The 144,179-nt window shown below is 40.5% G+C and overlaps 1 protein-coding gene across 1 annotated transcript; it reads right to left on the reverse strand.

Annotated features, from left to right (window-relative positions):
* Positions 1 to 60,948: 60,948 nt before the first annotated feature.
* Positions 60,949 to 100,032, reverse strand: LOC131251383 (aluminum-activated malate transporter 9-like). Its single transcript, XM_058252061.1, has 7 exons — positions 99,777 to 100,032; positions 99,172 to 99,521; positions 98,749 to 98,886; positions 75,387 to 75,656; positions 75,165 to 75,301; positions 74,699 to 74,845; positions 60,949 to 61,988 (listed from the first exon to the last, which is right to left on the reverse strand). Exons 2-7 carry the CDS (start codon positions 99,509 to 99,511, stop codon positions 61,296 to 61,298), a joined length of 1,725 nt encoding a protein of 574 aa, XP_058108044.1. The 5' UTR covers positions 99,512 to 99,521; positions 99,777 to 100,032; the 3' UTR covers positions 60,949 to 61,295.
* Positions 100,033 to 144,179: the final 44,147 nt, after the last annotated feature.

The raw sequence follows: 144,179 nt of genomic DNA on the forward strand, positions 1-144,179 counted from the left end.
TTTTACATCCACGCCGTCCATCCATTCATCTTTGGACATGGGACCACCCTACACGTGCTGCACGTGTAGGGGGCGGGGCCTACCTTGATGTTTGTTTTGTATCTGTACCATCTATCCCTAGACAATGGAGCCCACATGAGGTATGTTTTATATATCCACACCTTCCAAATGGGCAAGACGGTGGGACCCACCATAATGTAAGTGTTCTATCCACGATCATCCAGTCCTTGGACCTGGACTGGACCCCACCTTGATGTTTTGTTTTATCCCTGTTGTACAGTCCACTGAACGTGGATCCCACCATATGTAGGTGTTTCATCCAAGCCGTCCATCTCTGGATGTGGGACCACCCTGACGTATGGGTTTTATCCTCACCGTCTGCCCATGCATGTGGGATCCACCGTGATGCAAGTGTTTGTCCCGCATCATCCATGGGACGTGTGACCCACCATGATGTATGTGATTATATTCATGTTGTCCATTTATATTCTAGACCATATGGGCTGCCCTGCCCTATAAGGCCCAATGTAATGTATATGAGGCCCTTGTGTGAGACCCAATGTAATGTATGTAAGGCCCTTTGTGATGGATATGAGGCCCTTGAGTGAGGCCCATTATGATGTATGTGACTCCTGTCACGCCCCAAACTCAGAAACTGGGCTCACAAAATTTTCGATCGCTGAATCTGGTGGTAACAATCAGGAATGGGGTGTGACAATATTTCCAAGTGTCCTTTGAACTCTGAAGGGAAGAAACTTCAAGATTCAATTTCTCAATTTTGGTTTTAAGTTTTTGTAATTCAGAAAACTTAAAACTCAAATCTAATTTAGTTTTTTTCTCAAAATAATCGAAAAAATGAAAATTTTCTAAAACAACTTTTTCAAGTTCTAATTGTAGTTTAGCATAATTTTTTTTTTTTGAATTTTCAATTTGATCGCAATTTTATAGCTTTCTCTGTATAGGGCATTATATGCATCTTGAAGACCATCTTCATTTTCAAGGTCAGTTCTTAGAGTTTCATAATCAGATATATCATAGTTATCTGAAGAAGTGATTCTAGTTATAGTCATAAAGGCTTTTAAATCATTTACATTTTCCTGGTCTGAGTCATCAGTTTCAGAAGTATTTTCAAACTCTGACGATTCATCCCAAGTAGCTATCATCAATTTTCTTCTAGATTTATCCCTTTTATGACAATTAGAAGCTAAATGCCCATATTCCGAATAGTTGAAACATTAACTGTCTTTTGTTTTAGATTTCCAAAAAATTGATTTTCCTTTTCTTTTATCAAATGGTTTTTGAAAATCTATTCTTTTCTTGCTTTTGAAATTTCTATAAAATATCTCTGCTAACATCACCATATCATCTTCGTTTTCTTCAAAATCAGAATTTGCATTAGTTTCCTTTAAATTAGATTTAGAAGATTTAAAGCAAGGGATTTGACTTTAGGAGCTTTGAAATTCAGCTCATAAGTTTGAAGAGAACCAACTAACTTCTCAACTTTCATTGTAACGTCCCGTACTTTTCAGTACACGGGTGTCCCTAAGGAAGTCTAAATCTGTTTTCGCGTGTGTAGAAACACACGTGGTCATCCATGCACACCGACACCCAGAAATCCTCGATCTTTTCATCTCGACCGTCTTGTATAACATTCATTCGTACATCAAGCCATCCATTCGAGTGATTTTCAAAATAGTCCAGAGACGTCTATTTTAGGATCTCAATCACTTCAATAGAAGAATCAAATTGTCTTGTAATATCTCATAAGTGTGTGTGTGTGTGTGTGTGTATTTATTATATTATAACTTTTACACAAACATAGATCAAAAGAATTATGGATGTATTTGATAATTTATTTATCATATAAATAATGTATGAAAATGTGTTGTAGTAGAGTAATATGTATATAACTAACGTATATACAATATTATGAAAATAATATTATATTAAATAAACATAACGGGTGATAATTTTTCAATGTACAATCGAACTATAAATATTAATGTAGTATTAAACATCCGTTGTATATATGTATACAAAAGATTATTAGATAATTTAACAAAATTATATATTATTTAACAATATTACCAAATACAAGTACGATTTTAATTTAAACATGATATTTTCAATTCATTTTTACGTGCATTTATTTATAATGTAATACTACGAATTATGTATTATTAAATACGTGAGTAATAGCATGTATATAGTAGTACATTAATATTGAAATTATAATTATATGTGTGTATGCGATTTTAATCGCCATAACAATAAGTAATGTACAATAGTAATGAAATTTATATTAATATTAGTATTAGGTAGAAATACAAGATGAGAGCCTTACAAATGGCCCATTTGGGCCTTTTAACCGTTGACGTTCAACTTCAAAATCATCCGATCATTAGATCGACGAGAAACCCTCATTAAGACTACAAATCACGTGGTGGACTCCACCTTCCATGATCGTCTTCCTCGGCCAAGCGTGTCGAGTCTATCCAGATTTGATGCCTACATTGCTGGGCATTTTCAATAGCAAACTAGGGGAGGAAAGAAGAAGAGAAACATTAAAGAAAGGAAAATGAAAGAAAAAAGAAATAGAAGGAACAGAACAGTTGTTGCCTGCTGCACCACACCCGAACTCGGTCCAAGTTCAGGACGAGTTCATTCAAGTTTGGGCCTGAGTTGGTGTAAGTGATGGTTTTATGCTCCTTTAGTTGTCAAATTTTGTGGTGCCAAAATATCAATCTATGTCTTGTGTAGCTCATTGGTTTATATGATCAAGATATTGCATCACCTCTCTAAACACTTTGCTTCAAGTCAAGAACGAAGAACTACTTCAAACCATTTCAAGAAATGCAAGTGCAAGCTACAACAAAAGAAGTGATCTTGTTCAAGACCCAAGTCAAGTGTAATTCAAGCTACAAGAAGTATAACTCAATAATAAGTGTAATTCAAGCTCTAGAAGACTCAAGCTCAATGTTACATCAAGGAGAGAGATCTTAAGCTTCACAATCTTCAAAGGTCAACTATCATATGAAGAAATGAAGTCTCAATGTTCATACCTCACTTTCAAGGTATGATTGACCTTAGATTGACGTTTGGGTAGGTCATTTTGTATACATAATTCAAATTGAATTACTTTACATGTATTTGGACTATTTTAAGACTAGTCCTGAACTCTGTTTGACTAGTCCTAGCTCTGGCTCGACCAGTCCAAGAAATTCCAAGACCAGTCCTAAGTTGTTGCAAATTTTTAGAATTTTTTTAGTTGAGCTACGACCAGTCCTGGACTCTATTCGACTGGTCGTGTGAACAGTGCACGACTCGTCCTATGACCAGTCCTTGACCTAGGACTCAAATTCCAGCAACTGTTGCTGGTTTCTCACGACCAATCATAGGATGCTCACGACCGGTTGTGAACACCCTACGACTAGTCGTGAAACGGTTTTATCCGATTGCGCTTAAAATTTTAAAAATCTGTTCAATCTATGACTAGTTGTAGTGTCCTCAGGACCAGTTGTAGATGAGATTTCTGCAACTATAAATAGAACATGAATTTCAGAGTTTCATATCGAATTTCAAGTAAAATCAAGGCATCACTCTGAGATAAGTTTATGTTCATTTTTAAGCTACATTGTGCATATTTAATATTCTCTTTTGTTAGCTTTATTAATTTGATTTTGTTTCTATATTCCAATCTGAATTGAAAAGAGGAATTGTTGTATTCATTCTTCTTGGATTCAAAATCAAATATAGCTAGCCCAACTGGTTTAATTTAAAATCAATTAGAACCTAGAACCATTTCAAAGTGAGTATTGGACATTGAACTTCCACATTCAAACTTCTACTCCAATTGGTTCTTCCGGGCTGCTACAAAAGGAGAAATCTAGGTATTTTATTATATTATAAATTTCCTTCATTTTGGTTTTTATTTGAGATTAAGCTAGAAAAATCTCAATCCAGTGGTTATCTGAGGAGAGCCAGGAAAACTCAGAAGTGGAATTTTTGAATTGTGTAAGCCCATTGAAAGGCACAATTGTGAAGGTTTTAGGTAAACTTGTGAAACCTATTTTCATAATGAACGCTGATATCCCCTGTGTGAGGATATTAGGAGTGGAGCAGCAATCTGTGTGGCTGTTGTTTAACAGTTGATGTACACACAGGCGAACCACTATAACTCTTTGTGTTTTGTGGATGTGTGATTTATATTTCCTATCTTTTATCATTCAAGTTTGTGGAATGTATGTGTGGATGTGAATGTTGTAATATTTACATTTTAAGCACCGTAGGGTATGTTGTAATAATTTAGATTTAAATTTTTACAATTTATTTCAATTCCTAGGTATTTATTTATTCATCTTCGATTTGAGTTTTTGATACGAAGAACATTCTAGAAATAAGGTTGTCTTGCTATAAACCCTTGGTTTTTATGGTGTAGGGTTGTCCTTAGAACAACATTTGTATTAACCTCTCAATACTTGTTTATTGAGGTTGCCTTTCATTTCAACATTGTGAATTGATTTCCCTTATTTGGCTATCTCATTATTTAATTCTTCTATTATTATTTTAAATTTGGCATTATCCTATTCACCCCCACTCTAGGACATATAGTTAGGCCTTTTCAGTTGGGACCTACTACTGCTGGCCAGAGGGAAAGAGAGAGGATGGAGCAGTCAGAGAGAGAAAAGAGAGGAGGGGTTGCTGTTGCTATGCCGCGGCACCGAGTCAGGCATGGTGATTGTCAGTTTTGGACTGAGTCCAAACTGAGTGGGGTGAGTCTGGCTGAGTCTAGACGTTGGTCGTGGGTGTGAGAGGGGAAAAAGGGAATAGAGAGAGAGGTGGCAAGAAAGGAGAAGAGGAGGAAAAGAGAGAGTAAGGGAGCTGGTTTTGGCTGCTACCAAGCCAACCAGACTCGACTTGGTTTGAATCCCAACTCGAATCGGTCGGTCCCCTTGCTGGGATTTTCTAGCAGTAGGAGAAGAGGGAAGGAAAAAAAAAAGAGAAAGGAAGAAAAGAGAAAGAAAAGGGAGAAGGCAGGAAAGAGGAAGAAAGAAGAGGAGAAGAAGAGTTGAGCCGAGTCAACTTGGCTGAAACCAAGTCAAATTCGGTTGGGATTAAATCCAGATGGGCCGAAACATGCTTCGGCCTGGGCTAGGCTTCGCTAATGTCGGGCTATGCTTTGGCCTCGTCCTGATGCTAAGGTCAAGTTGGGACAACTCAGTTATGCTAAGTCAAGCCACTGGTCGACGGGTATCCATTAAACATCCTAAGATAGGGAAAGTCTTATGGGCTGAGGATGGTCGTCATAGGACACTATGCTCGAGCTGTCAGCCTACACTGGGTGACGAGCCCCCCGTAGTGACCATTGAGTTACTCAAATTGGCTAATTGTAATTGGATTAATAATGATTGACTAATCATGCATTCATAGCATATTGGCGATGATGGGTGACTAATTCTGAATGCTCTAGCACGTGCCCTAGAATTGTTGAGGTATCATTTCACTAGCTCCCAGACCATTGACTATTGACCCTTTGTTCTGACTGGATGATCATTCCCAGGTCGATGATTACATGGGTGACGAGCCCAAGTCCGACTGGATGTGCATCCCCAGGTCGATGTGCATTCATGCATCCATGCATATAAAAAGACTGCATCATGTATTGTTTGATTGCCTTGTTGTTTTAACTATGCTTAGCTAAGGCGGCGATGTGTAATCTTGAGGGGAATTCACACTGAGTTGGCCACTCATCCATCAAATATATAACCGTACAGGTAGCACAGGTGGCTTAAGTGATTTGCAGGTTCAGACAGACGAGGAGCCGTTGTGGTGGTCAAGGATGCATGGTTGCACCTGTCAAGGAAGTCGTGCGACCTTGCGGCTTTCATTTATATGTTTTATATGCGTTAAATTTCTCATATATGTAATATTATAATTGATAGTGTAAAGACATTGGTTTGTATATGTCATTATGGGCAAACTCTTGTATACTCTAAATGTAAATGAAAATTTTTCTTTATATTGACTTGTCCATTCTACGCTTATCTGCTAACTTTGATAAAAGAAAAAGATTTTATATGTAATTTGGCTCTTTTTAAGTTAACACTCGCATTCTTAGGAAACGGGTCATATACTCGGGTCCTGAAAACACAGGGCGTTACAGTTGGTATCAGAGCATAGTTTGGACAAACTTGGCCTTAGAAAATGATCTTTTACAAGCCTTAAATGTCTCAAGTTAGGGTGTTGAAATAAGAAATTTGAACGTAGGTGAATTTCCCTTAGACTTAGGACAATAGTTGGAAACATAGAAATTCAAACTTTGGTTCCCTTAGAAATTGTTAAGAAAATCATTTGGATTGATGTGGGGTCCCATTAAGGTTAGGAGAAATTGAGAACATAGAAACTCAGAATTTCAGTACCCTTGAAACTTTTAGGTTAGGCCGTGGACCTTAAACTTATGTTGAATTCCCTTAGAGGTGATTAGGATGGTCATTTGGAATTAGGAGCATTTGCCTTGGAATTTGGGGAAGTTGAAGACATAGATACCCATACCTTAAGTCCCCTAGAAAGTAGCTTGGATAAATCTAGAACTTACAAACCAAACCTAAGTCCCTTGAAAATTTCAGGTTCAGTCATTTGCATCCCTTGAAAACTACCAAAATTATTATTTGAACTTAGGAGTTAAACGCATGAACCATAGGGGAAAGTACCCACTATGATGTATTTAAAATCCAATGAGAATATTGATTGAACTTGACTCTCAACGAATAATCCTTAGAAATCTGCAACGTGCACTTGTCCAAAAATTTCTTAGTTAGAAATAATATCATTGTTACGCTCAACCAATGAAATGAACTTAGGATTGTAGAAAATTTTCTTACCCACTAGGTTATACACATTAGATTAACCATGCACACTTCTTAAACCTAAGGAATCCTCCAGAGAAATTGAAATACGAATTCCCTAATGCATCCATTTGCTTAGAAATAATATTTCCTACAAATTCCAACACATAAAATAATTAGAGGAAAAAAAATTGGGTGAGGTTTCAACCTTAGGTTGAGCACATTGAGGCCAGATTTAAAATCTTAGTTGAACTTAACAAAATTTAAAACCCAAAACTCACGTAGGAAGTCTTGGCCATGGAAATTTTAAGTGGTACATTAAGTGACCAGAGTGTGCATTGGAAGCGTAATGGTCGTTCGCGTCTATTCACATAGATTTTGGGTGCTCTTATTGAAGAAATGGGAAGATTTCATGACATTCCCCATGAGTCTAGAATAATCAAGGCCACGAGCCAATGGAACAACATTTAAATAGAGTTACATGGTTTGACTCGAGTTCTAAGTCCTAGCGAATCTCAATGATCTCAATGTCCTGATCAAGCAAAAGATCGAGATTTGATAGGATTATGAATAGATACAAAAATCCTCTATTCTGCAGGCAGATGATTGAGGTATCGAGTTCGAACCTACTACAACCATCTATTTGTGGCAACTCGAACCCAGAAAACCAAAAAATAAAAAATAAAAAAAATCATGATGTACTTTAGATAGCAGGGAACTATCATCAAAAGTAAAGGGAAATAAAAATAAAGATAAAATAACATTATTAGCCACCTAAACGAGCTTGAAATTTTAGTAAATCTTAACATAATTTTTGATGTTGATAAGCATTAGGATAATTTCCTAAGTCGGTTGGTAGTAGGATAGTCTCTAACCTTCAGTAGGATCTATACGCACCACTTGATCGGCTAGACCAGAGATTGGAGGATTGCAGAAATTTTAGTTATGGCCATTGCGATTTCACACATAGACATATATGAGGCAATGTATGCCCCTAGGATAATCCTCCTACTTGTAACAAAAGTAACTAGAATGAGTGTTAACCAATCCCGATAGTAAAACCTTCTTTAAGGGGGGTAGATTATAATGACCCTTGTCTTAATAGTAAGACACGAGTGTTTACATATATGAATAAACTTAGAGTGGAAAAGTAAGAGAAGCGTGCAGACACCATAAGATAGATCGTTGTCCATGTTCATAGTCGGAGTGCGGAATTTCAGGGACGAAATTCTCTTTAAGGGGGTAGATTGTAACGCCCCGTACTTTTCAGTACACAGGTGTCCCTAGGGAAGTCTAAATCTATTTTCGCGTGTGTAGAAACACACGTGGTCATCCATGCACACCGACACCCAGAAATCCTCGATCTTTTCATCTCGACCGTCTTGTATAACATTCATTCATACATCAAGTCATCCATTTGAGTGATTTTCAAAATAGTCCAGAGACGTCTATTTTAGGATCTCAATCACTTCAATAGAAGAATCAAATTATCTTGAAATATCTCATAAGTGAGTGTGTGTGTGTGTGTGTGTGTGTGTATTTGTTATATTATAAGTTTTACATAAACATAGATCAAAAGAATTATGGATGTATTTGATAATTTATTTATCATATAAACAATGTATGAAAATGTGTTGTAGTAGAGTGATATGTATATAACTAACGTATATAAAATATTATGAAAATAATATTATATTAAATAAACATAACGGGTGATAATTTTTCAATGTACAATCGAACTATAAATATTAATGTAGTATTAAACATCCATTGTAAATATGTATACAAAAGATTATTAGATAATTTAACAAAATTATATATTATTTAATAATATTACCGAATACAAGTATGATTTTAATTTAAACATTATATTTTCAATTCATTTATACGGCATTTATTTATAATGTAATACTATGAATTATGTATTAGTAAATACGTGAGCAATAGCATGTATATAGAGGTACATTAATATTGAAATTATAATTATATGTGTGTATGTGATTTTAATTGCCATAACTATAAGTAATGTACAATAGTAATAAAATTTATATTAATATTAGTATTGGGTAGAAATACATGATAACAGCCTTAAAAGTGGCCCATTATGGCCTTTTAACCGTTGACGTTCAACTTCAAAATCATCCGACCATTAGATCGACGGGAAACCCCCATTAGGACTACAAATCACGTGATGGGCCCCACCTAGGCATTTTGTCAGCTCGATCCTTGGTCAAGGACCCCGAGTAAGGCTTTCTAAGATGAGTGGACGGTACGGATTTCCCACAAACATTACCACGGGGCCCACATTAGGGTTAATGTGCATCGGTGCTAAAGCACCTGCGGTGCGCTGGACGACCCAGCTCAGTCAAATGGGTCTGACCCGTGTCTGCCCAAAAGAAGAGAGATTTCTCCCTCTCTCCTTGGATCGGCAGTAGACGCACAGGTGTCCCCAATTTTTGATCGGTGGCCCATTTGCACGATCCATCTGGATGATCCAAACCATCCATCTGACGGAGCACACACGTGAGACCAAAACCCCTAAGTTTCAAGTGATTCAACGCATGTTCACGCACATGATTCTGGGTGCAAACAAACCCCAAAAACACAAAACTTCTGAAAATGGAAACTGTTGCAATCTGCTGGCACGATCCACGTGTCCTCTCCCATTTCTAATTCCAACCGTCCGTCCTGGAGAGATCTTAGCCACCCAATGCCAGTGTGTGAATAAAAGGAAAATAAAAAGAAAAGGGGAAAGGAAGATCAGCCGTTTCCCTCTTCCTCCGAACCCACCAGACCAACCCCTTTGGAGCTTCAAAATCATCGTTCTACAAGCTCCATTGCATCTCTAAGGACCGTCCCACACTGTTCGATTGAAGAAAGAAGCAGCGAATGGGGATCTTCCATGATTGTCTTCCTCGGCCAAGCGTGCCGAGTCTGTCCAGATTTGACGCCTACATTGCTGGGCATTTTCAGTAGCAAATGGGGGGAGGAAAGAAGAAGAGAAACATTAAAGAAAGGAAAATGAAAGGCAAAAGAAATAGAAGGAATAGAACAGCTACTGCCCGCTGCAAGGACGAGTTCAGTTAGGTTTGGACCTGAGTTGGGACCTGCTGCTGCTAGCCAGAGGGAAAGAGAGAGGATGAAGCAGTCAGAGAGAGAAAAGAGAGGAGGGGTTGCTATTGCTATCCCGTGGCACCGAGTCAGGCATGGTGATTGTCGGTTCTGGACTGAGTCCAGATCGAGTGGGGTGAGTCTGGCTGAGTCTAGACGTTGGTCGTGGGTGTGAGAGGGGAAAAAGAGAATAGAGAGAGAGGTGACAGGAAAGGAGAAGAGGAGGAAAAGAGAGTAAGGGAGCTGAGTCGGTTTGGCTACTATCAAGCCAACTGGACTCGACTCGGTTTGAATCCCAACTCGAATTAGTCGGTCCCCTTGCTGGGATTTAGCAGTGGGAGAAGAGGGAAGAAAAAAAAAAGAGAAAGAAAAGGGAGAAGGAAGGAAAGAGTAAGAAAGAAGAGGAGAAGAAGAGTTGAGCCGAGTCAACTCGGCTGAAACCGAGTCAAATTCGGTTGCGACTGAATCCAGATGGGCCGAAACATGCTTGGGCCTGGTCTGGGCTTCGCTAATGTCAAGCTATGCTTGGGCCTCGTCCTGATGCTAAGGTCGAGTTGGGACAACTCAGTTACGTCAAGTCAAGCTACCAAGTCGACTAATGTAAGTCAACCTTTCTCTTTAAATTTGGTTCAAATTACCATTAGTTGTTATTATGATAATCATTACAATTATTAATCATAATTAGCCATGGGTAGACTATCTACACTAATATTAAATATTATAGGCCTAATCACAATTATTAAATAGTAGTAAATTAAATTATCATCCTTAAATATTGTCATTGATTGTGGACTGTACTAATTATCATCACCATGATGATTATGATTACCAGATTAGCCAATACTAATTGTATCGTTAGGATTAATAAGTACCTGGTAACTATTAAATTAACATTTATCATAATAATTATGATTACCATATTAGTTAATCTTACTTGTATCATTAATGTTAATAAGAACTATTAAATTAACCTTTTAACTAATTGCACACCGACTAGGGTCCCAACCCTAAGGTATAAGTCTAGATCCAGACTCTTGGGTGAAACCCTAAATCTAAGTAATCTGAACCCTAGGTTACGATCTTAACCATAGGAAGCATATAAAACTTGCATCTGACCATACAAATTTACAATTCATGGTAGGAATTCATTTTAAGGGCACACGCACTCCTATCGACATTAGTGGCGATCCAATCTATAAGGTGATGATTCTTCCCCTTAAGCTTTCCATTTCCAATTGGTTTAAGTTGTAGTCTTTATCAAATGTTAAAATTGTTGATTCATAGCATGTGATCTCTTACATGATTTATATCTGATTTGCGGTTGATAATTGTGAAACATGATTGCATGCGATAGTTGTTTATATGATAGCTCTCATTTTAATTTATAGTTCAGATCATGACCTATTGAGATTATTATGCTTAACATATGCCTGCCATGCTATAATGGTATACTTTCACATGAATTGTTGTAAGTCACTATGGACCTATATTCACTACACTTATTAGTGGGTAAGCCCTCTTGTGTATATGAACCCATACTTAGGATGTAACATGGTAGAGTGTGGAATGGAATGGACCCTCGATTGGAGGTTATGTGGGACATGAAATATTAATGTGGGATTTACCATCTATAGGTTATACGGCTTGAATAGCTTGAAATGACCTCTTTAACCGCTCTGATTTACTCTTATCTGACCCCTTTGTCGTTTCGATTTAATGTACCGAGCACCCTTTTTCTGCTGTAATTTAATGTCTGTCCTATGATTTGGTGATTGCCTTGCATGCCTTCGATGGCCTATAACCATGTGATGGAATTCCTTACACAATTAATTTGATTTGCCACTGGTCAACGGGTATCCATTAAACATCCTAAGATAGGAAAAGTCTCATGGGCCAAGGATGGTGGTCATGTTACACTATGCTTGAACTGTCAGCCTACGCTGGGTGACGAGCCTACCATAGTGACCATTGAGTTACTCAAATTGGCTGATTGTAATTGGATTAATAATGGTTTGTTAATCATGCATTCATAGCATATTGGTGATGACGGGTGGCTAATTCTAGATGTTGTAGCACGTGCCCTAGAGTTGTTAGGGTATCGTTTCGCTAGCTCCCAGACCACCGACTATTGACCCTTTATTCCGACTGGATGATCATTCCCAGGTCGATGATTGCATAGATGACGAGCCCAAGTCCGACTAGATGTGCATCCCCAGGTCGATGTGCATTCACGCATCCATGCATATAAAAAGATCACATCATGTATTGTTTGATTGCCTGGTCATTTTAACTATGCTTAGCTAAGACGGCAATGTGTAATCTTCAGGGGAATTCACACTGAGTTGGCCACTCATCTATCAAATATATAACTGTACAGGTAGCACAGGTGGCTTAAGTGATTTGCAAGTTCAGACAGACGAGGAGCCATTGTGGTGGTCAAGAGTGCGTGGTTAACCTGTCAAGGAAGCTGTGCGACCTTGCGGCTTTCGTTTATATGTTTTATATGCGCTAAATTTCTCATATATGTAATCTTGTAATTGATAGTGTAAAGATATTGGTTTGTATATGTTATTATGGGCAAACTCTTGTATACTCTAAATGTAAATGAAAATTTTCTTGTATGCTAACTTGTCCATTCTATGCTTATCTGCTAACTCTAATAAAAGAAAAAGATTTTATATCTAATTTGGTTCTTTTTAAGTTAACACTCACATTCTTGGGAAACGGGTTATATACTCGGGTCCTGAAAACACAGGGTGTTACATTCATAATATTTGTATCCCTTAATTCCTGTATAGTAGTAACCTTTGAATTAAACCTATCAGGAAGTGATCGCAATATTTTTGCACAAACCTTACTTTCAAAGATTTTATCTCCAAGACCCCGCATGGAATTTACTATATCATTTAATTTCATATATAAATCCATAAAAGACTCATTTTCTTCCATACGAATTTTCTCAAATTTGGTTGTGAGGATTTGAATTTTAGATTTTTTATTTTTTTTTTACTATATTAGTGCCTTCATGTGTCATTTCGAGAATATCTCATGCTTTTTTAGCTATATCGTAAGAAATGATTCTTTTGAATTCATCTGGTGATAGAGCACAAGTTATTGCATTTAAGGCTTTTGCATTTACACTGCTTTCACTTTTCTAATATAGTAGTCCAAAAATTGTATGCGATTTCTATCATAAATATGGTTTAATCATCGGATACTACTTCCATCATAGGAAGGATTCATTTATATACAGTGGCTTACCACACACTTTCATCTATGGATTTGAAGAAAATCCTCATCTTGGCTTTCCTATATGAATAATTATAGCCATCAAAGGGAAGTGCCTTGGTAATGGATACGCTTTCGAAATTTAACATATTAAAGTTCTAGATCTAGCTCAAGGAGGTAAATCCAAAAAATAAAAAGAGCAACTCGCTCTGATACCACTTGAAATGGAGAGCTAGCAATGTCCAGAGGGGGGTGAATAGGATAATGCCAAATAATTGAAATAAATGTGGAAACATAAAAAGATTATAAAAATCTCAATTGCTCGAGTATTGAAACCTTGATTCCAAATAATGACAACACCAAATAATCAAAATAAATGTGGAAACATAAAAAGATTATAAAAATCTCAATCGCTTGAGTATTGAAACCTTGATTTCAAATAATTTGTAGGACGACCTTCACCTAAAATATTAGGCAGTACAACCTTATTTCACGAATGTCTTTAAAATCAATTTTTCAAACTAGCAAGAGTATATAAAGGATTACTACATTCACCATTGAACTGAAATAATAAAATACATCCAATCACCAGAAATAATAATAAAGCATTCACCACATAACATAAGGAGTTATAGTAGTTCGGTGCTTAAAAACAACTACACCTATGCCACTCTCAAAATTACTGCCCTCGAAATTTTGGCATTCACTATAAAAATTGTTTTCACAGGGTCACCTTAATAACTTGATACAGTTTCTTGTGATTTTCACGAGCTATCACAATAAAAACGCAACTGAGATTTTCACGGGATATCTTAGAAAAACCTAAACAGAGTTTTAGAAGATATACTTATCTTCAAATGTAGAAGATGTAGCAGATGAAGGAGCTCTTTCTTGAACGTACTGGTGCAATGTTCAATTCGATAGAAAGAATCTAGAGTTCTATAGAATTCAATTATGAAAAACTCAAATGCTACTTAATTCAATTCTCTTAGATCTTAAAGAGGAGTATAATTTACTCTCTTAGATTGAAACTTAAAAGATCTGAGAATAAAGGGAATTGAATAAGCTATTAAAATAAATTATAAATATCAACAAATAGCTTGCCAAGGACTTGAGCTTCTCTCTCTCTCTCTCTCTCTCTCTCTCTCTCTCTCTCTTGCAGAAGAATTATGATAATAATTTTGTGTAATTCAGAATGAGAGAAAGACTCAATTTTTAGGTAAAGAAGTTAGAACTTCAGCTAGCCCTAGATAGGCTTCAACTATCTGGAGTCCACCGGATTCTGTTCAACGGATTTCAGATTGCGCGGGATAAGAATTATCCAAAATTTGTCTGCCTGAACATCACAATTCAGTTGGTCAAGTTCCCGCGAATTCCAAAAGATGGTATTATTAGAATTTCACCTGAACTTTTTCAGGCTAGCTGAATTTTAAGCTTGGACTAGCTGAACCAAAACTCGAGCTAGCCGAAATTTTAACAAAAGTTGTTATTTGCTTCGGGCTTTAAGTTGGGCTGGCCGAAGAAGCTTAGGCTAGCTGAATTCCAGGCAAAAATACATGTGAAAACCCATGATCAAACAGTTTTGAAAGCACCTAGTCCTAAGGTCTTTCTAGGGTTATACCACTTGAGATATATCAAATATTTGGGTCACTTTGACATGAACTTTGTCTTGGAGTTTATCTTGGACTTTGTCCTGGACTTTATCTTGGACTTTGTCTTGGACTCGGGTGATGATTTTACGATGATTTCTTTGAGAGGCTGTGCCAACCTTTTCTTGAACATCAGTCAATTTTGAGCTCCATCTTTTCTCGAACATAAGCTAATCTTGAGCTTGATCTTTTCTTGAACATGAGCCAATCTTGAGGTGCTTTTGTCTCATGAAATTTGACAACCTATGTGTTCTCAACATCCTAACACTTACGAATACTTTACTGATGTTAAGAGGAGAGGCCCATTCGATCTCTCTTTTGTCTCGTTTTGTAAAGTCGATATGGGAATGGCAAAGGATGTGCGCACGCCCCCTTCCCTTATAAATTCTCATAGATAAAGTGCGAGAGGATTTGAATTGGAATTATGGTAAATGAGGGATTTAGAGGGTGAGAGAGAATAGGTAGTGTAGGTAGTTTGTAAACATGTCTCTTAAATATGGTCCCCATGTGTACACATCATAAGATCCAAAGCACTTATTACCTTAAGTTAGTTGATGCAGACCTAAAATTTGTTCCATGGTCTGGAGTTAAACAATTAGGGAGATATGGATCTCGGCGATTCACATGACTGAGGGTGCATCTAACTAAGAGACTCTCTCATTCCCATGAGTGAGAGTACATACACGTGTGTGCATACCATGTTAATAGACATCATATGAGTGTGATATAAACCAATCAGAGAGTGTCATATTGATGCTCATGATGCACATGCATATGAAAAAATATTTGGGTAAATAAAAATGCATGATAGTTAATAAAATCAATAATCAAATAATGGGCCATGCATATGCACATGATAATCATAAATTCACATAGTTTAGACATGATCTAATCAATTGAATTTGTAGATCTAAACCATACAACCCATTGACAGGATTCAATTGCATATTGGTTCACTGGATCAAACCAAAAATTCAATAAATCATGATTGTTCATACTCCTGGCTTAAGATCAAGAGTTGTACTCAAGATAAAATTATGAAAATCATATCATTGTGAAGCTAATGATAAGAGGTAAAAAATGAATGGTTAATATTAGATGGGTCACGAACTAAACTAATCAATTTCAATAATCTAAGGGCATGTTTGGATTCACGTATAGTATTGTAGAGGGAAGTAAAACTGTCCCATCAAGGTATTAGTGGTCCTGCAGCGATAATGTGTCTACAAATTGCAAACCACTCATAATGTTTGGAGAAGAGTGCACTCGTATTGCACGAAGAGCATGGTTTCCGAAATTAGTGTTTGGGAATGGAGTGGTCATCAGCCGCACGGCTTCCTAAGCATGACATGGGTCTGGATTTAATGTGGGCCGTGGGAGGAAAGTTGTATACAGACATCCAGCCCTCACATGATGTATTTCTTGTCCACATAGCACTGTGGGCCCCACCATGATGACGTAAGTAAATCCCCAACAGTCCACCTGATATGTATATCCTGGATATATTCAGTATAATCAGAGCCAATCGGTATCAATCCGGATACGACTGTCCAGTTTTCAATGGACCAGATTTCAATTATGCCTCCAGGCCACAACCGTTATGGTTCATCAGTAACCAACCTGATCGTACATGTCGTCACCTGAAGTGGTCCGACTATGACATATACTAATGCCCTCAATAATAAAAGAACATGTAAAAATGTTCCTAGGAAAGCAGAGAACAACCAGACAGATATGTACCATGATTCTTGTTCACATCAAGAATTAAAAAAAAAAAATGCAAACGAAAAAAAAAAAAGGATCGTCTATCTTTCACCACAATCCAAACAATATGATTGGAATAACAGAGAATACTATAGCTACTGCTAACCCGCCACAAATGGTGGATGAAACATAATGCAGACTACCTACATAAAAACAACGGACATAGTTTGGCTTGAAGAAAGGTTTGCAACCAATATGGACATATCCCTGCAACTACATGTTTAAGATCCGATAGAAGAAACGACCCAGGCAATGGCTACATAAATCAGCAACACCTCAATCACCACTTTGATTAGCAAATTGATCATCCCATTTTCACCATGTTCTCCTATCAACCCTGTGTGCGATTCGCATGGAGATTGCGTCCCAATAAAATCCTCTTGCTGATGAGCCGGGCCCTGATGAGGAGAAGCTTCAATCTGAAATCTCCTGGTGGGCTCATCATAATTTTGGCATCTGGTGGGTCTTTCATGAATCTGGCAGGTGCTCTGACAAATAGTTAAAAACACAACATTCAAATGTATTATGATGGAGATAGTACACAAATCGCATCTCAAACAATAAGGCTGACGATGTGACCATTCCATCTGAACGTAGGTTTCATCAGTACCTGAAAATCTTGCCAAGCTTTCGCAGCCTCCTCATATGACTTGTACGATTGGTGGCTACATCCGCTGTAGCGATCCACCTGTGCTCATGCATCCTCCCACTTGTAATATAATTCAGGATGTCTGCCAACAAAGACCACGTAGTATTTCCCCATACTATGCTGAAAAAACATTCTAAATAACAATCATTATTACAATGTCATGAATATAGCGTGTGCCAGCAGTTTTGAATCTGTTCAACTGCTTTCATCCACGTAGAATCAGATAACAAAAAAACAAGGAATTTAATACAATCCTTGAAAGAAAAATCAAATATGCATATCCTAATTCATGCCAAGTGGTATTGCAACAATGATAAAGTGCAGACTGTTTATAACATCAGTTAACAGAAAAGGTAATGTACATATATGATGTGAAGAGATGACAGTTAAATCTGCAAGGAAACAGAACAGACAGTCCACATATAACAAGATATGCAACATGGAAAACCATCCAAACATATTATATGCAAACATTTGAAATCAGTTGACTGTTCCTGCGCTCTGAGGTAGATAATCACTTTTACCTGCACTCATGCATTTCACCCACATTGCTAATAGATATTAGAAGTAATCCTACCATCAAGGATTAATTTGCAGAGTCAAAGTCAATGGAGCATTATCAACAAGATCCCAAAAGTTGGGTGCTGGTACCCATGTAGTACCCTAATTATCCAGCCCACCAAAAACAGTAATCCAAAAAACCACCTGTTTAAATTACAAAAAACCATGTGAAACTATTTCAGTAATAGTTGTTTAAGAGTTCCATAAATCGCCAGGATAGAGATGTTTAAAACATCTGTGTTGCGGTCGAGGAGTTTTTGAACCCACTCCTTCCGCCTTTCACGACCCATCTTGATGAAGAAACTGACATTAACTATGTCATTCTACAGCAGTCTAGCAGCCTGGACCTGGTCCTCCTGACTGAGACCATCGAGATCCTCTAAAATGATCTGTATTTTTTATAGACAGGTCATAGTTTTTCCTGTTGCCATAGTAATTGTTAGGGACCTGACAGCCTCGGCCACTTCACCCATCTTGTCTCCTATTTGGTCACTCGGTTTAACCCTTCGTTGACGGTTCGTGCTAGTACCAGTGATCTGACTGTTCCTAAATCCAAACGAACTCTCCACAGGGCCTGTATGAACCCTCTTTATCTGCTTATGTGACCCCTTATTGGGACATCGTACTGAACCACTACCGTTTTCATCATCGTCATCTGAAGAAAGACGTACTGTATCGTTACCATCCTCTTCAAGCTCATTGGAAGAGTCAACTTCATCTCTTGGGCGGCGGCGTCCGGAAATGGGAGATGAGTATGCTGTACTGGCATAAGATCCTTACACACATTCACTACCGAACATAAAACTTAGATCATTGTACCTGTCTATATGTTTTCCTCGTACCCTTTCCGCATATGGGTGGGACTGCAAGAACAGAAAAGTACAAGTTTGCAACCCAACAACTATATCATCAGATATGTCCACCTAAAGAAAACAAAGTGTGCATAGCAGAAACATTATATCCGACAAGACCATTTATATAGAATAACACTCCGTTCAGTTCATTGAATTTCAGATATGCATTGATGAAATGTGGGCAATGCATCAAAAATGCATAAAGATATTCATAGGACTGATATTGTCTGCAGCAACTTCAGTTTTCTTTAATCAGCTGTGCATACATTACTTATTTAGCATTACATAGAGAATGCATGTATCTTACCGCAATATAGGCCTCCCAAACATCATCAGTAACAATGGCCATTTTAACAACGGGATCCCAACCAAAACCACTCGCGCTTAACATATCCTTCACAGCCCAGTAGAATTTTTTCAAAGTGCGTAGGCAGTTGGATATATGTCTATTCTCTAGCTGGACTCCACATTTGACACTGATTTCAGTTATAATTTCTTTATACGCTTCCGGCTTGAAGCCGATGTCGCTCTTATGACCCAGATTTACCTACTCAACTAGAGCATCGACCAATGCATTGTCCATCGCATCAGTCCATTATATGTGAATAGTTTTCTTTGGGCGTCCATATCTTTGATTTTTTTCGGTTGGATACACTGGTGATGCTGCTGTCAGTAGTGCTGCTGAGCTGGTTGTAGCTGCTATTCCAAATATTTTGCTGGGTGATGTCAAGGGGCTATTAGTAGAGCCTTTACGTTTTGACGGAGATGCTAACACATTCTTATCTTTACCTATTTTGTTGGAACTCTGTAGGAAGTTCATATTACCTACGAAGCATTGACAATCAATGGGAAGGTAGTCTGAAAGAAACAAGCATGTGGATAATAAATATGAGTATGAGGCATACTAAGATTATACAATGCAAACTGAGCGATAATAATCGATTAAACTGTTAGACATCATGAAGTATCTTCATAAGAAAAATGAAAATGAAAATAATCGTAAGTTCCCAAGAACACACCAAATGACGAAAAAAATAGTAAAAATCTGTTGTTACAGAAAACAGCTTAATACATGACATTAAAAAGGAGAAATTAACACCGCCACTGAGTATGAGGAAGGCTGTCATTCCACATCCTCTGCGCAATTTGATCTCTTTTCTTATCCACTCGTCTCTCGCGGGTCTGTCATACCTGTCAACGCGCGATCTTCATCAGCATTGTTCACCTCGACAAGGGAAGGCGAGATTTCCTCAGAACCATCTCTAATATCATCAACTGCTTTATAAAAATCGTCTTCACCAGAAACACGGATGAAATTGTACAGCACACAGCAAACTATAACAATTTTTACTTTTGTTATAAACTTGAACTGTGGTGCTATCCGCAATATAGGGAATTGACCCTTTAAAAGACCGAAACATTGTTCAATAACATTTTTCAACTGGGCATGACAATAATTGAATAGTTCTTTCATGTTTGCAGGCTTCCTTCCTGTATGAAATTCATTCAACTGATACCGGACACCTCGATAAGGTGCCATAAAACCAGGAGAGTGGGCATATCCCGCATTCACAACATAATATTTTCTTACACAAAGCAATATATGAGAATTAAGCATGTGAACAATTGCATCCTACATATGTACATGATTCAGCAAGTGTCATTGGTTACAGTGAGAGACAAGGAAATAATCCGGGCGACGAGTTAATGCATTTTGCAATACACGAGCATCGGAGGCTGAACCATCCCAACTCGCTAGCACATACATAAATTTCATATCGAACGTATATACTGCCATTACATTCTATGACAGAATACCTTTTCGATTACGAAAAGTTGCACTTTCGTCTTTCGACAAATAAGCTAGAATGTGGGTGCCATCAAGTGCCTCAATGCAATCCTATAAGCAACATTCATCTAACATTTAGGATGTTATTACCCAAACGATAATATAACTGTATCAGTATTTCAATATTATGGGATCGTATTACCTGAAAATAGGGGCTCCACATTGGATTATCAGATATCTCTTTTAGAGTATGTAAGCTTGGAAACTTGACATATTCCGGATAAAGACCAATTACAGCTTGAAGAACCCTATTGAAGTGTCAACTCATTGTCTCTCCAGACCTTGAAAATCAATTACCAATGACCCGGTTTTGCACGTTGTGGCTAATTGTATGCAGGAACATGACAACTTGTTCCTCTAAACTGCACCTTTTAGTATCACACAGTAAATTCCTATCTCTTAACAAAGAACATAGCTCAAAAAATTTATCTCGCCTCATACATAGTTATGGAAGGCAGTCATCATCACTTTTCATTATGATTCCATTTAGAAATCTATTTCTAGCTACATGACAATCTCGAGAGGATGACTTCAAACAATAATGACGATAATATTCGGCAGCCCCCATGACACATGCAGAGGCTGCAATTACAATCATTGCAGTTGCTACCTCATTTTCATTCCAGTCACTATTGGATGAATCCTCGCTACTAGAGACACCACTACAAGACCCCATGAGATAATTTGTGTCTGACCTGTTACTAGGTCCAAGTTACTTTGAATTTACAGATGAAAATGTCATGAAAATCCCAAATGTACAGCAACATTATGATATCTTTGCAGAGTTTTTCTGTTAAACATCAATTCGATTATCAACATAGTACCGAGTATAACATACATCTATTCCATGTAAAACATGAAAACCATTTTCATTCATCAGATATAACACATTATATTGACATTGATCAAGCAACCAACAAGCATGTCTTGAAATACAATACCGAAGTAGATATTAGTAATAGGAACCACATCAATTAAGATATCCAGACAATATATTCACATATTTTTTTCATGCCCATAAAAATGGGGAAATGTTCATAAAACATACATACACTATGCACCTTTAAAAAAGGCATTTAACCTATGGAACGTGACAAATGAGAAGAAGCATGTTCAATACATTGCAACAGATTGGTAACACAGATAGGGAGGTAATACTTGGCCTAATGCAGAAGACCTGGAATCTATGCAGCAGTTCAGTATTTAAGGATGGAATCGAATGAGAGAAGAAGGAAGATAAAGATAGTTTATATAGAGTATCCGCAAATGGTTATGAGGCGCTTAGAAGATCAGTATGCCCTGTTCATTGATATGCACAGGTCAAGTCGCATGTCGCGTTGACATGAATAAACCAATAGGATACACTGCAGATACGCATTGAAAAGAAAAGATTCATCTGCTAGAAATATCTCCTCGACGATAGCCTTCACACAGGGTCCATCGTATAAGTGTGAATCCCCACCATGGTAATTACTCAACCCACGCATGCATATCCAAAAGGTATGTACATTTGGGCGTTTGGGGAATAAACACAAAGATGGAGAAATATGTAGCATAATAATATTGAAATACATCAAACGGGAAATCTCTCCCAGAGAATCGAGTCATTAGGATATTTATTATCTGTAATCGCGAAAGCACCCACCTGCAATGTCTGCAAGGAAGAAGGCGAGAGGAACGGCGGCAGTAAGGATGTTCATCGAATCCTATTCAATCAGTTCCAGTCGGAGGCGGTGGTGGAGGTATTTCGAGAGTTGCACAACAGGAGATGTGAGGGAAGGAAGGTGGGACTCACTGGAGACAAGCAGAGAGATGAGAACAGAGAGTAGACGGATTACGATGGTCCGCGGAGCTGCTTGGAAATGCATGGAGATTTTTTTCCCATTTTTCTTACCGTTTGCAATGGTGGTGCAGTGGTATCATTGCACTGGAAAAAAGTCTGCGGTGTAGTAATGTTATACAAGACGTGTCACTCGCGAAAGTGGGCGGGCGACGTACTTAGCCCATCAGCGTATCACGTGGCGCTGTTTAGATACGATCGACTTCGGTATTGTATTTCATTAATAATTACGATACATTACCACCTTGGCCGGCCATCCAAACATGCCCTAAGCAATTTGTTCATTTCTTTGGTAACTTTCAATGGTTCAAATGTCAATCGGAAGGCCAATCATTAGTTTAAATGGTTTAGATTGATGATCCATTGTGTGATTTGGTATTTTAACAGACAGATTGTCATTTTTTTTTTCAATGTGGTGCCACCCGTTTGCACCCAACAAATACTATCGTCAAGGATCTAGGTCAAAATGATTAGATGGCCCCACTTAATGGTCATCTTGGTCAACATTTTCAAAAAAAAAAAAGAAAGAAAAGAAAATTGTTACCCCTAAAATTTGGCAAGAGTATTATACTTGTGCTCGCCTATTAAACTTATTCCACGTTTTCTTTCATTTTTTTTCAAGAAGCTATTATTATTCCCATTGGGAGCACATGATGCTTAGCCTATTTTACTATTTTTTTTTTCTTCTTCTTCTTCTTTTATTTTCTGTGTTTCTTTAGAAAAAGTTTGGGACTGTAATTTTTTAAATGGATGATTGTACATTTTGGATTTTGATGCATATAGGTTATTGGGTTTTGTTCATAAAAATTTTAAGTTCAAATATCTTAGAAGAAACGAAAAGAAAAAAATATATATATATTTTTTTCTTACCAATCAGTTTTCTTACCAATCAGATTTGGAGCTCAGAAATTTATTGAGTAGTTCACCAAGTTTTAGGCGTTATAATGAAAAATTGGAAACACTTTACTATTGTAAACTGGTTTTGGAGTTCAGAAATTTAGTAAGCCCTCCCACTGAACTTGGGACGTAATAACATTGCATAAAAAAATTACCCATTATTGGTGCTAGATTCAGGAGTTGGATAGTAATATTTCCAATTTCGGGACCACTTGGTACTGTGTTTTGACTTCCCGATGGTGTAATGGTGTCACTTGGTCCAAAATAATAAAATAATAGTAAATGTCGTGCAACCCGTTTGCACCCAACAGATACTATCATAAGCTCAAAGTGGCTGACTAGGAATCCAAGTGATGCATTCCGCCATCCAACCCATCTATCAGATGGGTCACCTCAAAAATATCATCTCACCCATAACTCGCCTAATTCAAAACTAAAGTGTACCAACAAATTAAGGGAACCAACTAGGAGGGAACCCCATCTTTGAAATTTCACAGGGGCGACCTGAGTGGCAGAACAACCTGAATCTTGGTCTAGCCCTTCATCTGAACTGGATGAAGGGTTTGAACGGCCTTGATTGTAAATACACTAGAAGGTGAACCATACGCTAATCAATTATAGGCCTTCCCTCTCAGTATGTTACCTGTGCCTTAGATCATCTGACTTTTGGACTAGGCTGAATAGTGGGCTCAAGGATTTTCTGAGGTGATCTTTGTTATAGACGGATTGGATTCCTTAGGACACACTACAAGAAAATGAGGCTTTACTGACGCAATTTTTACCAGCGGCCATGTATAAGTGCCAGCGATAATGAGAATCACCGGCGACGGTCCAAAAACACCCCTGATTTTGGTACGTGGCCACCGGCAAAATGTTGGTTATTAAAATAAAAACAAAGCACCAAAAGGGATTTTCATGTCCCTCTTCTTTTGTTGTTCTCTCTCTCTCTCATCTCTTCTCGTCTTGTGTGCTTCTCCAGTAGATCCCTTTCACCAGAGGCTTCGATTGGTAGCACAGCTGGAGTGGGACCCATCTGCTCTAATGGTTGTCCTATTTTCTGTGGGGTAGTGATGCTTTGGAGTTGCAATTCCCTTCTTTTCGATTTCATTTTGGCTATTCTAGGGTGTGATGCAGATTCCTGTGGGAAGCAACATGGAGATTAGCAGCTCTCTGCAATGCACCTCTGTCGTGCAGTTTTTGGGCTGATTCAATCCTTTTGCTAGGGTAGATCCTGTTCTGCTGCTAGGTGGGGCTGGCAGTGATTCTCTATTTTTCCATCAGGGTGGCAGCAGCTTTCTTTTTGTTCTTTCTGTTTCTGTATGTTGTTTAGGCTACATGATAGGTGAGGCCCAGTGTGTAGTGTGGTTCTCTCTTGAAAATCTTACTTGTACATCGTCTGTTCATATCAACAAAGCTATAGGGGCGCGGCCCCTCTTTCCAAAGAAAAGAAAAAAAAGATTGAGGCCTCCTAGCTTGTTCTCTTCGAAGTAGTCATTTCATTGATCTCTCTCCAACAATACTGAAGAGAATAGAAGAAATCAGAGGAGGCACTCGAAGGTACTCTCTCTTTCTCTCATTTCCTCTTTTGATGGCCAGAAATTGGGCAGCAGCCATGGCAGCGGCAGCCATATCTGCTGCTGTCCATGGCCTCCTACATGTTTGAAGAAATGCTTCAACCAATATTCTCGATTGTGTTATCTTAAAGGGCTGGGACTCAAACTGACTGGCCTTTATTGAGTGAGGTAGGACTCACCTGAACCAGGGGTGAATTGTCTACTTGGCTCATCATACCAAACTGAATAAGATCCCACTGAGTCTTTTTGATGAGTCGCATAACCCGTCCAAGTCTTAAAACCATGGGCTGACTAGAGTCTTCAACTATCCTTTTTTTTTTCTTTTAAAAAAGAAAAAAGTCTTATGTACTTGTTTCATACGCATCCATGTCTTTGCACAGTATTGGAGTGGCATAAGAATCTTACGTTGCAGTTGTTTCTATCTGTAGCTGTAATTCTTCATTGGGTAGTTGATGGTTTCTGTCCAGGCTTTTGATGCTTGTTTTGACCTTTCCCTGCCCAAAATCATGATAGTTCAGTTATCAGGTGGTCTAGGATTATTGGTACAAATGGACAATCAAGATAACTTCATCATGCTTTTGTTAGCTGCCCATTTTTTTTCTGACATTGCGGTCCACATGATAAGTAGCAAGCTTCTTTTTTGGGACATGACATTTGCATTGCAGGAGCCATCGGATAGATGGGTTGGATCTTATATCCATATTTTATTTTGGCAAATGTAGCATGCAGATGGGCTACCTTAATCCAACGACCTTATGGAAAAAAGAAAGACCTCATTGTTAGTTAGCTAAAAGTATTAGAAATGGGATTTTTTGTCTGATTTGATAGTGGGGTTAACAAATACTGGGATGATTGAGGATGTTAAGATCAGTGAATGACGTGTCCCCACAGTCGCTAAATTCCTGCAAGTCTGATTCATTGCTTATGTGTACTAAGGGCAGTTTCTCATATTTGGCTTCACATAACTCAATTAGTTTGATATGGGGATAGAAAATTAGAAATGCTCATCTTTTCTTTAGTTTGGTAAATATAAAAACAAATCGTGTTTGCTCCCTGAAGCTGAATGGTTTAATAGAAAGTAGTAAGAGCTTCAAGTAGTTACCAATAAGAGATTCTAGTAATTTTTACACGCACACAAGTTTTTAATTATCTTTATTTGCTGAGTATCTGAACTTTTTCTTTGCTTGTTGAGAGAAGGGTGTTAAGGAGATCTAATAGGATTTCTCTGAGCATGAATTGAATTTAAGAGGGGGTAATGACTGGGGAGTTCTCCACGAGGAAGAACTTACAGAAGCAACTATAGTAAGCCAGCATGCTCACCATGGGACGGAAAAACAAAGACACAAGGCCTTTAAAACAATGAATATTAATGGTGATTAACAGGCTTCCATTCTTTGCTGTTAGGAATGGTGACGATTCTTGGTCACTAGAGACCAATTCTGGGGGTCTAGTAAATACTCTTCTTGGTAAGTGGAAAATAAACTCTTTATTCAATGGTTCTATTCAAATATTTTTCCTCCCCAATTTTCATGATTACCTTAACCTTATTGTTACTTCAAAACATTTCTCACTTCTTTTGTAAAAATGTAAAAATAGTTTGAGGATTTCATCCTGAATAAATTCAGGCTAAGTTTTGTCTCTACTGAATCTGATCTACATAATACCATTCAAATTGAGAAAGGTCGGTCAGCTGAAAGCTGAATAAAATGGCTATCAGGTGCAACATATTCAAAAAACAACAAATATACTGTTGCTTTTTGGTTTTGTTTTGATTTTTGTATTTGTAGAAATTTTAGTGACAGGCCAATTATAGTTTTCATAAATCTGAAAGTTTCCATCATTGGCATGGCAATTCACAGACTACAATTCTAAGAACTGTATTTTACTAATCATTGGAGAAAATGAAGAGCCTCATCTTAATTGCAAAAATTGTCTTCATTGATGATCACTCTCGGTGAACAACATGATGGTTATTGTCATTTGGATTTTCCCACATTAAAGCTCAGCATTGTTAGTGGACGCCCATTTTCTTGTGGGGTAGATCAGTTATTTCGGAAAAGATTTCTTTCTGCAAGGTCAGTAGAAATAAGAGATGATTGAGTTACATTTCAAAAATGTGGGTTTTAACGGATTATAGCCACAGGCAAGGGAAGATGCTTGGCATTCCAAGAAACTCATATTTGTCTTCCATTAAGGAATTTTGTTGCTTCTTGAAGCTTTCACGGGTCGACCATCTTCCTAGGTAATATAAAATACCTCACTGTCATTCTAGTTTATAGATCTAATTTATAAGTGAACTATTTGAAGACCATGTTGAATGCTTATGCTATGTCTAGATCAACATCTCCATGAATGCTTTAAACCATTATTCTAGTTTTCTGCTTCATCAAATATATTTATACAATAAAGGGAGCTAATCAAACTAGAAGGATGAAAAAACTGATTATGCCGGCTTATTCTACTGTCTTGTATGTTGTTTGTCAAACACCCTGAATAGAAAATGATCGTGGACTAGTTTTTTGTTTTCTTTGTTTTTTTTATTTTTATTTTAATGTCCTGTATGTTGTTTGTCAAATGCATTGGAATAGGGAGCTGTAATTGTTTGTCAAACGCATTGGAATAGGGAGCGATCTTGTGTCACATATGGCTTATATGCAAATGGACAATTTTGCACATTTGAGGCTCTTGCAGATTAATAGTTGATGTAGGACGTGAGATTTTAAATATGATATGCAAGATTTTAGGCTTACATCGTACCAATTCAGAAATAATTACACAAATTCCACATCCCACATGAAAATCCAAACATTCAATTAAAGGGGAATCTATGCAGGTCTAGGCCTACACAGGCTAGGACTAGACCAATAAAAATTATAAGCTAAACGATCTCAAAGGGAAATAGAAATCAACCACTCATGCATAGCAAACAGTCCTTAATCCAAGGGATTCCCCAATCTCAATTCAAGGAACCCTAAGGTGAAAAAATGATAAATAAATTAGGGTTAATACAAACTAAGGCTAGAGTTTAGGAAATATGAATGAAAAGAGGAAAACCATAGGAAAACCTGACCCGGAGAAAGCTCCTGCGCGCAGATGGTAACCCGGGGCTGACGCACGTGCACAGGTGGGCTAGCCGTACCTGTAATAGAAGCTCGCTTCCCCAAAGTGACACTTAAGCCTTGATCGGCTAGGGGAGACCTCCAATCCCTCCAAGTTTGACGACAATCCGATATTAGGTCGAGGCGTAGTGCTTCGCCGAAGTTTCAGCCCTCCTATAGGTTCAAAATTTGGAAACTGGCTGTAGGGGGATGAATAGTTGCAAAAGCTGAGAAATTAAAAGCAATAATGATGATAGAAGATGAGAGATATGGATAAAAGAGGGTAGGGACGGATGAGGATTGATGTGGCTCGCACCACGGTAGTTAGCCCTTCGAAGAAGGGAGGGTTTCATACCCACTTTTGAATTCTTCCACAACTCACGAAGAGAGCAGAAAAATAAAGTAGGAATTTTTATTAAACTTGAATAAATCAAAAGAACCATAAGGGGTTCCTATTTATAGGGAAAACCCTCTACCCCAAAAACTCGCACCATGTGCGCAACCTATTACTTGGCGATGAAGTAAATTAAAATAAAAACCAAATAAAGAAATCTAAAGCGTTCATGATGTTTTAAATAATAACAATAAGGAAAATTTAAAATATGAAATCAATTCAATGAGTGGGTCACGATCATGAGATCCCATGATGGGCTTTTCTTGATTATTGGGCCCACCTTTTTGAACCAAAACTTCGTCTTCTAGCTAGAAAGCCCTCCCTGAACGTCGTCATCGAGCCAGATCGATGGTGGGGCCATCCTTCTGCGTATGTACGTACGTAGGGGGTGGTGTGTGTGTGTGCGTGTGCACATGATGTCCCCATTAATCCTCCCCAGCTGTGAAGATTTTGCAACTGGCGAAATAAAACTCCTAAACCGATCTAGGATGTCAGGATCAAGTCTTTAAAGCTCCTCCTCAGTGAGCCAGGTGCTGTCTGAAGCTGGGCATGACTTCCATTTAACCAAGTACTTCTGAAACCCGCCATCCGACGTGGATATTATCCAATGGTCCAGAATATTCTCTAGTTCCTCTTTAGGTGTGAGAATGGTAAGTATGTGAGGTATAGGCTGAGAAAATAGGTCGGGAAGGGTAGGTATGGGATGTAGTAGCGGGGAAGATGGGTCAAGACAGGTAGGTATGGGAGGTAGAGGCTGGGAAAATGGGTCGAGACGGGTAGGTGTGGGAGGTAGAGGTTAGAAAAATGGGTCGGGAGGGGTAAGTATGGGACATAGTAGATTGGAAGATGGGTCAGGACGGATAGGTATGGAAGGTAGAGGCTTGGAAAATGGGTCGGAAGGGGGCCATGGATCAATTAAAATGTCTGATGAATCATGATGGTTAAGTAAAAGGTTGGACAATGCATCGATGGCCCCTTGAAATGCAACTAGATCCTCCACATTGAATGTGGAACTAATTCCCATGAAGGGTGGAAGATTTACCACATACGCATTGAGACTGTTTAATTTTATAATTTTGACGGCTCCAGCGCTACGTGCGTGTAACTTACGAACGGCCATCGGATGATACCGCTCGGGCCTGATGCGGACTATCACAGAGTCCCTTACAATGAATTCTTTGAAACATTTATGCTAGTCTACAAAAAAATTATAATGTTCATTACCAATAGTGTTCTTTTGCCTGATTTCTTGATTTCATGAATGAATGTGATGCACAAAAGACTCTGCAGGCTCTGACGTGAAAAGGCCGAGCTAAGAGTCCTAAAGGGGGGGTGAATAGGACTATGCCAAATTAAAAATTAAATGCGAAATTTAAACAAATATAAATAAAGATAGCAATTAAACAATCCCACAATGCAGAAATATAAAACAACCTCAAGTGTACAAGTTTTGAGAGGTTGATATAGATATTGTTCTAAGGACAACCTTACACCAAAAACCAATGACTTATGGTAGGACAATCTGATTCCTTGAACAGTCTGTGTATCAAAATCTCAAACCGATATAGAGAAATAAAGAAATAAATAGCAAAGGAAATAACTAAGCTATTACAACATTCCCACACTTGCATAAAAGAAATTACAACATTCTCCACAAATGCATAAAGGAAAATTTGAACATCCACAAAATGAAATAATCAATCAATCACCACAAGACCAGAAATTATAGTGGTTCGCTTGTGTGTACACTAACTGTTTAGAAAAACAGCAACATAACTATCCCTCCTAATATCCTCATACAGTGGATATTAGCATTCACTATAAAAATAGGTTTTTTAAGGTTCACCTAAAACCCTCACAATTGTGTCTTTCAAGTGGGCTTACATAATTCAAAAACCCCACACTCTGAGTTTTCTTGATCACCTTAGACAAACCAAAAGAAAGAGATTTTTCTGGCACAATCTCAATGAAACCAAAACAATGAATTTACAAAACAGTAAAATACTTATCTGGATATTCTCCTTTTGATACAGCCCGGAAGAACCAATTCGGAGTAGAAGTTCAATGTTCACACTCACTTGTGAAAAGGTTCTAAGTTCTAAATTGATTTTAAATTAAATCACCTTGGGCTAGCTTGATTTTATTTTAATTTCAAGAAATGTGAATACTTCAATCCCTTTTTCAAATAAAATTGGAATGCAGAATACAAAATCAAATGCAAAAAGCTAATTAAAGAGAATATAAAATAAGAACTAGATAGCTTAAGAATATCACTAACCTATCTCTCAGAGCGGTGTATTGATTTTTCTTTTTTTTTCTTTTTTTTTGAAACCTCCATTGTATATATATCCAAAAGGAGCTGTACAACTGGGGAGGGCCTGCAGACAAAAAAGAGGAGCAGGCCTAAAAAGAGAAACGGGAAACATGGCCCTTTACAACTCACGCAAATATCCTAGACCTACTTTGTCTAACAAGAGAAGCCCCCTAATAACAGGAGGAAGATCCCTCAAGTGACGGAAAAGGTAGTGGGATTGGCTACTACTACCCCTCTTAACAAGCCCATCAGTCACCGCATTAGCCTCCCTCAAGGAGGACGAAATAGAAAAGTCCATGGAGCTCCTAAGGTTTCTAATCTTGACCCACCAATACCATAAGCCCCACGAAGGGGAATTCCGATTGTTCAGGGCAACCATCAGCGTCTTAGAGTCACTAGCCAAATCAATTTTGGTGAAGCCCAACTCCTTGCAAAAAGAAAGCCTGTCCCAAATCGCTTTCACTTCAGCCCTCCCGTTAGATCCCAAACCCATAACCTGAAGAGAAAGCAAAGAGGAAAGCCCCGTCACACCTTCTCGCCACCCCACCACCTCCAGAACTGCCCGGGTTACCCAGGGTCGATCCATCCACATTGATTTTGATACGGTCCAGGGGAGGAGGGATCCATTTGACCAGGAGGGCCTGTTTTGGATGTGAAACATTTGTAGGGATCCCCAAACAGTCCAAGGCGAAGGAAGAAGGGGAGCGCTTAGGCTTGTTCGAAGGGGGAAAGAGGGCCGCCATTTTCTTCATCCAGAAAAACACCCTGGAAATGACTCTTTGAGGTGAAACCATTGTCTCCTCCATGCGGGTTGCGTATCTGGCAAGCCATAGTTCCCAGAGGATGATCGACGAGGCCAACCCTCTAAGGGCAAGGAAAAGATCTGAAGTGGAAGCCGCATTCCACCAAGCAGTAGCACGCCTAATCACCAAGCCACGGTTACGAGAAGGAACCTTAAGACAAGAGAGCCCACAAATGCCAAACTTTGTCCGCCAGTTCACCTGAAGAGAAGAGATGATCGATGGATTCAGAGGAAGGGCTTTGGGAACGGCAACAGATGCACATGGAAGCAAGGGGAATTCCTTTTGCCTGCAACCTATCATCAACTGGATCGCCTTCATAAGGATTCTCCAAGTTAAAAGAGAGAATTTGTGGGGCAGATTTGGGTGCCAAACCCACTTCGACCAGGCTGCCATCAATCCCCTAGGGTGGGCTGCACACTAGGCAAATTTTATGGAAAATTCTCCCGAAGAGGTCAGCGACCAGACTTGGCGATCCAGAGAAGGGGAGGTACAAAGGCCTTCATCAACAATGTGTTCAATAACCAACAGAGGAAGAAAGAGCCGGGTGAAATTTTGATCGCGCCAGCCGTCTGGGCCTAGCCAATCATGAACTTGCTGCCGTTGTGGGGGAGGGGGCTGAATAGTCCATTCTTTAAGCTTGCTAAATCCAGACCAGTCATCATCCTGGAATAGGCAATTACTGGTCCCAACCAGCCAGCGGGAATTAGCCTCAATGAAAGGGAAGAGACTACTAATTTTTCTCCAAATCGGTGACGCCATAAAAAGCCTTCTAGAAGTCCTATGGTCCGTGACCACCGCACTATACTTGTTGTTCATGAATTTCACCCAGCAGCTGCCAGACCTCCTGTAAAGAAAAGACCATGCCATCTTTGCACGAAGGGCCTGCATGATGTGCCTGAGATCCATTACTCCCAGCCTGCCTTCAGCCTTTGGAGAAGAGATTTTCTGCCAATTAATCCAGTGACAGTGCTTACGAAGGCCATCCCAGCCCTAGAAGAACTGGGCCATCAAATTTTGAAGCTCCTTAAGGAGGTCAGAGGAACATCAGTTGCTGCCATGTAGTGGATCAGAATAGTGGTTAAACATTTTTAATAAGGGTGAGCCGGCCAGCTTGAGATAAGATCCTGGATTTCCAACTAGCAATTCTGGATGAAAATTTCTCAATGATGCGCTGGAAGTAAAATATCCACGTTCTCCCTTTGAAGATGGGGACTCCCAAATACGTGAAGGGGGAGGAACCCAAAGGAAAGCCGAGGATTCGGTTGATGGAGCAAGTGCGAGCCGCAGGTCTGGTAGTTGACATGAGGAAAATCGACTTCTAAACATTAATTTTTAGGCCAGAAGCACGCTGGAAATGGAGAGGAATTCTGCAATCGTATGAAGCGAGTTGGAGGAACCGTTGGCTAGAAGAATAGTGTCATCAGCAAACTGAAGATGAGTGATTGGGGGGCAATTTCTGGAGGTCTTGAAAGGACTGCAAGTCCCTGCAGAGATCAAGTGCTTGTACCCATGCCCTAAGGCTTCTCCTATGATGATAAAGAGGGCTGGAGAGATAGGGTCCCCTTGGCGAAGACCGCGGAAGGATTTGAAGAAGCCTGCAGGCTCCCCGTTGATGAGGATGGAAAACCATGAGCTATTCCAGCACTTCTTGATGAGATCAATCCAGGGGGAGCTGAAACCAAATCTACCCAAAACCACTTTAAGGAAGGCCCAATCCAACCTGTCATACGCTTTATCCATATCAAGCTTAATGAGGATGTTATCACCCCTAAATTTCCTATTAATATCCCGAAATAGCTCCTGGGCAAGCGCACAATTTTCCATTATAGATCGACCTTTGACAAAAGCACCCTGTTCAAGAGAAATGATATGTGGAAGCACACTACCAAGACTGTTAGCAATCACTTTGGCAAAGACCTTATAAATACACGTACATAAGCTGATAGGACGGAAATCAAAAAATTGCTTAGGCGCAAGAGATTTCGGAAGCAAACAAATGAGAGTTGAGGAGAAGGCCTTGGGAAGGGGACTGCCATGAAAGAAAGCACGAACGACACTAAGGATGTCCATCCCAATGATGTCCCAACAGCTATGGAAGAAGGCCCCTAAGAATCCATCTGGGCCCGGAGCACTGTCAGCCGGGATAACTTGAGCTGCAGCTTGGACTTCCTCCATAGAAGACTCACGTAGAAGGAGATTGTTATCTTTGGCAGTGACTAAAGGAGGAATTACATCCAGAAAGGATCAGATGGGAGAGATGACCCGACTTAAAGGAGGGACTCAAAAAAATTCACAGCAGCCTGCTTGATTGCCTAATGATTTGAAAGGTTTGTTCCATCATCTAAGAGAATGCTGGAAATGGTAGCTCTTCTAGCACGGTCTGAGGTGAGGGAGTGGAAGAATTTTGTGTTCCGATCGCCCTCCTTAAGCCATTTATTCCTAGCCTTTTGTTTCCAAAATATCTCCTCATAAAGTTTGGCTTGGGCCAGCCTAACTTTGGCTTGTTGAAGAGCATCCATGGACAAAGGGTTACTGCTGTCCAGAGTAGTAGTTTCAGCATCCAGAAGTTCCCTTTCAGCACACTGGACATTCTAGAAAATGTTCCCAAACGTTTGAGCATTCCAGATTTTAAGAGCTGACTTCATGTTCTTGAATTTATTAGAAAGGACTGGCAGCAGGTCTCCCAAGACATCCGATTTCCAAGCATCCAAAACCAGCTCGTGAAATGACTCGTGCAGGCACCACATCCGCTGGAACCTGAACTGCTTCGGTCTAGAGTTATTGAGCGGAGGAAAAGAAGCCAGGAGGGGGTGTGATTGGAGTTATGCCTGGGAAGGTACGTCACTTGGAAGGTCTAGAAGGAGGCCATCCAAGCATCATTACCACATACTCGGTCTAGCCTAGCCCAAACTCTAGCCAGACCATGCTAATTGTTGCACCAAGTAAACCGGCTGCTGATAAAACCAGCATCTCTCAGCCCCGCACTATTCATCCCATCACTGAACTCCGCAGCGCTGATGGCATCGAAGCTGGTGGAGCTTCTCCTCTCTGTCGATTGAAGAACCACATTAAAATCACTGGCAACCAGCCACGGCATAGAGTAGCTGTTAGCAAGCAAATGAAGTTGATGCCAAAGAGATCTACGAAACATTCTTGAGCATTTAGCGTAAACAATAGATACACGGCAGACATCCACCGTGCCTTGGGCCCGAAGAAGAAAAGACTACAGCTGATCGGAGATAGAAATGAGGTCCACTGCAATGGAGGAGTTATGGAAAACCCAGATTTTCCCTCCATCGGATGCATTAGATAGGAAAGAATGTAACCCAAGTTTCAGACCAGTGCTAACCCGCTTAGAGTCTTTAAACATGGGTTCAAGAATAGCAACAAGAGCAGGATTCTTTTGGCGAATGAGGCGCTTCAGTGACCAGATGGTGGCAGAATTGCCCACTCCTCGTGCATTCCAAATCAGCCAGCTATCCATGGGAAACTTTAACAGGTCCAAAGCCACGACGCTTCAACTGTCTCAGCCTCCCCTTCCATCCACCATCTAGCCCCAAGAGCACAGGAGGGCGCCTCCATGGCCGCCTTCCAGCAGTTTTCTTACAATTAGAAGGGGGAGGGCAGAAATATTCACGTCAGGCGGGTTCAGGGATAATCCCTCATCAGGCGCATTGTTGGGATAGCAGGAAGAGCTCTGGGCGAGCCTGCAACAGGCGATAGTGTTTCCTTCCTGAGGAGGAAGGTTGACAGGCCTGGGGGAGGAGGACATCCGTGCCAAAAAGGCTGTAAGGGACTAAGTGGTTGGCATAAAATCTGGCTCTCCCGGGCTCCGGTGGAAATAGGGGGAGAGGTCAATAGCCAATTGAATGTCTTCCGCTACTTCCATAGGGTGGTCTCCTCAAAGAGGAATAGAGTTCCAAGCTTCCATGGCCGCATCTACAGAGAATTCCTCAAAGGTGGTATCAACCCAAAGAGAGCTGTGGCCTTTGGATAAGGCACCCTGATCAATAGCCAGAAGGCGGAAGCCTCTGGTAGGATGGGGAGTCCACAAAAAATTACAGTTGGCAGGCTTGGTGGGTAAATCAGGAGGCAAGGGAGAGGTAGGAGAGGGTTGCCCCTTGTGCTGCAGATTAAGTGGCAAAGTTGTGGTCTAGTCCAGGAGTGAGACACGGCTAGAGGGAGGGGTGGGGGCAACAGTCAAGGCTAGAGTGGGATGATTAGGGAGAGGTGGAACAAGTGGGGAAAGAGGGACAGGAGGTGATAAGGCAGGGATAAGATTCAGGACAGAGGCATTGGGGTAGGGAGTAGGCATTGGGTCATTTGTTGGAACAGAAAGAGGTTGCTGGGAAGGGGGCCTAAGACTCTGTATAGGGGCGTTGTCATAGCTTGGTATCTGGACCTGGCTAGCAAACTGATAGCTCTGAATAGGGAGCATTAGCTCAAATAGGTGATGGTTCCGAAGGTGAGGGCTGGGGGAAAGGTAGGGCTGCTGCATTGAGGTCAGTGGCATGGGGAACTTGTTGGGCAACATTATAACAAGCACATGCAGGGGGAGTATTATTACCTGTAGAAGGACGGTTTGCCATATCCATTTGCTGAGAAGGATATGGAGTCCGAGTAGGTTGGTGGAAGACCCGCTCAACCCACTGTTTCGTGGTGGTGGCCGGAGGCAGCGCCATCGCTTGGAAGGTATCTCCTGGACGATTTGGAACTGCATCAAATGTGACCCAGATTGGGTATTCGGTGCCATCCACAGAGAGAGTTTTAGCTCTGTGAGTGTCAACCCCTGGACGGAGGATGACCTTGACCTTGGCTACAACCTGCTCAAAACCCAGAGATGAAGATCTAGCCACTTCCACGACCTTCCCAAAAGTGTTGCCCAATCCAATGAAAACTGAATTGAGCCATGCACGAGGTGGAATTCCGAACAGGGAGATCTAAAAGCCATCTGGTGCTGTTTTGGCTAAGGACCATGGTTCAACCTGGGAGATCCCTAGCTGTGAATGAAGAGGGAGGTCGGCCATGAAGGATAGGGCCTCCATTCTTGACTTGAAAATGAGAAGAAATTGATCATTGGCAAGGCGGGATATGTTGATTGAAGCTCCCACATACCTGAAATCCCTAATCCCTTGAATTAGGCGAATAATCGGGGTTTGATTGCCAACTACTTGGGCCACCAGGGCCAGTTCCAGCTTCTTCTTTCTCTGTCTGACCTCACGGGCATCTGCAGAAAAGGAAAAGGAGTCACCGCTACCGGTGATGCCCTGCGTAGCCGTGTCGTATCCCCTTATGGGAGCGCCAGAGGTTGAGGAAGAAGGGTGTGGGATGGGAAGCGTCGAAATAGGGCGAACAGGACAAATAGGGTTTGGTTGGGTAGGAGATGCAGGGTGGGGTAGGGTACCGGATGGAAAACTCTGGTGTGGGTTAGAGGATGGAAAAATCTGGGGTTTGGGGGCGATAGGTTTGGGGTTCCCACGTTTAGGGTTGGCAATATCCACTGTGAGGGGCCGGCCGTCCACCTTCCTGCCATTGAGGACTCCAATGGCCGCGTATGCATCAGCCGAGTAGAAAAAATGGACGAAGCCATAACCCTCTATGGCGCCGCTGCTCCTTGTCCCAAGGGGTGTAGCAGTCGCCGACCCTTCCATTTTTGCTAAAATTCCGGTACAAATCCTCTTCTGAAGTGTTGTAGGTGATGTTACCAACGAAGAGGTTGGATCCACCATTTTTCTGCATCGTGTATTGATTTTTCTTAAATTGAATATCAAACTCTAAAATTCATGCTCTATTTATAAGTGCAGAAATCACATCTTCGACTGGTCCTGAGGTCGGTTCGACTGGTCGAAGGACCAACAAACTTTTAAAATTTTGGGTGCAATAAGATTAGACCGCTCCATGACTGGTCGAAGGACCTGCTCGACCAGTCGAGTCCTGTCCACGAGTGGTCGTGTGGGACTCAATTTAATTGCTGAACTTTTAGTCGAGCCTGCAGGACTGGTCGAGCATTGTTCACATGACCGGTCGAGCAGTCTCCAAGACTGGTTGAGGCTTTAACAAAAAATCTCGAAAAATAAGTAACAACCTTAGGACTGGTCGAGGATTTCTTAGACTGGTCATGCCAGTGTTAGGACTAGTTGAACTTAGTCTAAGACTAGTCAAAAAACAGACTATGCACTTATAAAATGACCCAATTAAATTATGTATTCAAAATGACCTATCCTATGGTCAATCTAGGGTCATTCATACCTTATAAGCAATATATGAATATTAAATCTTCTTTTGCTTCAGTTGATAGTTGTTCTTTGAAGCTCACGAAGCTTGAGATATTGACATATGATGAAGCTTGAACTTGAGACCTTTTGAAGCTTGAATTTGTAATACATTGAAGCTTGAGCTTGAGGTACTTGATTTGTACTTCACCTAGAGCTTTGAGTACTAAAGTAAAGACTATTGTCTTGCCTTTATATAAAGCTTTGAAACCTTGAACTTTGAAGCTTGCAGGAGTGAACTATGTACTTGAACTTGTATATCTCTTGATCTTGCATTTAAAGTTCTTGAGATAAAGACCTTTGATCTTGTACATGAGATGCATAGTTTTGAATATGTAGATGCGCTACACAAGACATAGATTCCAAGAGGTTTTGGCACTACAAAATTTGACAATAATAGGAGCTAGAAAACATAAAACTTCTATTGGACAATGATATAGGGACAAGATCAATAGGTTTCTCAGGTTTATAACTAGTAACGACTTCATAAAGACTAAGACCTGTGGACCTATCGACAGAACTATTAAATGCAAAATCGGCTGTAGGTATTACGGTATCTCATGTTCTGGTATGCTCTATATCCCTCCTAGGAGGAGACTCATCTGGTAGATCATCAGGAAAGACATCATGAAACTCATCCACTACCAGAATGGCCTTAGTAGGTAACTCTACACTAGCCTCTGGTGCACTCTCTTTAGCCATGAAGCCACACATGTTGTACCCCTCAAAATAATGGTATTGATGTCCCTCATGGGGTGGGGGTATGGGTGCACACCCATGACTGATTTCTTGGCCACCTCCATTCATTGGTTTATCTTCCTGGCCACCTGCTTGTAAGACCCGCGTCCTAGTCCGTACTGTTCCATTAGCTTCCACGGTCCTTCCAGTCGAATTCCGGCAATCTTCGTACCATATCCGACGTTTGTGCACAATTCTAAGTCGAGACCTGTATGCAAAAGTCGGATCGAACTGAAACCTATATCTTGGCAACCGCGTCGTTGCCTCAGTTCCAACGCCGCGACTCGCGCACCGAACCGATACCCAGGCTAGAAGATGTCGATCTGCGTTTATTCCGAAGAAACGCCACGCGTTACGAATCTCGAGGGAATCTCTACGATATGTCCCATCAATCAATCAATCAATCAATGTCAAGTACAACCATACCTCAAGTACAACAACCCATCCCTACTTTTTCAAAAGTTCACCCTCTTTCCACCTCACCATTCCTCTTTTTCCCATTTTCAACAACAACCATACCCCTTTTTCAAAATTTTCAACCCAACCCATCACCCATCACACCTCACTCATCCATGTCATCTCTCTCTCTCTCTCATTTCTCAAATCTCCCAAGCCACTCAAGCCTCTCACGTCCAACCCCTCTCTTCCAAAAATAACAAGTGTGGCCCACCCTCTCATCCCCACCATCAAAAGTCCATCAACCTCCATCAAAAGGCAAGCTAAGGAGCATTGGAGTCTAAGGACCAAGAAGAAGGAAGATAAGGTGGGTGATCTACCATTGTTTTCAATTTTAAGGGCCACTTGTTGTGGGACCCACTTTGATGTATGTGTTGTATCAATGGAGGGCCCATAGTGGCGGGGTCCCTCCTCTCTATCACCGTATATCTCTCTTTCTCTCTTTCTTTCCTCTCCCTAGAATGAAGTGGGCCCCACCAAATCATGTTAAATCCACTCCATTCATCAATGGTGTAGCCCACCACAATATAGGCGAAATCCATCATCCATTTTGGGATGGTGGAAAGTTTCACATGTTATATGATATATTATATTTATTTTTATATTAATATATATATGTATGTATACATGGTGGTGGGCCACGTACATGTGGGACCCACCATGGTGCAAGTGTTGTACCAACACGGTCCAGCGTCCAGGGACGCTGGATGTGTAGCCGTGGATGGGGGTGGCTAACAGTGCGTGTACTGATAATGGGTGTGTACTTGCAAATAAAAAAAAATAGAGGAAGGGAGTGGTGGGCCACTCATGCAGGCCCCACCTCGATTCATGTACTTAATCCAAGCTACCCATCCTATTTCCCAGATCATTTTAGGCGTTGAGCCGAAAAATGATCTCAATCCGAATTTATGGTGGCCCTTAGCATAGCAAACAAGTTTCCTACCATTGAAATACACCCCGATGTTACTATACATCAGAAAACCATTCAATATTGGTCTCGATGGATTTGTATCGAGCCACAGGGGCCAATGGCTGGAGTGGATCTTGCTGATGTGGGCCCCAACTACTAAAAACTGCAGAAAATCATAAAAATAAAAAAAAAACTCGGACAGCAGCAGCTGCTGCTGTCAGTGCACGCAGCAGGCGCTGACTGCGGGTGACGGACGGGCGAACGGGCTGGGGCTCACGGCCCCAGCTGCGGGCCCCACCGTGATGCGTTTCGAACATCTACCCCATGCATTTGATGGGTCCCCTCGGACCAGATGACCACCCCAAAAATCAAATGTATACGGAACTCCGGTGGGCCACACCATTTAAAATCATGTGAAGACATGCCTAAACATATAAAAACACTTGGTGGGGCCTACTTGAATTTTGGATGAAGCTGAAACTTGGTCTAAACGGTCAGCCAAGTGGGACGCACCCAATGAGTGAGCTGGATCTGTGGACCACATCGAGGTGGGCCCCTGACTGTGACCTTATGGCCAGTTTGGATGGCAATAAATATTACCGTGGGCCCCTGGTCCACACGAACCGTGAACAGTTTGGATGGTAAATAAATAAACATTTCAGTGGGCCCATTTTGGATGGAAAATAAATAGCACAGTGGGCCCTATCCAGGCCCACGTGACCTTATGAATAGATTAGATGATAAATAAATATTACAGTGGGCCCTACCCTGGTCCACATGACCTTATGAACAGTTGGTTGGGAAATAAACATTATGTTGGGCCCTAGGTTGCTTGGAAAATAAACACTACTGTGGGCCCCGGTCTGAATGACCTTATCAATGGGTTGGATGGGAAGTAAACATTATGGTAGGCCCCACATGGGACCCACTTATGTATGTATTGTAAACCATACTTGTAATGACCGGGGAAATTTTGTGCCAAGACCCGAGTACTACCTCTATTTTTCCTTAGTAGTTGTTTTTGGGGTAATTAGCGCTATACTCGATTGCTTGTGAAATTTGCATCAATCACTTTAAATTTGATCTGCATGACTCAAAACCTGTAGAATAGTTAGCGCTATGTTACTCTGAAATCTGGGATCCATCGCTAAGTCCAGTTACTCTTGGGAATTTTTGAAACTTTTGGATCGGACCTGGACCGCGCATCGAAAGTCCGATAGCGATGATCTTAGGCTGTTGCGGTCACCATGTTAGACTTGGTCATCACCTCAAAAATCAAGTCCAGATGATGTTCTGGGTCGATTTGATTGAGTCTGGAGTGAAGAGTGTGAGAATGGTTAAATTGAGTGTGGTCCGGCTGATCTAAAGATCTGATCGGTACGAAAACTCAGCTTGACTAGATCCATGGTCAGTGAGCTTAAGTCCGACCTTTTGTGGTTATAGGCCCACCAGAAGTACTTCGTTGGATCGAGACAGACTTGTTTTGGTTATACCCTAAGTATACCTTGGCCCTGGGGTTATTTTCATCAATGTTAGGCCTATTTATAGACCTTAAAACCCTAGCTCTCTTTTCCATACGAATTTCCTAACCCTAGCTAAGAAAGAGAGCGGAAAAGAGAGAAAGTGAGAGAGAAGTTGGTGAATCATCTTAGATTCTTTCCTATTCTTCTTCATCCTTGAACCTTCACTTTTGAATCGTTATTCCGACGATTCTGAGTTCATCCTTGGGTAAGTTAGCCTAACCCTAATCTGTGTTAAAGCTTAAATTAGTCTTTGGGTTGTTGTAGCTCATTTCTATTCTTGCTTTAGGTTATCTTGTCGCCGTTGACGAAGACAAAGCGTCTGAAATCAGTTCGGTGCTCTTTTCTGGATTAAGGTGCGGACTTTAATCGTATAGGTTATGGTTTTCAAGGCTTTCAATGCCAGTGAATGGTTTATTCTTGTTATGGATGAGATTTCACATGCCAAATGATATGTTTATTTTGTGTTCCTGATATGCATGTGTTATATTGAGATTTGAGTATTCTATGTGTATGTATAAAGTACCATATGCGTATAAAATATGAACACATGTTTGCCATGATTATTTGTCGTGTACTTATGCTAATTGTATGTGCGACAACTCCTTGACAAAAAGAATTGTCCAAATGTGTGTATTTCAACATACGTCATGTATGTTGAGCTGGGTATTCTAAGTGTTTGTAGAAATGCCTGAATGAACTAGAGTGTGATATATTAACCTAATTGCGGGCGTCGAGAAGCGATTCTCAACACTCCTACTGTTGTGTATGATTTCCTACATGCAAGTCTTATTCCTTGTTGTTTAAGTTCAAGCATTACTTATGCTTACATTCATGTTAAGTTGATATCCTTCAAGTACTCATATGCTACATGACTTGAGTTGTTGTTCCATTACTATTCTAAATTGTAGATATGAATATCTGTTGTAGTGTAATGAGTTTGGGACTATGAATAGTCCAGGAAATTGGTAATCGGCCTTAAGTTCGTGGCTGAGATTGCTTTCGCCACGTAGGACGTGATTAGACGAACCCGAGTCGTATTAGAGTTGTCGGCAGTGGTTTGGCCACACGGAGTGTTTACGCACTCTATGTCGTTCAACTCAACGTGCGCTCGTGCTAGTCGATTTCGTCAAGTAACCCGATTGTCCGATGTATGTTCACCATGTATAGACGCTACTGTTTGAATCTAGGGTACCAAACTCACCGATGAAATCCTGATAACCATGGAACCTTGATCCGCTAAGACTCATGAGCCAAACATGGTGGTATGGGACATCGCGGTCGAGCTGTCCACCTACGCTAGGGTGACGAGCCTCCCCGTAGTGACCAGTGAGCAACCAAACTCGTGAGCCGATTATGGTGGTATGGGACACTATATTCGCACTGTCGGCCTACATTGATTAGTGACGAGCCCTTTGTAGTGACCTCGAGCATGCCTGGATACCGTATTGAGGTGACGAGCCTTAGTGTAGTAACGAAGGTATGATAGGCATGCATTGACTGGTGACGAGCCCTTTGTAACGACCTGAAACCATATGATCATATGAGATGTCTAGGACTGACGACCCTAGTATGGATCACTGTTTGGATGGTGACATGAGGAAGGTATCTTAGCTTCCCAATCCTACTGTATGAAAAGGACTAATAACAACTTGATAATCATGTTCATGCATCGCATTTGCATGTGCTTTGTAAATGTGGCACACTTTGAGGTGATGTGATGCGTAACGTAAGATGAAGACGCTGAGGGTGTACGCGCGAGGGCACGCATCATTCTGCATACATCCTTACATTAACAAGAGTACTTAGGACCTGTTTAATTGTTCTGCCTTATCATTACTGCTTAATTGAACTGATAACATGTTAACCTTTTCTTTATTGTTCTACTGAGTTGATCACTCACTCCCATGTTCTGGGGCGGTGTTAAATACCCACCAGACTCTGTCTTAGTTTCTGATGTTACAGATGTTGATGTAACCTTTGAGGCAGAGCCGGAGATTGAGGATGATGAGGCTGCTTTCTCTTTTATGCAGTTTTCAGACGGGTTCTAGTGAGCCTTGTTCTGATGCGAGGGATGCTGGGATTTCTTTTGGGAATTAAATGATGTAATTTGATACTTGTAATTTTGATAGCAACACTTACATTACGACCTAGTATGTGTATGTACTTTAGGGATTCACACATGTACACATATATTTCTTTAAGTCTTCAGCTTGCTTTCTTCACTTATCCCTGAATTATATCTGCATTTTGGCTTAATCTATTCCATGTTTTACGCACTAATACAGACAACATACATCCATCATTAAATATGTTGCATAAGTGATGTTTTGGAACTCGGGAGCTGAGTTACGCTCGACCCCCAAATTTCAGGGCGTTACAAGTTGGTATCAGAGCATGATTTGGATTAAACCGGACCTGGGTTATGGTCACACACCGCACGCTGTCGCCACTTTAGTGTATTTGGGTGCAAGTCTATCATAGATTGTGTGTTTGTGTTCCATTGCTTCTATCGGCAAAAGTTTCCTGAAAACGATCGCCGAGATCGAGTCTATGCTCTCTCCTGATCACACACAGCGACCCAAAACCTTTCCTAGACTATCTATTAATGAGTCTAGATGGTCTATCATCCCATCTTAACCCTTAAATCTGTAAGAAATCTCTATTTGTATCAGATTTCTGCCCGAATGGCCCGATAGGCGTCGACTCAAGCAAAGGGGCCGATCGGGGCATTTCCAGTTGGGCCCAGGGGGGGACCCACATCTTTTTAAGCTAAGGGACCAGGAGGACCTCGTCCAAATGGCGAGGCATCGCCGGATGGTCCAGAGACCGGCGATGCCATCGTCGGCTCGGCGAGGCCTCGCAGATCAGTGGGCCAGGCCGGGCGGGCCGGCTCGGGCCAACGGATGTATGGCCTAGTGTGGCCCACCCCTCCACGGTTTGCTGGTTTAAACTTCTTCTAAACCCTACTTCCTTCATAAACTTCCCTCCCTAGCTCTCTTTTCCTTCAAGTTCTTCTCTAAACTCCTCCAAATCTTCTCCAAATCTTCTTCTTCTTCCATTTTCGTGCAAACCCTATCCACCCATCTCAAAACCCTCACCCCCATTGCTGTTTACATGTTCTTTTCTTCTCATTTGGGCTCTCAAATCCTCTTTTGGGATCTTAAGTGTGTGTGAAGCTTCCCATTTCTTCCTATTTCTCTCTTTCTCTCATTTCTTATGGCCCTCTTTGAGTTAATCACGGCCATATTTTTCATTTCCTCCCTTCTTTCTTTGATGGGGAAGAAGAGAGCGCCCGTGGATGAAGCCGGGCCTAGCCGCCCAACCCGTGCACGGAGGCCGAGAGGTGCCGCCATGAGCACGACCGCCGCTCGTGAATTCCAGACCAAGCGGGACCTCGATCCTCGAACTCCCATTGGTAGGACCTTGTTGGCGGAGCTATTGCATGGAGTCTATGAAGGCCGTAGAGTCCTTTTTGAGGCTCATGTTGATCCGTGACTGTTTGGCGAGTTTCTGTTGTTGGAGCGCCTGGAAGGGGCTGATTGGTGTCCCTTGTTTGAAAGCGAGTATCGCGCGAATGCAAGTACTATTTGAGCTTTTTATGCTAATATTAGTGATCCTTCACTGGAGCCTCTGCAGTTCAAGATTCCTTGTGGTAGTAGTCGGGAGGCCACGGTCAACGTCGCTTTGATATTCCGACTCCTGAATGTGCCACTTGGTGAGGTGCATGCCAGTTAGAAGAATTTGAACAGTATGCGCGAGAGGGATCGTCGCACCCGATTCTTGTGTGGTCGTCTGGTCGAGTGGCAGCCGAATAGGAGCCTTCTGGCTACCAACATGACGGACGATTTTTACTTGTTTCACCATATGTGTACGTTCATTGTATATCCAAGGTGGAGCAACCGCAGCGAGTGTACGCGCCTGATGGTAGATTTTCTATATCGATGGGGTAAGCAGCGAAGTTGTGTGTGCCGACGTACATCTTGCGTCAGATTATCCTTATCGCTCGTTCGACTAGGAGGACCGAATCGCTTCCTTTTGGCCGACTCATCTGTAAGCTTGCACATGAGCTTGGCTATAGGCTTGGAGCAGAGAAGCCGGTTCCTGTTCGTCATCTTAATTTGATGACCCTTAAGCAGATGGAGATTGGTCCTCGTCGTCAGGCCTCAAAGAGTGAGGATGAGTCTGAGAGTAATAAGGATGAGAGTTATGCTAAAGGTGGTGCTGAGATTGAGGAAGAAATAGAGCAGGACGAGGAAGAGGTTGAGGCATAGGATACGAGTGAGAGCTCTCCTCCTGTGGCACCAGAGCAGAGCACAGATCAGGCTACCAAAGATGCCTGTATTGCTCGGCTTGAAGAAGGGCAGGCTGTTCTACACCAAGATATTATGGATCTTTGAGGCCTTGTGAAGCATAAGTTTAAGAAGGTGACTCGAACTCTGAAGTCTATCCTGTGTTGCTTGCAGGATAAGGGTGCCCCGCCTCCATCTCCTGATTCCGACGAGTAGTTATCGTTGTAGTCATCCTTTGCTTTGTTTGTAGTTTCTTTCTGTGTGTAGCTGTTGTTGGCTTTGTAGTTAGAGTTATTTGTAGTTGTTTGTTGTTGCTTGAAGTTTTAGATGTTGTAGTTCACATGCTTTCCTAGTCGTGATTCATGTAATGCTGCACTACTTGTATTACGACAAATTTTATTTAATGGAATGCATGTTGTTTATCTTTGATGTTGTGCTGTGAATGCTGTGTGGATGGATTATGTGGACGTAGAATCTTACAGGTTGCATCCTCTGTTGAATGTAGGGATGCCTCCTAAGGATTCGAAGATTTCGGCCCGTCTCTCCTTGGTTGAGTCGCTTGCTGGGGTTCCTCCCTTGAGCGATAGCCAGACAGATCCACAGACGGGCCCGTCTCATGCCGATGTTGGGCCAACACCTATGGCTCCTCCAGTCATGCCTTCGGTTCCTGAGCCGAGCCGTGCATCTTCGTCTGCTCCGCCTACTGATAGGTTTGAGCAGATGATCCTGTTGATGCAGCAGCAGCAGATTCAGCAGCAGCAGCACCAGCAGCAGTAGCAATTTCTCTCTTCCATGGCTGGCATTTTTGCTCAGTCAGTGGGGGTGACTCCTCCTGCTTCACCTATGCCCCCATCTGGGAGCGCCAGTGCCAGCGGCACTTTTGAGCGATTCCAGCGCTTACGACCTCTTACTTTTGCGGGTTCTCATAGACCCGAGGAGGCCGAGTATTGGATCGATCGCATCTCTAAGATGCTGAGACCGCTGCACTGCTCTGAGGTTGAGCAGGTTGAGCTTGCCTCCTTCATGTTTGAGAAGGAGACCAGTCTATGGTGGGACAGTGTTCTTCGCACTGTCGAGGAAGGATTTGAGTGGTCGTGGCAGGCGTTTGAGGCACGCTTCCATAAGAAGTATTTTCCGGTTACGTAGCGACATGAGAAGGAGAGTGAGTTCCTTCGCCTCCGCCAGGGAGGGTTGTCGGTGACGGAGTATGAGAATCGGTTCACTGAGCTTGGTCGGTATGTTCCCTTGATTCTGGGTGATCAGACGATGAGGATGCGGCGCTTTTCTGAGGGATTGAGGCCTGAGATCCGATCGAAGATTTGTTGTGCTAGCATTTCTTCTTATGCGGAGTTGATGAGCATGTCCTTGCGAGCAGAGCAGGACGGGGACAGGTCGTCCCATATGCGAGCACCGATAATTCCTAGGCAGTGACCTGACTTTCTGGGTGCACCTTTTCTCAGCAAGAGGCCGCGAGCAGATTCTCCTCCTAGGCGTTCAGCGCCGCCCGCTCAGCAGATGCGAGCTGATCTTCGCTGTTCATATTGTGGAAAGATGGGGCATTTGGATCATTTTTGCTTTTCGCGTATGCTGGCCAGTGGTTTTACTTCACCGTAGAGGATTAGCCGTCTGATGCCTCAGGTTATTTCTCCTCCACCTCTTCGTTCAACGTCAGCTCATCCATCCTTCAGACCTGCAGTGCCTAGCTTCAGGCCACCTCAGCGGCCCATGGTTCCTCCGCCGAATCGTCAACAGCAGGCTCGAGTTCATGCGCTCTCAGCTGAAGCGCCTATGTCTGACTTGGTGCCGAGATCCTTTGAGGTTACAGCGCACATTGAAAGTATTCCCGTTTCTATGTTGGTGAATACAGGGTCCACTACCTCTCTTATATCTTATGCGGCAGTTAGGCGTTTGGGTTTAAGAACTATTTTTATGCAAGGAGTGACGCTTACTATCGCTATGGGGACTTCCTCTGCTTTGGGCAAGCGTTGTATGGATTGTTTGGTCGATCTAGGAAGTGGATCGATTCGTGTTGATTTCTTTGTCGCACCTCTTTATCATTACGATGTTATTATGGGTATGGATTGGCTCACGAAGATGCGAGCAGAGATTGATTGTGAAGCAAGGTCGGTGACCATCCATGGACCTAAGGGCGAGGCAGTTACTTTCCCAGTTCAGGTCAGTTACCCTCTTCATCTTGATTATTATGCTTCTCTGTTGGAGAGTATGGCTGAATCGGCGTTAGTTAGCACGCCGGTAGTTTGGGAGTTTAAGATGTGTTTGAGTCAATTCCTGGATTACCTCCTCAGCGCGAGATTGATTTTGCTATCGATCTCATACCTGGTGCGGCGCCCGTTTCTTTACCCACCTATCGTATGCTTCCGAGTGAAATGGAGGAGTTGAGGAAGCAGATAGATGGTTTACTGAATTTGGGTTTTATTCGGCCTAGTGTGTCTCCTTGGGGAGCACCTGTCTTGTTTGGGAAGAAGAAGGATGGTTCCTTGCGATTATGTATTGATTATCGCAGGTTGAATTTGGTAACTGTGAAGAATAAGTACCCTTTGCCTAGGATTGATGATTTGTTTGATCAATTGAAGGGGGCACGATACTTTTCCAAGGTTGATCTGCAGTCAGGGTATCATCAATTGCGCGTCAAGACTGAAGACGTGCAGAAGACCACTTTCAGGACTAGCTTCGGTCACTATGAGTTCCTTGTGATGTCGTTCGGTCTGACGAACGCACCGACCGTGTTCATGGATCTGATGAACAGAGTGTTTCGGCCATTCTTGTTCCGATTCGTCATTGTCTTTATCGATGACATCTTGATATATTCTGCGAGTCGGGAAGAACACGAGGAGCACTTAAGAGCAATTTTAGATACTCTTAGGAAGAATCAGCTTTTTGCACAGTTCAAGAAGTGTGATTTCTGGAAGGAGGAAGTCAAGTTCCTGGAACATATGGTGTCCAAGGAAGGGATAGCCGTCGATCTTGCTAAGGTAGCTACAGTGCAGGACTGGAAGCAGCCTGGTTCAGTTATTGAGGTAAGGAGCTTTCTGGGTCTTACAGGCTATTATCGGCGCTTCATTCAAGACTTCTCGAAGATTGCCAGACCGTTGTCGTAGTTGACACGGAAGGATTTGAAGTTTGCTTGGAATGAGAGGGCAGAGTTAGCTTTTCAAGAGATGAAGGATAAGTTGACGTCCACCCCTGTGCTAGTATTGCCAGAGCAAGGGGTTAAGTATATTATATATATTGATGCCTCTCGCGTTGGTCTAGGTTGTGTCCTTATGCAGAAGGACAGGGTGATTGCTTATGCTTTATGTCAGTGGAGGAAACACGAAGAGAATTACCCTACGCACGACCTGGAGTTAGCAACTGTCATTTTCGCATTAAAGCTCTAGAGACATTACCTCTAGGGTGAGGAGTTCGAGCTCTTTTGCGACCACAAGAGCCTTAAGTACATTTTCACGCAGCGTGATTTGAATATGAGGCAACGCCGATGGATGGAAACATTGAAAGACTTTAAGTTTGATGTTTCTTACCATCCGGGCAAGGCGAACCTTGTGGCTGATGCATTGAGTCGCAAAAAGGCTATTAAGTTTGCAGCTCCGCTGATGATAGCAGAGTGGGATATGTTGGAGTTTGTGCGAGACTTTGAGCAGAAGCTTACGGTGAAAGAGTCATATGAGGTTATCACAGACATTCGTGTACAGCCCCTTATTGACGAGAAGATCGTTGCATCTTAGGCAGATGATGAGCTTTTGGTGAAGATGAGGAAGTGGGTTGGTACAGATGAGAACTCCGACTGGAGTGTTAGTTCTGATGGGGGCCTACGATTTCGTGGCCGATTATGTGTTCCTGACATCCCTGACTTGAGACGGGAGGTTCTCGAGTTAGCCCATAGTTCTAAGCTTGCGATGCATCTAGGTAGCACGAAGATGTATCAGGATATGAGAAGATCTTATTGGTGGGACAATATGAAGGTCTAGATTGCTGAGTTTGTTTCTCGTTGTCTCATGTGCCAGCGGGTCAAGGCAGAGCATCGCTGACCTCCTGGGTTGCTGCAGCCCATGCCCATAGCAGAATGAAAGTGGGACTTCATCTCTATGGATTTTATTTCTGGATTGCCGAGAACGAGGAAGGGATATGACTCGATTTGGGTGATCGTCGACCGATTGATGAAGTCGGCTCACTTCTTCCCTATCAGAGTCACAAACTCTGCAGACGAGTTAGCTAGGCTGTATATCAAGGAGATTGTACGTCTGCATGGAGTTCCCTTGGAGATTGTGTCTGATAGAGACACACGTTTCACATATATCTTCTGGACTCGTATCCAAGAAGCGATGGGTGTGAAATTGAAGTTCAGCACCGCGTTTCATCCGCAAACAGATGGGCAGACGGAACCCGTGAATCAGGTCCTGTAAGACATGTTGCGAGCTTGTGTTTTGGATTTCAAGGACAGTTGGGATGATTGTCTCCAGTATGCAGAGTTCGCGTATAATAACAGTTTCCAGGCGAGTATCGGCATTGCTCCCTATGAGGGGTTATATGGTCGCCCGTGCAGAGTACTACATTGCTGGGCAGAAGTTGGCGAGCGTAGTTTGGTTGGCCCGGAGTTGGAGCAGGCGACTTCAGAGAAGTTGACATCATTCGACGTCGACTTCTGACAGCCCAGAGTAGGCAGAAGAGTTACGCTAATACGAGGCGGCGACCGCTTGAGTTTGAGGTTAGAGACCATGTATTTCTGAAGGTCTCTCTTATGAAGGGAGTTCTGCGGTTCGGCAAGAAGGGGAAGCTTTCGCCGAGATTTATTAGTCCATTTCAAGTTCTGGATCGAGTAAGAGAGGTAGCATACCGCCTTGCTTTGCCCACACCTCTTGCGGGCATGCATAACGTATTTCATGTTTCTATGCTGAAGAAGTACGTTCCTGATCCTTCGCATAGTATCAGTTGGGAGCAGGTGCAGTTGAGTGAGGATACTACTTATGTACTGCGACTGACGCGTATTCTCGATAGGAAGGAGCAGGTATTGCGTAGCAAGGTTATCTCTCTTGTGAAGGTGCTATGGACGCATTATAGTGAGGAGGAGGCTACTTGAGAATCTGAAGCTGAGGTCAGGAAGAGCTACCCTCAGATCCTTGAGGAATATGAGAAGGTATGAATTTTGAGGATGAAATTTTCTTTAAGGGGGGTAGATTGTAATGACTCAGGAAATTTTGTGCCAAGACTCGAGTACTACTTCTATTTTTCCTTAGTAGTTGTTTTTGGGGTAATTAGTGCTATACTCGATTGCTTGTGAAATTTGCATCAATCACTTTAAATTTGATCTGCATGACTCAAAACCTGTAGAATAGTTAGCGCTATGTTATTCTGAAATTTGGGATCCATCGTTAAGTCCAGTTGCTCTTGGGAATTTTTGAAAGTTTTGGATCAGACCTGGACCGCGCGTCGAAAGTCCGATAGCGATGATCTTAGGCTGTTGTGGTCACCATGTTGGACTTGATCATCACCTCAATAATCAAGTCCAGATGATGTTCTGGGTCGATTTGATTGAGTCTGGAGTGAAGAGTGTGAGAATGGTTGGAAATTTATTAAGCTTTTATGAAATCTGAGTCGTGTCGCTTGCGCGATGATTTTAAGCTATCTGACCGTTGGAATCTGACCCAATTTCACCCTCTGATCAGGGAAGGTGGCCCAGGCATGTCCTTATGCTTGTGGACCTGATCGAGATTCTATGACCGTTGAATTGAGTGTGGTCCGCCATGGCTGATCTGAAGATCCGATCGGTACGAAAACTCAGCTTGACCTAGATCCATGGTCAGTGAGCTTAAGTCCGACCTTTCGTGGTTATAGGCCCACCAGAAGTACTTCGTTGGATCGAGAGAGGCTTGTTTTGGTTATACCCTAAGTATACCTTGGCCCTGGGGTTATTTTCATCAATGTTAGGCCTATTTATAGACCTTAAAACCCTAGCTCTCTTTTCCATACGAATTTCCTAACCCTAGCTAAGAAAGAGAGTGGAAAAGAGAGAGAAAGTGAGAGAGAAGTTGGTGAATCATCTTAGATTCTTTCCTGTTCTTCTTCATCCTTGAACCTTCACTTTTGAATCGTTATTCCGACGATTCTGAGTTCATCCTTGGGTAAGTTAACCTAACCCTAATCTGTGTTAGAGCTTAGATTAGTCTTTGGGTTGTTGTAGCTCATTTCTATTCTTGCTTTAGGTTATCTTGTCGCTGTTGAAGAAGACAAATCGTTTGAAATCAGTCCGGTGCTCTTTTCTGGATTAAGGTGCGGACTTTAATCGTATAGGTTATGGTTTTCAAGGCTTTCAATGCCAGTGAATGGTTTATTCTTATTATGGATGAGATTTCATATGCCAAATGATATGTTTATTTTGTGTTCCTGATATGCATGTGTTATATTGAGATTTGAGTATTCTATGTATATATATAAAGTACCGTATGCGTATAAAATATGAACACATGTTTGCCATGATTATTTGTCGTGTACTTATGCTAATTGTATGTGCGATAACTCGTTGACAAAAGGAATTGTCCAAATGTGTGTATTTCAACATACGTCATGTATGTTGAGCTGGGTATTCTAAGTGTTTGTAGAAATGCCTGAATGAACTAGAGTGTGATATATTAACCTAATTGCGGGCGTCGAGAAGCGATTCTCAACACTCCTACTGTTGTGTATGATTTCCTACATGCAAGTCTTATTCCTTGTTGTTTAAGTTCAAGCATTACTTATGCTTACATTCATGTTAAGTTGATATCCTTCAAGTACTCATATGCTACATGACTTGAGTTGTTGTTCCATTACTATTCTAAATTGTAGATATGAATATCTGTTGTAGCGTAATGAGTTTGGGACTATGAATAGTCCAGGAAATTGGTAATCGGCCTTAAGTTCGTGGCTGAGATTGCTTTCGCCACGTAGGACGTGATTAGACGAACCCGAGTCGTATTAGAGTTGTCGGCAGTGGTTTGGCCACGCAGAGTGTTTGCGCACTCTATGTCGTTCAACTCAACGTGTGCTCGTGCTAGTCGAGTTCGTCAAGTAACCCGATTGTCCGATGTATGTTCACCATGTATAGACGCTACTGTTTGAATTTAGGGTACCAAACTCACCGATGAAATCCTGATAACCATGGTACCCTGATCTGCTAAGACTCATGAGCTGGACATGGTGGTATGGGATACCGTGGTCGAGCTGTTGGCCTACGCTAGGGTGACGAGCCTCCCCATAGTGACCAGTGAGCAACCAAACTCGTGAACCAATTATGGTGGTATGGGACACTATATTCGCGTTGTCGGCCTACATTGATTGGTGATGAGCCCTTTCTAGTGACCTCGAGCATGCCTGGATACCGCATTGAGGTGATAAGCCTTGGTGTAGTAACGAAGGTATGATAGGCGTGCATTGATTGGTGACGAGACCTTTGCAACGACCTGAAACCATATGATCGTATGATATGTCTAGGACTGACGACCCTAGTATGGATCACTGTTTGGATGGTGACATGAGGAAGGTATCTTAGCTTCCCAATCCTGCTGTATGAAAAGGACTAATAACAACTTGGTAATCATGTTCATGCACTGCATTTGCATGTGCTTTGTAGATGTGACGCACTTTGAGGTGATGTCATGCGTAACGTAAGATGAAGACGCTGAGGGTGTACGCGTGAGGGCACGCATCATTCTACATACATCCTTGCATTAACAAGAGTACTTAGGACCTGTTTAATTGTTCTGCCTTATCATTACTGCTTGATTGAACTGATAACATGTTAACCTTTGCTTTATTGTTCCACTGAGTTGATCACTCACTCCCGCGTTCTGGGGTGGTGTTAAACTCCCACCAGACTCTGTCTTAGTTTCTGATGTTGCAGATGTTGATACAACCTTTGAGGCAGAGCCGGAGATTGAGGATGATGAGGCTGCTTTCTCTTTTATGCAGTTTTCAGACGGGTTCTAGTGAGCCTTGTTCTGATGCGAGGGATGTTGGGATTTCTTTTGGGAATTAAACGATGTAATTTGATACTTGTAATTTTGATAGCAACACTTACATTACGACCTGGTATGTGTATGTACTTCAGGGATTCACACATGTATACATATATTTCTTTAAATCTTCCGCTTGCTTTCTTCACTTATCCCTGAATTATATATGCACTTTGGCTTAATCTATTCCATGTTTTATGCACTAATACAGACAACATACATCCATCATTAAATATGTTGCATAAGTGATGTTTTGGAACTCGGGAGCTGAGTTATGCTCGACCCCCGAATTTCAGGGCGTTACAATATCCTCCATTAGAGTGGGCTCCATCATGATGCATGTGTTTCATCCAATTGTCCAACCATTTTGGAGAAAATTTAAGGCCCACATTGATATATGTATACGAGACCCATGCATGAGGCCCATTTGATGTATTGGAGGCCCAATGGGATGTACATAAGGCCCATACCATGATTTATGTGTTGACCCTTATAGCGGCGGTGCCTTGGGAGCAATGATGGTTTGATGTTCACATTGTAAGTTTAGTGTTGGTTAAATGTTCGCATTACGACTCTCCCTAAGGCCCATTAATAGGCCCATATCTGTAGTATATAGGCCGTCTAGGCCCATCTTCATGTTGATCAGAGCCCATCACCACATAACATGTATAGCATAGATCCATGATCATACACATCATATGTATGCCTGATATGAGAAGTGACTGATCATAGCATATGCCTTCGGGCAGATTATTATGGGCTCCCTAATAGGTGGAGTCGCCCCACATGAGCGCTCGGTACCGTAGGATTGTTGCATGTTTGGTAGGGTGATTCATGCACTTGCATTTGTGTGATCATGATAAATGTATGCCCTACCAACATCAGGGCCATAGCCTCCATAGACACATCGTGGGTGGTTGTGTTAGATACCGAAAATGTTTGGTTCTAGCATATGGACGCCATAGATGTCCCTGGCTGAAAATCCCTAAACCCGATGGTACCAGAGGATGACTCCAACGTCGAGACCGAGTGGATATATGAGCGCATGAGGGCCAAATACCAGGAGGCCACGTCTCCCACTGTGTCATGGTCGATTGGAAAGGAGTGTGGCCTTACTCGCCCGAGGGTAGGGGGCAATACTAGGCTGAGTTTGACCAGCTCGCGAATAGGTCCGCTATCAACGTATCGAATAGGTATTGACAGACTATTGGCCAGGCGGATAGTGAGGTTTCTTACGCTCACTTGGACTGTGCGGCTAGGAGAGCGACAGTGCCATTTGGAGTGTATTGAACCCCGATGATTATCTAAAATGAGAACTGTACTGATAGATGATGAGGATTGGCATGCTTGAGTTGCATCTCGCATCGCATGGCCATATTATAGCCGATAGTATTCATATCTTGCACCGCATAGCCTTGTATGGCTGATCGCATTCTTGTACTCATCACCATGATTCCGCATTCTCTGACCTTGCATTCTGAGTACGCTCATATTGCGCACACACTTACACCACCCTCTAAGCTTTCTATAAGCTTATGCACGATTGATGCGTGCAGGTGACGCCAGGACGCAGCCATAACATAGTAGCAGCAGGAGCGTGCAGATGAGCTTTGGAGTTTCTATCTTTTGCATTATCTTGTATTTTCCTCTTTTAGACGCATTGTACTCAAAAGTTTTTTATCATAGTGGATTTTGTGGTGGTGTTCTTGTGGTTATTGTTCGTGGGTTATGCTTTTAGTTATGCTCATTACAATTGAATTGATTATTTGAAACCCTCCTTGTAGCATCCCAGGATCGGAACCTGGTGTATAGGTGCCGGGAGCCGAGAATGGGGTACTACGGAGGCTGTTGGCGCCAGATTCGGCGATCAGGAATTTTGTGAGCCCGGTTTCCGAGTTTGGGGCGTGACACCATTTGACATTGGCCATCTTCCCCAATGGTGGGGTTTTTCCTGAGGGAGGCCTCTATTTGGTCAAGGCGTTGATATATGTCTTGTTCCAAGCACTTACCCCAAGACTCGATCTGCTGGGACAGCTTGTTTAGTGACTTTAATAGTTGTTCTATGTTTAGTGTAGGGTGCTAGCCAAAACCATGACCCGTACGTGTGGGCATACACTGACTTGCTCAACCTAAGGACCTACTATGACAACTATATGCGTCTAAAAACTAAATGACTATATGAGACTCTATATGAAGGAGACTATATACCGTTACTAAAATTCAGCTATATATGATGGACTGAATGCATGAAGGATTCAAATAAACTAAACCTTAAATATGTGATGGATTCCCCTACAAGAACCCTAGGCTTTGATACCAAATTTGATGTAGGACATGAGATTTTAAACATGATATGCAAGATTTAAGTTTTAGATCATACCAATTCAGAAACAATTACACAAATTCCACATCTCACATGAAAATCCAAACATTCAATTAAAGGGGAATCTATGCGAGTCCAAGCCTACATAGACTAGGACTGGAGCAATAAAAATTATAAGCCAAACGATCTCAAAGGGAAATAGAAATCAACCACTCATGCATAACAAACAGTCCCTAATCCAAGGGATTCCCCAATCTCAATTCAAGGAACCCTAGGGTGAAAAAAAGGATAAATAAATTAGGGTTAATGCAAAGTAAGGCTAAGGTTTAGGAAATAGGAATGAAAAGAGGAAAACTAGAGGAAAGCCTGACCCGGAGAAAGCTCCTGCGCGCAGATGGTGACCCGAGGCTGACGGATGTGCATGGGTGGGTTGGCCGCATGTGTGATGGAAGCTCGCCTCCCCAAAGTGATACCTAGGCCTTGGTCGGCCAGGAGAGATCTCCAATCCTTCCAAATTTGACGACAATCCGACGTAACGTTGAGGCGTAGTGCTCTGCCAAAGTTTCAGCTCTCCTACAAGTCTAAATTTTGAAAATTGGCTGTAGGGGGAAAGCTGAGAAATTAAAAGCAATAATGATGATAGAAGATGAGAGATATGGATAGAAGAGGGTAGGGGAGGATGTGGATAGATGTGGCTTCGCACTACAGTAGTTAGCCCTTCGAAGAAGGGAGGGATTCGCACCCACTTTTGAATTCTTCCATAACTCATGAAGAAAGCAGAAAAATAAAGTAGGAATTTTTATTAAACTTGAATGAATCAAAAGAACTACAAGGGGTGCTTATTTATAGGGAAAACCCTATACTCCAAAAACTCACACCATGCGCGCAACCTATTAGTTGGCGATGAAGTAAACTAAAATAAAAACTAAACAAAGAAATCTAAAGCGTTCACGATGTTCTAAATAATAACAATAAGCAAAATCTAAAATATGAAATCAATCCAACAAGTGGGTCACGATCATGAGATCCCATGATGGGCTTTTTTTGACTATCAGGCCCACTCTTTTGAACCAAAACTTCGTTTTCTAGATAGGAGGCCCTCCCTGAATGTCGTCATCGAGCCAGATCGATGGTGGGGCCCTCCTTCTACGTACATATGTGCGTAGGAGGTAGTGTGTGCGCGCGTGTGCACATGATGTCCCCATCAATAGTGGCACCTCCAAGGTACTTTTAGATGTATGGTAACAGCTGTAGGCTATGGTGTGTGTAAACTTTTTCATAGTTGCATGTGCGATGCTTTTAAGGTTGAATGTTGCAAGCAGGATGCTTGAAAATGTATAGTAGCTCATGTTTTTTTTTTTCTTTTTTTTTTTTGTTAATAATAGAAGATTAATAGTTTCGTAAGTTTCAGTATGAATTTTCTCTGAAGAATGAGTCTGCGAAGTTCCAAGCAGCGTATGAGAAGATTGGCAAGGAAAAAGTAGCACACTAGCAGGCTTTTAAATTTTTATAAGGTGACACTGAACCAGACTGGGAAACCATCACTCGCAGCAATGGGAGCTTAAATTTTTATAAGCTAATCTAAGAGTTCCATCTTGATCATTATGTTTAACTTCTTTCTTCAACAATTTTAGATGGATTTTTTTTTCCCATCAGCTGCACATGGTATTCTTCCATCTGTGTTAACCAACTCTAGACAAATTTATTTGTTTTTTCTTACATAGAGAATGCTGATGGAGATATTTAACTGTTACATATTCAGCACTACCGCCACTGCTGGAACGAGATTGCAGTGCTGGATAATCAAAGAAATAAACTCAAGAAGCTAGTACTTACAAAGTATTAATAGATCAAACGCTGTAGTTTGGCTTCAGAAAACAAGCTCAAAACAAGAGAAATCTGCCTTATTTATGAAAGTGGGGATTGTTGCTCTTCTATTCCAAATCCTTAACACATTCGTTCTTTCTCATCTTCCTTGTTTTCATTATTTCTTGCTTATATCAAGCCTTTGAGTCCCTCCTTGGAAATGGAACTATGTATCCCTTGACAAGGAGCAGTCTGGCCATGGAGGTCTTAATCTTTGAATATGATGCAGCCCTTATGCAAATCCACTTATTGAAATGCCATACCTATAATTTTGAATCAAAAAATATCTCATGAGTTCCTTTCCAGTAACACCTGCAATTTTCATTATCATCATCTAAGCCTTACCCCAAGTAATTGGGATCAGCCACGTGAATCTTGTTCCACCATTCCATTCAAGGGCTAGTCCTTCAGTTAGACTGTACACCATCAAGTCTTTTCTTGTTACCTCCATCCACCTCCTTTTGAGCCTTCCTCTTGCCCTTTTAGAGCCTTCAACTTGTACCAACTCACCCATCCTAACCGGCATGGTTCTTGGTCTCCATTGTAATAAAGCTCATGTGCTGGCGTGGCATGATAGATCTGAGATCCAAACAAATGTACAGCTTTGAAAATCTTGGCTGAAGTTCTCTAACACATCCACCTATTTCCAATCTTGGCATAGGCTCCAATATATCTTGCGGCCTATGTATTGAGTGGACCAGATTTATTTTTTGGGAAAACATGTACAGGGTCGGACCAACCTGATGGATGGATTGGAATTTGCATCCATGTGCCATGTTGGCACATGTGTGGCATGTACATGAGCTTTATTGCACCTGCGTGTTTGCTTAGCAAAGCTCTGCAATTGTTCGTCTAATAATTTGGAAATAACCAAATCTTAATTCCCTCATCATTCATGACCTGAGCTCCAAATGACAGCAATATTCCTTTCAAGTTCAACTGAAAAGCAACGTTCCTGCCATGTGACTGATGGCTACTTTCCAACTGTGAATGCTAGGAAACATCACAATTTTAGAAATTTACTAAACAAATAAAAAGTACTGTTAATTGATATGCGAGACTGCATTGGTTTTCAGGGAAGAGAGAAAAAAGCATGCTATCTGATCTTGAGAAAGCGTATGCAGATAAGATAGCTGCTGCAGAGGAGTCGCTGAAAAAGAAGAAGTAGGTCATTAGCTACCCTTATTTAATGGTTATTTTGATTTCATGAGATGAAATACCAGGTCCGTAGCCCATCAAATGGCTGTGGGATTGTGAAGCAAAAAGGCTGATATATCCCTATCTTTTGACAAATAGTAAAAATACACGCTTTGAATATCTGTGAAATCAAACACTTTAGCAACGTATCTTTTAATTATCGAAAGATAATTTGCTTAAATGTCTCTACTTTCTGGAGAAGGGTTAGCATCTTATAATTGATGATAGTTTGTCAGTTTGTAGTGTCCTTGAGAATTGACATGTATGCCCATCTCCCTCCCTCTCTCAAATTGCAGCATATCCATTTCTCAGTTATTTCTTCCTTTTCTCTAATTGTGCTTGAATATTTCACGGGTTTGAGAGGATCACTGAAAAATACGAATGATCAGCTACATTTCAGAAGGTTTGCATACTTACCGCTATCAATCCTTTATTTTATTTTATTTTTTTAATCCCGGATGGATGTTTAAGTATTTATATATGTACATATACGTACATATAAGGTTGGATCTTTCAAGCTAGATAGTTGTAATCTTCCCGGCTTTTTGTTGTAGTTTAAGCTGCATCTGCTTCTGCTAAATAGTTCCTTTTTTTTTTTTTTCCCTTCTGGATCTTTCAAGTAATTTGAATAGGCATGATAAATAAATGCATTGTAAATCAAATAAAACAAGTATTCTAGGTTCCACCTGGTCATGATGTGCTGGTTGGGTGGGACCCAGACTTGGATGGAGGGTTGATATTAAGCATCCCATTATTGAACTTTGAACTTTTGCCAGCCCAAAAAAGCAAGGAGAAGGCGATGATGATGGGACCCAAGTTGTGTCTATCCCCTGTTACATGATGCCCATGTAACCCAAAGCACTATAGAACTGATTTTAAGTATCATCTGAAACCAGTATGTATCGCCTGATGGAACTAGTTTCATCCATTGTATTGGCCTGATACAGGGAGATATGACCCGATATTGGTGGTGACAATATGGTATATTGAAACTGATTTTTAAACATTTTTTTCTTAATTAGTCCCAATATAAATGGTTAATGTGTTTGAAATCTATTGTCATCAGTGCTCACTACACCTCACATTTGTAGTGCTCACTACACCCCACATTTGTAGTGACATCACTACACCGCCGGTAATGCCCAATTTTCTTGTAGTGACATCACTACACCCCACATTTGTAAGTACCACAATGATGTTACTATAGTACGACACTGCAAGTAGCTACGTGCTCTGTGGGCCCCACAATGATATATGTGTTTTATCCCTACTGTTCATCTACTTTGGAACATTACTTTATGCATGAGCCCAAAAATGAGTCCAATCTAAATCTCAGGTGGACCACACCATAGGAATACAGTGGTGATTGAACACCAACCATTAAAATTTTCTTGGGGTCCATAAAAGTTTTGGATCAAGTTGATATTTGTGTTTTCCCTTCATCCAAGTCTGTGTGCCCTAATCAGCAGGTAACTTCTGTGGACCCAAAGAAGTTTTTAACGGTGGGTGTTCAATCATCACTGTTTCCTATGGTCTGGTCCACTGGAGATTTTTATCTATCTCATTTTTTATCTCATGCCCAAAATGAGCTGGGAAAATGGATGGATGGCGTGGGTAAAACACATACATCATGGTGGGCACACATAGCACCATCCAGTAGCGAGTAGCCAGTCGCTACTGGCAGTGTAAATAGGCAATCCGTATCCATACATCCTACCAAGAAAATTGCATCGTACGCATGGGTAGAAGCATTTACAAGATGAGAGAAATGAGATTTGCTAGCCCACACCCACCTGCACATCCGATGCATACCTAATGTGGACTCCACTGTTCATACCTGATCAGAACAGTACACTCATCAGTGGGATTATCAAAGCTCACCTGTGTTAGGCATGCAAAACAGAATCGAAATGTCATCAATCAGTTCAATTAAGTGGATACGATCAAACTGGAGTGACATTTCTAGTATTTATGAAGTGCTCCCCACATTTTAGTTACATTCCAATCAAGTCCAACTTTAGAGAAACAGAATTACAAGTGAAGGCCTGTCTCTCAATATGAATTTAGTAGAGTAAATGAAATTTGGTTTCCAACTCTTGGAACTGCTAACTTTTGTTCAATTCTGCTACAGTATCCAAACGCAGCGATTAGAGATACTTCTCAAAGTTACAAAGCTCCCATTAATTAAACTCGCTGCTTTATTATTTCGAAAGATTGCATGTTCATAGCTCATTGTGTCAATTGATTATTCTTTCCACTTCTAAATAATCATGTGATCTCAATTTTCAATCCTTGAATCTCAAGAGCCTACTCAATCTGGTCCAAAACCCAACAACCTCTTCAGCTGCTCCATCAACGGGCTCCTGAAAATTGGCTTTCTCGCTTAGCTCTTCGAAAGTTGTGACGACATTTTGAAGCCTTGCTACAAATTCAATCAGAAGGGAAGCAAAAGTTGCCAGAGACAAAGCACTGGCACTTTCGTACGTTCTTGAGCTGAGTTCTTCTGGGATTGCACCATGGTTGAAAGAGTGCCATGCAGACCAAGGTACCTGTGCTCGAGAGAGTGTCTCAGGGGACCCACCTGGTGGAATGGAGGAATTGAGTACCATGATGGGTTGACGATTGTCCCATCTCGTTGATAGTGAGACTGGTCTGAGATCGAGCACGGCTTCACTAAGGGACTTAGTCCCAAGAAATTGGTTATTGCTTTCCATCACGTCGAGAGCATCTGTAGCATCTTCCACATTCACAGGCCGATTCCCAATCTCCCAGGCCTCTGAATTGACAAGAAGGTACGACCGTTTGTCTATCTTCTTTTGCAACTCCTCTGCTGCCTGGTGCACTTCAAACAAGATGTCTCCTGAACCCAGTTTCTCCATCTTCTTGACTTTGTTGCCAATCTCGCGCAAGACTTTAGCACCTGCAATGCCTACTCTCTGCATTTCACTGCTAAAAACCTGCCTTCGCTCTGCTGGTGCCTGAGATACAGCTTTGAGACAGTAAAATGACCAAGGGAAGACTTCCAGTATTGATTGTAAAACCGCAAGACAAGAAACTTGCATTTTCAAATGGTTGTTCACATATTTAAGCTATTAAGATGCAGCACCTTTGCGATTTTCCCATGCATGGTTCAGAGCCCAAGAATCAAGTTCAGTAAATAATGTCTTCCTGGTTTGTTGATCAAAATCAAGGGTGAATTTGGATGGACCATAAATCACAAACAGAAGGGATATTTCAGAAAAATAGGTAGTTGATTGCTCCATTGTGAATTGGGATATTAAGCAGTAATAGCCCCCTATATGTGAACCTAACTCTCTCCCAATCTTTCTTGTTCATATGAATAATATAGATTATAGGTACTATATTTCCATGACAAGTCAATACTATAGGCATGGAACTCATATGCTTGAACTTGTTTTTCTCCCTTTTACTACCCAAATTGATAACAAAAATGTTCCATGTCCATGGCCAGTGTAGAATTGGGTGGAGAAGAATCTTGGTCTGCTAGGAAAGCAAGGGCATCCAAAGCACTGTCTAACCTGTGGAGATTGAAAGCTATAATGACTTCGGCCCTGTTTGGTTTTCCAATTTCCTATGAAATGCAAAATAAATGAGCCATCGTTATCATTTCAAGTATTTATTTAATAAAAAATTATGGCTTGTAAATAAAGAGTCAAATACTAGTAAAATTGTAATCATTACATTTTTTTACATTATAACACTACCATTTTAAAGAAATGATTTTTGGGCAAAACAAACAATGCAACAGAATTATTATTATTGTCAAATGTTAGTGATGTTACCATACAATTGCAAGAGTAAATAATCATTATCCATTTACTGTCATTTACTATTGTAATTGGAAAACCAAAAAAAAATAGAGAATGTAATTCTCTTAATTAACCAGTAAAAACAAGATAAGATCTTGATGAACTTTGAGTGAGGAAGTTCTAAGACAGTTGTCGGTGAACTATGGGTACGAGGTCATTGTCTTCACTCAACATAGTTGTGTTTTGGGTTTCTAAACATGAAAAGACTCTCCCTCTAGGCCATATTTCGATACCAAGGATTCCATGCCAAACAATAGAAACGGAAATGAGATTTTCCTTTCATTTGACAATTTCTTTGTTTGGATAGCTAAGAAAATGATGGATTCCACAAGCATTGTACTTTTTTTTTTGGTTTTTGTTTTTTCATAATTTGGATTCTTGGCACAGTATATCAAGTGACTATTATAAGAGGAATATGATATTACACTTGCTATCCATACAAAAACTCTAAAATTAGAATCCATATTTCAATAGTAACCATGGAAATCATCATTTGAAAATTATGATTATTATTATTATTCCCTTCTTCTCCTTGGATTCCACGTGCACAAATATGCCCTTTGTATTTGTGTGAGTGTTTCAAAACAATAACAAAATAATGAAAGCTTCTTCTGTTTCTTCCTTTTTTTATTTATTTTTTATTTTTTTTATTTATTTAATTCAGGCCCACATAGGATAGGGACTATCACACATCTTTATAAATAGTCATCATGTACAGGGGTCATGAGAGTGCTAATGTGCATGTGTGGAGCTGTGACCGGGGTGTTTTTAACATGCGCTGAGTGAGGCTAGGCCCACTCCTCCCATATGCCTGTGTGAAAAAGAGCACCTCTCCTCTCTCACAAAGGCAATATCACAGGCTCCCTCTGACTATTCCATAGACGAAGTGATGTTCTTCACTCAACCTTAATTTTAGGGGGAGTGTAGAGATAAGGATTAGTCATGATGAGCTGTATATATGATTAGATTAGATTTGGAAATGAATAGAATGGCATGTAAATTAATGTTGATGGTATCATCTCTTGTATATATACTTTTTTAGTGTGCCATGCAAAGATCTGAAATGCTCATTTCAAATCCGATTCTTTTCCTTCTCTGACGAAAATTCTCAGGCAACCAACTTTTAACTTGTAGAACTTCTCTGAGCCCCACCGTGATTTGTGTTAGATCCACACCGTCCATCAACTTATTCAGATCATTCTTAAGCATGAGCCCAAAAAATGAGGCACATCCAAAGCTTAAGTGGACCACACTACATAAAGTAGTGGGAATTAAAAGACTACCATTGAAACCTTCCTAGAATCCACCATGAGGTTTATTTGCCACCTAACCACTTCATAAGGTCACACAAACCTGGATGAAGGGAAAACACAAATATGAGCTTGTTAGGGCCTTTTGTGGCCCTAAGAAGTTTTCAATCGTAGGCACTCAAATCTCACTATTTCTTGTATTGTAGCCCACTTAAGTTTTGGATCCATCTCATTTTTGTTTTATTTTTTTTCTCCTAAAATTAACTTGCAAAACAAATGAATGGGGGTGGATTTCCAACTTTAGCAGGAAATCGGAGGCTGCCATTAGTGGAAGTGGATTGCATGATGTGCCACACACCACTGACGTGACGTCACCAAGTTATGTCGGTGCCACCGTGATGTATGTGTTATATCAAAACATCCATTCATTTTGTGAGATCATTTTAGTGCATGAGAACAAAAAAGAGGCTGATCCAAATCTCAAGTGGACCACACCACGAGAAAACACTGGTTATTAAACACTCACCATTAAAAACTTCCTATGACCCACCGTAATGTTTATTTACCATTCAACCTGTTGATTAGGTCACATAGACCTGGATGAAGGGGAAAGGAAAAAAAAATTGACTTGATCAAAGCCTTATGTGGAGCCAAGAGGTTTTCAATGGTAGGCGTCCAATTCCCACTGATTCCTATATTGCCCACTTGCACCTTAGATTTGTCTCATTTTCTGTATTATGTCCTAAAATAGTATGGAAAAATGGATGGACAGTGTGGATAAAATATATATATATATATATATATATATATATATTAGTACATCCCACATACCCCATAATAGGACCATCCATCTCCATCTAGGTGCTGTGTTACCATTAAAATTAAAGCACATACATCTCCAAATAGGAGACCATACTTTAAAATGAGTTTTCAAAATGTGTACACCAGGTGGATATAAAGCACATACATCATGGTAGGCCCTAGAGTCACTGATCCCACCCACATCTCCAAATAGGAGATAAGGGCAAATGTATCAAATTAACATATTTCAGGTATTACAGATTGGTTGTTTCAGATTTTGTATTTATTTTTCAGACTTTGGGACTTCCTTTGAATAGTTACGAAGTAGGTTTTCGAATCTTAGATTCAAATTTCAAATTCAGGCTTTAGACTTTTGATTTATCAAACATGCCCTTACTTTGTGTTACCTATTCAAAACAACAAAATAATGAAAAAACTCCAAATCCAACCTAACCTAGGTCTATTTGGATGATGGGAGAAGGAAAAAACATATATATAAAATAAGCTAAAAGAAAAATATATTAATGATTATTCAATGTTGATTTCTCAAGATTCCAAGAGTAACATTGAAACACAAATTTCAGGTATTGTTTAAATAACTGAAAGAAATCTCATGAAATTCTCACAATTAGAACCTCATAACTTTGCATGAGAAATTAACAATGACTTTGGGATGATGGTTACTTTTAAAATTCAATATTTCTTTTGCCATCCAAGCATCAGTTAATACAGCCTACGTGGGAAAAGTCATCATTTTCTTTTTTCAAAATTTTTTCACTTCATTCAAATAAACTTTAGCATATGTAATTATTACCAAATTGAGAAACAGACCTGGTGGGGTAATAGGTCGGTGAGTGATAAATAGTCCTAAATTTGAGAAGGTTTCTTTGCAATAAGCAGACTCGGATTAGATACTTACCACTTACAGGTTTTTACAGGTTGAGTAGCTAGACTATGAAGTGACGTCACCTAACTCTGTGGTCTCACCGTGATGTATGTTTTGTACCCGTACCGTCCATCCATTTGTAGAGATCATTTCTGGACCCCACCACAGAAAGCAGTGGAGAGAGTGATGTCCACCATTAAAATCTTCTAAGGGCCACAAAAGTTTTCGATCAAGATGATATTAGTGTTTTCCGTTCTTTAATGTCTGTGTTAACTTATGAACAGGTTGGATCTCAAATGAACATCAAGGTGGACTTTAAGAAGGTTTCAATGGTGGGTGTCGCTCTCCCCATTGTTTTCCTTGGTGGGGTTCTACTTCAGATTTCGATCAGCCTCATTCTTTGGCTAATGTCCTAAAATGATCTCTAAAAATGGATGGACAGTGGGGATACAACACATACATCATAGTAGGCCCCACGTAACTTGGTGACGTCACTTTAGTAGCGAGCCTCGCTACTCAACTTGTCAGTAGGTAATCCGTGTCCGCCTACAGCTAGGTGAACGTGGGCCCACTGTCAGTGTGCAAGGGATGTAAACCGTCCAACAGATCCAAATCGTTTAATAATGAAAGCGGTTTATGGTTAACGGGATGGCTCGATTTTTCGCCAGTGATATCTACAGGGTGTGAAAGCCATTGATGGACATCTTGGAGCTCTTACGAGTGTGGCACATGAGTGGTGTACATATGGGCCTTGCATATGCGTGTAAGTTTAGTGAATCACTCCTAAAATTAAATTAGCACATTGAACGGCTTATATTTAACACCAGATCATCAGAGAATGCACTCATCCATCTGAACCATCCAATCAATGGGTCACGGCCCAGATCAACCTTATTCAAAACATCGTACCACAGAATACTTTAAAGATTCCATCAATCACCTAGTGGATGCAACTTGCATTTTAGTGGTGAAACGGACTATGCTATCATTCTACGCTAAGCACATCGATTTGGAGCTCTCGATAGGTGCCCCCGAGGAGTTTTCAATGGTGAGCGTTCATTCTCCACTGTTTTCTTTGTTGTGGTCCATTTGAGCTTTGGATCTACGTCATTTTTGGGATTGTGCCCTAAAATGAGCCAGAAAAATGGACAAACAACATGGATAAAACACATACATTATGGTGAGTCTCACAGAGCTTGGGCCACGTCATGGACACTGTTTGGCTGTGACCCCGACACCAGCCAGCTAGTTGGTGTCAAAGCTATCTGGGTCCCATCATGATGTATGTGTTTTATCCAGGCTCTCCATCCATTTTGCTAATTTTAGGGCATGAACCCGAAAAATGAGGCCGACCAAAGGTAAGGTGGACAACACCATAGGAAATAGTGGGGCAAATGATGTCACTGAAATCTTCTTAAGACCATGCTGATATTTATTTGCGGTCCAATCTATTCATAAGGTTACACAGACATGTATGGAGGGAAAACACAAATATCAGCCTGGTGCAACACTTTTGTAGCCCTGATAAGTATTTAGGTGAAGTACACAATCCCTCCTATTTTATGTGGTGTGGTCTACCTAAACTTTGGATCTAACTTATTTTAGGGCTCATGCCTTAAAGTTAACTGAAAAAAAAAATTGGACAAACGATGTGGATAAAACACATACATCATGGCGGGGGGTCTATAGAGCTTGACAACAGTTAACTTCCCAGCGTTGGGGTCACCAGCCAACCGCATCCCCATGTCGTGTCACAGAGATATCCCACTACAGGCAATTGCTTTCGATCTGGGGCCATAACCCATCACATGGCACACCACCAAATTCCGTTTCCCATTTTAAGTGACAAACCATAACCCGCGTGGGGTTGTGTCGTCACTTTAAGATTGGCAACGTGATGAAAACCCAATTTAGTAGTGACTGGGATGCCATACACCGACTAATAATACACTGACATACAAAAACTTTTATCTTTTAGCGGTGTTTGGATTGTAAGTTAACTTGAGAAAAACTATTTATGCCATAAATAACTTATCTTGATTTATATATATTAAACTGAAATAATTAAGTAACTTTAAATAAAAAAGTTATAATTGATTTTAAACTAATCTCAAATAAGTTTCTTATCTACTTCTCTAAGTAGAAAAAGTAACTTATTTGGTGGTATCCAAACGGCACTTAATGTTGATGTAGAGAGGGTCATGGACAGTTTCATAACCAAGACAGACTAGAGAGGGCCCAATTGGACACAAAAGTGATCACGATTGTTAAAACCCTTAAGCAAGCGTGTCTCGCAAACCAAAATGAGTTATTCAACCAAAATGAGTTATTCAACGTACCATATATGATTTCGGGGTAGGAGAAGTTACATTAGCCAACCAACCCTACTATGTTAGGTCTCTCACGCTGGACTCGCAAGATTTTATTAGATCGATGGTTGAAAGTCTTTTTAAATTTCGGTTTTACTATTTATAGTAAGTTTTAGTTCCATCATAATTCTTGATCCTTTGAGCTTTAGGAGTTGAGCCCAACATGAAAAGGTCTTAGAAAAATGAGGAGAATAACATGGATAGGCCAAATTGGACACTAACTATTTTTTGCTGAAAACCATAAAGTCTAATAGAAATCATGACTGTCTATAAATAGTAAGTTTACTATTTATAGTAAGTCACTTTTTAAAAAAAAATAAAAAATTATTATTTATGGAGTTAGAGTTTGATTGTGAAATTTCTTCCTTGGTTTGATATCACCATTTAAAGGATTGTAAAGTTGTTTTTATTTTTTTTATTTTTTTAATCATTAATCAATTTATTTTTAAATTTATTAGAATTTATTTCTATTTTTCCTCATGGATTTGAGGAATTTCGGTGAGGAGTCCAGAGAAGCTCCGTGGATTTGAAGAAATTATCCCTTGAGGAAGACGATTATCAACCTCATCGCGTCCATCCATGCGTCAATTGGTATCAAAGCGAGGGCTCCCCTTGGGCCGGTGGTAAACAACGATGATATAGACCAAAATCTCGTAAACGATGATCGAGGGATTCATTATTTTTTAGAAAGAATGGAAGTTTTTCACTCGGAGAATCAGTTGACCATGCAAGGACTGCAAGTAACACTCGACCATCCTGCGGATATGCTAATTCCCCCTCGAGCCTAAGGTGATGCTCAACCGCCTGTGGTTGTTTGTATGACACAATCTCGATTTCTGTAGAGCACTTCTAGAGGTGAATCGTAGGGATACCCTAGATGAGTTGAGCTCCAGCAACGAGGACATCGATAGGAGCTTTGCCATACGACCAGTCTTTGAAGGCGATCAACTCGATCGTGTTGAAAGAGATTATTGAGGTAAGGTCTAACTTACCAGTTTTAATGGTTTATTGCATACAGAAGATTTCCTTAATTGGTTAGCGGAAGTAGAACAATATTTTGATTACATAAATGTGCCGAAATATAAAAAATGTGAAATTGGTAGCATTCAAATTAAAATCTAGTGCTTATACATGGTGGGAGCAATTACAACTCTTACGTGCCCGACAAAACAAGGCACCCATCCGATCATGACCATGGATGAGACGGTTTCTTCGATCACGATTCCTCCTTAGTGATTACGAGTAAGTATTATTGTAGTAATACCAAAATCACTAAAAGGGGAATCGAACCGTCATAGATTACACTAAAGAATTCTAGTAGTTGGCGACGCAAAATGACCCGTTGGAAACCAATTCGCAGAAGATAGTACAATTTATAAGTGAGTTACGATCGACAATTCATGACCGAGTTCAAATGTACTCGATCGGGATCGTAGATAAAGCGGTTCAATTGGTAGATAGGACAGAAACATAACTTGCAAGAGTCCATACTCGATATTATCTTTTAACTCAACCTCCCATGACAGGTCTCACGCAGGATTCAACGCTCACATGAGGAAAAGAACTAGTAGGAGGACATCCTCAACATCATGCAACTGTAAACCTTGACACGGGGAGCGGTCCATCTAGGGCTCAACGTGCGATACCCACAACAGTGAGTCCGAGTAACATTCCAAATCCTTATGGTCGGCTAAGGCCGAACATTTGTTACTGTTGTGGCTAACTGGGACACTTATCAAACACTTGCCCTTAACGCCCCGCAGCCCACTTGGTCATTAATAAAAGGGGCACTGAATGTGATACAACAAAAGAAGGCCATAGATTTGATGAAGATGAATAAGCCACTGAGGAATGAACTGGTGATGAAGAATGGTTGGCCGAGTTTCATGGAAAATACTTGGTTGTGAGGCGATTATTGTACACCCTACGAAAGGAGTTGCACCCACAATGACATAATATATTTTGTACGCAGTGTACCATCAATGGCAATGTCTGTGATATAATCATAAGACAACAGAAGTATCAAGAACATCATCTCGAAAATGATGGTGGACAAGTAGCGACTACATACGAAAAAGCATCCTTCCCCTTACTTGATTGGCTGGATAAAAATGGTGAACGAGACTAAGGTAATCGAACAATGCACTATATCATTTCCAATTGGTAACAATTATAAGGATCAGGTACTTTATGACATGGTCGATAAGGAATTATGTCATATATTACTCGGTCGACCATAGTAGTCGGACCATGATGCAACTCACTGAGGACAAGACAATGCTTACGTCTTCATCAAGGACAGTCGAAAGAAGGTCCTTTCCCCTATGACACCAGAGAACCACCTTGAAGCTTCTAAAGTGGAGGAGAATTCCCTCCTAACCATTTGAAATTTCATAAAGGAATTCAAGAAAACCGGCGAGGTGTATGCCGTAGTGGTAAAAGGTGAGGAATCATATCCCTTAAACATTTCCCCAAGTATAAGTCATTGTTGAACGAATCTAAGAAAATCTGGCCTGAAGAGTTACCCGATGGATTGTCCCCCATGTGGGATATTAAACATCTTATAGACCTCGTCCTTAGGGTTAGCTTGCACGACCGCCCTCATTATTGGATGAGTTTGAAAGAGTATGAGATACTTCAGGGGTAGGTGAAAGAGTTAATCCATAAGGGCCTTTTGAGAGAGCGCATGAGCCCCTGTGCCATGCCAGTGTTGTTAACACCTAAGAAAGATGGGAGCTGGCGTATGTGTGTAGATAATCGAGAAATTAACAAGAGTACCATTAAATATCGGTTCCTAATACTGTGGTTGGACTACATGCTTGATGTGTTAGAATGTGCCAATGTATTTTTTAAACTATATCTAAGGAGCGGGTATCATCAAATTTGTATCCAGCCTGGTGATGAGTGGAAAACGACATTCAATACCAAAGAATGGTTGTATGAGTGGCTGGTCATGCTCTTCAGTCTATTGAATGCATTAAACACTTTTATACGTTTGATGAATCAAATGTTAAAGCTATTCATTGGCCGGTTTGTGGTAGTATATTTTGATGACATCCTAATATATAACTAGGATGAAAAGGAGCACATGAAATATCTCAGGCGGGTGCTACAAGTCATGCAAGTTAACAAGTTATACCTCAGCTTGAAGAAGTATAGTTTTTTAACTGATAACCTATTGTTATTAGGATTTGTTGTGATGTCCATAGGCATTCATATGGATAATGAAAAGGTGCGAGTCATTAGAGAATATCTGATCCTATAAAACATTCATGAAGTGAAGGGTTTCCATGGATTGACGACCTTCTATCGTTGATTTGTGCAAAGTTTCAGCATGGTAGTCGCACCTATTACAGATTGCATGAAAAATGGGTCATTTCAGTGGATTAATGAGACTAACAAGAGTTTGTTGAAATCAAGCATCGATTGTCTACAATATCGGTCTTGGTTTTTCTTAAATTTGTCAAACTATTTTAGGTTGAGTGTGACGCCTCATATGTCAGAATTGGAAGAGTCTTATTATAGGAAGGCATGTCGATAGACTTTTACAACGAAAAGCTCAGCGAAGCTTGAAAGAAGTGGTCAACATGTGAGCTTAAGTTGTATACAGTTATTCAAATACTGCAACATTAGTGGCATTATCTGATTTAGAGAGAATTTGTTCCCTACATTAAATATCAATGCTTAAAGTATATTAATAGTCAGAGTAACGTGAATCATGTGCATGCTAGATGGGTTACATTTTTTTTTTTTAGGAATTCACGTTTATTTTGAAGCACAAGTCAGGGCAATAGAATTAGGTGGCTGATGTACTTAGCTGTCGTCCATCACTATTTGTTACAATGAACAATGAGGTGGTTGGCTTCGACTGTCCAAAGGAGCCGTATTCTGAGGACGAGGATTTCAAGGATGCATGGATAAGGTGTAAATAGGGTCATCCCAGTAACCTATATATGCAAGACGGTTTCTTCTTCAAAAGGAATCGACTATGCATCTCCCAAAGTTCTTTGAGTAAGAAGATTATTCAAGAGCTAGATGGAGGTGGCCATTAAGAGGACTTATCTATAGACTTCTTACTTGATCTCCCACGATCACAATACAACATGAATTCAGTGTTCATGGTGGTAAATCGTTTCTCAATGATATTGCATTTTATCCCATGTAAGAAGACCCTCGATGCAACACTTGGTGATTCTATTCTTCAAAGAGGTCGTGCAACTACACGGATTTTCCAAGATCATTACTTCTAACTATAACATGAAGTTCATTAGCCACTTTGGGTGGACTTTGTGAAATCGGTTTAGTATACAAATTCAATTCAACAGTGCTTACCATTCACAGATCGATGGGCAGACTAAAGTTGTGAATCACATATTGGGAAACCTCCTTCGATGTATTTCATGTGATAAACCAAAATAATAGAATTTGGCCTTATTTCAAGTGGAGTTTGCATTCAACAACATGGTAAACTGTTCGATAGAGAAGTCCCCATTGCAGATTATTTATGGTTGAGTGCCTCGTCATACACTTGACTTGGTCTCTTTGGCCAAGCTCCTGGGCATGAGTATTACAATAGAACATATGACGGACTGAATCATGGGCATTCATGCGAATGTGCAAGCCAAGTTGCATGCCTCGAACGACAACTATAAGGAGCAAGCCGACAAGCATTGGTGATAAAAGGTGTTCGAGGTGGGCGACCATTTTATGGTCCATCTACATAAGGAGATATTTCTGACCGAGACCTAAAACAAGTGGAAGAATAAGAATGTTGAACTGGTACCAATCCACTGAAAGATTAATGATAATGTTTATATTAATGAACTTCCGGATGACATGGAGATCTCGCATACTTTCAATGTTGCAAACCTGACTGAGTATTATGAATCAAAGCGGGACAAGAACTCAAGGAAGAGTTCTTTTGAAGTGGAGAGGATTGATGCAGAGTTGGTAGAGGGTACTTTCATGTCCAAGATAGACCAAAGAAGGCTCGAATGGAGGCGAAAGCGATAAGGACCGTTAGAACCCTAAAGTATGTGTATATCACAAACCGTAATGAGTTATTCGACATACCATATATAATTTTGGGGAAGGAGAATCTACTTTAGCCAACCAACCCTACCGTGCGAGGTTACCCATGCCGGATTTGTGAGATTCTATCGGATCAACAGTTGAAAGTCCATTTTAATTTCGTTTTTACTATTTATAGTAAGTTTTAGTTCGATCATAACTCTTGATCCTTTGAGATTTAGGAGTAGTGCCTAACATGAAAATGGCTTAGAAAAATTAGGAGAATAACATGGTTAGGCCAAATTGGCGACTTCCTATTTTTGGCCCAAAACCATGAAGTCTAGTAGAAATTGTAATTGCCTATAAATAGTAAATTTGCTATTTATAGTAAGTCACATTTTTTATGGGAGTTTGAGTTGGAGTTTGATTATGAAACTCCTTCCTATGTATGATATCACCATTTAAAGGATTGTAAATTCATTTTTATCATCAATCAATTTATTTTTGAATTTATTAGAATTAATTTCTATCTTTTCTATTTTTCCTCATGGATTTGAGGAATCTCTTCGAGGAGTCTAGAGAAGCTCCGTGGATTGGACTAACTATCCCTTAAGGAAGACGTCACCTCCATCCCTGTGTCAAATGTGCACGGATCTGTTGGGTACAGTGGTCAGAATGGTTGATTTGGTCTGGTGAGCCAGTAGACAATGGTCCATATAGCAAAAATTGGAGAAATGGCTCTACATAGTTCAAAACAATGAAATGATCCACATTCAATAGGAAAATATAACATGTTCCTTGATAGTTGTCAATTCACAGAGTCATTTGCCTATAGTCAATCCTGTGGAAGCGCACCAGAACAACTGTCCGTATAAATCGCATCATAGTTCAAAAACTCCAAAACTCCACTCGACCTGATATCTACCCAGGTTCGGTTCACACAATAACTCCATCGTGTCTTTCCTGACTGGACTCAATGATTTACTAGTTAAAATTTAAAGTATCGAGCAGATCGATTGGGTTACTGACGTCAGCAAGTTTCCAAGTGACTCAGCTCGAAATCTCATTGAGTCGAGTTGACTCAGCCGTGTTTCAAGTATAGTAGCTGAGTTTTAGAAACACGACCACCGTGGTGTCTTGCCATGTTTATGGTGCCAACAGACCTCCATTAAATTCAATTTGAATGATAAGCAATGCATAAGAGCATCTCTCCACATGCAGTGCAATTTCACATAGAGCTCATAAAACTCCCTAGTTCGGTGCAAAAAATGAGCCCTATAACCGAGAGATCGGCAGTCATGAAATTCGGTCTAATCCACTCATTAGATGGATTGCACCTGCAATTCCGCTATACCACCGGCTGTCAATTGATTTAAATGTCATGTCCCATCAAATAAGTGAACTGGCCCGATTTTCACGGCAGATGCTTTGGAGGGGACAGCTATACAACATGGGCTACATGTAGGCAGTAAAGAAAGGCCAATATTTGAAATTTTGTATGCAGCAGCTTCATGTAATAATTTATAAGGAAGCACTGTGTACCTGTATCTCTGAAAGCATGCATCCATGCATTGTCATGACCACAAATGCACAATACCGTAGAGCGCCGCTCAATTCAAGGTACTTCTGCCATGGATATCTTAGCATCCTGTAAGGTCCATGGGGAGGCTCCCAAACAGCGAAACCCATCTGCAAAGATTAGAACATATGTAAAATCATCGGTGACTAATATCCTTCCACTATGTAGCCATTATTTCACTCTATCAAGCCCACATGCAACTCTACCCATGGCCACATGTTTGGGAAATCTGAGTTGGGCACCAGGTGAGGCCCAAATATACACTTAATGCATGGTCCATTGATAAGATGACCAGCATGATTTAATCTGTAAATTCGACCCACCTGATTGACAGCTTGGATTTACCACGTGTACCTATTTGGCACTTGTGGCCCCATGTTAGCGTGCTTGCAGGCTTATCAAAGCTCCTGGTCTGCTACAACATCATACCAGAGAGTCTTCTTTGCTCTTAGATTGGACAGCCGACCTGTAGCCACTGTATAGAGGATCATCGTATGCTTGGTATATAAGAATCATTGATGGGATCCGCTCATATTTGACGCAACGAAGATAGCCATTTACAGATCCTACATAGTTTAGTTAACAAGAGAAATCGATCAAACGTGCCCAAACAGAGAATTCAGACACAAGAATGTGATGATCATTTACAACCTTCGAGCGAGTTGGCGACATTGGTGAAATTCTTCACCACTGAGTTGTGCAGATCCTCACCAGACCAGATGGGGTAGATTAATACATTTACCGCTACTGAAACAACGGCACCAACAACTATTAGAAAGAATCGATTGACCGCCGTGTGGATGTATTGCCTGTTCTGATTCCCAGATACCATTACCAAACAGTACGTCAGCAAGAAAATCCGAAATCCATATTCGTACTGTTGCATTGTTGGATACAATTTCACAAAGGTCGTCCAAAAACCTGGCAAGAATAATAGGCATTAGATATTAGAACTGCCCATCCCATTCAGCACTACGGCCGTCTGATTTGCAATCCAAGAAAGCTGATCCGGTGGGCCACTTCATTGAACCATCATATGTGTCCCACTAGATGATGAGATTTTTAGTGAAAATGTGCAACAGACTACATCCAGTGGGAAAACATGACAAAATCAGATGGATAAGGCAATCCAACAACAGTGCATTTTGGTCTATGGCATTTGGGTGTAGAGGCCCACTAGATTTACGGTGACAATAACCCAAGAAGTGGATCACTCTATTGTGGACATGCTAGAGTGACGCAAGGAGGGACGTGATGAGGTTGATCAAAGTCTTCGCCAAGGGATAATTACTTCGAATCCACGGATTGTTTCTCTGGACTCTTCATAGAAATTTTTGGAATTCACAAGGAGAGAGAGAAAATAGAAATAAATTCTAAATAAATCTGAAATAAATTGATTGATGACAATCCCTTAAATAGTGATATGAACCCTAAGAAGAAGTTTCAGAATCAAACGATAAGTCAAACTCCCTAAATTCATGACTTATACTATAAATAGTAAACTTACTATTTATAGACAATCATGATTTCCACTAGACGTCATGGTTTTGAGCCAAAAATAGTAAGTGTCCGGTTTAGCTTAAGCATGTTATTCGTCTAATTTTTGTAAGCACTTTTCATGTTGGACACAACTCCTAAAACTCAATGAAGCAAAAGTTATAACCGAACTAAAACTTACTATAAATAGTAAAAATGGAATTAGAAAGGACTTTTGACTGTCGATCTAATGGAATCTCGCAAATTCAGTGTGGGCAACCCAACATAGCTTCTCTGGCTTGTGAGATATGCCTATTTTAAGGTTTTGACAGTCCAAATCACTTTTGCCTCTAATCGGGCCTCATCTAGTCCATCTTGGCCATGAAGTTGTCCGTGACCCGATCTTCATCATAGAGACAGTTTGAAAACTAGGTGGATCAACTTGGGTGTCGTCTAAGTTAATTCTAGAAGCTTGTAGCTATTAGTGTGCGTTGGATATGGGCTTGAAAGGCCCAATTGTGGGCACCCACATGAGTTTCCCTCCACAATCACTTAAAAAAAAAAATAAAAAAAATCTCTTTAGATGTTTTAAATTTAAATTTTAAATTCAAAGATTTTTGAGATATGGGAGAGACAATGGGTGATCAAAGTAAGACTTATGTCATCTAACTCCTCCCATATCCTCTCTAATCCTTTGCTTTATAAAAAAGAGAGGCATTTCCTTGCTAAAAGCATTAAAAAGCAAGAGACCGAAATGAAAATAAGTAGTATAACTATACCCATTTGTCCATCAAGCTAGCCTTTACACAATCTAAGCCTTTGATTGTAATCCGGTGCCATCTTAATCATAGAATTAGAAGAGGTGATCGGATCTTCTTTGCTCCTATAATAGTTAGGTAGACCACTGGAAGTAGATCTTCCATCTTTAGCTTTTTTGTGTAAAGGTCTTAAGATTGTATAAATACCAATAGATCCTATGAACCCACCCATCTGAGCCATCCTTTAGTAGTATCAGAGTTAGCTAGGACCAATCTTTGACTTTTGTGGTCCATGATTAAGGTAAGTGTAAGTGCTAGTGTCCAAAGCACATATGTAGTTGTCAAATTTCATAGAAAAAATATTGTTTGGATCTTCAATACACTTCAATCCTCTACAACACTTCAAGAAGCACGACTTGATATCTTAATAATAGAAGTTCAAAAAGGTTTCAAGGGAAAGATCAACTGTATGCTAACCTTTAGGTAAAATGACCTTAGAAAAGACCATAGGATAGTGTACTCGATCATAGCCTTCATAATTTTAAGTTGTAAATATTTTCCATATAAATTTGAGAATGTATGGCCAGCCCAACCTCAGGTTTAGCCAGTTGAATTTAGTTCGGTTAGCTCGATATCAGCCTCGACCAATTTTCCAACAACTTTAAATTGTAAAATTAGTTGCAAGTTCAGACAACCCAACCCTAGGTTCGGCTAGCCGAACTTAGCTCGGGTTAACCCAAGGGTGACCCAGGTCAAGTTTCCTGTAATGTGTACTTTTGGATTTTAGGAAAATTAGGCTAGCTAAACCCTGTATTCGGCTAGCCAAATTTTTGTTTGGGTCAGCCGAATTTTTGATATGGACAATAAAAATTTCATGAAAAGACTAAAAATAGTGTGAAAGTTGTCGATATAAAATTAAAAAGCTAGAAAATAAGTTAAAATGAGCTAAGTTCGAAATTAGTAACTTATGTTTATCTGTCCACTTTGAAGTAATGAGCATGGCTAAAATTGTGAAACGAACGTTAACTTCTATGGAATGTATGTTGAAAACCACTGAGCACACTAGGAACTTGATGTTTGGATGCATTTTATTAGTTAATTGATGATAATGGCTTAGTTAGTTGTTTACTAGTGCAATTAGGTTCTAGATTGATGAGATTCTGCTCGTATATCTTTTAATTTTACTCAACGTGTATAGGATTGCATGGGATGTTATTTTCTGAGAGAGATTTGAAAATTGAATGCTTTAAACATTGATTCTTTGCATGTTTTGCTTGGGACTAGCAAAATACTTGCTGAGGGGTGTTTTGAGTATGAAATATTGTGTATTTTTTCCTTTTTACTCATCAGTTGGTGAACATAAATATGCTTAATTGATCTATTTTTACATGTTTTCTATTGCGAGGTGATTTTGAGAGTGAAGAAGAAAATAACGATTAAAGAGAAGATTCAATGCTCAAAAGATTACCAAGTGAAGACTTGGAGATTTGGAGGTTCTTAATGAAGAATTACATGCCAAAGATCCAAGAAAACCAAGTGAAAAAGAAACAGTGAAGACTGGTTAAATCACAAATTCTAACAACAGAAATTGACATTCGGTCCGATTGAAAGTGTAGAAAACAGTTCAGCGACAAACGATGAATTTAGGAATTAATTCAGCTACAATCGAAGATAACTTTGGTGCAACCGAAGCCAGATTCAGTGCGACCAAAGATACTTTTGGTGTGGCCTAAGGAAGACAGGGAGTTTAGACACGAATCGAGTTAATTTGGCTGCGGCGGAAGCCAGATTTGGTGCGACCAAAGGTATGTTTGCTATGACCGAAGTTGTCTGCTGCAGACAAAGTGTAACTGATGTGCATAAATTTGAGGTGGTTTCAAAGTCAGTCCGATCAAAGCTTTTAAATAAGGATCTTTTAGGAGTTTTTAAAGACGAATTAGGGTAAGAGGACAAGAGCAAGGTGTAGGAGATCTTCAAGGAGTTTTCCATCTTCTTTAATCATTTGATTCCAATTAGTTTTTATGTTTTTCTTTAAGATTTTTTAGTTTAATCATGTCTTTGGTTGGCTAATCTCTTAGCTAGAGGTAAGATGTGAAGATTATAATTTGTTTTGATGTTTACTTTACTTTGATTCAAGTTATTTGGATTTCATGTTGAACAATTCATGGTTTTTGGTTTGAATGATGGAATATTCATAATAGATGCTTACAAAGCTTTTGATATGTTCTTACTTGTTTTTGTAATTGTGTGATATGTAAAATTCATTGATCTACTGTTGACTCTGGGCATGGTAGATGCTTTGAATTCCCTACGATCTTTATGAAGGAACAAATCCGATGAATGTTAAAAATCTTTATTTGATATGTCTATGATGTTTTAACTGCTCTATCATTTGAGTGGATAGATTAGGACGTCCATTCCAGTCATGTTCTTAATTGAATCAATTAAAGTAGTATTAAGATGGCTACATGTGGATCCTTAGCTCTCTAGTTTTCCATTATCATTGATAGTTATTCACCATTCATCTCTTTAAATTTAGATTTTAGTTAGTAGATTCTAGTTCTAGCTCTAATCTATTTAAGAATTCGTACAAAGCAAGTCCTTGTGGGTATGCCCTCGGTCTCATCGAGATTAGTACTACATTGCAACCTTGCACTTGGGGTGACAAGTGAACACCTACACATGAGAAACTTATATCTAAGTATTAGATCTTGATAAAACTCCAAATAAAGCAATTAAAGAAAAATCAAATTGTACAAATTTGATTAGATACCCTTAGGATGTATTAGGAACTTAAGTAAATTGTCTATATCCTTTCTTTTCCAAACATGGAGCTTTTGAACCATTACATTGCCACCAAATTTAGGGCACCAACCTAAATTAATACCCTTATATCCATATAACCATGTCCCCGATCAATGATCGATAACCGTTGAACTGACTTTTGATCATATCCATCAATCATCACATCCGAATTGTGGGACAATTGTATCCTTACATAAATCATCACTTTGGGTAGCTATCCTATGGCCTAGATTGACCCATACATCCTGTAATGGACCCTAAAGGCTAGAAACAATATCTCATAATGTTATAATAGTAAATGTCTGTCATTAGGACCAATTGGGCCACTTCTAAAACTATAAAAATTTAAATTTAGGTAGCTCATTCATCCCATATGAATTTTGTTGTAGGTTTGGAAAGAAAGGAAGAGAGAAAGAGTGTGTGTGTGTGTGTGTGTGGGGGGGGGTGGTCTTGGTGTTATCATAGAAGGGATCATCCCAAAATCCAAGTCGTTATCATTTTCCTTCGTCAAATTTATCTCTATTCGCAATCGGAGGTAAGAAATGTTTCATACATTTTGATTAAGCTACTTCATGCTAGATTCTATGAATCTCACATAAGTTTCCTTTGATTTGATTAGGAATCGTTGATCTCATCGAAAAATTCTAAACTTAAGCGTGATTAGATCATATGAAATGCTTCTAAGGTGTGGACCATTCTTATAAGTTTTCTTTTAACAACCTTTAATAGTGTTAGATAATGATTTTTTATTATTTATAAAATTTTATATTCTATTTGTGCTTGAATTACTTTATTATTTTAATCTTATGTTATTTGTAGTCGTTAGCCGACATGTTTGATGAAATACTCTATCAATATGAAATTCCTGCTGTTAGAACCCTTTTATGCTTTTGATAAGCGTTTTAGATGAACATTGGTTTGTATTGATATACATTGGATTGTAATGGTTTGTACATGTGTTCTATTGATATATCCTAGTGGGGTATTAATCTAAGGTATTAATATATGTCGAATTCTATTGATATACCCTAGTCAGGTATTAATCTAAAGTATTGATATATGTGGGATTCTATTGATATATGTTGATGGGATATTAATATGTGATTATTGATATATATATATATATATATATATATATATATATATATATATATGTGTGTGTGTGTGTGTGTGTGTGTGTGTGTGTGTGTGTGGGATTGTGTCAATTACATTGAATTGTGTTGATTCATATTGGTAGTAAATTGATATACTCTGTTATGATATTAATTAATTAATTATTTTTTATAATTATTATTACGCATTTGACAATTTAAATTGTTATTATGTTAGGTTGAGTCCTGTAAATTGTGTAAGTGGATAACTTGCTTTGGCTTGGCTATCCCATATTTATACGGTCGACTGATGTTGAACACGAATGATCAACGATAATTGAAACTAGACAGGATCCTTTGCAGCCAATGTTTGCTTTGCCCGAGGTTACCCATTGTTGATCAAATCGGTCAAATATAGAACCAACCATTTTTATGCTTGGTGATTGTATAAAAGTTGAAGAAATTTAGGATACCACTGTTATTGCTCAAATCTGGTCAATGCTGCTTCGCTTCCGGTAAGCCTCTTGAAGACCTGTAGAGGGACAATTCACAAGAAGTAGGCGTAGTATAATCAAGATAGTTGTGCATATATTTTCCTCATGGAAGGGAGTGTATTTATAAGCTTTCTGGACTATTTGTGTATTCGGGTGGATTACTTTCTGGGTTGTTTGTGTATCCGGGTGGATTTGTTAGATACACTAGAGGGACCCATATTATGGTGTGAATATGCCCTCAGATATTTTTCCTATTATGCCTTAATTCACATGATCCTCGATTGAGATTTCCTTAGGTAGTCCCACCCATATACGGTGCGAGATTATCTCTGGATGTTTTTATTATGAGGTCGAGATTGGTATCTGAGGTTGTGGCCAGTACCTGAGGTCAGGTCGGTACCTAAGGTTAGGTCAGTACCAGGTCGAGGTAGACTTTCTGCCTTGAGACCAGGTTAGGAGCCGAGGCCAACCTTACTCCTTCCCTCTTCCTCTTTTCTTCATGCTGGACCCGGTTAATTAGGCAATTTTTGGTACGTTTTTTTCTTTCTCTGTCATGCATTTTCTTCTTCTCCAGTCCTTCCTTTCCTTTTTTTTTTTTCTCCCAATGTCATTGGAGGGTTCTAGGAGAGCATTTGTATTAGGGGCTTTCCATGGGGAGTCTATCCCTGAGAGTGTGGATTCCTAGTTGGGTGCTTCCTCGATTGAACCATCTCTGACGACAGTAGCTTGGGAAGAGGAGGCCGCACCTCCTCCAACGAGGTCGGCTACTGCATCTGCTGGGGGTTTGCCTTTAGAGGTGGGCCCTTTCGGATCGAGGCTTCAGGACGTGGACCTAGCTTCCATCTGATCAGAGTTCCATATCCTTGACTCTATGGTGCTATGGCTCCCTGAGTTATGGGAACTGTCAGGCGATCCTTGCCAGGGGGAGGTGGTCATTTATTCTGCTTCCCTCCAGTGTGGTTTGAGGCTGCCTCTCCACCTTCTTGTGTGAGAGATGACTCACCGCCTTAGGCTTGCCCCGGATAAGCTAATCCCTAATGTGTGGTGGGCCATTTTCGGTAGTTATATTTTGTGGCATCAACTTTAATATACAGAACTGACCGCAGATGAGCTCATGTATCTATACAGGGCTAAAGGTAGCCTAAGTTCTTGGGGCTGGTATTATTTTTCTTCCTAGCTGGGTTAAGGCCAAGCCCTCATCAATAATAACCCTTCCTCCAATAATGGCTGGAAGGACAAATGGTTCTTTGCATCAAGGGAGTGGGAGGCCTCGACAGCGGACCTAGGCATATTGTGTTCTCGGGTTCCCACCAAGTTTTCTTTCCCAGGTTGGTGTTCCCAAGCTGTAGCTCTATTTATTGTTTTCTTTCTCTTTTTATATTCTAGTTCTAACTAACAATAGTTGCTCCTTCTTGTAGCCCTGTCTTGGCACCAACTTGAGCTAACCCAGCGGTAACTCCACCAGGTTAGGATTGCTAGGAGTGCAGTTAGGACCGGAGGAATTGGAGAAAGCTCATCACTCTAACTCTCTTGAAGTAAACTAGCTTGGCAGTGGTCGGATCGTCGGGTGTAATTTTACTGCAGACCCGTTATGTGTGTGTGTGTGCGTGCGTGTGTGTGTGTATATATATATATTGTTGATTGCCCTCCCCCTTTTTATGCATTACAGAGATGGCAGGTCATCCTCGTGTGAAGAGGCTGAGACTTCCTTCAATAGTCAAGCTAGAGCGGTTGAGGAGGAATGCCAAAAAACGATGCCCCCTCATCTTCAGCTCATTGGGCCGAGGTTGCAGAGGCTGGCGTTGGTAGTTTGGTGAAATTATCCGACTTGGACCTGTGCTACCAAGATGAAGACACCCTAGATGAGCTTGCACTGACTCAGCTGAAGACGAGAACCCTCTCGAGGAATAAGCCCCTTATTTTCTTATTTTTGTATCTGCCCTCTCCTCATTGTACTCACGTATCTTAATATCAATGAAACTATCTCTTGGTTAACGTGTTCTCGATGCGTTTCTTGATTGATCTCGTTTGATCATCGCACATGCTTGCCTTCCTACATAGAAGTACGATATTAGGTGGAAGACCTTTCTTCCTTTTCCTGAGGGAGATCTTTTGTAGCTGGGGACGTAGGTCGGGATGGTGATAGTTTGAATAATAGATAAAAAAATTCTTTTATTAATTGGTGAAGACATTTCATAATTCAACCTAAGTAGTTGTCACGAGGTGAAACTAGTCAAACATAGCCGTAATATATGTTGAGATCCCTCAAGGGTAGTAGATTTTCAGGTGCTTTGTGTTCCATGGGTGAGGCAGGAGTTAACCTTCCGTGTCCTTTACTCGATAGGTTCTCGGTTGTGTTGAATTTACCACCCTGTAGGGTGCTTCCCAGCTCAGCCCTAGGGTTCCGGAGCGAAGTTCCATGGTGTTTTGGAAAGTTTTGTGGAGGATCAGTTCCCATTCTTGGAACCTGTGCACCTTAACCCTAAAATTATAGTGTCGGGCAACTCTGCTTTGATATGCAATGACCCTTAGTTGTGCCTTATCCCTTTCTTCCTTGAACAAATTGAAACTTAGCATCATCTACTCGGTATTGTCATTTGGGTCGAATAGCTCGATGCGTGTCAAAGGCCAAGGAGAAGGGCTTCTCTCTAGTCAAAGTTCAAGCTGTCGTTCGGTATGCCCAGAGGACGTGCGGTAGTTCATTAGCCCAAGTTCCTTTGAATTTCTCGAGCTTGGTCTTAAGATGATTTTTTATAATTTTATTGACCGCCTCTACTCGCCCATTGGCCTGAGGATGTCAAGTTGATGAGAAGGCGTTGTGGATGCTGAGTCTCTCTTACAATCCTCGAAAGCGAGCATTGTTGAATTGCTTACAATTATCAGTGACAATTGTGTATGGGATGTCGTACCTAGAGATGATATTTTTCTAGATGAAGTTGGCAGTCTTTTTCTCGATAATCTTAGAAAGTGGCTCGGCTTTGGCCCATTTCGTGAAGTAATTGACAACAAAAATGGCAAACTTGGTCTGTCCCTTGCCCATAGGTAGGGGCCCAATGATGTCGACACCCCATTGAGCGAAGGGCCATGGGCCTTTCATCGGGGTTAGTTGCTTAGGTGGTTGTTGTGGTATCGTAGCGAAGAGCTAGCACTTGTCGCACCTTCTTGCATATTATTTTGCCTCTTTATGGATGGTTGGCTAGTAGTATCCCTGTCAGATTACTTTATGGGTCAAGGCCTTTCCTCCTGAATGATTGTCACAAATTCCCTCATGTATCTTAGCTAGGATGTATTCGACTTCGTCATGTCGAAGGCATCTTAAATAGGGCAAAGAAAACCCTCTCTTGTAGAGTATGTCTCTTATCATAATATATCGAGCTGCTCGGCTTTAGATCCTTCGTGCTTTGAGCTTGTCGTTGGGCAATTCATTTTGCTGTAGGTAGAGCAAGATTGGATCCATCCAGCTTGGCGTTGGGGCTATTGGGAATGCCCCTTTTGGGTCGGGTTACCCAACACTGGGTCAGGTAGGAACTCGATTGGTACTATTCTGGCAATATCATCATCAGCTACCACGACCAATTTTTCTAGTTTGTTAGCCCTGGAGTTTTCTGTTATGGGGACAAGAGTTACTTCACATCTGCTTAATTCGTTGATGAGCTCTTTTAGTTTTTGTAGGTAAGCAATCATTTTCTCTCCTCTAGCCTTTACTCAGCGGTGATCTGATTGACAATGAGCTGAGAATCACTGTGAATCTTTAAGACTTGGGCCCCCATTGCTTTGGCCAACCTTAGCATGACAAGTAGTGCCTTGTATTCTGCTTCATTGTTAGAGGTTGGGAACTCGAACCTTAAGGCATATTGTACGCAGGTTTGTTCGGGTGTGATGAGTATCAAGCCTGCTTCACTACCTTTTGAGTTCGAAGACCTGTCTACGTGGAGAATCCATTCTTGTGGATGGGCTCCTACCTCGTCATCGACCTTTGACAAGGGCATGGGGTAGGTAAATTTAACGATGAAGTCGGCCACGACTTGCCCCTTGATCGCCGCTCAGGGTCGGTATATGACGTCGAACTCACTAAGCTCAATTGCCCACTTCGTTATCCTCCCCAACGCCTCGGGTTTTTGGAGCACTTAACGGAGTGGTCGGTCAGTTGGAATGATGATGGTATATGCCTGGAAATATGGCCGAAGACACGGTGATGATACAACAAGAGCTAGTGCCAATTTTTCCATGTCTGGGTACTGCATTTTGGCTTGCACCAAGGCTTTTCTGATGTAGTATACGGGGAGATGTTTCTTTCCAACCTCTCGCACCAAGGCCAAGATAACTGATGTGGGTGAGACAGCCAAGTATAATAACAATGTCTTTCCTGGTTCATGTTTGGAGAGCAACGGGGGTGACCCCAAGTATTCCTTAAGCTGTCGAAAGTCTTGCTTACAATTGTTCGTCCAAGTCAGCTTCGACTTCCTTTTTAGTAACTTAAAAAACAACAGGCATCTATCCGTTGCCCTGGAGATGAATCTATTATGGGCTACCACCCTGCCGGTGAGGCTCTGGATTTCCTTCGTGGTACCTATGGATTTCATACCTAGGAGTGCTTGGATCTTGTCAAAATTTGCCTCGATTCCTCTGTGATTGACCATAAATTCGAGGAATTTTCTTGAGCTGACGCCGAAGGCACTCTTATTCAGGTTCAACTTCATTTGATACTTCCTCAAGATTGCGAACATCTCCTCTAGATCTATCGCCTTGGTGCTCTTGGCAAGTATGTCATCGACGTGGACTTTCATTGTGTTGCCGTTCGGTTTAGCAAACATTTTGTTGATGAGGCATTGGTAAGTTCCTCCAACATTTTTTACCCTGAAGGGCATGACCTTATAGCAGTAGAGTCCCTTGTCAGTGACGAAAGTTGTCTTCTGATTGTCATATTCATGCATGGCGATCTGATTGTAGCCCAAGTATATGTCCATGAAACTAAGGAGCTCATGTCCGGCCATGGTATCGACTAGCTAGTCATTCCTCGGGGGAGGGAAGCTATCTTTTGGGAATGCTTTGTTCAAGTTAGTGTAATCGACGCACACTCGCCATTTGTCGTTTGACTTCATTACTAATACGAAGTTTGGTAGCCAGTTGTGATTGTAAATTTATTTAATAAATATGGCCACGAGGAGCTTATTGACTTCTTCACCAATAGTCGTGTATCATTATGGGTCGAAGGCATGTCGCTTTTGCCTTAAAAGCTTGTGGTCAGGGTCAACGTTCAACCTGTGGACCATCACCTTCAGGTTTATGCCAAGCATGTCCTGTATGACCAGGCGAAAATGTCGGCATATCGTTTTAGTAGGGCAATGATTTTTCTTCACTAGTCTGGCTTCAGCAATGAGCCAATCTGTACCGTGCAGGTTGAGCCAGCTTCATAGAGGGGGATTAGTGGAAGGTCCTCTACTAGTGACCCCCTCATGGTAAACTCTTCTAGTGGATCCATGGAGGTGATGGTCATTGTTTATTGCTGCGATTTTACTCGAAGCATGGTCAACTAGCATTGTTGGGCTTCGTACTAGTCACCCCTAACTTGGCTGACGCTGTGATCAGTTGGGAACTTCATCGCGAGGTGATATGTGGACACTGTGGCTCTCATGATGTTAAGGGATGGTCTGCCCAAGATCCCATTATAAACTGATGGGAAGTCGACCATGGCAATGGTCTGGTGAGCACCCTCTCCGACAGTCACTAGGAGCAGTATGTGCCCTTTAGGGGTGATCTTTCCCCTTGGAATCCTAGCAAGCGGGTGTGAACAGACGACAACTTAGACCTCCTCACTCCCATTTTGTCAAAGGCGGTGGTGAACAGGATGTCGGCCAAGCTGCCGATGTCAACCAATATCTGATGTACCTTTTAGTTGGCCATGGTCATAGTGACAACTAAGGTGTTGTTGTATGGGTGATGGATACCTCGTGCGTCCTCTTCTGTAATGGTCAAGTTGCTCGAACTTAGCCTCCGCTCTTTCATGGTCCTGTTGGTGAGGTATATATGATGCTCTGTGTGTTATTGCTCGTATGTTTAGCGTGCGTCCTGCATAGTCTGTTCGAGTCCCCGCCAATAGAGGGTTTGCAAATTCTCACAAGTGCCCTTTATGGATGACAGACTCAATCTCTTCCTTGAGGTCGTAAGACTCTACGGTGTTATGGCCATGATCCCAGTGGAAGTGACAGTACTTCCACTAATCTGATGTATAATGCATCACAGATACGCTCCTAGCATGGTTGGGTTAAAAGAAGGTGTACCATAAATCGATCGTAACTTTTGATCCGGTATTGTTACGGGGTGCACAACCTATCAATCTTTACTAAAACGGGTCATCTGAGGTGAATCGACCCACAACATGGCCCGCATCTGTCTGTTTCATCGAAAAACGTGCGCTTTTAGCTCAAAAATGAACTTTTAAGAAAAATTTAGTATTTTTAATAATTCTGAATTTTTAATAATTTTTCTACTTTTAGAGTTTTAGATTTTCTTCCCTTTTAAAAATAACTTTTAATCATGCTAGGACTCTTTTAGCAAAAGTTTATTTGAAATTCTTATTTTTAGAAATTAGGCTTTAGAAGAGTTTTATTAGAGTTGTGATTTTTATTATAGTTAGAATTTTTCTATTTTTGGTAATTATGAATTTTGGTTTATTTTTTTTGTTTATTAATGGTGTAAGGAGACACATTAGTCATCGATTAATCAATTTTGAATTTATTAGAATTTATTTATATTTTCTTTCTTTCTTTCCTCATGGATTTGAGAAGTCTCTATGAAGAGTTTAGAGAAGCTCCATTGATTTGGAGTAGTTATCCTTGAGGAAGATGGTTGTAATATCCCGAAAAATTTCATGCAAAGACCCGAGTACCACCTCAATCCTTTAGAAGTTAAATGTGGGTTAGCTAGTGCTAAACTCGATTACCTATGAAATTGGTACCGATCACTTTAAATTCGATCTGTAAGACCCAAAACCTGTAGAATCATTAGCGCTACGTTGCCTTGAAATCTTGGATTCAATGCTAAATCCAGTTACTCTCGGGAGTACTTGGAAACTTTGTATCGGACCTGGACCGCGCGTTGAAAGTCCGATGGCGATGAACTTAGACAATTATGATCACCTTGTTCGGCTTGACAATCACCTTGAAAATCAACTCCAGATGATGTCCTGAGATGATTTGCTTCAGTCCGGAGTAAAGAATGTGAGAATAGTGAGAAATTAAATATGAATTTTAGAAATTTAAGTCGTGTCACTTGCGCGCCGATTTTAAGCATTCTGACTGTTGGATTCTGACCCAAATTTACCCTTGGATCAGGAAGGATGGCCCACACATGTCCAAGTGCTTGTGGTCCTGATCGAGTTTCTGTGATCGTTGAACTGAAATTGGTCTGCCATGAGCGATCTGGAAACCCGATCGGACTGAAAACTTAACTCGCTTAAGATCCAATATTAGTGACTTTAAGTCCGACCGCACTCAGAAAAAGGACCTCCAGAAATGCTCCATTGGATCGAAATAGACCCAATTTGGTTATAACCTAAGTATACCTTGGTCCTAGGGCTATTTCCATCAATTTTAGGCCTATATAAAGACCTTAAACCCTCACTTTCAAACTCCATACGAATTTTCTAAACCCTAGCTAGAAGAGAAAGAGAGAAAGAGAGAGAAAGTGAAAGAGAAGTTGGTGCATCATCTTGGAAAGTTACCCTGCGTGTCTATTCACCGCATTTGAATTGTTATTCCGGCGATTCTAATCTCATATTTGGGTAAGTCAATCAAACCCTAACCTGTTTTAGAACTTAGGATGGCCTAAGTGTTGATGTAGCTAACCTAATTTATGCCTTAGGTTGTATAGTCACCGTTGACGAAGACCTATCGTCTAAATCAGATATGTTGCGCACTTTCTGGTTTAAGGTGCAGACTATATTCGTATAGGTTATGGTTTTCAAGGCTTTCAAAGTCGGTTAATGATTTATTATTGTTGTGGGTGAAATTTCACATGTGAAGTGCGATGTTTATATTGCATTTCTGATATATATGAACTATATTGAGATTTGTGTATTTCATGTATAGGTAGAAAGTAGCGTATACGTATGAAATACGAGCATGTGTTTGCCATGATTAATTGTCGTACGCTCGTGCTAGCTGTACGTGTATTAACTCCTTGGCGAAAGGAATTGTCTAAATGTGTGTTATCACTAACATACGTCATGTATGTTGGAATATGTAATCTAAGTGTTTGTACAAATGTCTGAATGATCAAGTGTGTAATATGTTATCCTGTTTATGGGCATTGAGAAGAGATTCTCAACTATCTTATTGATGTGTATGATTTCCTACATGTAATTTACATTCCTTGTTTGTTTAAATTCAAGCACTACTTAGGTGTGACTTCATGTTAAGTTGAAATCCATCAAATGCTCACATGCTTGTATGATTGGAATTGTTGTTCTTTTGCTGTTTTGAATATCTGTTGTAATTGACGGTATTTGGGACTATGAAATAGTCCAGGACATCGGTAACAAGATTGAGTTCATGGCTGAGATTGTTTTTGCCACGTAGGACGTGTTTGGCGTACTCGAGTCGTATTAGGGTTGTCGGCAGTAGTTTGGCCACACGAAGTGTTCGCGCACTTCATATCGTTCAACTCAACGTACGCTCGTGCTAGTCGAGCTCATCAAGTAACCCAATTGTCCCGGTGGATGTTCACCATGTATGGAAACCACTGTTTGAATCTAGGGTCCCAAATTTACCAGCAATCCCGTTAACCATTGTACCTTGATCCGCTAAGGCTCATGAGTCGGGCATAGTGGTATGGGACACCGTGGTCGAGCTCTCGGCCTATGCTGGGGTGACGAGCCTCCCCGTAGTGACTAGTGAGCAAACCAGACTCGTGAGCCGATTATAGTGGTATGGGACACTATATTCGTGCTGTCGGCCTACATTGATTGGTGATGAGCCCTTTGTAGTGACCTCGAGCATACCTTGATACTGCATTGAGGTGACGAGCCTTAGTGTAGCAACTAAGGTATGACTAGGCATGCATTGATTGGTGACGAGCCCTTTGCAGCGACTTAGAACCATATGATTGTATGAGATTGTCTAGGACTGACGACCCTAGAATGGATCACTGTTTGGGAATTGATATAGGGAAGGTACCTTAGCTTCTCAATCCTGCTATATGAAAAGGACTAATAACAACTCGGTAATCATATTCATGCACTGCATTGTATGTGCCTTGGCGCTTTGGAGCACTGCGAGAGGTTGTCATGCGTACCGTAAGATGAAGACGCTGAGGGAGTACAGGCGAGGGCATGCATCATTTCTACATACATCCTTGCATTAACAAGAGTAATTAGGACCTGTTTGATTGTATTGCCTTATCATTACTGCTTGATTGAATTAATAACATGTTAACTTTTACTGTATAGTTCCACTGAGTTGATCACTCACTCTCACGTTCTGGGATGGTGTCTTGACACCAACCAGACTCTCTCTTAGATGCAGATGATGATACGACCCTCGAGGCAGAGCAGGAGTATGAAGATGATGAGGAGGCGTTCTCCTCTATGCAGTTCTCAGGCGGGTTCATGTGAGCCATGTCCTGATATACGGGGATTCAGGGTTTATATTGAAATGGGTTATGTCATTTTGATACTTATATTTTGATACAAACACTTGTAATTATAACCTGGCAGAGCATATATATCTCAGGGACTTATGCATGTACACATATATTTCTTTAGTCTTTCGCTTGTATATTTCACCTGTCCTTGGATTATGTTGCAGTTTTGGTTTAATCTACTTCAAGTGTTATGCACTAATACAGACAACATACATTCATCGGTACATATGTTGCATAAGTGATGTTTTGAAACTCGGGAGCTGAGTTGTGCTCAACCCCCGAATTTCAGAGTGTTACAACGGTGATCGACCTCATCACGTTTATCCCTGCATCAATTAGTATCAGAGTGAGGACTCCCCTCGGGCCGATGGTAAAAAACAAAGGTATGACAAAAAATCCTATGGACGATGATATAGTAATTTATTATCTTTCGAAAAGAATAGAAGCTTTCCATCGGGAGAGTCAGTTGACCATGTAAGGGCTGAAAGCAACCCTCAACCGTATTGCGGATGTACTAATTCTGCCTTGAGCCCAAGGCGATGCTCAACTGCCTGTGGTCATTGTACAAAATAACCCTGATTTCCACAGAGCATCCACCGATAATGGTGAATCACAAGCCACCACTGTGAATATGAGGAAGCCATTGTACATGCTAAAGGTAAAGATAAATTTACAATGTCACAACATCTTTCGAATAAGGTGCACTGCATAATAAAAAGTCTACAATGTGATCATCGATGTCAGGAGCGATGAGAATTTCGTGTTAAAAAGAATGGTGGAAAAGCTACAACTGAAAACAGAAAGACACCCATCTCCATACACGATTGGATGGATCAAAGAGGTCAACAAAACAGAGGTAATCAAATGATGTCATATATCCTTTTCCATTGGTAAATATTATAAGGATGAAGCAATGTGTGACGTAGTCGACATGGAACTTGCCACATGTTACTTGGTCAACCCTAACAAAATAAAATTGATGTTACACATAGGGACCAGGATAACATATTTATATTTACTAAAGATGACAAAAAGATTATCCTCGCCCCTATGGGAAGGGAAAACCAACCCAAGACTTCTAAAGTGGAGGGACAGTCTCTCACAACTGAACAGGCTTTTGTTAAAAAAATTGAGAAAATAGGAGATATATATGCATTAGTTGAAAAAAATATAGAGCCTGTGAACATCCTAGGGGATTTAAAGCCAGTGTTGTAGGAATTCAAGGTGATTGTGCTCGATGAACTCCCTAATAAATTGCCACCCATACGAGATATATAAAACCACATTAATCTTGTTACAAGGATAAGCCTACGTAATTACCAACATTATCAGAAAGAATGTGAGACCTTGAAGGCAGAAGTGAAGGAACTGATTGATACTAGCCAAGTTAAAGAAAGCATGAGTACATGCATTATGTCAGCTCAAGAGCCTAATGCCAAGTATAAGAAAATAGCTAATAAACATTGGCATCAAAAGTTATCTCAGAATCATAAGCCAAGTCCCTTGAGTAACTCGAGGATGAGTTTTTTTGTAAGTGGAGGAGTCTAATGTAAAACGCGTCACAGATACACTCCTAGCATGGTTGGGCTAAAAGAAGGTAGACCGTAAATTGGTCGTAACTTTTGATCCAGGTATCGTTACGGGGAGCACAACCTATCAATCTTTACTGAAACAAGCCATACGAGGTGAATTGACCCACAATAGGGTTCACATCTGTCCATTTCGTCAGAAAACGTGCGCTTTCAGATCAAAAATGAACTTTTATGAAAAATTTACTATATTTTAGTAATTTTGATTTTTTAATATTTTTTCTATTTTTAGTGTTTTAGATTTTCTTCCCTTTTAGAAATAACTTGTAATCATGCTAGGAGTTTTCTAGCGAAAGCTTATTTGGAATTTTTATTTTTAGAAATTAGGCTTTAGAAGAGTTTTATTAAAATTAGGATTTTTATTAGAGTTAGAATTTTACTATTTTTGGTAATTATAAATTTAGGTTTATTTTTTTCTTTATTAATGGTGTAAAGAGACACATTAGTCATTGATTAATCAATTTTAAATTTATTTCTATTTTCTTGCTTCTTTTCTCGTGGATTCGAGAAGTCTCTAGGAGGAGTCCAAAGAAGCTTCGTGGATTTGGAGTAGTTATCCTTGAGGAAGATGGTGATCAACATCATCACGTTCATCCTGCATCATTATCCCTCTTTTTTGCGTCAGCCTTGATTCTACTCGGCCACTTTAGAATTCTTTTGTCACGTATCTCCATAAGCACTCGTTCAGATATGGTATTTAAAGGTGTGTACGAGTGGAATCGACTTTCCGACCGTCGACTCGTACACTAACTTCTACTTTAACCATCTTCTTTTTTCTTTTTATTATTAACCACAGGCGCTTCGCCTTCCCCCTTTCTTCTCCTCCCTTTAGCCGAACTGCTTGTGCCGCGTGTTTCCTTCCATGAGTTGAAGAGCTCCTCTGTGTTAAGTATTTTTTTAAGCTTTGTTAAGGAGTTCGGCTAGGGTGGTCGGGGGTTCTTACCAATCGAGAAGAAAAAATTCCCTTGTCGGAGGCCGGCTATTATAACTGCAAGTGATATTTTGTCGGAGTAATCATCGACCTGAAGTGCCTCTGTATTAAAACGAGTAATGTCGTCCTTCAATAGTTCATACTCCCTCTGTGTGATGGTAAGGAGATGAGTTGAGGGATTCTTCTCTCCTTTCCACTGATGAATTGTGTAATGAATGCCTTTCTAAGTTGGCTGAAGTAACTGATGGATTTTGGTTTAGCTGTCTGTGTCATTTCCGCACAGCTCATGATAGATTCAGGGAGAATGCTATGCACATTATTGATCCCGACGTGTCGTGGAGCTCTATCCATGCTCTTAAAGACTCGAGGTGTTTGGCCGGGTCTCCAGATCCTGAATAAGTAGTGATCTTAAGCATCCGAAACCTAGATGGGAGTTGGGATCTTATAATATCGTCGGTGAAAGGAGGCTCGGTCTCTTCTAACATACTTCGATAGAGGTTGAGGCTTTAGTTCGACATGCTTGCTAAATGTTACTAAGCTGGTCTCGAATCTCTTTAAGCTCTGTTTCCCGTGGGACCTCCCTTTCTGCCATGACTTCAGGGTCCTTGCCATGCCTCCTTTTGTCGAGGGTGTGGCATAAGTCGGACTCAGCAAGCACGGTTGTTCCCACCATATGCATAAGAGCATGCTTGTGTCGCATTGGGTGGTCCTTCATCGTGTGCGGATCAAGAGGTAATTATGGATGCCAGGATTACTCGGTTGTTATACCCATTTTAACGTCTTCATCAGGGAATGGCTACTGCCTCTCCAATATCCGCATTATCCGATCCATGTTGCTAACAAGGGCCTCAACCTAGTTTTATACGTAGACTAGCTGGCCCCTGTTGAGTGTGAAATATTGCATATTTCTCTCTATATTTATACCTTGGTTTTATAAATATGATAGTACTTAATTGATTTAATTATGCATATTTTCATGTACGAGGTGATTTTTAAAACTTAAGGTGAAATTAATGTCAAAAGGAAGATTTATGCTCAAAAGATTAGTAAATGAAGATTTGGAGATTTGGAAGTCATTAATGAAGAATTCACATGCCAAATATTTAAGAAAATTAAATGAGGAATGAAGAGAATCAAAGATTTGAAGTTAAAGAATCCTAAAATTGTCCTAAAAACAAACATATTCCTGAAATTGTCCTGAAAAAGCATATTCTGAAACTTGGAGTCTATTTTAGTTGTGTAGAGTGAAGTATATTTTGAAAAACTGCATAAAGTGAAGTTTAATTTAGCAAATTACGAAGAGTGCGTAAATTTGAGGCAGTTTCTAAAAATTTTCAACTAGGTGCGAAAGTTGGAGTTTCACAGTTATAAATAGGACTCCCTAGGATGCTCTAAAGCATCTTCTCAGGTTTGGAAAGATCTCAAGGAGCATAACAAAGGGGTGGAGTAGCCACTAAAGAGTTTTTCTTCTTCTCTAGTTTATTTTTCATGCTTTGTTTAAAAGATTTGGTTTCAATCATGTCTATGTTTGGCTAAACTTCTTAGCTAGGGCTAAGAGGTGAAGCTTATAGCATGTTGGGATGTTTATTTTATTTTGATTCTTCTTCTAGTTTGATATTAAAGGAATATTTTCAGTTTTCTATAATATATTGTGACTCAAATTACAATAGATGCTATGATAGCTTTGAATCTCTTCTTTTCTTGTTTTGAGATAGTGAGATTGGTAAATCCCATTGTTCACCGTCGTCTCCTGGGCATGATAGGGTGATGGAATCCCTTCTAATCTTCACAATTCTCCTCAATTAAGAATTAGGTCAATGAAAAGTTCAGATTTGATTTAAATTGATTTATCTTCTAATTAGATAAGATATGACTCTAATTTCAATTGTTTTATTAAATTAAGCAAAGTAGCATCTTAATAGCTACAAGTGGATCCTTGACACCCTAGTTTCCACCTTTAGTTGATAGTTTAAACAATATTTACAATTACTATCTTTTATTCCATAATTTAGATTTAGATCTTCTTCTAATTCTAGTTATAGTTCTTTTCAAAATACGTACAAGTTTAGTTTGTATGGATTTGACCTTGTTCTCACGAGTTATTACTATATCGCAACCCTACACTTGGGGTTGTGAACAACCCTGCGTGTTGTGGGATCTTTATATTGCTACTGCAGCAGGGGGGTTGTGTAGTGATAAGAGAGTTGGGCCTGAGGATCTTCAGGCTGTTCTTCTAGTAACAGGATCGGCTTAGTGATGGTGACTAAGGCCTTCTTTCTTCCTTTAGTAATGGTGGTGTAGATATGATGGGAACTTCTGAATGACTTTGTTATCGTTCCCACAAACGGCGACAAATTGTTGATGCTCAAAACTAGTCAATGCCGCTTCACTTCCTACAAGCCTCTTGAAGACTTGTAGAGAAAAAATTGATAAGGAAACACTGGGGACGTTGGTTGTGGTCGAGGATCCTCCGATGCCTAAGTTAGGGACTCTCCGGTATGGACTCACAATAGCGTAGTAGAACAAGATAGTTGTGTGTACCTTTTCCTCATGGCAAGGAGTATACATATAAGATTTCTGGGATGTTTGCAAATCTAGGTGGATTTGTTGGATACGTTGCGGGACTGTATTGTAGTATGAATCTAGCCTCAAATATTTCTTTGATTATACCTCAATTGGCGTGATGCTCAGTTGAGATCTCGCTAGGCAGTCCCGCCCATATACGGTGCGGGATTCTCTCTTGATGTTTCTATAACGAGGTCGAGGTCGTTATCTGAGGTTGTAGCTGGTACCTGAGATAAGGTTGGTACATAAGGTCGGGTCGGTACCTAGTTAGGGTAGACTTTCCTCCTTGATACCAGGTCGAGAGGCGAGGCCAACCTTCGAGGTCGAGAGTCATAGTTGGTACCGGTGGTCAGGACTCGAGGTGCCCTCAGAGGTTAGGTTGGCTCTCCGACCTTTCTCAGAGAGTTTCCTATGATGATTGTTTCGTCATGCTCTGAGCATCAAGTCAGTTCACTTTTACTCATTACATCCACTATTACTAGTGACTTACATCCATTCATAACCATTAGTACGTTACGATCTTACAAAGACTCATGAACCGAGAATTATGGTATGGACACTGTGTCGGCCTACGTGGGGTGATGCCCCTCCTGATTGTTTTGTTATGATGTCATAACCTACACTTGATTGTATTGATAACATGTGTAACTTCGAAAATGATACCACTGAATTAGTTACTCACTCACACCTGTAGCAGTGTTTTAAAACACCAATCAGACGATATTATTGAAGAAGGTACCACCGACATCTCAGATGGACAAGCTTAAACCAGCATGCACCATCACCTGGATGATTTTAAAATGTTGGACGAAAACATAACACTTTACACTTTATTCAATTTTGACATGTATATATTGGAGTCCCCGGCTAGGTGAACTCCATAGTTTGATTTTATTGAATGTATATTGTGGCATAAGTAGTCATCATCTAAGCGAACACTATTTTTGGAGTTATATATTTTAAATATCAGTCATATATTTATTGGTTTAGTTATCTCTTTTTAACTTTTGACGCTGATGATTTAAAGTTACTCTAATTATTTATCACGAGTGAATGTTAACCAGACAATGCGGGCGTAGAGAATCTGGCATTAATGTGTTTTTGCTAAGTACATACTCAAAACTCAAGATCGAAGTATAGGTACTCCAGCACTGAATTTTAAGGGGTAACAGGCACTGACAATGGTAGTAAAAGTATATGACTAAGCCTGGTCTACTTGTGGCTCAGGGTGTTGACTCGATCCGTTGGATGACCAGGTTGCTGGCCGAGTCCTTCCTGCAAAATATGGCTAGCATTCCACGCCCTATGATCAAGCCTCCTGTGGTGCTAGAGATGGGAGAGGTCCTCATATCTACCACCATTGTATAGTGGGGTAAGCAAGGCCATTGATGTGGTTAGCATACCATTTTGTCTTTGGAATCAGCCGTGTGCGTGCATATATGGACTGCTGAAAATTTTCAGCAGGAAATGAACATAGACCCAGATGGCTAAGACATTCCCAGCAATGAAAATTTCGAGCTATGGTCTTTCTACCTAGCGGCCCACCTGATCAATGGTCCCAATCACCCTGGATGAATGTTCCTAAGATTTCTCCATGTACCCTGTCATTCAGATGGGAAAGGCTTGGATTCGATTTCTGTAGTGAACCCTCCAATACCGAGGTCGGTAGTAGTCGGTGATGTGGGCTGCCGTCATGATGCATCATGATGCATGTGTTTTGTCCATGCCATGCATACATAAATGACCAATCAACGATTTTTTTTAATTTTTTTTTTTCTATTTTTAACACACGCACTCACGGAAACGGATTGGCCGGTGATTGGTGCTATGTGGGCCCCACCATAATGTACGTGTTTCATCCATGCTGTCTATCTATTTGTATAGATTATTTAATGTATAAGACCAAAAATGAGGTATATTCCAATATCAAGTGTACCACATTACATGAAACAGTTTTGAATGAACGTTGACCATTAAAAACAATTTGTGGGCCATAAAAGTTTTGGATCAATCTGATCTTTGTTCTTTTCCTTCATCTAGGCCTGTATGACCGAATCAACTGATTGGATGTCAAATAAACAGTACAGTGGGCCTTAGGATGATTTTAAGGTGGATATCCAATCACTATTGTTTTCCTGTGGTGTGGTCCACCTAAGATTTATATCCCTCTTTTTTGGTATCAAGAGTCGGATTCCACCGCAACGGGTACTCATAACCCGTGACCTCGTGTTGAAACTCTTGTGAGTTTATCAAAGAGGCATGAGTAAGGACCCAATCAACAGGTCTAGAAGATCTGTGACCCAATCAAGAGGTTAGATGGCAGACATTACCGTGGGCCCTAAGTAGTTTTTAATGATAGGCGTTCAATCACCACTGTTTCATGTGGTGTGGTCCACCTGAGTTTGGATCTACCTCATTTTTTTTTCGTGACCTAAAATGAGCTGGAAAAATGGATGGACGGCATGGATAAAACAAATACATCAATCGTGGGCCCACAGCACCGAGAGATTTGATACAGGAGGGGTCGCCAAAATCCGAGTCCGACATAAAGAAGGCACTTTAACTCTTCCGAGAAGAAAGAAGAAATGAAAAGAAAGGCTCGATTTACCACTTTCGGTAAAGACTGAAAAGATGAAAACATATAGAGAGGTTTTCCGCAGACCTGTAAAGAAGATGGTGAAGATGATTATGATTTCCTCGTACTTCCCGGCCAGTTTCGATAATTCTGCAATGCTAAGCGCAAGTCCTCCGGCTGATAAAGTCCCCATACCCCTGTTGATTCCTTTGCTAAACGTTGCTCCTGTAAAAAAAAAATACTTAGAAAAGCGATTCCTCCGCAATCTCTTAGCATGTGTTGGGATGTGCAATTGTCATAAATTGCGATATTAAATTTCAGGAAATCAATAGCGTGTTTGGTTCCACCAAGTATCATGATATTTCATGATTTATCAGTCAAATCTGTTGCAGCCAAACACAACCAACCAAATATCAAGAAATCTTTTTGATCAGCTATGGCAATTCATGTCAATTATACATACAAATACATCATCACAAGATAGGAATTACAAGTAAATTTGATACATACCAACGCTGAACTCGAAGACAACTACGACTGTAAAGACAGCCCACTCCGCATACCGGCTGAGATTTCCCTTGAAGAATACAAGCAGAGATATGATCATGAGAGCCAAGCCCTGCTTAGCCGAGAAGATGACATTCCGAGGATCTGAACGGCCGAATTCCCATACTTTAGTTACGAACTTTTGCAGGCCTTTCCACGGATGAATGATTCCGTCTCTCAGTCTTCTGCAAAAGGGGATCTTCTCTCTGTTTTCGTTTTCCTCGTATAATCTGAAACTCGCCCTCCTTTCTTTGTTCTTCATGTCAAAATTGTATCGAAATGACCCGATTTTCGGCAATGCCATCTTCTTCTTTCTGTATTTCGGAATTCAATGACGGAAAAGATATTGAAACAGAGAGTTGGAATTCAGTTTAAATGGCTTTGAATCTTTTGGAGCGAACGCAATTATGATTGAAATCATGATTTGAGAAAAACAGAAATCTGTCGGAGTGAAGACAATTGAAATCCAAATAAAGATATAATCAAAGCATGAAATCATATGTGGAAATTCATAATACAGATATATTGGAAAATATAAACAGAATTCAAAGAAAATCTCAGATGATTACAGGTCTATGGAGACGAGGATAAGCTGTATATGAACACGAGAATAACTGGAGTTCGTTGGGGTCGTCGGTTCATGTAGGATTTGCGGAGTGTTGAACACATCACCGAACTTGGTATGTTTATACGTGGAAAAGCTACGTGGGCTCACCAAAATGTATGTGTCTTATCATGGCCGTTCATTGGCATGAGCCGAAACATGAGACGGATCCAACGCTGAAAGTGGACCACACTGCTTCCACGATGATGTTTATTTTCCATCCAACCGAGGGAAAATATGACAAGTCCAGAGACCCGGTTATGGAATGGACCAACTCTACTGATTCTGCCAGATAGTCCGAGGCAATGGGTTGGACTGAGACAAGACAAAGCCTAAGGGAGAGACTTAGATCGGATTTGTAGGAAATGAAATCCGACCGAGAATTAAAGAGTCAAGAGCCATAGGCAAAATATACAAGACGCATAAAGTTGACTCGGTTAACAAGGCAGCAATGTCAAAAAGGGCCAATTAAGACCCGAATGCTAGAAGTCACTTGACCGACTATAAAACCGAGTCATATTAGTCCGGTTATAGTGTCGGCTAGTGGATTGAGGAAGGACATTGGCCATGAGCCGACTCTATTTCGTTCAACAGAAGGCAAAAAACTTCATCCTTATAGCCAGCCGAGACTCATTTGCTACCAAAGTCGGTTAAGATAGAGCCGAGCAAGGAAGAGACGGTGTAATCCTAAATACCATCTCGAAAATCTAGTACACAGATCTCCGGTCCCAAGAATCTCGGGATCGGGTAAAATCCGTAACCAAATCAAATCTCCTAAGAATTAGGAAGAGAATCCCTGCACGTCGGGACCTCCCACTCCTATAAAAGATGGACGTCTCTATGATCAAAGGTACACAGAAAATACCTCAAAAAGACCTTCTTCCTTGTTCATCAACTGACTTAAGCATCGGAGGTTCCCCGGCTTTAGCCAGGGTCCCCTTTACATCTTTCTTCTACAGGTGGTGACGAAAAAGAGGTGTGTCAGGTTTTTTGCATCAACAGATTGGCGCCGTCTGTGGGAAACTATACAAAAAGTCATTTTTCACGCTCTACCCAGAAATTGTGGATACGTTATAATGGTGATAACTAGAAGAACGGTCCAAGAAGAGCCAAATGAAGCCGCTGTCACTAGACTGCCGAGTGCAAGCGCAGCCCAAGGAACTCAGATAAACCCGACAACCGCCGAGATTCCACTACTCGTTCAGCGGCCTCTGCTGCGACAAGAAATACACAGCGGAACGAAGACAATGAGCGATTGGATAAAGAGGTCCAGGAACTTAGATATGACATAAACGTCATGAAATAGATGTTGGAGCAGATACATCGGTAGCAAGTTCAGCCCTATGGTCCGACAACGAACGTTCCACAACAAGTAGTTGACCCTAAACCTATCGCTTCGCGATCAGTCCCTCAGCGAAGTCAGCCCTACAGTTCGTCTGAGCCAGCGCCCGCTCATTCCATGACTGTTGTGCTGCCCCCACTGATCTCCGACACGAGATAGATCGGCGGAGGCACAGCCGGCCTCCGGTTGAAGGGATGGCAGAAAGCGACGAGTCTTGGAAAGCCGACTTCCAGGACTTTAGGAAAGAAGTAGGAGAAGGGATTATAGACATGAAGCAAAGTCGGGATGTACATCAAACCAGGCCCGAAACAAAGGCATCCCCATTCGTGGAGGAAGTAATGCATGCTCGGCTACCAAAAAGGTTTTGTCTTCCACAGATTACACCTTTCACCAGTAAAACCAACCCAACTGAACACATCGAATGCTTTTGAACGTACATGGTATTGCACGACACCTCAGATGCCATGATGTGTTAAGCTTTCTCCCTTACCTTAGCCGACGTAGCTTGACTTTGGTTCAAACAGTTGAAACCAAAGTCCATTAGCTCGTTCGCTGAGCTCAGTGATCCATTTCTCACCAAAGTCCATTGGTGGGAAGAAGAAATTGAAGCCGCCTGCACATTTGAACAACATAATTCAGAAGGAGGGAGAGCTATTGAAAGACTACATCAAGCGGTTCAATTTCGAGTTGCTTCAGGTTTGGAAACATTCGGAGGAGACAACACTTAATTCAATTATGCAAGGCGTTAGGGATATGCCATTTCTGGCACATGGACAAGAATCCGCCTATGACTTTGGTTGAGTTCATGACTCAGTCAGATAAGTACGCAGACATCGAGGAAATAAGGAATTTGCATGAGGCCGCTCAGAATGCAAAAGCTTCAGCCAAAGAGTCCGCTAAAAAGGAAGTTGACTCGGCCGGAGGGAAGAAGTGTAAGGACAACCGAACGTGCGATGAACGCAAGTCGGGTAAGCGACCTGACCGAAAGGATTCTACATACACCCCACTTAATAAACCCCAAGAGCAAGTGTTGATGGAGATTAAGGCTGAAGAATTCGTGAACTGGCCAGACAAACTTCGAAGCAATCCCAATCGGCGAAGCAAGAACAAGTATTGCCACTATCATTACGATCATGGGCATAATACGAGTGATTATTTTCATCTGAAAGAAGAGATCGAAAGGCTCATCCGAGACGGTGACTTAGAGAACACGTTGAAAGAACCGAGACAGCGGAAGAACGCCCGGGTGACAACCAACCCATAGAGAAAATCCGAACTATCGTTGGTGGTCCCCGAGGCGGAGGCGACTCAAACAATGCTCAAAAAAATCACGCCAGGAGCATCAGTCGACCCGAATCTGAGTTACTAATCATAGCTCGGCCTTTTAAAGAAAAGAAGAAGGAAAAATACTGCATTTCATTCATTGATGAAGATGCTCGGGGTATTCATCACCCCCACGATGATGCATTGGTCATCGCTCTCACCATCATGAACCGTAGGGTGTTCTACATACTCGTTGACACAAAATCGTCTACTGACATACTGTTCACTTAAGCGTTCGACAAAATGGGTGTTGAATGATCAACATTAAGGCTGGTTTGTACCCCATTGATTGGATTCTCAGGAGGACAGACATTCCCAGAAGGAATCATTTCACTACCACTTACAGTTGGAAACCCTCCGCATCAGGTGACAGTAATGGTCGACTTTCTGATAGTCGATCAGTCATCCGTTTACAATACTATACTCAGCCGACCTTCTCTCAGTCTCCTCCAAGCAGTGGTATCTACATACCACCTCTCCATGAAATTTCCCACCGAGTCGGGAGTAGGAGTCGTCAAAGGAGATCAGCAAGACGCAAGATGTTGTTACGTGACAGTCGTAAAAGCTTCATCCAAGATATCCATGATTGAGTCACTAGATCCTCGGGTTGAAACCCACGAATATGGACAATCGGTGGAAGACCTTATCTCGATACCTTTGGTCGAGACAGATGACTCCAAAACAATACAAGTTGGTTCGTCTTTGCGATCCTCCTTGAAAGACAATCTGATAGCCTTGCTCCGACGATACGTTGATGTGTTTGCATGGAGTCATGAGAAAATATTAGGAATCGACCCATCAGTAATGACTCACCGACTCAACATCGATCCAACCTCCCGGCCGATCCGACAAAAGCGACGCCCGCTCGGCCCTGAAAGGTACGCTATCATTGAAGAAGAGGTCAGCAAGCTCCTTAAGGCCAAATTCATAGAAGAGATATACTACCCAGACTAGGTAGCTAATGTTATACTTGTGAAGAAAGCTAATGAGAAATGACGAGTTTGTATTGACTATACCGACCTAAACAAAGCCTGCCAAAGGACAGTTTTCCTCTTCCGAGGATCGATTAGTTGGTGGATAGCACTGCGGGGCATGAACTTCTTAGTTTTATGGATGCTTATTCAGGATACAATCAAATTATAATGCATCAATCTGATAAATCTAAGACCACCTTTGTCACTGACAAAGGTCTTTATTGTTACCGAGTGATGCCTTTTGGTTTGAAAAACACTAGAGCAACTTATCAAAGGTTAGTGGAAAAAATATTTGTTGGGCAAATCGGCCGAACCATGGAAGTATACATTGACGACATGCTCGTCAAAAGTATACAGGCGGCCGACCATATAGCTGATGTAGAAGAAATGTTCCTGATCTTACCCAAGTTTCAAATGAAGTTCAATCCGAGCAAGTGTGCCTTTGGCGTGAGCTCGGAAAAGTTTCTCAGATTTCTGGTTAGCCAACGAGGGATCGAGGCAAATCTAGAGAAGATCAAGGCATTACTCGACATGGAGTCTCTGAAAATAATCAAAGACATACAAAGGTTGACCGGACGAGTAGCCGCACTCAACTACTTCCTTTCCTGAGCTACCGATAAATGTTTGCCATTCTTCAAACAACCGAAGGGACGACAAATGGTGGATTGGACGAAAGAGTGTGAGGCTGCGTTCCAACAACTGAAATCTTATCTCAGATCTCCACTTCTCCTATCGAAACCCGAGCAAGGGGAAACTCTGTTGTTGTACCTCGTAGTGTCCGAAGCTGCAGTTAGCTCGGCTCTGATACAAGAGCATGAAGGAAAGCAACGACCATTCTATTACATCAGCAAAGCATTATTACTGGCAGAGATAAGATATCCACTCCTGAAAAAAGTGGCCTTAGTCCTGGTAGTCTCATCGCGATGACTTCGGCCTTACTTCCAGGCTCATACCATTGTCGTTATGACTGACCTACGCATCAGATTCTAAAGAAACTGGAAGCATCCGGCTGACTTATAAAATGGGCAATTGAACTCAACGAATTTGACATTCAGTACAAGTCGACAGTAGCAATCAAAGGGCAAGCCATGACCGACTTCATTGCTGAAGTGACACCACGAGCCGATCCAATGACCATGGCCGCTTGCTTAGTCATTGGATCGGCTCGTGGTGTCACTTCAGCAATGAAGTCAGCCACGGCTTGCCTATTGATTGCTACTCTCGTCTTGTACTGAATATCGAATTCACTAAGTTTAATTGCCCATTTCGTAAGTCGGCCGGATGCTTCTGGTTTCTGTAGAATCTGACGCAGTGGTAGGTCAGTCATAACGACAATGATATGAGCTTGGAAGTAAGGCCAAAGTCGTCTCAACGAGACTACCAGGACTAAGGCCACTTTGTCCAGGAGTGGATATCTTATCTCTACCGGTAATAGTGCTTTGCTGACATAATAGATCGGCAGTTGCTTTCCTTCGTGCTCTCGTATCAAAGCTGAGTTAACTGCCTCCTTGGACACTGCGAGGTACAACAACAAAGTTTTCCCTGGCTCAGGTTTTGATAAGAGAGGTGGAGATTTGAGATAAGATTTCAGTTGCTGGAACGCAACTTCGCACTCTTCCGTCCAATCCACCGTTTGCCATCCCTTTAGTTGTTTAAAGAATGAGAGACATTTATCGGTAGCTCGGGAAAGGAAGCGGTTGAGTGCGGTTACTCATTTTGTCAATCTTTGTATGTCTTTGATTATTTTCAGAGACTCCATGTCGAGTAATGCCTTAATCTTCTCCAGATTTTCCTCGATCCCTCGTTGGCTAACCAGGAATCAGAGGAACTTTCCTAAACTCACGCCAAAAGTACACTTGCTCGGATTCAACTTCATTTGAAACTTGCGTAAGATCAGGAACATTTCTTTTAGATCGCTTATATGGTCAGCCGCGTGTATACTTTTGATGAGTGTGTCATCAATGTATACTTCCATGGTTCGGTTGATTTGCCTAGCAAATATTTTGTTCACTAACTTTTGATAAGTTGCTCCAGCATTTTTCAAACCAAAAGGCATCACTCGGTAACAATAAAGACCTTTGTCAGTGATAAAAGTGGTCTTAGATTTATCAGATTCATACATTACAATTTGATTGTATCCAGAATAAGCATCCATAAAACTAAGAAGTTCGTGCCCCACAGTGCTATCCACCAACTGATCGATCCTCGGAAGAGGAAAACTGTCCTTTGGATAGGCTTTGTTTAGGTCGGTATAGTCAATACAGACTCACCATTTTCCATTAGCTTTCTTCATAAGTACGACATTAGCTACCCAGTTTGGGTAGTATATCTCTTCTATAAATTTGGTCTTAAGGAGCTTGCTGACCTCTTCTTCAATGATAGTGTACCTTTCAGGGCCTAGCGAGCGTCGCTTCTATCGGATCGGCCAGTAGGTTGGATCGATATTGAGTCGGTGAGTCATTACTAATGAGTCGATTCCTGGCATGTCCTCATGACTCCATGCAAACACATCAGCGTATCGTCAGAGTAAGGCTATCAGATTGTCTTTCAGGGAGGATCACAAAGATGAACCAACTTACACCATTTTGGAGTCATCTGTCTTGACCAAAGGTACCAAGATAAGGTCTTCTACCAGTTGTCCACGTTTGTGGGTTTCGACCTGAGGATCCAGTGACTCGATCATGGATATCTCGACTGGAGCTTTTACGGCTATCGCGTAACAATGTCTTGCGTCTTACTGATCTCCTTTGACGACTCCTACTCCTGACTCGGTCAAGAATTGCATGGAGAGGTGGTATGTAGATACCACTGCTTGGAGGAGACTCAGAGAAGGTTGGCGAAGTATAATATTGTAAACGGATGACTGATCAACTATCGAAAAGTCAACCATTACTATCACCTGATGCGGAGGGTTTCCAACTGTAAGTGGCAATGAAATGATTCCTTCTGAGAATGTTTGTCCTCCTGAGAATCCGATCAATGGGGTACGAACCAGCTTTAATGCCAATCGTTCAACACCTATTTTATCGAACGCTTGAGTGAACAACATGTCAGCAGACGATCCTGTGTCGATGAGTATGTAGAACACCCTACATTTCGCGATGGTGAGAGCGATGACCAATGCATCATCGTGGGGGTGATGAATACGCCGAGCATCATCATCAGTGAATGAAATGCAGTATTTTTCCTTCTTCTTTTCTTAGAAGGTCGAGCTATGATTAGGATCTCTGATTCGGGTCGACTGATGCTCCTGGTGTGATTTTTTCGAGCATTGTTTGAGTCGCCTCCGCCTTGGGGACCACCGACGATAGTTTGGATTTCCTCCGTGGGTCGGTTGTCACCCGGGTGTTCTTCCGCTGTCCTGATTCTTTTGACGTATTCTCTGAGTCGGCCATCTCAGATGAGCCTTTCAATCTCTTCTTTCAGATGAAAACAATCACTCGTATTATGCCCATGATCGCGATGATAGTGGCAATACTTGTTCTTGCTTCATCAGTTGGGATTGCTTCAAAGTTTGTCTGGCTAGTTCACGAATCCTTTAGCCTTAATCTCTATCAACACTTGCTCTTAGGGTTTATTAAGTGGGGTGTATGTAGAAAACTTTCGGTCAGGTCGCTTACCCGACTTGCATTCATCGCGTGTTCAGTCATCCTTACGCTTCTTCCCTCCAGCCGAGTCAACTTCCTTTTTGGCTGACTCTTTGGCTAAAGCTTTTGCATTCTGGGTGGCCTCACGCAAATTCCTTATTTCCTCGGCGTCCGCGTACTTATCTGACCGAGTCATGAACTCAGCCAAAGTCATAGGCAGATTCTTGTCCCGGGATGCCAGAAACGGCTTATCCCTAACGCCCTGTATAATTGAATTGAGTGTTGTCTCCTCCGAATGTTTCCGAACCTGGAGCGACTTGAAATTGAACCGCTTGATGTAGTCTTTCAATAAATCTCCCTCCTTCTGAACTATGCTGTTCAAATGTGCAGGTGGCTTCAATTTCTTCTTCCCACCAATGAAGTTGGTGAGAAATGCATCATTGAGTTCTGCGAACGAGCTAATGGACTTTGGTTTCAATTGTTTAAACCAAAGTCGAGCTACGTCGGCTAAGGTAAGGGAGAAAGCTCGGCACATGACGACATCTGAGGCGTCGTGCAACTCCATGTCGGTTTTACCAGTGAAAGGTGTAATCTATGGAAGATGAAACCATTCCAGTTGCTGAGCGTGCATTACTTCCTCCACGAATGGGGATGCCTTTGTTTCGGGCCTAGTTTGATGTGCATATTGACTCTGCTTCATGTCTGCAATCTCTTCCCATATTTCTTTCCTGAAGTCTTGGAGGTCGGCTTTCTAGGGCTCGTCACTTTTTGGCCTCCCCTTCTTCGTTTGCCGAATCAACGGCCCGTTCCGATCTCCTAAGAGGAACCGACTTAGTAGTTTCCTCATACTCATCATCCTCTTCTTCCAGTTCATCCCTAGGAAAATAAGGGTTAAGACTGCCTGGGGTAGTCAATAGAGACACTCTTCTGCCAGAAGGACCTGCCGAAGCAGGACGTTCCGCTGAAGTCCCAGACACTCTTTTAGAGAACTGAAAAGCTTCATTGGCACCAATCGCCATCTTCGTCAGCAATGAGGGCGATTCTGAGACATTCCAGAGATGTCTCGTTTCATCCTCATCATTGGAAATCCCCTCCCGGGGACTTGAAGAATGCATTACCATTAAGATTAAAAAGGAAAGGGAGGGAGAAAACTCACCGGAAAGGCGAAAAATACACAGACGGGAAGCAAAAGGAAAAAGGAAGATGGAGACAATGGAGAAAGTGGCGAAACACAAGGACAATAAAGACAGGTAGGAGAAAAAGGGAGAGAGGAGGAGAAAAAAGGAAAAAGGAAGAAGGAGGCGCAAAAATGGGGAAATGAATCCCGCTTCTCCTTTTATAGCCCTGTCACGTGGCAGAGGCATTTAAGGAGGAGTAGAATCGATGCCTGTTTTGACTCCCCCGCCCGACACGTGGCGCACGCCGACTGACGCAAGTAACGTCCTCGCTACGCGTCCAATGTTCATAAGCGGGCAAGGCATTTCGACGGCTGTCCACATACGCGTCCAATGTTCATAAGCGGGCAAGGCAATTCATTACTCCTTAGTATCGACATAGCTAACACAAGAAGTAAGGGGGCTTACTATTGGGGGAATATATGACAAGTCTGGAGACCCAATTATGGAATGGACTAACTTTACTGACACTACCAGAAAGTCTAAGGCAACGGGTTGGACCGAGACAAGACAAAGCCTAAAAGAGAGACTTAGCTCGGATTTGTAGGAAATGAAATCCGACCGAGAATTAAAGAGTCAAGAGCCATAGGCAAAATATACATGATGTATAAAGTTGACTCGGTTAACGAGGCAGCAACGTCAAAAAGGGCCGATTAAGATCTAAATTCTAGAAGTCACTTGACCGACCATAAAATCGAGTCATATTAGTCCGATTATAGTGTCGACTTTCAAATTGAGGAAGGGCACTGGCTATGAGCCGACTCTATTTCGTTCGACAGAAGGTAAAAAGCTCCATCCTTGTAGCTAGCCAAGACTCATTTGCTACAAGAGTCCGTTAAGGTAGAGCCGAGCAAGGAAGAGATGGTGCAATCTTAAATACTGTCTCGAAAATCCAGCACACAAATCTCTGGTCCCGAGAATCTCGGGATCGGATAAAATCCGTAACCAAATCAAATCGCCTAAGAATTAGGAAGAGAATCCCTGCACGTCGGGACCTCCCACTCCTATAAAAGATGGACGTCTCCAGGATCAAAGGTACGCAGAAAATACCTCAAAAAGACCTTCTTCCTTGTTCATCAACTGACTTAAGCATCGGAGGTTCCCTGGCTTTAGCCAGGGTCCCCTTTACATACTTTTTGTGCAGGTGGTGACGAAGAAGGAGGTGTGTCAGGTTTTTTGTATCAACACAACCTATTCAGAAGGTCATACAAACATAGATGAAGGAAAAATGTAAGTGTTAACTCGATTTAAAACTTCGGTGGCTTCTAGGAAGTTTTCAACGGTAAGCGTTCAATTCCCACTATTTCCTATTTCCTATGGTGTGGTTTGCTTAGCATTCAGCCTATCTCATTTTTAGGCTTATGCATAAAATGATATGCAATAATGATGAACGGTACAGATAAAATGCATACATCATGGTGGGGCGAATGGAGCCTTTCATCATATACAGAGCACCCAAATCGGTGTTGTGCAACACCGACCATGGTACTGTGTAAACGTAGGAAAGCTCTATGGTCCATCATGATGTAGGAAGCATGGTGATGATGAGCGCTAACGCACATACAACTCCACATTGTACGAGGATGCAGACTGCGTCCTACCCCGACCCATCTCTAGGCCAAACGGGCAATTCTGTGGGCGGGCCCATCGTGATGTATATGTTTATCTAAGCCGTTTATCCCTTTCTTAGGTCATTTTAAGGCAAAAGCATAAAATGAGGCATATCCAATGCTCAAATGAACCACTATGACTTTGACATTTAATGCAACCGGCACATTAAATGCAACCAATCTAATTATTTGGTGTGGTACACTTGAGCATTGGATCTGACTCATTTATGTGTTTATGCCTTAAAATAATATGAGAAAAGGAATGGATGGCTTGGATAAACAGATACATCATGGTGGGCTGCCCACAGAATTGCGCATTCAGGGCTAGAGAGTGGCCGAGTAGGTTGCAATCCGTGTTCGTTGCACGAAGGTTCAAAGGAGATAAAACTTACATGGCCCACAATGATGTATTTATTGCATCAACACCGTTCATCCATCTAAAGAGATAATTTTAGAGCATGCGCCCAAAATTGAATTGAATGCAGCACAGGCACATGCCACTGCATGTGCGACCATGGCTCACAGCATATGGTTGCTACTTTACACCATTAATGGATGGACGAATGGAACATGTCTGAAGTTTTCTATGCCATTATTTCTTACATTATGGCCCAGCTGATTTGATTACCATGTGTTGGTCGCTCAGTTTTGTAAGACCCGTATCCTAGCCCGTACTATTCCATAGGCTTCCGCGGTCATCCCGGTCAAATTCCGGTGACCCGCGAACAGTTATCGATTTTTGCACGTGACCCTGAGATGTGTCCCGTATATCTTAGTCAGCTCAACCCGAGACTTGTACTAGAGCGACCGTGCCGTCGCCGCGGTTCCGATGCCGCCTTGTGTACGCTGACGAGGTACCCTGACCAGGAGATGTGGGCCCACGTTCAGTTCGAGAATGAACGCCGCGCATTGTAATCCCTAGAAAATATCACATCAATCACATCAATCAAGTACACATCACTCCCATCACTCACACCCATCCCCAAGTACAACCACACCCCCTTAAAGTCAACTCTCTCCCTTTCACAAGTATACCCATCACCTCACTCACCCATCCCATCCTCTCTCTCTCTCTCTCTTATTTTCTTTATTTTTTTTCAAGCAACCATGAGACTCCCATGTCCATGACTCCTATGAGAGAGCTAGTGTGGCCCACCTCCCTATCTCCCATCTCCACCATCCAAGGATCATCTCCACTGTTGAAGTTGTCTCTTTGGGGCTCTATCATGCATTGGCGGGAGAAGGAAGAAGAGATCTCGAGGTGGGTGATTTTTCTTTTGTGTAGATCTTGACCTTTGGATCATAGTGGGTGCTTCTTTTTCTCACTCCCTCTCTCTTTCATTCTGTTGTATGATGATGTGGCCGTGTGGCCCACCTAAATGAACCCCATCTTGGTGTATGTTTTATCCACACCATCCATGCCTATGGTGGCCCACCTGGATAGCATGTCTGAAGGTGGGGCCCACCTTAAAATATATGTTGTATCCAAAATCGTCCAGCGTCCAGGGACGCTGGATGTCAGTGAAGGGTAAGCTAACAGTGGGTGTACCCACGGCAGAAAAAAATGGGTTTTTGGGAAGGGCTTTCCATGTAGGCCTCACCTTGATGTATGTATCTGATCCACACCATCCATCCTTTTTCCCATCTCATTTTAAGTGTTGAGCTGAAAAATGGGGCTAATCTGACTTTCGAGTGGGCCATAGCATGGCAAACAGGGTGCTTACCATTGAAATACCCCCTGTCGTTTCTATACACCAAAAAATATCAGATATTGGGCTTGTTTGGCTTGTCCTAGGCTATGAGAACCAGTGGGCGGGGTGGATTTTTTCGATGTGGGCCCCACGCCTGAAAAACCACCAAAAATTTTTATTTCAAAACAAAAAAAAACAGGCAGCGCCTGCTGCTGCATCACGCTATTGTGTTTGACGTTGGACGGGCAGGGACCACGTGTCCTAGCCGTGGGCCCCACATGAAGTTTGTGGGACATCAACACCATGCATTTGATGGCTTGTTAGGGCAGTGGGCCCCACCCCAAAAATCAACCCTATCCGAAGCTCAAGTGGCTCACATCATAGGAAACAACAGGACTGAACATCTACCATTGAAACCCTTGTCTTTTGGCCACAGAAGTTGTGGATCGATATGAATTTTTTTTCTTCTTTATTCAAGTGTTTGTGATTTTATGAACGGATTAGATGGAAAATTCACATTATGGTGAGCCCCACATGGGACCCACCTACTGTGCACGGGGTGGTTGGTGTGCGCTGACAGCAGCTGTATTGCTGCTGTCAAGATGTTAGTGGAACCCACACGTGATGTATGTTTTGTATCCACACTGTCCATGTGTACGACCACCATGATGTGGGTTTTGATCCACACCGTTCACCGTGTGGACCCACCTATATGTACGTGCACATCCAGATCGTCCGTATGCTGGACTCAGCATGCTATTATAATAATAATAAAATATATTATATTATATGGTGGGCCCCACGTAGGACCACTTGATGAAGTTGATTGGCTGGTGTACCTCTCACAAGCAATATAGCTGCTGTGTTGGCAACCCAAGCTCGTGGGACCCACCTTCATGTATTTGTTCTATGTCCACACCATCCAGTGTTCCTGAACGGTGGGGATCCACCCTGATATGTATATCCACCCCGTCCATAGCTTGGACGTGGGGCCACCTAGATGTATGTGTGGGATCCACATAACCATGGGAACCTACCTTGATATATTTGTTCTATATCCATCCCGTCCATCTGTCCTAGGACGTGGACCCCTCTTGATGTATGTGGTTTATATCCACACCATCCATCCTGGGTGGAAACCACCATGATATATGGGCTTTTCCTGCATTGTCCGTGCAGTGGACCCCACCAAGATATAAGTGTTTCAACCTAGCCGTCCATCGGTTTAGTGAGATCGTTTTAAGGTTTGGGAAGAGAAATGAGGCAGACCCATATATCAGGTGGACCACATTGCACAGTGGGGATTGAACGCTGTAACGACCTTGGAATTTCTGTGCTAATCTTTCCTTAAGTAGTTGTTTTGGGGTAATTAGCGCTTTACTCGATTGCTTGACCCCTATATGTAATTCAGGGATTTACACTTGTACACATTTTGCTATAAGTCTTCCGCTTACTTTATTCACTTATCCCTGAATCATATCTGTGTTTTGGCTTAATCTATTCCATGTTTTATGCACTAATACAGTCAACATACATCTCTCATTAATTATGTTGCATAAGTGATGTTTTGGAACTCGGGAGCTGAGTTATGCTCGACCCCCGAATTTCAGGGCGTTACAAACACCTACCATTGAAATCCCCTTTTGGGAGTATAGAAGTTTTGGATAAATATGAAATTTGTTTTCCTCTTAAGCCAGGTCTTTGTGACCTTGTGAATAGATTTGGATGGAAAATAAACGTTATGTGGGGTCCACCTTGATGTATGTGCTGTACATCCATGTTGTTCATCTGGTGGGCTCATTTGGATGGTGCAGGCCCACTTACTAGTTGTGAAGGGCCCACCTACTACGAGGCCCTTGTATAAGGCCCAATGCAATAAACCATGAGGCCCACCTCGATGTATTTGTGGGCCATCCATGGGGCCCATTGTCGTGGCTAACTTGATATGTATGTGGTCCATTAGTGTGGCCCATCGATGAAGCCCACTTTGATGTCTTTTGTGGCCCATTTTTCAGGCCCACTTTGATGTATTTTGTGATCCATTCGAGGTGCCCACCTTGATGCATCCGTTGTACACATGGATCCCATATGATATATATGTTTTTATATCCATATTGTCCAACTATTTAGATGGGATGCACCATGATGTATTTTTATCCACGCCATCCAGGGTAGGCACCCTATTATGATATATATTAGGGCTCATGGGTTGAGGCCCATTGAGATGTATTCAAAGCCCATTTGGTAAGGCCCATTGTAATGTATTTGGAACCCGTGAGCAGAGCCCACCTCATATGTTCCACCCTAACCGTCCAGGTCATATAGGGCCAGCTTCGATGTATGTTTTATTCACACCGTCCGTGGGATGTGTGACTGACTAGATGTATGCATTCTATATCCACACTAACCATCTGGTGGGGCCCATCTGCTGCATGTGCAGGGCCCACCTATTGTGCAATTGTGCGGCCCATTGATGCAACCCACTTGATGTGCATGAGCCCCATTAGTGTGGCCCATTGATGCAAGGCCTGTTATGATATGTTAGAGGCCCATGGTTGAGGCCCATTAGGATGTGCTTATGGCCCATTTAGTAAGGGCCACAGAGATGTATTTTTGGCTCATGGGTCGAGGCCCATTGCGACGTATTTTCAGCCCGTATGTCGTGTCCCATTATGACATGTTTCCAGCCCAGTTATCGAGGCCCGACTTGATGTGTATAAGGCTCATTAGTGCGGCTCATTGATGCGTCCCACTTATAGGATTGACGCCTATTGATGCGGTCCAATGATGCGACCCACTGTGATGTGTAGGCCCACGTGCTGCATGTGTAAGGCCCACCTGTGATGACTATTTGAGGCCACCTGTTGGATATTTGGGCCCACCTTATGTTTGACTCTATGTGGACCACTGCTTGGGAGTAATGTTGGTTGAATATCCACATTGATGGGCAATGACGGTTAGATGTCCTCATTGTAACCTTTCCTTAGGCCTTGTTAGGCTCATTCTCTTCGTGGGTAAACCCAAATAAGTGGGCCCCATTCACCATAGACAGATGGCTCCGTACTGTCGGATTGATATAACCACGGCTGAGAGCCGATCTTTACATTATTGTTGATTGGTTGTCTATCTATGGACCCCACCTTGTTTATATATGCTGGTTGTTGGTGTCGATTATTGATGCTGATTATCAGTGCTGATTATAGTTGTTGATTATTGGTACCGATTAATGAGGCCGAATATCGAGGCCGATTGTTGAGGCTCAATGCGATGTATATGCGGCTCGTATTTGAGGACCGTTGTGATGTGCATTCAGGCCATGTTTAAGGCCTAATATGAAGTATATGAGGCCTATGCGATGAGGCCCATAGGATGCATTTGAGGACCAGGCTATGGAGCCTATTATGATGTATGCTAGGCCCATGAGAAAAGCCCATTACAACGTATGTTAGGCCCATGAGAAAGGCCCATTGTGATGTATTCATGGCCCATGATGCATGACCCATTTGATGTATTCGAGACCCATGTGTAGGGTCCACATGTCGTGTATTTAAGGCCCATGAGTAGGGTCTGCTTATTGTGTATATGTGGTCCTTGAGTAAGGCCCACTATGTTGTATATCAGGCCTTTGTGTGAGGCCATGGGCCCATTATATGTTTGGCTCTATGTGGGTCATTCCTTGGGGGCAATGTTGGTTAAATGTCCACATTGTCGAGGTCGATTGTCGATGCTGGTTGTTGATACCGATTATAAGTATGTGACAGCTTAACATCATGATACATGCCCATACGCATCATCTGCATGTTTGTTATGAGATGTGGTTGATCATTGCATATGTCATTGAGCATTTTGTTATGAGACTCCCTGATAGGCGGAGGTTATCTCACATGAGCACGCGGTATGCGCAGGATTGATGCATGACTGGATTGTATGATTCATGCATCTCACATTATGATTACTGTACGCGCTAGTGACACTAGGGCTGTAGCTTCCACAGGCATATCGTGGGTGGCCAAATGGGACATCGAAAATGTTTGGTTCTAGCATACGGGCGCCATAGATGTCCCTGGTTGAAAATCTCTAAACCTCCATGGCCAAGAGACGCCCTAATGTCGAGACTGAGTGGATACATGAGCGCCCGAGTGCCGAATACCAGGAGGCCGTGTCTCCCACTATGTCGTGGTTGGTTGGGAGGGGGTGTGGCCTTACCTGCCCGAGGGTAGGGGCAATATTAGGCTGAGTTTGACCAGCTCATGAATGGGTCCGCTATCGATGTGCTGGATAGGTATTGACAGACTATTGGCCAGGCGGATAGTGAGGTTTCTTACGCTCACTTGGACTATGCGGTTGGGAGAGCGGTAGTGCCATTTGGAGTGTACTAAACCCCGGTGATGATCCCAGAGATGAACTGTACTGATATGTGGATTTAGTGAGTAGGAGTTGCATACTCATTCATGCATTCATTCATTCACTATCCACTTAGATTGGTGGTGCACAACTATTTGTTACGTGTGCCTTCGCAATGGCCAGGATTTTGGTTGGGGCGCGCGACTAACCTGAGATCAGGAGTTTACCAGATTGAGTCTGACTATCCAAATTTAGGTATGGGATTGGTTTGGATAGAAGTCCATTGTGATGGACCCCATAGCCTGCGATACTACGTACTATCATCCTGACTTCACACTCCAGTATGGTCATTCCATTCTCACCGCATATTGCATAATATTCACGGCATACGACATTTTGGGTGATTTTGTCTCTACATTTATATGGTCTAGGTACGGCTGACGCTATTTGTGTTACTCATCAGGAATGTATATTGTATTGCATCCTCTGCATCTGATATTTGGCTATCTATGATTCCTCATTTGCATAGTTGTTCTATATTGCGTATTCTGACATTGATTGACTCATGGACTTGTCCGTATTTTCGCTTACCCTGTTATCGTATGATCTTGTCAATATTTCTGCTTACTCTGATAATTCATGATCTTATCAATATTTCTGCTTACTCTGATAATTCATGATCTTATCAATATTTCTGCTTATTCCGATAATGTACGATTTATGGATTACCAGTACTTCCGGTATTATATGATGATGGCATTGTATTGAATACTTGGCACTTACCTTGTGCTCACACTTACACCACCCTCTAAGCTTACTATAAGCTTATGCACGATAGATCCGTGCAGGTGATGTTAGGTTGCAGCAGTGTTGAGCTTGGAGCGTGCAGCGGTCTTTTGGAGCTTGACTTTCGATTTATGTATTTCCCTTTCAGTATTGTATTTAAATGTTTATATTAGTGGATATGTGATGATGATATCGTCTTTGTAATTTGGGTATACTTGTGATTATGCTTATTACGAGTTAAATGTACATTGGCGAAATAAAAAATAAAAAATCCTCATTGTAGGATCCCAGGATCGAAATCTGACGTATGAACGCTAGGAGCCGAGAATGGGGTACTACGGAGGCTGTCAGTACCAGATTCGGCGATCGGGATTCCTGTGAATCCGATTTTCAGATTTAGGGCGTGACAGGTTTATTTTCTATTATCGGGGTTGGGAGAATTAAAATTATTACTTGATATAAACTGATCAACTTTAATAAGATTTTGAGAAGATTGTCAGTACACTCATTCACTTACAAAATTTGATAATGATAGTGATGATCAGAGGGTAAGGTTTTTTCTTCAAAGATGGATTATTTTGTGCATTCCACATGTAAGGGCTTCCAAAGTACTAGTTAAATAAAAAATAAAAAAAACACTTCTCCTGAAGATAACTTGAGATAAAAAATAAATTGATAAATTTAATTGATTGTTATATTAAATTAAGTGTGTTGTTGTTGGTTCTTTTTTTGTGACATTTCTCTACTATTTATAGATTTATATTATAGCTTATTCTTTCATTTCATTCTTATATTATTGCAATGGTTATGACAATAAAAAAACCTTTCTAGATTCTTCTCTTCTTTAAATCATTCTTTTAATATGTTTCTTTTACAAAAGTTCCTCTTCTTTCGGATAAGGCTTTGCTTTGGTTGTCCTCGGTCACCTTTTTTTTAATTATTATCTTAAATAGCTCGACCATGCTCGACTCGAGTGCCCTCCACATCTTTTCATGTTACCCACTCGATCACACTTCTTGATATCGACCACAATACTCTGTCGACCAACCACTAACGTGTAGTATTAGCTTTATGCCAACTATAATCCACAAAAAGCTCTCCAAATCTTTGAAGATCTTTCTATCCACTTCTTATTCCTCATGCAATGCCACACTTTGCCCTCCTATTGGCTTTCTCATTATAGCTAGAAATATGGTAAAACATTGCCACCGCATTACTTTGCCTTTAGGAAAAAGGTGACAACGGTGTGGTTTCATTGCCCAACATCATAAATGCAACCGGTCGTTAATTCATGAGTTATTTTCCCATTGATTCTACTATACTAATGTTGTATTAAGAGATATCCTTTATCTCACGCTTATAGGTTATTTATGTGATATGTCATGTAAAATCGTGTCATATGAGGAGTCATGATAACATCTTCATTAATGTACATCTATCGTGGCCGATATATAAGTAACTCTTAAGTCGATGCTTTTCCTGTTTCACTCTTCTTCTCTTGCATCAAACTCTTCTCGATTTCCTTTCATCAAGTTAACATAGTTGCATCCTCTTCTTCATCTGCTCCAGCTTTCCACTTGTAATCCTTTATTAAACAATTTGATGTCCTACTGTCTAGAGTGATTAATGATCTTTTATTCAATACTCCAACTGAAAAAAACACTGCATGTCGACCTCGGTCCTACTTTCTATTCAATAATAACCTATGAACAACTTCGTGAAATCAAGCCCAATTTTCCGAAGCGCATTGATGAAGTTATGTTTGTTCAATTAGACAATCTTCCAGATCCCTCCAATGCATTTAAGTCTCTAACAGCATGGTCCAAACCGAAGAATGACTGGGATTAATGGTATGCTCGCATTGAAGCACAACATTGAGATACATTTAAGCGAGCAGGAATTTACGAATGCATCAAACTTTCTCTACATGAATATCCAGCCAATTTCTCCCTTCTTGCACCAACATCAACTTTCTAGAGTTGATCAACCAATACATTCCATTTTGGATGCAGCCCTATGGGTTGGTCGATCAAGGATGTATGTGCATTCACTCATCTTATGCACTTTGGGGAGCTTGTTTACCCAGGCTTCGCTCTGAAAATTCACATCCCTTCACTCTCCTAAACAAGACCAATAAAGCAAATTCTACTTTCATGGATCTTCAATACAAATCTCGGGATGAGGTTAATGAACAAGAACATATGTTGTTCCTACTGATGTGGATTTGCCATTTTTTTATGTGAGTGCTCTGTAAATCACTAAGGAATGCATTTATCTAGCTGAGGTGCCCGCTCAAGGATGTTAGCTTGCCCTTGTCCCTTTCATGCTTGGCCACCTTAACCATAACATGTATGAAGCAATCACGAAGAGATTCTACCACTCTGGTGGGCCCTATTTGGCTTGTTTAAATGTGGTTTTATGAATATTTTGGAACTAAATTCTTTAAATCCACTCTAATAGAGATAAAGTTCACTTCTTTTAGTCATCGAAACATTCTTTACTCCAAGATTAATTATTTGTTTGTCGAATGTATAAACTTCTTTCTTTCTTTCTTTCACTCTCAATAAGTCTAGTCATACTTTTTTTCCCGTTTGAGGATAAAGAGTTCAGTTTGAAATAGTTCACTGAAGAATATGAATCGACCGATATTGAATCGGCAAATCTTAGGAATGCGGCTTGGAAAAGATATCTAATTTGCAGAGACCTACTATATGGCGACACCATAAACATGGGCATTCATGCCAAGATCAAGGAAATCTCTACCACATCAACTTTCCCAACTTTAACACCAATAAGATGGTTGATCATTCTTTTTCTTTAATAAACCTAGCCAGTTCAATTTGAATCGAAACATCAGAAGACTACATCGGTAGATCTAGCTAAGATGGTTCCAACTACCGCTTCAATTCCAGTGCTTACAATGCCTTCAATCATTTGGAAGATCTCTGACCTTAGACCTCTTGTGGCACTTCACCCTACTATGCCTACAACATTTGGTTGAGCTGCGTCAGATATTTTCTCTTTTGCCAAATCTATCACAAACTTTGAGAAGTACAAAACTAAATTCTAACCAGTTTTCCCACCTGGTAAGTATTCTTGGGAGATGAAAGGGACATGTAAGAGACATAAATACACTCACTTTAATAGGGCCTTTAATAAATTACAATATGAAAAAGAAAGATTAAATGATCCAAATCTTCCTTTGACTAATATCTCAAGCCATATCATTATAATCCTCTTCCTTTTTCTCACTCCACTGAGCTCGAGGTTTGGTTGTCGATCCTACCAAAATTTCACTAGTGGAGTCGAGAATGGATTCGATCCCTTAAGGACGATTACATTTCAAGTCGATGTGCCATTCTAGAGTTAGATTATGCCCTCGATATTTTTTGAAAGTGTGTCACTAGGGGGTGGAACTAATGAAATATGAATCTCTGGCTATGAAGCTCCTCGAAGAGGTGTTTCCTAATGTGGAGCAGGAGACACCAGTGTCGACGACTCTGCTAGAGCCTTCGCTCTGTGGCTAGGTACACATTTTTTGAATCTAGTGGATCATGATGTAAGACCCATATCCTAGACCGTACTGTTCCTTAGACTCCCGCAGTCCTCCCAATCGAATTCTGGTAACCCACGATGCATAGATAGCATTTACGCCTGACCCTAAGTCGCACCCTATCAACCCAAATCGGTTTGACTCGAAACTTGTACCTTAGCGACCATGCCATTGCGGCGGTTCCAAGCCATGTCTCACGAGCCGATGCGATACCTAGGCCAGGAGTTGTGGGTCCGCGTTCATTTCGAGAAAAATGTCGCGCATTACGAATTTCGAGAGAATCTCTACCACCTTTCACATTAGTCAATCAATCACAAGTACACAACCCATATATCTCTTACACAAGCCTTACCCAAAGTCAACTCTCTCTCTCTCTCTCTCTCCACCCATCCCTCTCTCATCTAAAATTCAACCAAGCCCATACCCTCCATGTCATTTTCTTACAACATCCATTCCTTCCATCCTTTTCATCCCCATCACCTTCTCTCTCCATCTCATTCCATCCCAAGCTTCCAAGAGAGAAAATCCTAAGGAGAGAAAAGAGAAGGTCCACTCTCTACCACCCAATCTCATCATCCGACCCTCCAAAATTAATCCCAACCATTAAACTAATCACTTGGAGCTCAAGAACTCATTGGCGGAAGAAGAAGTCCAAGATCGAAGGTGGGTGTTTATAGGATTAGATTGTGATTTTTGTGATGGACCAAGTGGGGCCTACAGATTGATGGTATTGATCCTATTTGGGACCCATCTTAATGTATGTATTGTAATCCTAAGAGGGGCCCATAGTGGTAGGGTCCCTCCACTATGCCGATCTCTCTCTCTCTCTCTCTCTCTCTCTCTCTCTCCCCTTCCTTGCATGTTGACCCACCTGATGTATGTGAATCCAGGCCGTCCGAGGGCAGCAGCCCACATTGATGCATGAAATCCACGCCTTCTGTCCAACGGGCAGGACCTACTACCTATCCATTTGGACAGGCCTAGGCGGAGAGGGAAACCACTAATATTAGCTTATCTAAAAATGGTGGGTCCACACGTGTGGACCCACCTATGGTGCATATGTTTCATCCATCTTAGCACAATCCAGTAGGTACTAAATGGTGGGTCTCCACCTGATGCATGTGTTAAATCCATGCCGGATGATCGTTTGCAAATGTGGGACCTACACCTCACGTGCTGCACATGTGGGGGTGGGGCCCACCTTGAGATGTGTTGTAAATCCACACTGTCCAGCTTTCTGGACAGTGGAAACCCAAGAAGGTATGTGTGTTTTATCCACACCGTTCGTCCAGACGTCCACGGTTTGGACGCTGGATCCTTTAAAAAAATAATAAAATAATAAAAAATAATATATATATATATATATATATGTATGTATGTATATATGTGGTGGGCCTTATGTGGGACCTACCTGCTGGACGAATTGGCTGAAGTACCTCACACCAGTTATTTAGCTGATGTATTGACGTCAGTAAGTTCTGTGGGTCCCACCTAAATTTGGATCCATCTCATTGTATGCGTGGGTCCCACCGCTGATGTATGGGTCTTATCCACACCGTCCAGATGGTTGGATGGTGGGACCCATCATTGATGTATGTATTTTATGTCTGCGCTCTCCATCTGTTGGGCCCACCTTGATATATGTGTTACATCCAAACCGTCCATCCGGATGGTGAGCTCATCTTAAGGCTTGAGACTAAAAATAAGACAGATCTATTTATCAAGTGAACCATACTGTAAAAACCATGGGGATTGAATGTCTACTATTGAAACCCGTTTTGGGTTACGAAAGTTTTGGACCAATATGGAATTTATTTTCCTCTTAATTCAGGTACTTGTGATCTTATGAACAGATTGGAAAATAAATGTTTCAATGGGCTAGTGATGTGTTAACAGTGAAAATCATTATCTCTACTACTATTTGTGGTATGATCCAGATGATCTTCCGATATGATTCATTTTTGGATAATATTCTAAAATGATCTCTAAATATAGATGCATGGTGCAGATAGTTCACCTAGAACGATGGCCCGACTTGATGTATATAAGGCTCATTGTTGAGGCTGATGTGATGCAGCCCACTTGATGTATATGTAAGGCCCGTATCCTAGACCGTACCATTCCTTATACTTCTGCGATCCTCCCTGATGATTTTTGACAACCCATAACCTGTAGACAGCGTTTGCACGTGACCCTGAGTTGCATCCCATAGATCTGAGTTAGCTTGACTCGAAACTTGTACCTTAGCGACCGTGCCGTCATCACGGTTCGAACGCCGCGTCTTGCGCACCAATGCAATACCCAGGCCAGGAGTTGTGGGCCCACTTTTATTTCAAAGAAAACACCATGCATTGTAAATCCTAAGAGAATCTCTACCATTTATCACATCAATCAATCAATCACAAGTCAAGTACACAACCCATCCCTCTCTTACACAAGCCATCCCCAAAGTCAACTATCTCTCTCTCTCTCTCCATCCACCCCTTTCTTACACAACCCATCCCTTTCTTACACACACACATGCATCTCTCTCTTACACCACCATCCCTCTCTCTTATCCATCACTCCATCCCATCTCTTTCTCAACTATTTTTCCAAGCTTCCATGAGAGAAAATCCCAAGGAGAGAAGAGAACCTAAGAACAAGGCCCACTTTTCTACCCCTTCATCTCTCATCTTAGCCCTTCAATCTTCATCATCCTCCATCAAAATTGAAGCCAAGGAGATTAGAAGTTCAAGGAGCTAAAGAAGAAGACTATTGGTGGGTGTTTTGTAGGGTTAGATTGTAATTTTATGATGAACCAAGTGGGGCCTACCGATTGATGGTATGGAACCCATTTGGGACCCATCTTGATATATGTATTGTAATCGTAAGGAGGGCCCATAGTGCCGGGGTCCCTCCATCGCACGCCGTCTCTCTCTCTCTCTCTCTTTCTCTCTCCTTCCCTTGTTGTGGGCCACCTTGATGTACGATATATCCAGACCATCCATCAATTGGGCCGTCACTGCTATCTAAGCAGGGCCCACTTCGCTGCCATGTCCGGGCCACACTTATTGTCCATTTGGAGTGGCCTGGACCGAAGGGAAAACACAAATATCAGATTGATCCAAATCAGGTGGGCTACGTCCACGTGGGACCCACCTGATGGGAAGCTGATTGGCTGGAGTACCTCATACTAGCTGAATAAATGCTGTAATGACTCTGCAAGTGCTGTGGGTCCCATGACATCAGCAAATTTTGTGGGGCCCACACACGATGTATGTATCATATATCCACACCATCTAATATTTTCTGGATGGTGGAGCCAGGCCGCATGTGTGGCATCCACACCGTCTAGCAAGGATGGTGGGATCCACCATAATGCAAGTGTTTTATTTATGCTACCGAGCAATCGTGGGCCCACACATGTGGGACCCACCATGATGTGTGTCATCTACACAGTCCGTCCCAAATATCCAGGGCGTGGAAGGAATGTTGGGCATTAAAAATATTTATATATAATAAAATATAATATAATAATATTATATGCATATGAGGATGGGTTAGTGTGCTTTACATCAGTTATATTGCTGATGTATTGACATTAACAAGTTTTGTGGGACCCACCGTTGATTGTATGGGCCTGTACAGGGAAAGTTGCAAGATAGCTATAAAATGAAAACTTCAAAAAGAAAAGTTTTTAAAGTTAAAAGAAGATTTTGATAACCTAGTTTTAGAAAAATTGCATTTTTTCTTATTGTTTTGAAAAAGACAAGTGTGATTTAGATTTCAAAACATCCCAATTGAAAATCGTAAATCAGAAAATGAAAAACTAAAACTAGAAGTCTCTTCTCTATTGAGTTTGAAGGATACTTGGAGATATGCCCAGAGTGATCCTAAACTAGAAAGATTGCTAATTGGATTAAGGAAATGTGGCGATAGATCTGGTTTGGGCTATGATAAGAACACCCCTTCTAAAAGTAAGTCCACTCCTCCTAAGTTTGTTAAAGGGGAGTCCTTTAACACAGAAGGGAAAAGTCTGAATCAAAATAATTTCAAAAATCCTAAAACTTTTCAGGCTATGAAACCTAAAAGCAACCATATCAATTATAGAAATTAGAATCATAACCTCTTAGCTAAGAAAATTGCAGATTTACTCAAGGAGCTCTTAAAATCTAACTCGAATAGTAGAATATATAACAACTACAAGCGTAGAAAAATCAACAATGCTCCAAAACCCAAAATAGTATTGAAATGGGTGCCTAAGGTTGCTTATCTGGTTGCTCACACCGCTTTCAAGGCTTCGAGTCAATCAAAGTGGTACCTAGATAGTGGTTGTTCTAGACACATGACAAGTTACAAAGATTTGTTCACCAATCTTAAAGATGTGACTAATGGTTTAGTCACATTTGGTGATGGTAGCAACTGCAGAATTGTTGGCTAAGGTATGGTTAAACTCTTTAATCTTCCTCCATTTGAGAAAGTTTTGTTTGTAGAGGGCCTTAAGCATAATCTCTTATGCATTTCTCAAATTTGTGATAATAAATATAGTGTCAAATTCACCAATCAATGGTGTGAGATTTCTAATGAGAATGGTTCTGTGATATTAACTGGTCGCAGAACATCTGAGAACTACTATATAGTTAGTGATTTAAGCTTGTCTAAGTTATTGTGTTACATGGTCCAGACCGATGAGACCGATTTATGTATAAACACCTAGGACATGTACACTACCGTAATCTTTATAGACTGAACAAAGGAGAAGTAGTAAGAGGTCTACCCAAGATTAAGAAAATTGATAAATTTTGTGGTGAATGTGAGATTAGAAAATAAACTAGGAGTGCTCACAAGAAATTGAACTCCAGTGCCACATCCGAACCCCTTGAACTCCTCCACATGGATCTCATTGGACCTACTAGAATGGAGAGTCAAGGTGGTAAGAAATATATTCTGGTAATAGTAGATGACTTTACCAGGTATACATGGGTAGTTTTCATGAGAGAGAAATATGAAACTCTCGATGAAGTGAAAAAGATACTTAAGCATATCCAAACCGAGAAAGAATCACATGTCTCTAAAATCCGTAGTGATCATGGTTCCGAATTTGACAATAACAGTTTTGAGAAGTTCTGTAGTGATCATGGTATATCGCATAAATTTTCTGCTCCTAAGACACCTCAACAGAATGGGGTTGTTGAAAGAAAAAATCGTGTGCTTCAAGAGCGGCTAATGTAATGTTAAATAGCATGAAACTTCCTAAGAATCTTTGGGCTAAAGCAGTGAACACAACTTGTTATATTATTAACCATGTTTATACTACAAAATTAAACAATAAGACTGCATATGAACTACGCTTCAATAAGAAGTCTACTGTCAAATACTTTCGAGTTTTTGGCAGTAAGTGTTATATTTTATGAGACTAGAAAAATCTAAGAAAATTCGACAGTAAAAGTGACGAAGGGATTTTTCTAGGATATGCTCTAAACAGTCGAGCGTATCGTCTTCTCAACAAGAAGACTACTATAATTCAGGAGTCCATTAATGTGGTTATAAATGATCACCTGAATACACCTATCTCAATTTTAGAAGATGATGAAGTCTCTTTGCTTGATAAACTAGACTCTTCATCCAGTCAAATGACACTGAACTGCGATCAGTTAAGGACCATCCAACTAATCAAATACTTAGAAATTCTCTCACTGGTATGCGCACTCGTAGATAATTAGAAAACATTTGTAATTATGTGTGCTTCACATCCCAGATTGAGTCGGCCAACTTAAAAGAAGTGCTTGCTGATGAAAACTGGATAGTAGCTATGTAAGAAGAACTTAATCAATTCGTAAGGAATGATGTATAGTACTTAGTTCCTAGACCTAATGATAAACATATTATTGGGACTAAATGAATCTTTAAAAATAAGTTTGATAAATTAGGTAACATTATAAGAAAGAAGGCTAGACTGGTTGTACAAGGGTACACTCAGATAGAAGGCATTGATTATGATGAAACATTTGCCCATTAGCTCATCTTGAATCTATCAGACTGTTCATATCCATTGCTTGTTATAAAAAATTTAAAATCTATCAAATGGATGTCAAGAGTGCTTTCTTGAATGGTGATATACATGAGGAAGTATATGTAAAACAACCTAAGAGTTTTGAAGACCCTAAATATGTTGATCATGTTTATCACTTGAAAAAGACACTTTATGGATTAAAATAAGCTCCCAGGGCATGGTACGAGAAATTGACTAAGTTTCTACTAAGTCATAACTTTGTAATGAGAAGTGTTGATAAGACACTGTTTGTAAAGAAACACAATGATCACATACTGATAGTATAGATATATGTTGATGACATTATCTATGGATCGAGCTGTTCTAACATGTCTTTTGAGTTTGCAGATTTAATGAAGTCCAAATTTGAAATGAGCATGGTTGGAAAACTGAATTATTTTTAAGGTCTGTAAGTGAAATAACTTGAAGACAAAATTTTTATTTCTTAAACCAAGTATTCTCTAAACTTGGTGAAAAAGTTTAGATTCGAGAACAGTAAAAATTTTAATACTCCTATTAGTACAACACTTAAGCTCTCTAAGGATTCGACAGGTAAAAGTGTAGATCCTAGGTTGTATCGTAGTATGATAGGTAGTTTATTATATTTAATTGCGAGCTGACTCGTTATTACATTCAACATAGGAATTTGTGCTAGGTATCAATCTAACCTTAAAGAATCCCACTTGATTGCTGTTAAGCGTATTTTTAGATATATTGCAAGTTCGGCCAATCTTGGTCTTTGGTATCTATATGATATTAATGTTCAATTAGTCGGTTATATGGACGCTGATTGGGCTGGTAATATAGATGACCGCAAGTCTACCAATGGTGGATGTTTTTATGTTGGGAACTGTCTAGTTTCATGTCATAGTAAGAAACAGAGTTCTGTATCACTTTCCACAGCTGAGGCTAAGTATATTGCAGCCGGTAATACATGCACTCAGCTTGTGTGGATGAAGAGGATGTTAAATGATTATGGATTTGTGTAGGATTCTATGGTTCTGTATTGCGATAATTCTAACGCAAGTAACATTTCTAAAAATCCAATCCATCATTCATGAACTAAGCATATTGACATTAGATATCATTATATTCGTGAATTGGTAGAAGATAAGATTATTTCATTGGATTACATTCAAACTAAAAATTAACTTGCAGATATTTTCACAAAACCACTTGACAGAAATAGGTTTGCTAAATTGAAATTAAATATTGGTATGTGTAATGTGATCTGAGTTGATTGTGTTTGCTTGTACCATATTATATATATTTTTGCTAAATTTTTAATTAAAAAAATTAATGAAAAATTGTAAAATTTTTGGGTTGCATGACTAGATGAGTGCATATTCAACCAGTTGTGGCTCGATTGGTCAAGTAGCTCAGGTTGGGGGTCTTAAAATATGCAAAAAACACTTTTTCTTCATTTCTCTCATATTCTCTAACAAGCCCTTCCACGACCGGTCAAACCCATCTTCGATTGCAACTTCGTTAGTGCATCTTTTCCATTTTCCTTTTGGATTTAGGATCTTTGTACTTCTATTTCCTTGATTTTGAGGTTTATTTCAAGTTTTCTTATGGTTTCTTTGGTTTTCTAGTATAAAATCTGATTAGGGAGAAACCCTCCATTCCTTTCTTGTATTCCTTTTTCTTTGCATTGTCTATTGGAGAGTAAATATAAGAAGAGATCCTCTCGTGGTCCTTCTTCTTCTCGTTTCACACCAATTACAGTGCGTACTCTTCGACCACCCGAAGAGGACCCCGAATATGTGCGGGATATCCATCTCCGCAATGCTATTGTTGAGCAAACTGTTAACTCCAATCATTTGAGTCCTTTCAATATAGTTCCCCTTCTTGAATTTGTAGGTTGGGCTACATATTGAATTGGGGCGGTCCTGCATACCGGTCCATTGCACAGGCCATGTATGCATGTATAAGTGACTCCTCTATTGAAAACTTAACCTTTATTGTGACAACTAGAGAAGGTCCAGTTGATATAGATCGTCACTTGATATTTGATTTGATGGATATTCCTATAAATGATGAAGGAATACCTATTTCTGCGTTAGTTGTGAGATTGTCTGAATCTGAAAAACGTATGCTAATTAGAGTTTTGTGTAACATGAATGTAGAATGGAATTTTGGTATTGCGCTCAGTTCTGAATATATGTTACCTAGATATAGGATTCTTTATCATATTTTCATTTCAAATGTGTATCCTCGGTCTGGTAACAAAACTGTGTTAACATCTTTCATGGTGCGCATTCTTCACTCAGTTGTTTCTGGTGTTCCAGTGCGTCTTCCGTATCTTATTTGTATAAGTGCTATGGTCTCATGCTCCTTTGGTTGTCAAATTGTGTTGTGCCAAAACTCTATTTGTGTCTTATGTTTGTATGTTGGTATATATGTTCCAGACACTAGTTCTCAAGTGCTTCAAGTTATATACAATGATCGACTTCAAGCCAAGTCAAGCTATGTACTGTAAACATCAATGTTTAGAGCTACATCAATAAAGAGTACAAGACTCAAGTACATTTCAAGACTCAAGATCAACTCAAGTTGAAGTTTGATGTCAAGCTTTCGAAGATCTCAAGATCAAGCTACTTCAAGTAGAGATCTCAAGCTTTGTAAAATTCAAAGGTTAACAATCATTTGATAGAATGGAGTTTCAATGTCCATACTTCATGTCCCAGGTATGATTGACCTTAGATTGACCTTAGGGTAGGTCATTTCGGATAAATAATTCATACTGTATGTTTATAAATGAATTTGGTCTGTTCTAAGACTAGTCCTGGACCTTGTTCGACTAGTCCTAGCACTAGTTTGACCAGTCCAAGAAATTCCTCAACCAGTCCTAAGTTGTTGAAGATATTTGGAATTTTTTGGTTAGCCCACGACTAGTCTTGGAGGTCCTTCAACCGGTCGTAGGTGTGTTCACGACTCGAACTTCGACCAGTCATGGGTCCTCGACTCAAACTATAGCGACTAACTCACGCGGTCTACGACCAGTCCTGGGTCATCTACGACCGGTCGTAAGTGGTCCACGACTAGTCGTAGACACCCCATGACCAGTCGTAAAATGGTTTTCAATGATCGCGCTTAAAAATTCAAAATGCCGTTGAAGCTATGACCTGTCGAAGTTTCCCTAAGACCAGTCATAGACGTGATTTCTGCTTCTATAAATTGAGCACGAATCTCAGAATTTGATAACTCAATTCAAACAAATTCAAGGCTCCACTCTGAGATAAGTTAGTGTTCATTTTAAGCTACTTTGTGCATAATTAATATTTCCTTTTGTTAGCTTATTTTTATTTGATTTTGATCTACATTCCAATCTGATTTGAAAAGGAAAAATTCTGTAATTCCTTCTTCTTGGAATCAAAATTAAATAGAGCTAGCCCATTTGATTTAATTTAAAATCAATTAGAACTTAGAACCATTTTAAATGAGTATTGGACATTGAACGTTGATTCGAACTTCTACTCCAATTGGTTCTTCCGGGCTGCTACGAAAGGAGAAATCCAGATATTTTACGTTTATGTAAAATTTCTATTCTTTTGGTTTTTGTCTAAGATTCGCCAGAAAAATCTCATAGTGTGGTTATCTAAGGAGAGCCAGAAAACTCAGATAGTGTGAATTTTTTGATTGTGTAAGCCCAAGTTAAAAAGACACAATTGTGAAGGTTTTAGGTGAACCTGTGAAACCTATTTTGTTAGTGAATGCTAATATCCCCTGTGTGAGGATATTAGGAGTGGTGTAACATTCTGTGTGGCTGTTGCGAAACAATTGGTGTACACACAGGCGAACCACTATAATTCTTTGTCTTGTAGTTTGAATGCTTGCTTAAGTTTTATATCTTTTATCATTCAAGTTTGTGGGATGTATGTGTGGATGTGAATGTTGTAAAATTTACATTTCAAGCAAGTGTGTGGAATGTTGTAATAATTTAGATTTAAATTCCTGTAATTTATTTCAATTCTTTGTTATTTATTTATTTCTCTTCAGATTGAGTTTTTGATACAAAGGACGTCTAGAAATAAGGTTGTCCTACCATAAACCCTTTGTTTTTATGGTGTAAGGTTGTCCTTAGAACTGAATTCATATCAACCTCTCAATACTTTTATTGAGGTTGATTTTATTTTAGCTTTGTGAATTGATTTATTTTATTTAGCTATCTCTTTATTTTATTTCGCTGTTATAATTATAATTTGGCATAGTCCTATTCACCCCCCCCCCTCCAAGACATATAGCTAGGCCGTTTCAATTTGTTATTTCATAATTCAGTTTCGTCTCCATCCTGGCCATAGTGATATTTTGTTTGTATATCTAATGACTATCTTAACTACTCATAGCCTTCTGGTCACTCCTATTGGAGAAGCTCCTATATCCCATCTTCCCTTTAACAATTCAAACATTAACAAGATGAATATGAAGTTGGCTCCTGGCCAAGTTGATAAGGATGTTGGAGAAGCTGCTGAAGAAGCTAGATGCTTTACCTCCTGATGATGTGAACATGGATGATTTATTTGATGAATTAGAATATGATTCTCAGGCTGATCCTGACTTTCAGACATTTGATTTTGATAAGCAGTTGAGAACCTTAGAGGAAAAGGTGGAAGGTTTACATGTATCATAAGAGACTCAATTTAAGAATATGCGCAAATATCTTCGGTGCATTAACAAGGGACTACAACAAATTGATCCATCTATTCCTGCTCCATCTTCTGGTTCTGATTAGATTTTATTATATATCTTGGGTTTGTAATAACTCTTAACTTTTCTTGTGCTTAGATAGTTCTTGGACATGTGTTTCTATTTGTTAATCTATGAATATGTTAGTGTGCTTATTGCTGACATTTGGATGCTAATCTATGAACATGTTTAAGCTATTTACTCTCTTATTTCTTTTACTTCTCATATCATCAAATTGTATTTCTTTCTTTTGTCATATTTTGACAAAAATGGGGAGAAATTGTGGTATGTATTTTTTTGGATTGGATATTTGATTTATACATGTTATACATACCACCTTGCTTGGATTGATGGGGAGTAATGGATTGAGGGGGAGAGTATCTGCTGCACATTTGGTGCATGATTCTTTAATGTGCATGATTCTTTCTTTGGTAACTGGTGCATGATTCTTTATTTGGTTTTGTCACAAATTTGACAAAGGGGGAGATTGTAAATGCTATATTGTAAATCTAACACCCAGAGTTGTCAAATTTTGTTGTGGTAAATCATTTAGAATCTGTATCATGTTTTGATGAGATGAATTGATCGACTTCATGCATTTTAAAGTTGTCAAAGTCTTCGTCGAACTTCTCTATGTATTCAAGTTGAAGAAGCATTGTCAAAGTTCCAAATTTAAAGCTCAAGTACAAGTACAATCTCAAGAACTCAAGTCTTTAGTTAAGCTCAAGTTCAAGATTTGAAGACAAGCTTTAAGTATTTCAAGTGTATGAGTTAGCAGAGCATTTGATGTTTCAATAGTTCAAACTCACAAAGAAGGTATGGATGACCCTAGATTGACCATAGGTTGAGTCATATTTATTGCATATTTTATGTGGGTCATTTCCTCGACTAGTCCTAGTCTTTGTTCGACTAGTCCAAGCACTGGCTCGACCAGTCCAAGAAGTTTTTCAACCGTCCAAGTTTTGTTGTGAATTTTTGAAATTTTTTGTTGGACCCTCGACCAGTCCTAGAGACTGTATAACCAGTCGAGTGAATAGTGCACGACCAGTCGAGCAAGCTCGACTCAAAGTCCAACAACATATTCTAGTCCCACTCGACCAGTCAAGCAGGCCACTCGACTAGTTGAGCAAGCCACTCGACCAGTCGAGTACCAATCTTATCTTATCATGCCAGAAAATTTGAAATATGGTTGGTCCTTCGACCAGTCAAACTAACCCTTAGACTAGTCAAGAGAACAAAATTTTTACCTATAAATAGAGGACGAATCTCAGAGTTTTTCATTCATTTTCCAAGCTAAATCGAGTTATCACTCTAAGAGATAAGTTCCCTCATTTCTTAAGCTATATTGCGCTCATTTTAAATTCTCTTTAATAACTTTTGTTATTTGATTTTGTGATCTCCATTCAACTCTATTTCATTAAAGAAGGGAATTGTGATTTTACCCTCTTTGATATCAAAATCAAATCAAGCTAGCCCAGGCTAAATTAATCTAAAAAATCATTTACATCTAGAACCTTTCATTTGTAAGATTGGACATTGAACATCTTCGTTTACATCGGAATAGTTCTACCATGCTTCTTCAGAAGGATAATTTTCAGGTAAGTACTATTTAATCTTTGTGTATCTTTTGTGGTTTGTGAGGTTGTGCCAGGAAAATCTCATTTTTGGTTTTGTCTGAGGTAATCTAGAAAATCTCAGAGCGTCGGGTTTTAGTAATTGTGTAAGCCCATCTAAAGACACAATTGTGAAGGTTTTAAGGTGAACCTTGGAAAACCTTTTTCATAGTGAATGCTAATATCTTGAGGGAGTGGATAGGAGTGGAGTAGTTGTGTGGCTATTTTTCAAACAGTTGGAGTACACACAAATGAACCACTATAATTCTTGGAGTTGTGGTGGATGATTGGAATTTGTTTATGTGTGTGAATGTTGTAATTTACTTTATGCACTTGTGGTGAATGTTGTAATAACTTAGTTTATTTCTTTTGCCTCTTTATTGATTTGGGTTTTTGATACTTACAAACATTCTAGTAAGGTTATCCTGCCATAAGCCTTTGGTTTTTGGTGTTAGGCTGTCCTTAGAACTTAGTTTGTATCAACCTCTCAAGACTAGTACATTTGAGTTTGCTATTTACTTGTGCTATTTTATTATTTGATTATGATATCTATCTTTGTGTTCCACATTTATTTTTAATTTGGCATAGTCCTATTCACCCCCTCTCCCCTCTAGGACTTGAAGCTCGGCATTTTCAGTTAACTTAAATCATTGGGCCCCATCAAAGTTGCATGGTCCATCCTCGTCGTAGACGGATTGCTCCGTGCTACTGGATTTGATATATCCACGGCCAAGGGCCGATCTTTATATTATGGTTTAGACCGACTGTTCATCTATGGACCCTACCCTGCATATAGGCCAATTATCGATGCCGATTATCGATACCGATTATAAGTATGTGGTATCATAGCATCATGATACATGCCCATATGGATCATCTGCATGCTTGTGATGAGATGAGGTTGACCATTGCATATGCATTCTGACATATTGTTTATGGGACTCCCTGATAGGTGGTGTTGTTCCTTTAGAGCGCTTGGTACGCGTAAGATTAATGCATGACTAGATTGTATGACTCATGTATCTTGTATTATGTGATGTGGTTACTATACACCCTAGTGACATCAGGGTCGTAGCCTCCATAGGAACATTGTGGAGAGCCAGATTGGATAGCGAAAATATTATTACTAGCATCGGGGCGCCATAGATGTCCCTGGGTGAAAATCCCTAAACCCAATGGTACTAGAGGATGACTCCAACGTCGAGACTGAGTGGATACATGAGCGCATGAGGGCCGTATACTAGTAGGCCATGTCTCCCACTGTGTCATGGTCGGTTGGAAAGTGGTGTGACCTTACCCGCCTAAGTGAGGGGGCAATATTTAGGTTTAGTTTAACCAACTTGAGGAATGGGTTTGCTATCGACGAGCCGGGCTCGATATTGGCAGGTGGATAGTGAGGTCTCTTTCACTTACCCAGTTGTCCGCTCGGATAGGGGTGGCAAGTTGTCGTAGAGTGCGCTTGACCCCGGTGATTGTCCAGTGTGAGAACTGTACTGATATTTGATGTTCTAGTGATGAACTGCATTGATATGTGGATTCAGATGAGGATTGGTATGCTTGAGTTGCATCTCGCATCACATGGCCTTAGTATGGCCGACATTATTCACGCCTTGATCATATGGCCTTGATATGGCCGATAGCATTCATGCCTTGCATCACATAACCTTAGTATGATTGATTGTATTCATGGATTCGTCAGCATATTCCACATTACTCTGATATTACATTTTGAGCACGCTTATATTGCACACACTCTCTCACCACTCTCTAAGCTTTTCGTAAGCTTATGCACGACCGTTGCGTGCAGGTGACGCTTGGACGTTGTAGCAGCATTAAGATTGAAGCGTGTAGTGGACTTCTGGAGCTTCCGATTCTGTTATTGTATTTCCCTTTATGCGCATTATACCTTAAAGTTTTTTATCATAGTGGATTTTGTGATGGTGTTTTAGTTATTGTTTGTGGGTTATGCTTGTTATGAAATAAATTCATGCTGAAAAAACCTCCTTATAGGATCCCAAGATCGGAACCTAGTATATGAGTGCCGGGAGCCAAGAATGGGGTACTATGGAGGCTGTCGGTCCCGGATTCGGCGATTGAGAATTTTGTGAGCCCGGTTTTCGAGTTTAGGGCGTGACTCATGATGACTCCCCCTGCGCGGGAGCTTTCCTTTTATCTTTCAGCATGGTATGAGTTACTCTAAGGTTGTCTAACCAAGGGGATGGAAGCTCAAGCAATGGATTTACCAAGATAGAACTCTAGAGAATCAAGAAACACACAAACGCAACCAAAAACCAAAATATGACAAAACCCTAAGAAAAATGATGGAAATAGAGGCAATGATGGGTTGTGTTACCACAAGGAGGGACTTCGTGAGGGTGAAAACCAAGAAAAAAATGACTAAAGAAGCTCCTAGTTCAGTGGAAGTCGGCGGAGTGGAGAAAAGAAATAAAATTGGTGAAATACAGATTTTTAGCACGCGCCCAATTTAATTGCTATAGAGATTCTTCGATGACATTGAACCATGTTTGATGACATTGAAGGTTAAGTTTCGATCTCATTGAAGGTATGTTCGATGTCATCAATCCTACTTCGGTAACTCACCTTCCATAAGTACTTAAATGTCATCGAAGGTGACTTTGATGTCATCGAATGTCTCATTGAAACATAAAATTTCAGTTTTTCAGCATGCTTCGACTCAAAATATGAAATGTACATGAATATATACCTATACAACAAGATTTGTACCCTTAATTCATGTTGTGTAAAATTCACAAAGAATAAAAAAAATCAATTAAAGTAAATTAATCACATATTTACAGAAAAATGTTGAATGAGACTAGGAATTCTCAGATTTGTAAGTTAAAACACATGGGCCAATGATGAAATTAGACCACACATACCCCAATAGATTTTTGGAGGTCTCCAAATATTGGCATCCAACAGCTTTGTTAATATATCGGCAAGTTATCACTCGGTAGACACATATTCCACACAATCAAAATTTCCTTTACCAGTTCATGAATAAAATGTTGTCGGATGTCAATGTGTTTTGTTTTAGAATATTGAACTGAATTTTTTGAAATGTTAAGGGAAATAGTGTTGTCGCAAAATAGTGTCATCATGGTTTGATCAATCCCATAATCTAGCAACATTTGCTTCATCCAAAGAAGCTGTGCACAACAACTATTGACGACAATATATTCGACCTCGATGGTAGATAAGGATATAACGTTTTGCTTCTTGCTATGCCCAAACAAAAGACAATTGCCGATGTAAAAACAACCGCCGTTGGTTGACTTACGATCATCAAGATTATTGGCCCAATCGACATCCAATTACCCGACAATGGTAGATGTGTTAAATGGGTAATATAGTAAAAAATCAGTAGTCCCAACCACGCATCTTATGATTCTCTTAACAAAGGTTAGATGTGACTCTTTAAGATCGGCCTAAAACCTAGCGCATGCACCTACACTAAAAGAAATGTCTGGTCGACTAGTTGTTAGATATAGTAAGCTCCCAATCATGCTGTGATACAAGTGTTGATCCACACTCTTGACATTTAAATCTTTGGAAAGCTTGAGTGTGGTGCTCGTGGGAGTATGATGTGTATGGCTAGATTCAAGTCCAAATTGTTTTACTAATTCCTTAGCATACTTAGTCTGGCAAATGGAAATCCTATTGTGCATTTGTTTCACTTGTAATCCTAAAAAGAAATTGAGCACACCAACCATGCTCATCTTAAATTTAGATTGCATCAATTCAACAAATTCATGAGCCATATCTTCACAAGTGGATCCAAAAACAATGTCATCCACATAAATGCAATTAAGAAGGCGTTACCGGTCTTTTAAGTAAATAGAATTTATCAATGCTCTCCCTATAGAATTGGTGGTCTAATAAAAATTGCGTTAAACGCTCATACCATGCTTGGGGTGCTTGTTTAAGACCGTAGAGTGCTTTTCTCAACTTGTATACTTGTTGAGGATACTTAGGATCAATAAATCCTTTTAGTTGCTCAACATATACTTCTTCCTTAAGCACACCATTGAGGAAGGCACTCTTCACATCCATTTGAAATAGTTTAAATTCCAATGCACGTGCAATGTATATGAGTATTCTAATAGACCCCAAATGCACTACCAAGGTAAACATTTCATAAAAATCAATGCCCTTTATTTGCAAATATCCTTGTGTAACGAGTCTTGACTTGTTCCTTACCACATTCCTAGATTCATCAGATCTGTTCTTAAAAATTCATTTTGTTCCGATGATGTTTGTTTCTTGTGTCCTAGAGACTAATTGCCACACCTCATTTCTTTCAAATTGTTATAATTCATCTTACATAGCCGCAATCCAATATTCTGCAACATTCTTTGGTTCCATCTTCGAGGTTGAAGTAAAAATGACTATTAATGGTCTCATATTATCACCGAGTTTTCACATTGGCTCTAGGATATCCAATTATTTGATTGAGGGGATGATCCTTAATAACTAGTACGTTACTCAATGGCTGAGACTCACTTAGAGAAGTGGATTTGTTATTTGATTTACCTATAACACATGGTCCCACATCATCATCCACATCAATGTTAGGACCACTTTTGTCATGTGGCTGGTCATTAACAACCACATTGATTGATTCTTGGATTGTGAGAGTCCTCAAATTAAAGACCCATAAGCACAATTGTTTTATGAGTATCCCAAGAATATGACGTCATTGCTTTTATAATCAAATTTACATAGATGTTCCTTGTCTTTAAGGATATAATATTTACTAGCAAAGACACATAATATTTGACACTATGTCACTTGCCATTCCACCGTTCATACGAAGTCTTATTTAAACTTGCTCTAAGATATACACTATTAATAATATAGCAGGTGGTGTTGATAGCCTTGGCCAACAAAATTTTTGACAAATTTTTACAATTGAGTATAACCATGCCCATCTCTTGCAACACCTTGTTCTTTCTTTCAACCACTCCATTTTGTTGTCGAGTTTTTGGAGCCAAGAACTCATGTTGAATCCCATTTTCATCACAATATCTTTGGAATTGGTTGTTTGCAAACTCCCCTTCATGATCACTCCTGATCCCATCAATGGCATATTCTTTTTCCATTTGGAGTCTCTTAGTGAGTTTCTTGAATTCATCTGAACTATCAGATTTCTCCCTAAGAAATGCGACCCAGATGAATCTGGAGTAATCTTCTACACCACCAAAAAATGTCTTTTCCCTCCATGGCTCTCAACTCTGTTGGGACCTACTAGATCCATATGTAATAACTGAAGTGGTTTTGAGGTTTATATAGTGGTTGTCTTTTTATGTGCAACTTTTATCTGTTTTCCTTTGAGACAATCATCACACACAATCTTCTCTTTCTTCCCAATGTTAGGAAGTCCTCTCACTAGATTTTTTGAGATGAGTTGGGACATATTCCGGTATTTTACTTGGCTGAGTCTTTGGTGCCACAATTCAGATTCATTAGGCCATGTGACATCTTGTAGAGGGGACATTTTCTCCACTACTTTCTATCACATAATAGTTGTAACTTCTGTAGATACCTTTCATGATTAATTTACCTATATGGTATGAGATCTCACACACATCTTTGGAGAAAGTAACTGAGTGTTCTTTGTCACATATTTGAGAGATGCTCAACAGATTGTGTTTCAGTCCTTCTACATAAAGAACATCCTCAATCTCAGGCAATCGACGCCCAAGTATAGTTCCACATCCAATAATCTTGGCAATGCTCCAATCTCCAAAAGTGATAGACCCACCATCAAACTTGGTGTAACTACAAAAGTGGGTCTAGTCACCATTTATGTGTCTGAAGCAACGGTTATCAAGATACAATTTTGAGCTACTACCTGCTTTAAGTGTTGTACATATTATAAAGCGGTTAGCTTTATTTTTCACAACCCATTTGGTAATAACCTTCTTTAGAGATGAAATGTTTTTTTTTTTTTTTCTGAAAGAGGCGAGCTAATAGTCCTAATTGGGGTTGGGGGGGGCGGTGTGTGTTGAATAGGAATATGCCAAATAAAAATTCAAAGTACAGATATAATGAACAAATTAGAATAACTCACTGATCTGAATAGCAGTAGTATTGAGAAATTGATTCAAACTTTGTTCATAGGACAACCTTACACCAAAAACAAATGTTTTAAGTAGGACAACCTGATTTTATGAACGTAGTAAGGATCAAGATCACAAATTAGGCAAGAGACAAGAGAGAGAGATATCTATTACAAACATTTACCACACAACCAAATTACAATCATTCACCACATATACAGAAATTTAAACCTTTACAACAAATAACAGAAGTTATAGTGGTTTGGTGTGTACACCAACTATTCTCAAACAGCCACAGCTGCTCCACTCCTAATAATCACAACCCACATGATATTGGTGTTCACTAATAATTAAAGTTTTCACAGGTTCACCTTAAAACCTATACAGTTGTGTTTTTAGATGGGCTATCACAAACAAAACCCCACGCTGAGATTTTCTAGCTATTTCAGTCAAAACCAAGGATATTCATTTCGAATGTCTATCCTCGTTCTGGTAACAAAATAGAACTCACTACGTTCATGGTTCGCATTCTTCATTCCATCATCTCTGGTACTTCTGTTTGTCTTCCTTCCTTGATTTGTCATTTGCATCATTCAGTTCCGTCTCCATCCAGGACATAGTGACATTCCCTTCACTTATCTTATGACTGTGTTGGTCACCCATAGTTTAGTAGCTATGCCTATTGGAGAAGCTCCAATTCACCACCAACCATTCAACAACTCCAATATTAATAAGTTGAATTTGAAGCTGGCCACAGGCCAAGTCAATGTGGGTGTTGGTGGAGCTGATGCTGCAACTAAAGAGGAGGGTGATTTGCCTCCAGATGACATCAATATGGATGACATTTTTGACGAAATCGAATCTGACTCAGCAGATGATCCTGATTATTAGCCATCTGATTTTGATGCACATTTGTGCTCACTTGAGGAGAAGGTTAAAAATATGAATGTGTCCCATGATATGCAATTCAAATGTATGCGCAAATATCTTAGGTGCCTTAACAAGGAACCTCATCAAATTGTTCCTACCATACCTGCTCCTTCATCGGGTTCTGATTAGTATTTGCTTATGTGGTTTGTAATAACTTTTATGATACTTAGATTTCTTTTGTTTTATGGGGTTGAACATGCTTGCTTATGAATCTGGTTAACTTGATAATTTAGATCATATATTTTCTTCTTTCTCATTACTCATCTTATTCTTCCTTATTTATCTACTTCCATTATCATTTATTGGTTCATTTCTGTTATATATTGTGACAAAAAGGAGGAGAATTTTATTATGCATGCTTGTGATATGTGGCATGTGGATTATGGATTGTGGATTGTGGATAAGTAGCCATCCATTATTTATTTTTTTTTTGTAAGGGGGAGTAGATGCGATTTGTTTTGACCTGTTTATAACTGATGCATGATTCTTTAACTAGGTTGTAACTGGTTTATATTGATAACTGATGTATGATTCTTTATTCTACATATTATGCTTATTTTTAACGAAGTGTGTTTTGTCACAAATTTGACAAAGGGGGAGATTGTAAGTGCTATGTTTTCTAGCTCTTATGATTGTCAAATTTTGTAGTGCTAAAACCTCTTGGAATCTGTGTCTTGTGCAGCGCATCTACATATTTAAGACTATGCATCTCATGTACAAGAACTAAGGTCTTTATCTCAAGAACTTCAAATGCAAGATCAAGAGATATACATGCTCAAGTACAACACCATGTGATAGTTCACTCCTTCAAGCGTCAAGGTTCAAGGTTTCAAAGCTACATCTAAAGGCAAGACAATAGTCTTTACTTTGGTACTCAAAGCTCAAGGTGAAGTACAACTCAAGTACCTCAAGCTCAAGCTTCAATGTATTACAAATTCAAGCTTTAAAATCTCTTAAGTTCAAGCTTCATCATATGTCAAGATCTCAAGCTTCATAAACTTTAAAGAACAACTATCAACTGAAGCAAAAGAAGATCAATGTTCATACATCGCTTACAAGGTATGAATGACCCTAGATTGACCATATGATAGGTTATTTTGAATACATAATTTAATTGGGTCATTTTATAAGTGTATAGTCTATTTTTTGACTAGTTTTGGACTAAGTTTGACTAGTCCTAGTACTGGCTCAACCAGTCTAAGAAATCCTCGACCAGTCCTAAGTTTGTAACTAATTTTCAGGATTTTTTGTTATTGCTTTGACCAGTCCTGGAGACTACTCAGCTAGTCGAGTGAACAGTGCTCGACCAGTCCTGCAGGCTCGACTCAAAGTCCAACAATTAAATTGAGTCCCACATGACCAGTCGTGGAGGCCACTAGACCGGTCGAGTAGGTCCTTCGACCAGTCGTGGAATGACCTGATCTTATTATGCCTAAAATTTTAAAAGTTTGTTGGTCCTTCGACCAGTCGAGCTGACCTCTAGACCAGTCGAAGGTGCGATTTCTGCACTTATAAATAGAGCACGATTTTCAGAGTTTGATATCCAGTTCAAGCAAAATCGATACACCACTCTGAGAGATAAGTTAGTGATATTCTTAAGTTATTTTGTACTCATTTTATATTCTCTTTAATCAGCTTTCTTTGCATTTGATTTTGAGTTTCTACATTCCAATCGTATTTGAAAGAGGGATTGAAGTTTTTCCATTTCTTGGAATCAAAATCAAATTAAGCTAGCCCAAAGTGATTTAATCTAAAATCAATTTAGAACTTAGAACCATTTCATAAGTGAGTGTGAACATTGAACATCTACGCTGAACTTCTACTCCGAATTGGTTCTTCCGGGTTGTAACAAAGGAGAATATCCAGATAAGTATTTTACAATTTTTGTAAATTCATTCATTTGGTTTCTTTGGGATTGTGCTAGAAAAATCTCTTTCTTTTGGTTTGTCTGAGTTGATCCCGAAAACTCAAAGTGTGGGGTTTTGAATTGTGTAAGCCCACTTGAAAGACACAATTGTGAGGGTTTTAGGTGAGCCTTTAAAAAACCTATTTCTTAGTGAAAGCTAATATCCACTGTGTGAGGATATTAGGAGTGGAGTAGTTGTGTGGCTGTTTTTCTAAACAGTTGGTGTACACACAAGCAAACCACTATAATTTCTAGTCTTGTGGTGATTGAGTGATTATTTCATTTTGTGGATGCTGTAATTTCCCTTTATGCATTTGTGGAGAATGTTGTAATTTCTTTAATGCAAGTGTGGGAATGTTGTAATAGCTTAGTTATTTCCTTTACTATTTATTTCTTTATTCCTCTGTATCGGTTTGAGATTTTGATACACAGACCGTTCTAGGAATCAGGTTGTCCTATCATAAGCCATTGGTTTTTGGTGTAAGGTTGTCCTCAGAACAACATCTGTATTAACCTCTCAATACTTGTACACTTGAGGTTATTTTACATTTTTGCATTGTGGGATTGTTTAAGTGCTATCTTTATTTATATTTGTTTAAATTCCATATTTAATTTTTAATTTGGCATAGTCCTACTCCCCCCTCCTCCTCTAGGACTCTTAGCTTGGCCTTTTCAATCCCTACCATGCATGTAAAGGTCTAAATGACCTATGAAAGGTTAGATCTAAGAAAAGTGCCTTATGGTGGGTCCATGGAGAATGACCCACCATAGAAGAAGATATGCATGCTCTAGGCCCATGGCCTTGAATCTAGGAGTCATGTAGGACCTCCACCATGGATTGGTGGGTCCTACATGCTTTCATTCATGTAGAAAAGAAAGACAATAAGAAGAAAGGGAGGAGAGTCTTCATAGAGCACCCACCTCCAATGGACAAGCTCCAACTCCAAGTGCTAGCTTCTATGCTTTAAGGGAGATGTTTTAATGGAGTAGATGGGGGTTTGAGGGTAGGATTGAGGGGGAGATAGGAGGAAGAGTTGCTAGAAATGATGAAAGGTGGGGACGTCTCTAGTATGGAAGGAGAGAAATGAGAGAATGAGAAGGAGAGAGAAGGGAGAGAGAGGGGTATAGCAAGGCAATCATTTGTTTTCTTGGCTGGGGAAGAGGGTTGTAATCATAGCACATGGGGGGAAGAACCCAAGGCAAATGATGGGTTTCTAGAGAAGGTAGCCTACTACCTAGGCTAAGGGTAGGTATGATAGGTGCTAGGGTAGGGTAGGTAGGTTTTCTAGATAAGGGAGCTAGGTGGGGTCCACTCTTAGGAAACGTGCAAGGGTTCTAAGTGCGTCCCATATGCATGTTGTAAGGCTAATAATTACTCGGTTGATAACTCAAAATGCACTTATCGAAATTATGCATGAGACATGGTGTTGGAACCGTGGTGTCAATCCAGTTGCAATGGCATAAGTTTTGAGTCGATCCGGGTTGGGTCTACATGACGGGACTTAAGGATGACTGCAAACGGAATCCATAGGTCGCGAGTTGCCAGGATTTGACCAGTAGGACCACGAGACCTAAAGGAATGAAATGGATACTTAGGTAGGGCCTTATAAAAATGAATGAACAAACATGAATAAAACACACACGTCATGGACTGCCCTCAGTTTTAAATGGACGATCGTATCCATTGATTTCTACAATTGCATCCATTTTGCTTGTGTTAGGAATTCTTAACAAAATGAGGCAATATATAATGTTCGACTAAGCATTTACTCAGACCAAAGAACTATACAAGTGAAGCTTGCCTTTGGTGGTCTGGATCATTCATATGGTGGACCCTACAATGGAGGAGTTAAGCCAAAATCTCCCACATTAACCACTAGTTTTTGTCCACTTCCATTGATGGTGGGTGAGATCATGAGATATGGGAGATATTCGGGCATGGCTCATTCTCCTGACTGGACCCACCAAATCCACAACTTTATACCTACTAAAAGGTAAGTCCCATTTATACCATCATTGGTTCGAAGTCAATAAATATTAGAGAAAAGCATTACAATCAAGCAATTCAAACAAAGTATAAAATAATGTCTCTCCTTGATAAACATGCCTTAACTTTATATTTTTCAACAAATTATTTAAACAACTAAAATAGGTCAGACAAATCTATAACAAAAAATAATCCAACTAGATGAACACCAAGATGTCAAAAAAAGAAAATAATAACTTTATGACATTCATATCTCAGAAAAAGGTTTCACTACTTCCAAACTTCAGTTGGGAAATTTGTAAATACAGAGGGAAAAAGGAATTAATCAGCCATTGTGTTTATTATTTGGCTGTGGATATCTCTATTTAACCTTTTGCTCATACTAGGAAATTTGATGAGTTCAGTTCAGTGTTGATTCAACTCAATGCACTGATTCTCTAAAGCTGTTTTCGGTACTTTGGTTATGCAAGTGATTTGAATTGCAAGCACAATCAATAAATGACATAATTGTAACTAACTTTCCTAGTTTGGTTTGTTATCAATTCAATTTAGCACACTGATTCCCTAAGGATGCATTTGGAAAACTAAGTGGAATTGCAAGCGCTCACCTAAGCATCTGAATTGTAACTACAGTTTAGTTATTTCCACTTCACTGAGTAATTAATGCAATTGAATTAGTCGGCATTGCCAGATGCAGCCTACTTTTGTAAACCACTATATTCACAAGTTGAGATTTCCTTT

This window comes from Magnolia sinica, chromosome 7 (assembly GCF_029962835.1).
Source record: "Magnolia sinica isolate HGM2019 chromosome 7, MsV1, whole genome shotgun sequence".
In the NCBI taxonomy this organism is placed as follows: Eukaryota; Viridiplantae; Streptophyta; class Magnoliopsida; order Magnoliales; family Magnoliaceae; genus Magnolia; species Magnolia sinica.

What these genes read in the sequence shown, in the direction of transcription:
- LOC131251383 (XM_058252061.1), bottom strand. Translation starts at nt 99,511, where the DNA reads ATGGCATTGCCGAAAATCGGGTCATTTCGATACAATTTTGACATGAAG. An exon ending in TGTCGCCAACTCGCTCGAAG is followed by an intron (nt 75,302 to 75,386) that starts GTTGTAAATGAT and finishes TAAACTATGTAG; the next exon opens with GATCTGTAAATGGCTATCTT. An exon ending in GCATGCTTTCAGAGATACAG is followed by an intron (nt 61,989 to 74,698) that starts GTACACAGTGCT and finishes GCTGTATCTCAG; the next exon opens with GCACCAGCAGAGCGAAGGCA.